The sequence below is a fragment of the Oncorhynchus kisutch genome, linkage group LG25 (genome assembly GCF_002021735.2).
Source record: "Oncorhynchus kisutch isolate 150728-3 linkage group LG25, Okis_V2, whole genome shotgun sequence".
NCBI lineage: Eukaryota > Metazoa > Chordata > Actinopteri > Salmoniformes > Salmonidae > Oncorhynchus > Oncorhynchus kisutch.
The window spans coordinates 9,211,893-9,333,788 of NC_034198.2; the positions used below are offsets into that span (position 1 = coordinate 9,211,893).

Consider the following 121,896-nt stretch of genomic DNA (forward strand, 5'->3'; position numbering starts at 1 on the left):
TTTCAGCAGGTTTCAACCATGAAATACAGTTTTAACCACTTTTCAATAAACAAGGTCTAAAACATGTTTGATTCAATTGGCAAGTAAAATTTTGTCCACAACTGCTTTGTTGGGATGGTAGGAACACTGCCAACCAATTTCAGCAAGTTTCAACCATGAAATACAGTTATAGACACTTTTCCACATACAAGGTCTAAAACATGTTTGATGTAATTGGCAAGTAAACTTTTGTCCACAACTGCTTTGTTGGGATGGTAGGAACACTGTCAACAAATTTCAGCAAGTTTCAACCATGAAATACAGTTATAACCACTTTTCCATAAACAAGGTCTAAAACATGTTTGATGCAATTAGCAAATACAATTTTGTCCACAACTGTGTAGTTGAGATAGTAGAAACACCTTGGACATTTTTCAGCAGGTTTCAACCATGAAATACAGTTGTCGACACTTTTCCATAAACAAGGTCTAAAACATGTTTGATGCAATAGGCAAGTAAAAATGTGTCCACAACTACGTTGTTGGGATGTAAGGAACACTGCCCAACCAATTTCAGGAAGTTTCAACCATGAAATACAGTTATAACCACTTTTCCATAAACAAGGTCTAAAACATGTTTGATTCAATTGACAAGTAAAATTTTGTCAACAACTGCTTTGTTGGGATGGTAGGAACACTGCCAAACAATTTCAGCAAGTTTCAACCATGAAATACAGTTATAACCACTTTTCCCTAAACAAGGCCTAAAACATGTCTGATGCAATTAGCAAGTACAATGTTGTCCACAACTGTGTAGTTGAGATAGTAGGAACACCTTGGACAATTTTCAGCAGGTTTCAACCATGAAATACAGTTATAGACACTTTTCCATATACAAGGTCTAAAACATGTTTGATGCAATTAGCAAATACAATTTTGTCCACAACTGTGTAGTTGAGATAGTAGGAACACCTTGGACAATTTTCAGCAGGTTTCAACCATGAAATACAGTTATAGACACTTTTCCACATACAATGTCTAAAACATGTTTTGATGTAATTGGCAAGTAAACTTTTGTCCACAACTGCTTTGTTGGGATGGTAGGAACACTGTCAACAAATTTCAGAAAGCTTCAACCATGAAATACAGTTATAACCACTTTTCCTTGGACAATTTTCAGCAGGTTTCAACCATGAAATACAGTTATAACCACTTTTCCATAAACAAGGTCTAAAACATGTCTGATGCAATTAGCAAGTAAAAATGTGTCCACAACTGTGTCGTTGAGATAGTAGGAACACGTTGGACAATTTTCAGCAGGTTTCAACCATGAAATACAGTTATAACCACTTTTCCATAAACAAGGTCTAAAACATGTTTGATTCAATTGACAAGTAAAATTTTGTCCACAACTGCGTTGTTGGGATGGTAGGAACACTGCCAACCAATTTCAGCAAGTTTCAACCATGAAATACAGTTATAACCACTTTTTCATAAACAAGGTCTAAAACATGTTTGATTCATTTGGCAAGTAAAATTTTGTCCACAACTGCTTTGTTGGGATGGTAGGAACACTGCCAACCAATTTCAGCAAGTTTCAACCATGAAATACAGTTATAACCACTTTTCCATAAACAAGGTCTAAAACATGTTTGATGCAATTAGCAAATACAATTTTGTCCACAACTGTGTAGTTGAGATAGTAGGAACACCTTGGACAATTTTCAGCAGGTTTCAACCATGAAATACAGTTATAGACACTTTTCCACATACAAGGTCTAAAACATGTTTGATATAATTGGCAAGTAAACTTTTGTCCACAACTGCTTTGTTGGGATGGTAGGAACACTGTCAACACATTTCAGAAAGCTTCAACCATGAAATACAGTTATAACCACTTTTCCTTGGACAATTTTCAGCAGGTTTCAACCATGAAATACAGTTATAACCACTTTTCCATAAACAAGGTCTAAAACATGTCTGATTCAATTGACAAGTAACATTTTGTCCACAACTGCTTTGTTGGGATGGTAGGAACACTGCCAACCAATTTCAGCAAGTTTCAACCATGAAATACAGTTATAGACACTTTTCCACATACAAGGTCTAAAACATGTTTGATGTAATTGGCAAGTAAACTTTTGTCCACAACTGCTTTGTTGGGATGGTAGGAACACTGTCAACAAATTTCAGCAAGTTTCAACCATGAAATACAGTTATAACCACTTTTCCATAAACAAGGTCTAAAACATGTTTGATGCAATTAGCAAATACAATTTTGTCCACAACTGTGTAGTTGAGATAGTAGAAACACCTTGGACATTTTTCAGCAGGTTTCAACCATGAAATACAGTTGTCGACACTTTTCCATAAACAAGGTTTAAAACATGTTTGATGCAATAGGCAAGTAAAAATGTGTCCACAACTACGTTGTTGGGATGTAAGGAACACTGCCCAACCAATTTCAGCAAGTTTCAACCATGAAATACAGTTATAACCACTTTTCCCTAAACAAGGCCTAAAACATGTCTGATGCAATTAGCAAGTACAATGTTGTCCACAACTGTGTAGTTGAGATAGTAGGAACACTGTCAACAATTTTCAGCAGGTTTCAACCATGAAATACAGTTATAACCACTTTTCCATAAACAAGGTCTAAAACATGTCTGATGCAATTAGCAAGTAAAAATGTGTCCACAACTGTGTCGTTGAGATAGTAGGAACACGTTGGACAATTTTCAGCAGGTTTCAACCATGAAATACAGTTATAACCACTTTTCCATAAACAAGGTCTAAAACATGTTTGATTCAATTGACAAGTAAAATTTTGTCCACAACTGCGTTGTTGGGATGGTAGGAACACTGCCAACCAATTTCAGCAAGTTTCAACCATGAAATACAGTTATAACCACTTTTTCATAAACAAGGTCTAAAACATGTTTGATTCAATTGGCAAGTAAAATTTTGTCCACAACTGCTTTGTTGGGATGGTAGGAACACTGCCAACCAATTTCAGCAAGTTTCAACCATGAAATACAGTTATAACCACTTTTCCATAAACAAGGTCTAAAACATGTTTGATGCAATTAGCAAATACAATTTTGTCCACAACTGTGTAGTTGAGATAGTAGGAACACCTTGGACAATTTTCAGCAGGTTTCAACCATGAAATACAGTTATAGACACTTTTCCACATACAAGGTCTAAAACATGTTTGATGTAATTGGCAAGTAAACTTTTGTCCACAACTGCTTTGTTGGAATGGTAGGAACACTGTCAACACATTTCAGAAAGCTTCAACCATGAAATACAGTTATAACCACTTTTCCTTGGACAATTTTCAGCAGGTTTCAACCATGAAATACAGTTATAGACACTTTTCCATAAACAAGGTCTAAAACATGTTTGATGCAATAGGCAAGTAAAAATGTGTCATCAACTGCGTTGTTGGGATGTAAGGAACACTGCCCAACCAATTTCAGGAAGTTTCAACCATGAAATACAGTTATAGACACTTTTCCACATACAAGGTCTAAAACATGTTTTGATGTAATTGGCAAGTAAACTTTTGTCCACAACTGCTTTGTTGGGATGGTAGGAACACTGTCAACAAATTTCAGAAAGCTTCAACCATGAAATACAGTTATAACCACTTTTCCTTGGACAATTTTCAGCAGGTTTCAACCATGAAATACAGTTATAACCATTTTTCCATAAACAAGTTCTAAAACATGTCTGATGCAATTAGCAAGTAAAAATGTGTCCACAACTGTGTCGTTGAGATAGTAGGAACACGTTGGACAATTTTCAGCAGGTTTCAACCATGAAATACAGTTATAACAACTTTTCCATAAACAAGGTCTAAAACATGTTTGATTCAATTGACAAGTAAAATTTTGTCCACAACTGCTTTGTTGGGATGGTAGGAACACTGTCAACAAATTTCAGAAAGCTTCAACCATGAAATACAGTTATAACCACTTTTCCTTGGACAATTTTCAGCAGGTTTCAACCATGAAATACAGTTATAACCACTTTTCCATAAACAAGGTCTAAAACGTGTCTGATGCAATTAGCAAGTAAAAATATGTCCACAACTGTGTCGTTGAGATAGTAGGAACACGTTGGACAATTTTCAGCAGGTTTCAACCATGAAATACAGTTATAACCACTTTTCCATAAACAAGGTCTAAAACATGTTTGATTCAATTGGCAAGTAAAATTTTGTCCACAACTGCTTTGTTGGGATGGTAGGAACACTGTCAACAAATTTCAGCAAGTTTCAACCATGAAATACAGTTATAACCACTTTTCCATAAACAAGGTCTAAAACATGTTTGATGCAATTAGCAAATACAATTTTGTCCACAACTGTGTAGTTGAGATAGTAGAAACACCTTGGACATTTTTCAGCAGGTTTCAACCATGAAATACAGTTGTCGACACTTTTCCATAAACAAGGTCTAAAACATGTTTGATGCAATAGGCAAGTAAAAATGTGTCCACAACTACGTTGTTGGGATGTAAGGAACTCTGCCCAACCAATTTCAGGAAGTTTCAACCATGAAATACAGTTATAACCACTTTTCCATAAACAAGGTCTAAAACATGTTTGATTCAATTGACAAGTAAAATTTTGTCAACAACTGCTTTGTTGGGATGGTAGGAACACTGCCAAACAATTTCAGCAAGTTTCAACCATGAAATACAGTTATAACCACTTTTCCCTAAACAAGGCCTAAAACATGTCTGATGCAATTAGCAAGTACAATGTTGTCCACAACTGTGTAGTTGAGATAGTAGGAACACCTTGGACAATTTTCAGCAGGTTTCAACCATGAAATACAGTTATAGACACTTTTCCATATACAAGGTCTAAAACATGTTTGATGCAATTAGCAAATACAATTTTGTCCACAACTGTGTAGTTGAGATAGTAGGAACACCTTGGACAATTTTCAGCAGGTTTCAACCATGAAATACAGTTATAGACACTTTTCCATAAACAAGGTCTAAAACATGTTTGATGCAATAGGCAAGTAAAAATGTGTCATCAACTGCGTTGTTGGGATGTAAGGAACACTGCCCAACCAATTTCAGGAAGTTTCAACCATGAAATACAGTTATAGACACTTTTCCACATACAAGGTCTAAAACATGTTTTGATGTAATTGGCAAGTAAACTTTTGTCCACAACTGCTTTGTTGGGATGGTAGGAACACTGTCAACAAATTTCAGAAAGCTTCAACCATGAAATACAGTTATAACCACTTTTCCTTGGACAATTTTCAGCAGGTTTCAACCATGAAATACAGTTATAACCATTTTTCCATAAACAAGTTCTAAAACATGTCTGATGCAATTAGCAAGTAAAAATGTGTCCACAACTGTGTCGTTGAGATAGTAGGAACACGTTGGACAATTTTCAGCAGGTTTCAACCATGAAATACAGTTATAACAACTTTTCCATAAACAAGGTCTAAAACATGTTTGATTCAATTGACAAGTAAAATTTTGTCCACAACTGCTTTGTTGGGATGGTAGGAACACTGTCAACAAATTTCAGAAAGCTTCAACCATGAAATACAGTTATAACCACTTTTCCTTGGACAATTTTCAGCAGGTTTCAACCATGAAATACAGTTATAACCACTTTTCCATAAACAAGGTCTAAAACGTGTCTGATGCAATTAGCAAGTAAAAATATGTCCACAACTGTGTCGTTGAGATAGTAGGAACACGTTGGACAATTTTCAGCAGGTTTCAACCATGAAATACAGTTATAACCACTTTTCCATAAACAAGGTCTAAAACATGTTTGATTCAATTGGCAAGTAAAATTTTGTCCACAACTGCTTTGTTGGGATGGTAGGAACACTGCCAACCAATTTCAGCAAGTTTCAACCATGAAATACAGTTATAGACACTTTTCCACATACAAGGTCTAAAACATGTTTGATGTAATTGGCAAGTAAACTTTTGTCCACAACTGCTTTGTTGGGATGGTAGGAACACTGTCAACAAATTTCAGCAAGTTTCAACCATGAAATACAGTTATAACCACTTTTCCCTAAACAAGGCCTAAAACATGTCTGATGCAATTAGCAAGTACAATGTTGTCCACAACTGTGTAGTTGAGATAGTAGGAACACCTTGGACAATTTTCAGCAGGTTTCAACCATGAAATACAGTTATAGACACTTTTCCACATACAAGGTCTAAAACATGTTTGATGTAATTGGCAAGTAAACTTTTGTCCACAACTGCTTTGTTGGGATGGTAGGAACACTGTCAACAAATTTCAGCAAGTTTCAACCATGAAATACAGTTATAACCACTTTTCCATAAACAAGGTCTAAAACATGTTTGATGCAATTAGCAAATACAATTTTGTCCACAACTGTGTAGTTGAGATAGTAGAAACACCTTGGACATTTTTCAGCAGGTTTCAACCATGAAATACAGTTGTCGACACTTTTCCATAAACAAGGTCTAAAACATGTTTGATGCAATAGGCAAGTAAAAATGTGTCCACAACTACGTTGTTGGGATGTAAGGAACACTGCCCAACCAATTTCAGCAAGTTTCAACCATGAAATACAGTTATAACCACTTTTCCCTAAACAAGGCCTAAAACATGTCTGATGCAATTAGCAAGTACAATGTTGTCCACAACTGTGTAGTTGAGATAGTAGGAACACTGTCAACAATTTTCAGCAGGTTTCAACCATGAAATACAGTTATAACCACTTTTCCATAAACAAGGTCTAAAACATGTCTGATGCAATTAGCAAGTAAAAATGTGTCCACAACTGTGTCGTTGAGATAGTAGGAACACGTTGGACAATTTTCAGCAGGTTTCAACCATGAAATACAGTTATAACCACTTTTCCATAAACAAGGTCTAAAACATGTTTGATTCAATTGACAAGTAAAATTTTGTCCACAACTGCGTTGTTGGGATGGTAGGAACACTGCCAACCAATTTCAGCAAGTTTCAACCATGAAATACAGTTATAACCACTTTTTCATAAACAAGGTCTAAAACATGTTTGATTCAATTGGCAAGTAAAATTTTGTCCACAACTGCTTTGTTGGGATGGTAGGAACACTGCCAACCAATATCAGCAAGTTTCAACCATGAAATACAGTTATAACCACTTTTCCATAAACAAGGTCTAAAACATGTTTGATGCAATTAGCAAATACAATTTTGTCCACAACTGTGTAGTTGAGATAGTAGGAACACCTTGGACAATTTTCAGCAGGTTTCAACCATGAAATACAGTTATAGACACTTTTCCACATACAAGGTCTAAAACATGTTTGATGTAATTGGCAAGTAAACTTTTGTCCACAACTGCTTTGTTGGGATGGTAGGAACACTGTCAACACATTTCAGAAAGCTTCAACCATGAAATACAGTTATAACCACTTTTCCTTGGACAATTTTCAGCAGGTTTCAACCATGAAATACAGTTATAGACACTTTTCCATAAACAAGGTCTAAAACATGTTTGATGCAATAGGCAAGTAAAAATGTGTCATCAACTGCGTTGTTGGGATGTAAGGAACACTGCCCAACCAATTTCAGGAAGTTTCAACCATGAAATACAGTTATAGACACTTTTCCACATACAAGGTCTAAAACATGTTTTGATGTAATTGGCAAGTAAACTTTTGTCCACAACTGCTTTGTTGGGATGGTAGGAACACTGTCAACAAATTTCAGAAAGCTTCAACCATGAAATACAGTTATAACCACTTTTCCTTGGACAATTTTCAGCAGGTTTCAACCATGAAATACAGTTATAACCATTTTTCCATAAACAAGTTCTAAAACATGTCTGATGCAATTAGCAAGTAAAAATGTGTCCACAACTGTGTCGTTGAGATAGTAGGAACACGTTGGACAATTTTCAGCAGGTTTCAACCATGAAATACAGTTATAACAACTTTTCCATAAACAAGGTCTAAAACATGTTTGATTCAATTGACAAGTAAAATTTTGTCCACAACTGCTTTGTTGGGATGGTAGGAACACTGTCAACAAATTTCAGAAAGCTTCAACCATGAAATACAGTTATAACCACTTTTCCTTGGACAATTTTCAGCAGGTTTCAACCATGAAATACAGTTATAACCACTTTTCCATAAACAAGGTCTAAAACGTGTCTGATGCAATTAGCAAGTAAAAATATGTCCACAACTGTGTCGTTGAGATAGTAGGAACACGTTGGACAATTTTCAGCAGGTTTCAACCATGAAATACAGTTATAACCACTTTTCCATAAACAAGGTCTAAAACATGTTTGATTCAATTGGCAAGTAAAATTTTGTCCACAACTGCTTTGTTGGGATGGTAGGAACACTGCCAACCAATTTCAGCAAGTTTCAACCATGAAATACAGTTATAGACACTTTTCCACATACAAGGTCTAAAACATGTTTGATGTAATTGGCAAGTAAACTTTTGTCCACAACTGCTTTGTTGGGATGGTAGGAACACTGTCAACAAATTTCAGCAAGTTTCAACCATGAAATACAGTTATAACCACTTTTCCATAAACAAGGTCTAAAACATGTTTGATGCAATTAGCAAATACAATTTTGTCCACAACTGTGTAGTTGAGATAGTAGAAACACCTTGGACATTTTTCAGCAGGTTTCAACCATGAAATACAGTTGTCGACACTTTTCCATAAACAAGGTCTAAAACATGTTTGATGCAATAGACAAGTAAAATTGTGTCAACAACTGCTTTGTTGGGATGGTAGGAACACTGCCAAACAATTTCAGCAAGTTTCAACCATGAAATACAGTTATAACCACTTTTCCCTAAACAAGGCCTAAAACATGTCTGATGCAATTAGCAAGTACAATGTTGTCCACAACTGTGTAGTTGAGATAGTAGGAACACCTTGGACAATTTTCAGCAGGTTTCAACCATGAAATACAGTTATAGACACTTTTCCATATACAAGGTCTAAAACATGTTTGATGCAATTAGCAAATACAATTTTGTCCACAACTGTGTAGTTGAGATAGTAGGAACACCTTGGACAATTTTCAGCAGGTTTCAACCATGAAATACAGTTATAGACACTTTTCCATAAACAAGGTCTAAAACATGTTTGATGCAATAGGCAAGTAAAAATGTGTCATCAACTGCGTTGTTGGGATGTAAGGAACACTGCCCAACCAATTTCAGGAAGTTTCAACCATGAAATACAGTTATAGACACTTTTCCACATACAAGGTCTAAAACATGTTTTGATGTAATTGGCAAGTAAACTTTTGTCCACAACTGCTTTGTTGGGATGGTAGGAACACTGTCAACAAATTTCAGAAAGCTTCAACCATGAAATACAGTTATAACCACTTTTCCTTGGACAATTTTCAGCAGGTTTCAACCATGAAATACAGTTATAACCATTTTTCCATAAACAAGTTCTAAAACATGTCTGATGCAATTAGCAAGTAAAAATGTGTCCACAACTGTGTCGTTGAGATAGTAGGAACACGTTGGACAATTTTCAGCAGGTTTCAACCATGAAATACAGTTATAACAACTTTTCCATAAACAAGGTCTAAAACATGTTTGATTCAATTGACAAGTAAAATTTTGTCCACAACTGCTTTGTTGGGATGGTAGGAACACTGTCAACAAATTTCAGAAAGCTTCAACCATGAAATACAGTTATAACCACTTTTCCTTGGACAATTTTCAGCAGGTTTCAACCATGAAATACAGTTATAACCACTTTTCCATAAACAAGGTCTAAAACGTGTCTGATGCAATTAGCAAGTAAAAATATGTCCACAACTGTGTCGTTGAGATAGTAGGAACACGTTGGACAATTTTCAGCAGGTTTCAACCATGAAATACAGTTATAACCACTTTTCCATAAACAAGGTCTAAAACATGTTTGATTCAATTGGCAAGTAAAATTTTGTCCACAACTGCTTTGTTGGGATGGTAGGAACACTGCCAACCAATTTCAGCAAGTTTCAACCATGAAATACAGTTATAGACACTTTTCCACATACAAGGTCTAAAACATGTTTGATGTAATTGGCAAGTAAACTTTTGTCCACAACTGCTTTGTTGGGATGGTAGGAACACTGTCAACAAATTTCAGCAAGTTTCAACCATGAAATACAGTTATAACCACTTTTCCATAAACAAGGTCTAAAACATGTTTGATGCAATTAGCAAATACAATTTTGTCCACAACTGTGTAGTTGAGATAGTAGAAACACCTTGGACATTTTTCAGCAGGTTTCAACCATGAAATACAGTTGTCGACACTTTTCCATAAACAAGGTCTAAAACATGTTTGATGCAATAGGCAAGTAAAAATGTGTCCACAACTACGTTGTTGGGATGTAAGGAACTCTGCCCAACCAATTTCAGGAAGTTTCAACCATGAAATACAGTTATAACCACTTTTCCATAAACAAGGTCTAAAACATGTTTGATTCAATTGACAAGTAAAATTTTGTCAACAACTGCTTTGTTGGGATGGTAGGAACACTGCCAAACAATTTCAGCAAGTTTCAACCATGAAATACAGTTATAACCACTTTTCCCTAAACAAGGCCTAAAACATGTCTGATGCAATTAGCAAGTACAATGTTGTCCACAACTGTGTAGTTGAGATAGTAGGAACACCTTGGACAATTTTCAGCAGGTTTCAACCATGAAATACAGTTATAGACACTTTTCCATATACAAGGTCTAAAACATGTTTGATGCAATTAGCAAATACAATTTTGTCCACAACTGTGTAGTTGAGATAGTAGGAACACCTTGGACAATTTTCAGCAGGTTTCAACCATGAAATACAGTTATAGACACTTTTCCACATACAATGTCTAAAACATGTTTTGATGTAATTGGCAAGTAAACTTTTGTCCACAACTGCTTTGTTGGGATGGTAGGAACACTGTCAACAAATTTCAGAAAGCTTCAACCATGAAATACAGTTATAACCACTTTTCCTTGGACAATTTTCAGCAGGTTTCAACCATGAAATACAGTTATAACCACTTTTCCATAAACAAGGTCTAAAACATGTCTGATGCAATTAGCAAGTAAAAATGTGTCCACAACTGCGTTGTTGGGATGGTAGGAACACTGCCAACCAATTTCAGCAAGTTTCAACCATGAAATACAGTTATAACCACTTTTTCATAAACAAGGTCTAAAACATGTTTGATTCAATTGGCAAGTAAAATTTTGTCCACAACTGCTTTGTTGGGATGGTAGGAACACTGCCAACCAATTTCAGCAAGTTTCAACCATGAAATACAGTTATAACCACTTTTCCATAAACAAGGTCTAAAACATGTTTGATGCAATTAGCAAATACAATTTTGTCCACAACTGTGTAGTTGAGATAGTAGGAACACCTTGGACAATTTTCAGCAGGTTTCAACCATGAAATACAGTTATAGACACTTTTCCACATACAAGGTCTAAAACATGTTTGATGTAATTGGCAAGTAAACTTTTGTCCACAACTGCTTTGTTGGGATGGTAGGAACACTGTCAACACATTTCAGAAAGCTTCAACCATGAAATACAGTTATAACCACTTTTCCTTGGACAATTTTCAGCAGGTTTCAACCATGAAATACAGTTATAGACACTTTTCCATAAACAAGGTCTAAAACATGTTTGATGCAATAGGCAAGTAAAAATGTGTCCACAACTGCGTTGTTGGGATGTAAGGAACACTGCCCAACCAATTTCAGGAAGTTTCAACCATGAAATACAGTTATAACCACTTTTCCATAAACAAGGTCTAAAACATGTTTGATTCAATTGACAAGTAAAATTTTGTCCACAACTGCTTTGTTGGGATGGTAGGAACACTGTCAACAAATTTCAGAAAGCTTCAACCATGAAATACAGTTATAACCACTTTTCCTTGGACAATTTTCAGCAGGTTTCAACCATGAAATACAGTTATAACCACTTTTCCATAAACAAGGTCTAAAACATGTCTGATGCAATTAGCAAGTATAAATGTGTCCACAACTGTGTCGTTGAGATAGTAGGAACACCTTGGACAATTTTCAGCAGGTTTCAACCATGAAATACAGTTATAGACACTTTTCCACATACAAGGTCTAAAACATGTTTGATGCAATAGGCAAGTAAAAATGTGCCCACAACTAGGTTTTTGGGATGTAAGGAACACTGCCCAAACAATTTCAGGAAGTTTCAACCATGAAATACAGTTATAACCACTTTTCCCTAAACAAGGCCTAAAACATGTCTGATGCAATTAGCAAGTACAATGTTGTCCACAACTGTGTAGTTGAGATAGTAGGAACACCTTGGACAATTTTCAGCAGGGTTCAACCATGAAATACAGTATAGACACTTTTCCATATACAAGGTCTAAAACATGTCTGATGCAATTAGCAAGTAAAAATGTGTCCACAACTGTGTCGTTGAGATAGTAGGAACACGTTGGACAATTTTCAGCAGGTTTCAACCATGAAATACAGTTATAACCACTTTTCCATAAACAAGGTCTAAAACATGTTTGATTCAATTGACAAGTAAAATTTTGCCAACAACTGCGTTGTTGGGATGGTAGGAACACTGCCAACCAATTTCAGCAAGTTTCAACCATGAAATACATTTATAACCACTTTTTCATAAACAAGGTCTAAAACATGTTTGATTCAATTGGCAAGTAAAATTTTGTCCACAACTGCTTTGTTGGGATGGTAGGAACACTGCCAACCAATTTCAGCAAGTTTCAACCATGAAATACAGTTATAACCACTTTTCCATAAACAAGGTCTAAAACATGTTTGATGCAATTAGCAAATACAATTTTGTCCACAACTGTGTAGTTGAGATAGTAGGAACACCTTGGACAATTTTCAGCAGGTTTCAACCATGAAATACAGTTATAGACACTTTTCCACATACAAGGTCTAAAACATGTTTGATTCAATTGACAAGTAAAATTTTGTCCACAACTGCGTTGTTGGGATGGTAGGAACACTGCCAACCAATTTCAGCAAGTTTCAACCATGAAATACAGTTATAACCACTTTTTCATAAACAAGGTCTAAAACATGTTTGATTCAATTGGCAAGTAAAATTTTGTCCACAACTGCTTTGTTGGGATGGTAGGAACACTGCCAACCAATTTCAGCAAGTTTCAACCATGAAATACAGTTATAACCACTTTTCCATAAACAAGGTCTAAAACATGTTTGATGCAATTAGCAAATACAATTTTGTCCACAACTGTGTAGTTGAGATAGTAGGAACACCTTGGACAATTTTCAGCAGGTTTCAACCATGAAATACAGTTATAGACACTTTTCCACATACAAGGTCTAAAACATGTTTTGATGTAATTGGCAAGTAAACCTTTGTCCACAACTGCTTTGTTGGGATGGTAGGAACACTGTCAACAAATTTCAGAAAGCTTCAACCATGAAATACAGTTATAACCACTTTTCCTTGGACAATTTTCAGCAGGTTTCAACCATGAAATACAGTTATAACCACTTTTCCATAAACAAGGTCTAAAACATGTCTGATGCAATTAGCAAGTATAAATGTGTCCACAACTGTGTCGTTGAGATAGTAGGAACACCTTGGACAATTTTCAGCAGGTTTCAACCATGAAATACAGTTATAGACACTTTTCCATATACAAGGTCTAAAACTTGTTTGATGCAATTAGCAAATACAATTTTGTCCACAACTGTGTAGTTGAGATAGTAGGAACATCTTGGACAATTTTCAGCAGGTTTCAACCATGAAATACAGTTATAGACACTTTTCCACATACAAGGTCTAAAACATGTTTGATGCAATAGGCAAGTAAAAATGTGTCCACAACTACGTTGTTGGGATGTAAGGAACACTGCCCAAACAATTTCAGGAAGTTTCAACCATGAAATACAGTTATAACCACTTTTCCCTAAACAAGGCCTAAAACATGTCTGATGCAATTAGCAAGTACAATGTTGTCCACAACTGTGTTGTTGAGATAGTAGGAACACCTTGGACAATTTTCAGCAGGTTTCAACCATGAAATACAGTATAGACACTTTTCCATATACAAGGTCTAAAACATGTCTGATGCAATTAGCAAGTAAAAATGTGTCCACAACTGTGTCGTTGAGATAGTAGGAACACGTTGGACAATTTTCTGCAGGTTTCAACCATGAAATACAGTTATAACCACTTTTCCATAAACAAGGTCTAAAACATGTTTGATTCAATTGGCAAAAAAATTTTTTGTCCACAACTGCTATGCTGGGATGGTAGGAACACTGCCAACCAATTTCAGCAAGTTTCAACCATGAAATACAGTTATAGACACTTTTCCACATACAAGGTCTAAAACATGTTTGATGTAATTGGCAAGTAAACTTTTGTCCACAACTGCTTTGTTGGGATGGTAGGAACACTGCCAACCAATTTCAGCAAGTTTCAACCATGAAATACAGTTATAACCACTTTTCCATAAACAAGGTCTAAAACATGTTTGATGCAATTAGCAAATACAATTTTATCCACAACTGTGTAGTTGAGATAGTAGGAACACCGTGGACAATTTTCAGCAGGTTTCAACCATGAAATACAGTTATAGACACTTTTCCACATACAAGGTCTAAAACATGTTTGATGTAATTGGCAAGTGAACTTTTGTCCACAACTGCTTTGTTGGGATGGTAGGAACACTGTCAACAAATTTCAGAAAGCTTCAACCATGAAATACAGTTAAAACCACCTTTCCCTAAACAAGGTCTAAAACATGTCTGATGCAATTAGCAAGTAAAATTTTGTCCACAACTGTGTAGTTGAGATAGTAGAAACACATTGGACATTTTTCAGCAGGTTTCAACCATGAAATACAGTTGTCGACACTTTTCCATAAACAAGGTCTAAAACATGTTTGATGCAATAGGCAAGTAAAAATGTGTCCACAACTACGTTGTTGGAATGTAAGGAACACTGCCCAACCAATTTCAGGAAGTTTCAACCATGAAATACAGTTATAACCACTTTTCCCTAAACAAGGCCTAAAACATGTCTGATGCAATTAGCAAGTACAATGTTGTCCACAACTGTGTAGTTGAGATAGTAGGAACACCTTGGACAATTTTCAGCAGGTTTCAACCATGAAATACAGTTATAGACACTTTTCCACATACAAGGTCTAAAACATGTTTTGATGTAATTGGCAAGTAAACTTTTGTCCACAACTGCTTTGTTGGGATGGTAGGAACACTGTCAACAAATTTCAGAAAGCTTCAACCATGAAATACAGTTATAACCACTTTTCCTTGGACAATTTTCAGCAGGTTTCAACCATGAAATACAGTTATAACCACTTTTCCATAAACAAGATCTAAAACATGTCTGATGCAATTAGCAAGTAAAAATGTGTCCACAACTGTGTCGTTGAGATAGTAGGAACACGTTGGACAATTTTCAGCAGGTTTCAACCATGAAATACAGTTATAACCACTTTTCCATAAACAAGGTCTAAAACATGTTTGATTCAATTGACAAGTAAAATGTTGTCCGCAACTGCTTTGTTGGGATGGTAGGAACACTGCCAACCAATTTCAGCAAGTTTCAACCATGAAATACAGTTATAACCACTTTCCATAAAAAAGGTCTAAAACATGTTTGATGCAATTAGCAAATACAATTTTGTCCACAACTGTGTAGTTGAGATAGTAGGAACACCTTGGACAATTTTCAGCAGGTTTCAACCATGAAATACAGTTATAGACACTTTTCCATATACAAGGTCTAAAACATGTTTGATGTAATTGGCAAGTAAACTTTTGTCCACAACTGCTTTGTTGGGATGGTAGGAACACTGTCAACACATTTCAGAAAGCTTCAACCATGAAATACAGTTATAACCACTTTTCCTTGGACAATTTTCAGCAGGTTTCAACCATGAAATACAGTTATAGACACTTTTCCATAAACAAGGTCTAAAACATGTTTGATGCAATTGGCAAGTAAACTTTTGTCCACAACTGCTTTGTTGGGATGGTAGGAACACTGTCAACAAATTTCAGCAAGTTTCAACCATAAAATACAGTTAAAACCACTTTTCCCTAAACAAGGTCTAAAACATGTCTGATGCAATTAAGCAAGTAACATTTTGTCCACAACTGTGTAGCTGAGATAGTAGGAACACCTTGGACATTTTTCAGCAGGTTTCAACCATGAAATACAGTTGTCAACACTTTTCCATAAACAAGGTCTAAAACATGTTTGATGCAATAGGCAAGTAAAAATGTGTCCACAACTGCTTTGTTGGGATGGTAGGAACACTGCCCAACCAATTTCAGGAAGTTTCAACCATGAAATACAGTTATAACCACTTTTCCATAAACAAGGTCTAAAACATTTTTGATTCAATTGACAAGTAAAATTTTGTCCACAACTGCTTTGTTGGGATGGTAGGAACACTGCCAAACAATTTCAGCAAGTTTCAACCACGAAATATAGTTATAACCACTTTTCCATAAACAAGGTCTAAAACATGTCTGATGCAATTAGCAAGTATAAATGTGTCCACAACTGTGTCGTTGAGATAGTAGGAACACCTTGGACAATTTTCAGCAGGTTTCAACCATGAAATACAGTTATAGACACTTTTCCATATACAAGGTCTAAAACTTGTTTGATGCAATTAGCAAATACAATTTTGTCCACAACTGTGTAGTTGAGATAGTAGGAACACCTTGGACAATTTTCAGCAGGTTTCAACCATGAAATACAGTTATAGACACTTTTCCACATACAAGGTCTAAAACATGTTTGATGCAATAGGCAAGTAAAAATGTGTCCACAACTACGTTGTTGGGATGTAAGGAACACTGCCCAAACAATTTCAGGAAGTTTCAACCATGAAATACAGTTATAACCACTTTTCCATAAACAAGGTCTAAAACATGTTTGATTCAATTGACAAGTAAAATTTTGTCCACAACTGCTTTGTTGGGATGGTAGGAACACTGCCAAACAATTTCAGCAAGTTTCAACCATAAATACAGTTATAACCACTTTTCCCTAAACAAGGCCTAAAACATGTCTGATGCAATTAGCAAGTACAATGTTGTCCACAACTGTGTAGTTGAGATAGTAGGAACACCTTGGACAATTTTCAGCAGGTTTCAACCATGAAATACAGTATAGACACTTTTCCATATACAAGGTCTAAAACATGTCTGATGCAATTAGCAAGTAAAAATGTGTCCACAACTGTGTCGTTGAGATAGTAGGAACACGTTGGACAATTTTCTGCAGGTTTCAACCATGAAATACAGTTATAACCACTTTTCCATAAACAAGGTCTAAAACATGTTTGATTCAATTGGCAAGTAAAATTTTGTCCACAACTGCTATGCTGGGATGGTAGGAACACTGCCAACCAATTTCAGCAAGTTTCAACCATGAAATACAGTTATAGACACTTTTCCACATACAAGGTCTAAAACATGTTTGATGTAATTGGCAAGTAAACTTTTGTCCACAACTGCTTTGTTGGGATGGTAGGAACACTGCCAACCAATTTCAGCAAGTTTCAACCATGAAATACAGTTATAACCACTTTTCCATAAACAAGGTCTAAAACATGTTTGATGCAATTAGCAAGTAAACTTTTGTCCACAACTGCTTTGTTGGGATGGTAGGAACACTGTCAACAAATTTTAGAAAGCTTCAACCATGAAAAACAGTTATAACCACTTTTCCTTGGACAATTTTCAGCAGGTTTCAACCATGAAATACAGTTATAGACACTTTTCCACATACAAGGTCTAAAACGTGTTTGATGTAATTGGCAAGTGAACTTTTGTCCACAACTGCTTTGTTGGGATGGTAGGAACACTGTCAACAAATTTCAGAAAGCTTCAACCATGAAATACAGTTAAAACCACCTTTCCCTAAACAAGGTCTAAAACATGTCTGATGCAATTAGCAAGTAAAATTTTGTCCACAACTACGTTGTTGGAATGTAAGGAACACTGCCCAACCAATTTCAGGAAGTTTCAACCATGAAATACAGTTATAACCACTTTTCCATAAACAAGGTCTAAAACATGTTTGATTCAATTGACAAGTAAAATTTTGTCAACAACTGCTTTGTTGGGATGGTAGAAACACTGCCAAACAATTTCAGCAAGTTTCAACCATAAATACAGTTATAACCACTTTTCCCTAAACAAGGCCTAAAACATGTCTGATGCAATTAGCAAGTACAATGTTGTCCACAACTGTGTAGTTGAGATAGTAGGAACACCTTGGACAATTTTCAGCAGGTTTCAACCATGAAATACAGTTATAGACACTTTTCCACATACAAGGTCTAAAACATGTTTTGATGTAATTGGCAAGTAAACTTTTGTCCACAACTGCTTTGTTGGGATGGTAGGAACACTGTCAACAAATTTCAGAAAGCTTCAACCATGAAATACAGTTATAACCACTTTTCCTTGGACAATTTTCAGCAGGTTTCAACCATGAAATACAGTTATAACCACTTTTCCATAAACAAGGTCTAAAACATGTCTGATGCAATTAGCAAGTAAAAATGTGTCCACAACTGTGTCGTTGAGATAGTAGGAACACGTTGGACAATTTTCAGCAGGTTTCAACCATGAAATACAGTTATAACCACTTTTCCATAAACAAGGTCTAAAACATGTTTGATTCAATTGACAAGTAAAATTTTGTCCACAACTGCTTTGTTGGGATGGTAGGAACACTGCCAACCAATTTCAGCAAGTTTCAACCATGAAATACAGTTATAACCACTTTTCCATAAACAAGGTCTAAAACATGTTTTGATGTAATTGGCAAGTAAACTTTTGTCCACAACTGCTTTGTTGGGATGGTAGGAACACTGTCAACCAATTTCAGCAAGTTTCAACCATGAAATACAGTTATAACCACTTTTCCATAAAAAAGGTCTAAAACATGTCTGATGCAATTAGCAAATACAATTTTGTCCACAACTGTGTAGTTGAGATAGTAGGAACACCTTGGACAATTTTCAGCAGGTTTCAACCATGAAATACAGTTATAGACACTTTTCCATAAACAAGGTCTAAAACTTGTTTGATGCAATTGGCAAGTAAACTTTTGTCCACAACTGCTTTGTTGGGATGGTAGGAACACTGTCAACAAATTTCAGCAAGCTTCAACCATAAAATACAGTTAAAACCACTTTTCCCTAAACAAGGTCTAAAACATGTCTGATGCAATTCGCAAGTAACATTTTGTCCACAACTGTGTAGTTGAGATAGTAGGAACACCTTGGACATATTTCAGCAGGTTTCAACCATGAAATACAGTTATAGACACTTTTCCATAAACAAGGTCTAAAACATGTTTGATGCAATAGGCAAGTAAACTTTTGTCCACAACTGCTTTGTTGGGATGGTAGGAACACTGTCAACACATTTCAGAAAGCTTCAACCATGAAATACAGTTATAACCACTTTTCCTTGGACAATTTTCAGCAGGTTTCAACCATGAAATACAGTTATAGACACTTTTCCATAAACAAGGTCTAAAACATGTTTGATGCAATTGGCAAGTAAACTTTTGTCCACAACTGCTTTGTTGGGATGGTAGGAACACTGCCAACCAATTTCAGCAAGTTTCAACCATGAAATACAGTTATAACCACTTTTCCATAAACAAGGTCTAAAACATGTTTGATGCAATTAGCAAGTAAACTTTTGTCCACAACTGCTTTGTTGGGATGGTAGGAACACTGTCAACAAATTTTAGAAAGCTTCAACCATGAAAAACAGTTATAACCACTTTTCCTTGGACAATTTTCAGCAGGTTTCAACCATGAAATACAGTTATAGACACTTTTCCACATACAAGGTCTAAAACATGTTTGATGTAATTGGCAAGTGAACTTTTGTCCACAACTGCTTTGTTGGGATGGTAGGAACACTGTCAACAAATTTCAGAAAGCTTCAACCATGAAATACAGTTAAAACCACCTTTCCCTAAACAAGGTCTAAAACATGTCTGATGCAATTAGCAAGTAAAATTTTGTCCACAACTACGTTGTTGGAATGTAAGGAACACTGCCCAACCAATTTCAGGAAGTTTCAACCATGAAATACAGTTATAACCACTTTTCCATAAACAAGGTCTAAAACATGTTTGATTCAATTGACAAGTAAAATTTTGTCAACAACTGCTTTGTTGGGATGGTAGAAACACTGCCAAACAATTTCAGCAAGTTTCAACCATAAATACAGTTATAACCACTTTTCCCTAAACAAGGCCTAAAACATGTCTGATGCAATTAGCAAGTACAATGTTGTCCACAACTGTGTAGTTGAGATAGTAGGAACACCTTGGACAATTTTCAGCAGGTTTCAACCATGAAATACAGTTATAGACACTTTTCCACATACAAGGTCTAAAACATGTTTTGATGTAATTGGCAAGTAATCTTTTGTCCACAACTGCTTTGTTGGGATGGTAGGAACACTGTCAACAAATTTCAGAAAGCTTCAACCATGAAATACAGTTAAAACCACCTTTCCCTAAACAAGGTCTAAAACATGTCTGATGCAATTAGCAAGTAAAATTTTGTCCACAACTACGTTGTTGGAATGTAAGGAACACTGCCCAACCAATTTCAGGAAGTTTCAACCATGAAATACAGTTATAACCACTTTTCCATAAACAAGGTCTAAAACATGTTTGATTCAATTGACAAGTAAAATTTTGTCAACAACTGCTTTGTTGGGATGGTAGAAACACTGCCAAACAATTTCAGCAAGTTTCAACCATAAATACAGTTATAACCACTTTTCCCTAAACAAGGCCTAAAACATGTCTGATGCAATTAGCAAGTACAATGTTGTCCACAACTGTGTAGTTGAGATAGTAGGAACACCTTGGACAATTTTCAGCAGGTTTCAACCATGAAATACAGTTATAGACACTTTTCCACATACAAGGTCTAAAACATGTTTTGATGTAATTGGCAAGTAAACTTTTGTCCACAACTACTTTGTTGGGATGGTAGGAACACTGTCAACAAATTTCAGAAAGCTTCAACCATGAAATACAGTTATAACCACTTTTCCTTGGACAATTTTCAGCAGGTTTCAACCATGAAATACAGTTATAACCACTTTTCCATAAACAAGGTCTAAAACATGTCTGATGCAATTAGCAAGTAAAAATGTGTCCACAACTGTGTCGTTGAGATAGTAGGAACACGTTGGACAATTTTCAGCAGGTTTCAACCATGAAATACAGTTATAACCACTTTTCCATAAACAAGGTCTAAAACATGTTTGATTCAATTGACAAGTAAAATTTTGTCCACAACTGCTTTGTTGGGATGGTAGGAACACTGCCAACCAATTTCAGCAAGTTTCAACCATGAAATACAGTTATAACCACTTTTCCATAAACAAGGTCTAAAACATGTTTGATTCAATTGACAAGTAAAATTTTGTCCGCAACTGCTTTGTTGGGATGGTAGGAACACTGCCAACCAATTTCAGCAAGTTTCAACCATGAAATACAGTTATAACCACTTTTCCATAAAAAAGGTCTAAAACATGTTTGATGCAATTAGCAAATACAATTTTGTCCACAACTGTGTAGTTGAGATAGTAGGAACACCTTGGACAATTTTCAGCAGGTTTCAACCATGAAATACAGTTATAGACACTTTTCCATAAACAAGGTCTAAAACTTGTTTGATGCAATTGGCAAGTAAACTTTTGTCCACAACTGCTTTGTTGGGATGGTAGGAACACTGTCAACAAATTTCAGCAAGCTTCAACCATAAAATACAGTTAAAACCACTTTTCCCTAAACAAGGTCTAAAACATGTCTGATGCAATTCGCAAGTAAAATTTTGTCCACAACTGTGTAGTTGAGATAGTAGGAACACCTTGGACATATTTCAGCAGGTTTCAACCATGAAATACAGTTATAGACACTTTTCCATAAACAAGGTCTAAAACATGTTTGATGCAATAGGCAAGTAAACTTTTGTCCACAACTGCTTTGTTGGGATGGTAGGAACACTGTCAACACATTTCAGAAAGCTTCAACCATGAAATACAGTTATAACCACTTTTCCTTGGACAATTTTCAGCAGGTTTCAACCATGAAATACAGTTATAGACACTTTTCCATAAACAAGGTCTAAAACATGTTTGATGCAATTGGCAAGTAAACTTTTGTCCACAACTGCTTTGTTGGGATGGTAGGAACACTGTCAACAAATTTCAGCAAGTTTCAACCATAAAATACAGTTAAAACCACTTTTCCCTAAACAAGGTCTAAAACATGTCTGATGCAATTAAGCAAGTAACATTTTGTCCACAACTGTGTAGCTGAGATAGTAGGAACACCTTGGACATTTTTTAGCAGGTTTCAACCATGAAATACAGTTGTCGACACTTTTCCATAAACAAGGTCTAAAACATGTTTGATGCAATAGGCAAGTAAAAATGTGTCCACAACTGCTTTGTTGGGATGGTAGGAACACTGCCAACCAATTTCAGCAAGTTTCAACCATGAAATACAGTTATAACCACTTTTCCATAAACAAGGTCTAAAACATGTTTGATTCAATTGACAAGTAAAATTTTGTCCACAACTGCTTTGTTGGGATGGTAGGAACACTGTCAACAATTTTCAGAAAGCTTCAACCATGAAATACAGTTATAACCACTTTTCCTTGGACAATATTCAGCAGGTTTTAACCATGAAATACAGTTATAGACACTTTTCCATAAACAAGGTCTAAAACATGTTTGAATGCAATTGGCAAGTAAAATATTGTCCACAACTGCGTTGTTGGAATGGTAGGAAGACTGCCAACCAATTTCAGCAAGGTTCAACCATGAAATACAGTTATAGACACTATTCCATGAACAAGGTCTAAAACATGTTTGAATGCAATTGGCAAGTAAACTTTTGTCCACAACTGCTTTGTTGGGATGGTAGGAACACTGTTAACAAATTTCAGCAAGTTTCAACCATAAAATACAGTTATAACCACTTTTCCCTATACAAGGTCCAAAACATGTCTGATGCAATTAGCAAGTAAAATTTTGTCCACAACTGTGTAGTTCAGATAGTAGGAACACCTTGGACAATTTTCAGCAGGTTTCAACCATGAAATACAGTCATAGACACTTTTCCACATACAAGGTCTAAAACATGTTTGATTCAATTGGCAAGTAAACTTTTGTCCGCAACTGCTTTGTTGGGATGGTAGGAACACTGTCAACAAATGTCAGAAAGCTTCAACCATGAAATACAGTTATAACCACTTTTCCATTGGCCGATGTCACAATGTGCAATACAGAAACCCAGCCTAAAACCCCTCTGGCTGCTCCATGCAGACTGACAGCTCTGGCTGCTCCATGCAGACTGACAGCTCTGGCTGCTCCATGCAGGCTGGCAGCTCTGGCTGCTCCATGCAGGCTGGCAGCTCTGGCTGCTCCATGCAGGCTGGCAGCTCTGGCTGCTCCATGCAGGCTGGCAGCTCTGGCTGCTCCATGCAGGCTGGCAGCTCTGGCTGCGCTGAACAGGCAGGAGACTCCAGCAGCGCTGTAGAGGAGGAAGGCTCTGGCTGCGCTGAACATGCGGGAGACTCCGGCAGCGCAGGAAAGGAAGAAGGCTCTGGCTGCGCTAAACAGGCGGGAGACTCCAGCAGCGCTGTAGAGGAGGAAGGCTCTGGCAGCGCTGAACATGCGGGAGACTCCGGTAGCGCAGGAGAGGAGGAAGGCTCTGGCTGCGCTAAACAGGCGGGAGACTCCAGCAGCGCTGTAGAGGAGGAAGGCTCTGGCTGCGCTGAACAGGCGGGAGACTCCGGCAGCGCTGGAGAGGAGGAAGGCTCTGGCAGTGCTGAACAGGCGAGGCGCACTGAAGGCCTGGTGCGTGGTGCTGGCACTGGGTAGAGGACATGCACAGGAAGCCTGGTGCGGGGAGCTGCCACCGGAGGACTGGTGTGTGGAGGTGGCACTGGATAGACCGGACCGTGCAGACGCACTGGAGCTCTTGAGCACCGAGCCTGCCCAACCTTACCTGGCTCGATGCCCACTCTAGCCCGGCCAATACGAAGAGCTGGTATGTACCGCACCGGGCTATGCACCCGCACTGGAGACACCGTGCGCTCCACAGCATAACACGGTGCCTGCCCGGTCTCTTTAGCACAGGAAGTTAGCGCAGGTCTCCTACCTGGCGTAGCCATACTCCCTGTGAGCCCCCCCCCCAATACATTTTTGGGGCTGACTCTCGGGCTTCCATCCGCGTCGCCGTGCTGCCTCTTCATACCAGCGCCTCTCCGCTTTCACCGCCTCCAGTTCTTCTTTGGGGCGTCGATATTCACCAGGCTGTGCCCAGGGTCCTTTTCTGTCCAATATTTCCTCCCAAGTCCAGAAGTCCTTTGATCGCTGCTCCTCACGATAAACTGGGGGAGTTGGCTCAGGTCTGAACCCTGACTCTGCCACACTCTCCCTGAGCCCCCCCCCCAATACATTTTTGGGGCTGACTTTCGGGTTTCCTTGCCAACCGTGTTCCCTCGTATCGTCGGCTCCTATCTCCGGCTGCCTCTGCTCTCCTAAGTGCCTCCACCTGTTCCCATGGGAGGCGATCTCTTCCAGCCAGTATCTCCTCCCAAGTGTTAACAACCTTTGCCATCCAAAACGTCTTCCCATGTCCATTCCTCCTTTCGCTGCTTCTGCTGTCGCTGCCTGTCACCACGCTGCTTGGTCCGGGTGTGGTGGGTGATTCTGTTACGGCTTTCTTCCGTCGAAGGACAGTCAGAACAAAATGCAGCGTGGTTAGTTCGATACATGTTTAATGAAAGATGAAAATGAACAATACAAAAACAACAAACGGAAATGTGAAAACCTATACAGCCTGTCTGGTGAAAACTAATACAGAGACAGGAACAATTACCCACAAACACACAGTGAAACCCAGGCTACCTAAATATGGTTCCCAATCAGAGACAACGAGAATCACCTGACTCTGATTGAGAACCTCAGGCAGCCATAGACTATGCTAGACACCCCTACTCAGCCACAATCCCAATACCTACTAAAACCCCTATACAAAAACACAACACAAAATAAACCCATGTCACACCCTGGCCTGACCAAATAAATATATAAACACAAAATACTAAGACCAGGGCGTGACACATACTGGGGTGCAAAGGATCAAAAAAGGATCAATAACAATATGGGGATGAGGTTGGATGGAATATTTACAGATGGGCTATGCACAGGTGCAATAATCTGTGAGCAGCTCTGACAGCATCAGCTCTGACAGCTGATGCTTAAAGTTAGTGAGAGAGATATGAGTATGATATGATTTTTGCAATTTCCTCCAGTCATTGGCAGCAGAGAACTGAAAGGAAAGGCGGCCAAAGTAGGAACTGGCTTTGGGGTGACCAGTGAAATATACCTGCTGGAGCGCGTGCTACGGGTGGGTGCTGCTATGGTGACCAGTGAGCTGAGATAAGGCAGGGCTTTACCTAGCAAAGACTTATTGATGACCTGGAGCCAGTGGGTTTGGCGACGAATATGAAGAGGGCCAGTCAATGAGAGCAAACAGGTCGCAGTGGTGGGTAGTTATATGGGGCTTTGGTGACAAAATGGATGGCATTGTGATAGACTGCATCCAATTTGCTGAGTAGAGTGTTGGAGGCTATTTTGTAAATGGCATCGCTGAAGTCTAGGGTCGGGTCGGTAGGATATAGTCAGTTTTACGAGGGTATGTTTGGCAGCATGAGGGAAGGATGCTTTGTTGCGAAATAGGAAGCCGATTCTAGATTTAATTTTGGATTGGAGATGCTTAATGAGAGTTTACAGTCTAACCAGACACCTAGGTATTTGTAATTGTCACACATTTAAGCTTTGAAGCTCGTCTGGTGTCGGGGATGCTGGACTTCTAGGCAGAGTTGCAAAGAGAGCCATCTCTCAGACTGGCCAATAAAAATGTTAATATTAAGATGGGCAAAAGAACACACGCTGGACAGAGGAACTCTGCAAAGAAGGCCAGCATCCCGGAGTCGCCTCTTCACTGTTGACGTTGAGACTGGTGTTTTGCGGGTACTATTTAATGAAGCTGCCAGTTGAGGACTTGTGAGGCATCTGTTTCTCAAACTAGACCCTCTAATGTACTTGTCCTTTTGCTCAGTTGTGCACTGGGGCCTCCCACTCTTTCTATTCTGGTTAGAGACTGTTTGTGCTGTGAAGGGAGAAGTACACCGGGTTGTACCAGATCCTCAGTTTCTTGGCAATTTCTCACATTTCACAGAATAAGAATAAATGTTTATTTGTTGTATTTTCTCAATTCTAGAATAATAGTGAAGACATCAAAACTATGAAATAACACACAGAATCATGTAGTAGCCAAAAAAGTGTTAAACAAATCAAAATATATTATAGATTCTTCAAAGTAGCCACCATTTGCCTTGATGAGAGCGTTGTACACTCTTGGCATTCTCTCAACTTGCTTTTCCAACAGTCTTGAAGGAGTTCCCACATGCTGAGCACTTGCAATCTGAGGTGCAGTTAATTCGAATGAATTTACCCTCTGCAGCTGAGGTAAATCTGTGTCTTGCTTTCCTGTGGCGGTCCTCATGAGAACCAATTTCATCGTAGTGCTTGATGGTTTTTGTGACTGCACTTGTAGAAACGTGAGTACAAAAGTTCTTAATGTTCCGGATTGACTGATATTCCCTCTTAACCTTTCTGGTGCAGGCGTTCCGCTGGCAACCCACCTCGACAACATCTGGTGAAATTGCAAATTCAAAATATAGAAATATTCATAATAAACATGCATATAAAATACAAGTGTTATACATCGGCTTAAAGATGAACTTCTTGTTAATCCAGTCGCTTTGACAGATTTCAAAAGGGCTTTATGGCGAAAGCATACCATGCGATTATCTGAGGACAGCATCCCGCATACAAAAGCATGAAAAACATTTTCCAACCAAACAGACGCATCACGATAGTCAGAAATAGCGAAATAAAATAAATCACGAAATAAAATAAAGAAAGAAATAAAATAAATAAATCACTTACCTTTGAAGATCTTCATCTTTTTGCAATACCAAAGGTCTCAGTTACATATTGAATGGTCGTTTTGTTGGATAAAGTCCTTCTTCATATCCCAAAAATGTCAGTTTATTTGGCACATTTGATTCAGAAATACACCGGCCAACATGCCTACAAAGGATCTAATAAATTACCTGTAAACTTGGTCCAAACATTCCAAACAACGTTTCTAACCCAACCTCAGGTAGCCTAAAATGAAAATAATAGATCAAATTTAAGACGGAATAAACTGTTTTCATTACCGGAGAATAACAACACAGAGCGCGCTCTCATTCACGCGCACCAAAAGACTAGAGTCCACCTGAGTGACACTTAGTAAGAATATGACTACTACTTTATTTTTCAAAAAAAGGAAACATAACAATTTCTAAAGACTGTTAACATCTAGTGGAAACCATAGGAACTGCAATCTGGGTCCTAATAATTTGGCTTCCCCATAGAAAAGCATTGAAAAATCCAATGACCTCAAAAAAGACATTTCCTGGATGGATTGTCCTCAGGGTCTCGCCTGCCAAATCAGTTCTGTTATACTCAGACATTATTTTAACAGTTTTAGAAACTTTAGTGTTTTCTATCCAATACTACCATGCATATGCATATCCTAGCTTCTGGGCCTAAGTAACAGGCAGTTTACTTTGGGCACCTCAGTCATTCAAACTTCCGAATACTGCCCCCTATCCCTAAGAAGTTTTAAGGATCAGGCCCTGTTGAATTTCTGCCTAAAATGACATACCCATATCTAACTGCCTGTAGCTCAGAGCCGGAAGCAAGGATATGCATATTCTTGATATAGTTTGAAAGGAATCACTGAAGTTTGTGGGAATGTGAAATTAATGTAGGAGAACATAACACAATAGATCTGTTTTCTATTGGAATTTTTCCTGCATGTTTGACATGAAAAAGAAAAGCCACACATTCAGCTAGGAAGCTGGAGGTAATTTAGATGGTGTCCACAAGAGTGCCACAGTGTATGTGCAAAGTTTGACTGATAACTTGCGCAAGCTAGATGGCATTTAGCATTGTGCAAGCTACATGAAATTTAGTATGAATTCACCCAGGTGTCCCTCATGATTTGCCCAAATGTACCCAAGTGGCCGAATAGGTAAATTGATACATTTTCAAGAACATAACTATAGAAAGCATTCGTGTATGTTATATTAATAAGAAATACAAGTTTACACACTCCCAGGAATGTCATACATGATGGATCATTAGCTTCCCTACATAAAATGTACTAACAGGAGATGCGACAAGAATGCTGATCCAATGTCTTCGAACACAGAAGTGAAATATTTAATATAAGGGCCAAGTTAGCAGCAAACACTGATCTAATGTCATAAGTGAACAAACCACACACAAAGTAAAACATTTTTTTAAAGTAAATGTACAATTACAATATTTAGAACACACTCTACACAAGATTGTGCTGCTGGTCCCAAGTCTCTTTCTGCTGTAAAGCACTTACCATCTTCTAATTGTAGACTAGCTGGGTATTCACACCTCTAGATGGCTGGGCGGGGTTTGTTGTGGAGCCAGAGAGAGCAGCAGTCAGACTAAGTGGGGGATGGAGGACTTGAATGTGGTCTCTTTGAAGTCCGTCTTCACCACTATTGAAGATTTTTTTTCAATCAGTAAGAACTCAAGTTTATTTTATTGAACCGTTTATTTTAGTAATACATCAAATAAACAACAGCACATCTATAAACATATATTATATAGAGTAGGAGGAACACTGTGGTGAAGTGTGTGTAACAATTATTATTTAAGAAAATGTTTTATTAACCTTTGTTTAACTAGGCAAGTCAGTATAAATTCTTATTTACAATGACGCCTACCTCGGCCAAACCTGGACGACGCTGGGCCAATTGTGCATCGCCTTATGGGACTCCCAGTCACGGCCAGATGTGATGCAGCCTGGATTCGAACCAGGTACTGCAGTGTGTTAGACCACTGTGCCAGTCAGGAGCCCAATGTGCAATGTGTATTGTATGTTGACTTATGTTGTGCCTTTCGAGTGCCTTGTTTGCTATTTATACACATTTGATTAGGGAATTTTTAAATGTATGTACACTGATTTTGCAGGTTTTCCTACTTACAAAGCATGTAAAATAAATTATACAGAAAATCACATTGTATTGATTTTTAAGTAATTAATTAGCATTTTATTGCATGACATAAGTATTTGATCACCTACCAACCAGTAAAGAATTCCGGGCTCTCACAGACCTGTTAGTTTTTCTTTAAGAAGCCCTCCTGTTCTCCACTCATTACCTGTATTAACTGCACCTGTTTGAACTCGTTACCTGTATGAAAGACACCTGTCCACACACTCAATCAAACAGACTCCAACCTCTCCACAATGGCCAAGACCAGAGAGCTGTGTAAGGACATCAGGGATAAAATTGTAGACCTGCACAAGGCTGGGATGGGCTACAGGACAATGGGCAAACAGCTTGGTGAGAAGGCAACAACTGTTGGCGCAATTATTGGAAATGGAAGAAGTTCAAGATGACGGTCAATCGCCCTCGGTCTGGGGCTCCATGCAAGATCTCACCTCGTGGGGCATCAATGATCATGAGGAAGTTGAGTGATCAGCCCAGAACTACATGGCAGGACCTGGTCAATGACCCGAAGAGAGCTGGGACCACAGTCTCAAAGACCTGAAGGATCTAGAGAAGGTCTGTATGGAGGAGTGGGCCAAAATCCCTGCTGCAGTGTGTGCAAACCTGGTCAAGAACTATAGGAAACATATGATCTCTGTAATTGCAAACAAAGGTTTCTGTACCAAATATTAAGTTCTGCTTTTCTGATGTATCAAATACTTATGTCATGCAATGTGATTTTCTGGATTTTTGTTTTAGATTCTGTCTCTCACAGTTGAAGTGTACCTATGATAAAAAATTACAGACCGCTACATGCTTTGTAAGTAGGAAACACTGCCGATCTTGCAGGTTATCAAATACTTGTTCTCCCCATTGTATATAGTGGGGCAAAAAAGTATTTAGTCAGCCACCAATTGTGCAAGTTCTCCCACTTAAAAAGATGAGAGAGGCCTGTAATTTTCATCATAGGTACACTTCAACTATGACAGACAAAATGAGGGAAAAAAATCCAGAAAATCGCTTTATAGGATTTTTTATGATTTTATTTGCAAATTATGGTGGAAAATAAGTATTTGGTCAATAACAAAAGTTTATCTCAAAACTTTGTTATATACCCTTTGTTGGCAATGACAGAGGTCAAACGTTTTCTGTGAGTCTTCACAAGGTTTTCACACACTGTTGCTGGTATTTTGGCCCATTCCTCCATGCAGATCTCCTCTAGAGCAGTGATGTTTTGGGGCTGTTGCTGGGCAACACAGACTTTCAACTCCCTCCAAAGATTTTCTATGGGGTTGAGATCTGGAGACTGGCTAGGCCACTCCAGGACCTTAAAATGCTTCTTATGAAGCCACTCCTTCGTTTCCCGGGCGGTGTGTTTGGGATCATTGTCATGCTGAAAGACCCAGCCACGTTTAATCTTCAATGCCCTTGCTGATGGAAGGAGGTTTTCACTCAAAACCTCACGATACATGGCCCCATTCATTCTTTCCTTTACACGGATCAGTTGTCCTGGTCCCTTTGCAGAAAAACAGCCCCAAAGCATAATGTTTCCACCCCCATGCTTCACAGTAGGTATGGTGTTCTTTGGATGCAACTCGGTGTTCTTTGGATGCAACTCAGCATTCTTTGTCCTCCAAACACGACGAGTTGAGTTTTTACCAAAAAAGTTATATTTTGGTTTCATCGAACCATATGACATTCTCCCAATCTTCTTCTGGATCATCCAAATGCTCTCTAGCAAACTTCAGACGGGCCTGGACATGTACTGGCTTAAGCACGGGACACGTCTGGCACTGCAGGATTTGAGTCCCTGGCGGCGTAGTGTGTTACTGATGGTAGGCTTTGTTACTTTGGTCCCAGCAGGTCATTCACTAGGTCCCCCCGTGTGGTTCTGGGATTTTATACAATGTTTTAGTCACATTATGCATATTGAGCAACAACTGTCCCGTAGATGGGACACCGATCAATAAGAATTTTTTTTAAGTAATCATTGACTGTCGTTTTCTAATTTGCTTATTTGAGCTGTTCTTGCTATAATATGGACTTGGCATTTTACCAAATAGGGCTCTTCTGTGTAGCACCCCTACCTTGTCACAACACAACTGATTTGGCTCAAATGCATTAAGGAAAGAAATTGAAATGCATTCCAGGTGACTACCTCATGAAGCTGGTTGAGAGAATGCCAAGAGTGTGCAAAGCTGTCATCAAGGCATAGGCTTTCAAGAATCTCAAATATAAAATTTATTTTTGCCCTCAAAATAACCTAAATTCTTCATTACTGACACTTATGGCTGCTTTGTGTGATGTATTGTTCTTTCTATCTTCTTGCACTTTGTGCTTTTTCTCTGTCCTCAATAATGTTTTGTACCATTTTTTGCGTCGATACCATGTTGTGTTAGTACAATCTTGTGCTGTTGCCATGTTGTGTTGCTACCGTGTTGTTGCTACCATGCTGTGTTGTCACATGTTGCTGCCATGCTGTGTTGTCTTAGGCCTCTATGTAGTGTTGTGGTCTCTCTTGTTGTTTCCCTGCCCCCATCCCCACAGGAGGACTTTTGGTAGGCCGTCATTGTAAATAAGAATTTGTTTTTAACTGACTTGCCTAGTTACATAAAGGTTAAATAAATACCTTTGTCAGGGCATGGACGCTAAAATGTGTCAAGCGTCCCACAGTTGTATCAAGTTGCCTGGATGTCCTTTCGGTGGTGGACTATTCTTGATACACATGGGAAACTGTTGAGCATGTGAACCCCAGCAGTGTTACTATTCTTGATGCCCTCAAACCGGTGTGCCTGGCACCTACTACCATACCCTGTTCAAAGGCAGTTAAATATTTTGATTTGCCCATTCACCTTCTGAATGGCGCACACACAATCCATGTCTCAATTGTCTCAAGGCTTAAAATTCTTCTTTAACCTGTCTCCTCCCTTTCATCTACACTGATTGAAGTGGATTTAACAGGTGACATCAATAAGGGATCATAGCTTTCACCTGGTCAGTTATGTAATGGAAAGAACAGGTGTTCCTAATGTTTTTCCATTGTTCTCACAGTGACTTTTTGGATTTGAATGCCAAAACATTCAAGAGATGGTGGTCGAAGTTGACACCAAAACCTCAGATGATGTAAAATAGGGTTTAAACTAGAGGTCGACCGATTATGATTTTTCAACACCGATACCGATTATTGAGGACCAAAAAAAGTCTATCGATTAAATCGGCCGATTTTGTTTTATTTATTTGTAATAATGATAATTACAACAATACTGAATGAACAATTCTATTTTAACTTAATATAATACATCAATAAAATCAACTTAGTCTCAAATAATGAAACATGTTCAATTTGGTTTAAATAATGCAAAAACAAAGTGTTGGAGAAGAAAGTAAAAGTGCAATATGTGCCATATAAAAAAGCTAATGTTTGAGTTCCTTGCTCAGACCATGATAAAATATGTAAGCTGATGGTTCCTTTTAACATGAGTCTTCAATATTCCCAGGTAAGAAGATTTAGGTTGTAGTTATTATAGGAATTATAGGACTATTTCTCTCTATACCATTTGTATTTCATAAACCTTTGACTATTGGATGTTCTTATAGGCACTTTAGTATTGCCAGTGTAACAGTATAGCTTCCATCCCTCTCCTCGCCCCTATCTGAGCTCGAACCAGGAACACATCAACAACAGCCACCATCGAAGCATCGTTACCCATCGCCCAGCCGCGGCCCTTGCAGAGCAAGGGGAAGAACTACTCCAAGTCTCAGAGCGAGTTACGTCACCGATTGAAACGCTATTAGCGCGCACCCCGCTAACTAGCTAGCCATTTCACATCGGTTACACCAGCCTAATCTCGGGAGTTGATTGGCTTGAAGTCATAAACAGCTCAATGCTTGAAGCATTGCGAAGAGCTGCTGGCAAAATGCACGAAAGTGCTGTTTGAATGAATGCTTACGAGCCTGCTGCTGCCTACCACCGCTCAGACTGCTCTATCAAATATCAAATCATAGACTTAATTATAACATAATAACACAGAAATACGAGCCTTTGGTCATTATGGTCAAATCCAGAAACTATCATTTCGAAAACAAAACGTTTATTCTTTCAGTGAAATACGGAACCATTCCGTATTTTGTCTAACGAGTGGCATCCATAAGTCTAAATATTCCTGTTACATTGCACAACCTTCAATGTTATGTCATAATTACATCAAATTAGTTCGCAACGAGCCAGGCGGCCCAAACTGCTGCATATACCCTGACCCTGACTGCAAGAGAAGTGACACAATTTCCCTAGGTAAAATAAATTCATGTTAGCAGGCAATATTAACTAAATATGCAGGTTTAAAAATATATACTTGTGTAATGATTTTAAGAAAGGCATTGATGTTTATGGTTAGCTACACATTGGAGCAACGACAGTCCTTTTTCGCGAATGCGCACCTCATCGATTATATGCAACGCAGGACACGCTAGATAAACTAGTAATATCATCAACCATGTGTAGTTAACTAGAGATTATGATTGATTGTTTTTTATTAGATAAGTTGCGAGCTAGCATTAAACTTATCTTGGCTTCTTACTGCATTCGCATAATAGGCAGGCTCCTCATGGAGTGCAATGTAAGGCAGGTGGTTAGTGTTGGACTAGTTAACCGTAAGGTTGCAAGATTGGATCTGTCGTTCTGCCCCTGAACAAGGCAGTTAATTAACCCACCGTTCCTAGGCCGTCATTGAAAGTAATAATGTGTTTTTAACTGACTTGCCTAGTTAAATAAAGGTGTAAAATAAATAAATAAAATGGGCCAAATCGTTTTCCGATTATGAAAACTTGAAATCGGCCCTAATTAATCAGCCATTCCGATTAATCGGTCGACCTCTAGTTTAAACTATGCAAATATAGAAAAAATCTGTATTTGGAATTTTCACATTTTTAGAATAGAATAGATGAGGAAGTCAGTTTTCTTCCGTTTGGTACCATAAAGAATATGACCCAGATCTGAGATGGTGTCTAGGGGGAAGTATTTAGATTTACATACGTTTATCTGAACCCCACAGAAGCGGGAGATCCCTGACTACCTGTGTGGAAAGACAAACACTATAATTGTTTTCAATACATTTATAAATTAGTTTGACAACCATGTTTGTAAGCTTTTACATGATATCAAATGTATATATTTTCCAGTGTTAAATACATGATGTTTCATGGTATGGTGGAGTATGCAAAATGAGTGCAACAATTTTGAGCACCTCCCTATTTTCTGCATATTTTGGCATTTATGTCCAAAAAGTCACTTTCTGAACACTTATTCCATGGACAAACCTATGAAAAGGGATGCTGTCAAAGTGATTGAATTCAAATGTGTTTAACCTATTATGATTCGATATTGCGATTTGATGTTCCAAACATATTGCTCACTATATGTCTGCTGCAGAGAGATGAGAGCATAAGAAATTTAGTTTTGATCAGTTGTGGAAATAAGTGCTGAAAACATGTTGGCTCATTATTTAAAAAGAAGCTGGAGAACAGGCTATAGGAGGAAAAATAACAAGAGTTTTGGCGCAGGTACAGACGACTAGCGCTACCTATAGCAAAATAAAAATATATTTTACATTTTTAATATAGTCCAAAATAATATTGCTATATCGAACTATCGATTTCCCCCCCGCCCCCATCACAAGTTTCTTATTGGACAAGTTCAGGTAGTCCATTCCCGTTTCAGTCAGTTTTCTTCCGTTTGGTACCATAAAGAATATGACCCAGATCTGAGATGGTGTCTAGGGGGAAGTATTTAGATTTACATACGTTTATCTGAACCCCACAGAAGCGGGAGATCCCTGACTACCTGTGTGGAAAGATAAGCTTTGAGTTGATGAGGGAGCCCTGCATCATCCCCAGTGGGATCACCTACGACATTGAGGAGCACCTACAGGTACAGTATACCATCCTTTCATAGTCATACACATAGACCTCTACTCAACAGGAGTATAGGTAAACTGTCACTCGTTCATAGGTGAGAGGGTAGAACAGTTTGTCTATGTTCTATTCATCCACACTACCAATCAATTACTGCTGAATTACCATCCATTCATATTTCTATAAATACACCTGCAGTTGCTAGACTATCAACCACTCATCAACAGAGGTAATACTGTCCAATGTAAATCATGATTAAAATCATAATGAAAGATACCATCTCACAGAAACACCAATATCTCAAACAATCATAAAAGTTTTCCTCCATCCTCTGTAGAGTGTGGGCCATTTTGACCCAGTCACCTGGAGTCCTCATGAAGGAGGTCATCGACGCCTTTATCCAGGAGAACGGTTGGGTGGAGGACTATTGAACTTCCATAACCCCCCATGTCTCAGAGACCCACACAGCCCAGAGCTGAGACCCACACCAGAAGTGTTAAAAAAGACGAGACAGAATTGACTTCCTCCAGGACATGCACTTTACACACAGGGGGGTCATACTATGGACTACCAAATGACAGCCATATCTCAAGGTGGTTCTTCTCTCTTTCTCAATCAGTCTTCTCTATCTCCTCTAAATATTTATCTCTTCACTTCCTCTGACAGTCCTCTCTCTCCCTCTGAATCGGAGGCCATGTTTCTCAGGTCTCTCTTTCTCCCTGACTATGTCTCTTCCCTTCTATTCTCTCAGTGCCACAATCCTCTCTGAACACATCACTCTGCACCCAGGTGTCTCAGAACCCTCTAATGTAAAGCTTACAATCTTTTCTCAAATAACATCGGAACCATCTATCCAAAGTATGAAAATATTGGCCTTTTATCTTGCTCTTACTCCAGTGTTCTAAGATATTTGAAAAAATTCTGGGTTAATAGTATAGATAGTTGTCCCTAATGTAATTACTTATTTCCCACAATTCAGTGTTGATGGTCCTGGTCAATGCCAAAACATTGTTTTAGTTTTCAAACAATCTAGTGTCTTTTTTTAAATGCAAAACAATATAAAATGTGAGATATGGATTATAAAAAAAACTGACCAACCAAATCAAAGTCTTTATCAAGTCATTGACTGTGCTGGCGAGTTATAACATGAGGTCATACAAACGAGAATGTTCTGACCGATGGTCAACTGACCTCTATTGCATTATAGCCCCCGTAGTGGGCAGTTATACTGTGTTGAATGTATGCTTATAGTGAGAGTGAATAGATTAAACCTATTTTATGACGAGTTGTCAGATGTGAATGATGGACCATTAGTCAGTGGAAAGCATAGACACACTACATGGTGTTTTCTATTCCCACTCTAATGGTTCAAATAATATCTACATTTTGATGGTACGTGAAGACCATCTTTACTTCCTTTGTGGGTTTGAAGTTCTTGAAACATGTTTTGAAAGACTGTGCTGTACTTTCTGTTCTTCGAGACAAAACAATTGGTCTGTGCGCATTAACAATGTGTTTGGCTGATGGCTAGTAGGGTAACCGTCGCTACAGCATGCGATTGACATGACGATGGACTCCCTACAATACTAAGCAAGAGTTCTGCTGAGGTTGTTAACCCTTAACACTTGTGAATTGGCTTATATTAAATTGAAATGTTTCTTACAGAATAAATATGAAAAGCATTGATGTTGTGAATTATGACCAAGATGTTTGGGGTTTCACCCAAAGAGAGAGTACACTCCCCCCTACTCCACCCTTGCCTACCCTCCCCATACCCCTAACAGCTGCCGGCTTGGCTGTCACGTACTGGGTAACAGTAAGACAGACGGCTACCCATGTCACTGCTACCCCATGCTCGGCGCGCCACACACTAGAAGTTGAGGATCTTGGCCACCTCCCAGGGAAACTCCTTCCTGCCAAAATGGCCATAGCAGGCTGTCTTCTGGTAGATGGGCCTTTTCAAGTCCAGGTCTCTGTGGACAAACATCCAAGGTATTCCAGTCAAATCTCATTGCTGCCACTTAGTGTTGAAGGTCAGGGAATATATACATATAAGAGACTAGGGCAATAAGATTTTCTTGGTATGTGACCTGATTAGGAATGATGATGCTTTTAACTAAGGCCCAGAGTTTCTCCTGGCCTGGATGTCTGATCAGGAAAAACTCCTGGCCCTATGTATGACTAAGGGGCAATAGATAATAAGAATTGTGTCCCACCTGACATTGACCCCAGGCCGGAGGTCAAAGTTCTTGTTGACGATATGCAGCAGCTTCTTCTCACTCTTCTGGGAGGAACCATAGATGAACAAGGAGATCGACAATGGAGCGGCCACTCCGATGGCATAGGACACCTGGATCACAAACACAGGATGTTAACTCATCACTGTTCGGTTGACAGTGTCCAAAAGTTAGAGAAGTATACAGTTTAATCTCTCACCTGCACCAGCACCCTCTTGCACAGATTGTACTTGACCAAGGACTTGGCAACCCAGCGTGCCGCATAGGCGGACAGATCCACCTTGGTGTAGTCCTTACCAGAGAAGGCCCCGCCTCCGTGGGCACCCCAGCCACCATACGTGTCCACAATGATCTTCCTACCGGTCACCCCAGCATCACCCTGTCATAAACAGAGATGTGTGAATGTGTGAAAGCGGACAAAGACCAGAGGTTGTAGACACTTAGTGTGTTCACAGGATGTGGATTCTACATGGATCACCACCCAGATAATACAAACATTCAGCCGTCCTTCCTAATTGAACTGCTGGAGAAGAAGGAACTCTTGCTGATAAATGGAAGCAAACTGGAAGTAGATATCAAGAAGTTGGGCAGATCTCTTCAGTGGAGGGAGGAACATTCACTTTGTCCTAACAAGGTGAGGCTCTTTGATAGCTCAGAAAGGTTCTAACAATCCAGGTTGAGCTAACAAATGAGAATGAGAATTGTTACCTGGGGCCCGCCAATAACGAAGCGTCCACTGGGCTGCAGGTGATAGACAGTGTTGTCGTCCAGGTACTTGGAGGGCACCACAACCTTTATAACCTTCTCCTTCTACTCCTCCAGGGTCACGTAGTCATCGTGCTGCACTGGGATGACCACAGTGTGAACTCTACGAGGGATCACTGCCCTGTTCTCCTGGGTATAGTGAACTGTCACCTGGAGAGGAGAGAATGGGAGCAAGGGAGAGAGGTGAAGAGAAGGTTAAATGAAGAGAGAGCTGGGACAGTGAGTGTGTGGGAACTACATTACATTATTCTCCATCCCAGCTTGTTCCAGCCCAGCACTAACACACCTCTACAAGAATCTCTAATCAAGTCACAATCTTTATTCTGAACCATGCAGCTTAGTTACATCCAGCCAGGACGTTTTGACTAGTACTATCGTACACTGTTTTGGGGGTACCTCCAAAACGTATGATATGTTCAAAATTATCTGGTTACTTAAGACATAAACTAAAGTAGGGAGGCTGATTGGACTGGCATGGTACGTAATAATGCAAACGCCGCATGTGTAACAATATTGCTTTCATCCGTTCCCTCGCCCCTACCTGGGCTCGAACCAGGGACCCTCTGCACACATCAACAACAGTCACCCACGAAGCATCGTTACCCATCACGCCACAAAAGGCACGGCTCTTGCAGAGCAAGGGGAACAACTACTTCAGGTCTAGGCGAGTGACGTCACCCGATTGAAACACTATTAGCGCGCACCACCGCTAACTAGCTAGCCATTTCACATCGGTTACACATGTTCAAATCATTTTGCCGACAACTTTAGCTAACCACAACCATGGCGTTTTGCAACTACTTAGCATGTTAGCTAACCCTAACCCTAACCGCTAACCTAGCCACAAATGCTAACGCAATAAGATGTATGATGCTGTAGGACCGCTATTCCACCATCGGACTATTCGTAAACATATCCTATGAATTGGAGGCACACAAAAAAAATCAAATATTATCTGAATGGGTGTGAGACAGCGTTGTTTCATCAGGTGTGTTACTGCTTGGCTGGAAGAAAAGCCTTCACATCCTATAATTCATGTCATGGTTTGATAGATCTCCTGCGACAAGATGAAATGTGGCACTTCCCTTTGGTCACTGCTGAACCCCAGGAACTCCAAATAGCACCTTGAGAGAGTTCTGTGCTTCCAAAGAGGACCAATCGTTTTAGAGCTTTTCCAAAGGGCAGGGGGCATGACAGGTGGACAGTCGACTCGCCTGAAGACTAATCATTTGTCCATGGAAACATGCGGGACGAGAGCAAAAGGAGAGCAAAAGCAGACCATGGAAAGGTTCCAGCCCTTGGAATCCATGTTCTCTATGTCATCAAGCTCACAGTGTAAAGCAATATCGATGACTGGGTTCCAATGTAAACACCAGAACAGCTTCCAGTCCATCTGACTTGAAAGTCGATCACCATGACTTGTAAGAATGTGCACATGAATGTGGATTATTTGTGTGTGTGGAAGGGCAGAAAGTTCTTAGATAAAACTGGACATTGGAAAGGAAGGGAGAGTATAGCCAAATCCACTCATTTGAAGGGGTGTCCACATACTTTTGTGTATATGGTGTATATTATGCTCCCTGATCAAAGGCTGAGAGGTTGGTCCTCGGCTGCTCTCTAGTGGTGAGATGCGCTCCACCACTCACCACAGGCTACATTGGCATATGGGTCCTGCTTCAGGTGAGCATCGAGTACAGCATCACTGAACTGGTCACATATCTTATCTGAAAAAATAATGTTGTAACGTTATTCATTTTTCAATGTCAACAGTTAAGCATTGATGTTTAGTTTGCATAATTGTTTGGTAATGCAATGGGATATAGACTATGGCCCACTGGGCACAGACATAAGTTTAATGTCTAGTTTTGATTTACATTTTGTTGAGTTGTCAACTAATATGAATTCAACGTGAAATCAACAAAAATGTCACCATGTCATTGGATTTAGTTTAAAAATTAGGTGAAAAAATACAAAATGCCCTTACGTTGATGATTTTTAAAAAATCCAATCAGTTTTCCATGTTGATTCAACGTCAACGCATAGATTTTTTAGGTTGAAATTATGTGTAAACAACATTGATTCAACCAGTTTTTGACCAGTGGGGAATGAGTACTGTAGTGAATCAGAGAAATCAACTCAAACCCGGGTCGCGCTGGCTGTCAACCAAACCTGTTGGTAGGTGTAATACTAATGTTAATTGGCCAGAATTGTCTGATGTTAGTGAGGTGGTTTCCTGGCCTGACCTTTTGCTGCACACTGCAGAAGCCAAGCCAAGACCAAGATTAGATTTCACCCATGCACCCAAGAGTACTACTCTTGGTTGGCTCATATTAGGTTCTCCAACCCTCGGAATAGCTCTAGTTCTGTGGATGCATACATCTGTAGGATGCTTTAGTCCACACTGGCAGTCAATATACACCACCATATACTTACTGTACAGTCAGGTCCAAAATGATTGGCAACCTTGATAAAGATGAGCAAAAAAGACTGTATAAAATAAATAAAAATACTAAGCTATATTGTATGCAATTTTTTTATTATATTATTTTATCCCAATAAAATTGCTCAGAGAAAGAGATTTTGTTTAACAAGTAATATACCTGTTTTTGATACATTCTTTTATTTTACCTTTATTTAACCAGGTAGGCTAGTTGAGAACAAGTTCTCATTTGCAACTGCGACCTGGCCAAGATAAAGCATAGCAGTGTGAACAGACAACACAGAGTTACACATGGAGTAAACAATTAACAAGTCAATAACACAGTAGAAAAAAAGGGGGAGTCTATATACATTGTGTGCAAAAAGGCATGAGGAGGTAGGCGAATAATTACAATTTTGCAGATTAACACTGGAGTGATAAATGATCAGATGGTCATGTACAGGTAGAGATATTGGTGTGCAAAAGAGCAGAAAAGTAAATAAATAAAAACAGTATGGGGATGAGGTAGGTGAAAATGGGTGGGCTATTTACCAATAGACTATGTACAGCTGCAGCGATTGATTAGCTGCTCAGATAGCAGATGTTTGAAGTTGGTGAGGGAGATAAAAGTCTCCAACTTCAGCGATTTTTGCAATTCGTTCCAGTCACAGGCAGCAGAGTACTGGAACGAAAGGCGGCCAAATGAGGTGTTGGCTTTAGGGATGATCAGTGAGATACACCTGCTGGAGCGCGTGCTACGGATGGGTGTTGCCATCGTGACCAGTGAACTGAGATAAGGCGGAGCTTTACCTAGCATGGACTTGTAGATGACCTGGAGCCAGTGGGTCTGGTCGACGAATATGTAGCGAGGGTCAGCCGACTAGAGCATACAAGTCGCAGTGGTGGGTGGTATAAGGTGCTTTAGTGACAAAACGGATGGCACTGTGATAAACTGCATCCAGTTTGCTGAGTAGAGTGTTGGAAGCAATTTTGTAGATGACGTCGCCGAAGTCGAGGATCGGTAGGATAGTCAGTTTTACTAGGGTAAGTTTGGCGGCGTGAGTGAAGGAGGCTTTGTTGCAGAATAGAAAGCCGACTCTTGATTTGATTTTCGATTGGAGATGTTTGATATGAGTCTAGAAGGAGAGTTTACAGTCTAGCCAGACACCTAGGTACTTATAGATGTCCACATATTCAAGGTCGGAACCATCCAGGGTGGTGATGCTAGTCGGGCATGCGGGTGCAGGCAGCGATCGGTTGAAAAGCATGCATTTGGTTTTTACTAGCGTTTAAGAGCAGTTGGAGGCCACGGAAGGAGTGTTGTATGGCATTGAAGCTCGTTTGGAGGTTAGATAGCACAGTGTCCAAGGACGGGCCGGAAGTATATAGAATGGTGTCGTCTGCGTAGAGGTGGATCAGGGAATCGCCCGCAGCAAGAGCAACATCATTGATATATACAGAGAAAAGAGTCGGCCCGAGAATTGAACCCTGTGGCACCCCCATAGACTGCCAGAGGACCGGACAGCATGCCCTCCGATTTGACACACTGAACTCTGTCTGCAAAGTAATTGGTGAACCAGGCAAGGCAGTCATCCGAAAAACCGAGGCTACTGAGTCTGCCGATAAGAACATTGTAATACCTCACCTTGCGAGGATAACGGCACTGAGACTTTTTCTAAAATGTTTTATGAGATTGGTGAACACATTGGGAGGGATCTTAGACCATTCTTCCATGCAAAATCTTTCCAGATCCTTGATATCCTTCATCTGTGCTTATGGACTGCCCTTGTCAATTCAAACCACACGTTTTCAATGGGGTTCAAGTCCAGAGACTTGCAAAATGTTGATTTGTTCGTGGATTTTGTTGTGTGCTTGTGGTTATTGTTCTGCCTGAAGATCCACTTGCTGACAAGTTTCAGATTGCTAGAAATTCACGGCAGGGTAGCCTAGAAACCGGAAGGTTGCAAGTTCAAACCCCCAAGCTGACAATTGATCTGTCGTTCTGCCCCTGAACAGGCAGTTAACCCCACTGTTCCTAGGCTGTCATTGAAAATAAGAATTTGTTCTTAACTGACTTGCCTAGTTAAATAAAGGTAAAATAAAATATGCCCACCCATCCTGCCTGAGTCCAAACAACCTTCTGTCTTAACTAACCAGATCATATGTTTTGATATAGGGTTGAATATTTTCCCAGTATTTTACAAATGTTCCATCCTGAGAATAAACCGGAAGTGACATTCAAAAACATTATAAAGCATATAAATATGTCTGGGTTTGACTAGAGATTTGATCAGCATGAAAATGAAAACCTGATGCTATCTGAGCCTGATATTAACAACATTTAATGAAACCAAGACCAAAAAAGCACAAATGATTGTGCCATCATCAGTGGTGGAAAAAGTAGTCAATTGTCATACTTGAGTAAAAGTAAAGATACAGTACCTTAATAAAAATTGACTAAAAGTGAAAGTCACCTAGTAAAATACTACTAGTACTAGTAAAATACTACTTGAGTAAAAGTATTTGGTTTTAAATATACTTAAATATCAAAAATAAAAGTATAAATAATTTCTTATATTAAGCCAACCAGACAGCACAATTCTCTTGTTTTTATTTATTTATGGCTGGCTAGGGGCACACTCCAACACTCAGACGTAATTTACAAATAAAGCAGTTGTGTTGAGGGAGTCTGTCCGCCAGATCAGAGGCAGAAGAGATGACCAGGGATGTACTCTTGATAAGTGTGTGAATTTAACAATTTTCCTGTGCTGCTAAGCATTGGGTATCAGGGTGTCAGGGAAATGTATGTAGTAAAAAAAAAAATATATATATATTTTTTTAGGAATGTAGTGAAGTAAAAGTTGTCCAAAATATAAATAGTAAAATACAGATACTCAAAAAAACTACTTAAAACCTCTTGGTCCTACCTGAGACGCAGACGTCCCATCTAGACATCAGGAAATGCAAATGTGCTATGCTACATGCTAATAGCACTCGTTAAAACTCAAACGTTCATTAAAATACACATGCAGGGTATCAAATTAAAGCTACACTCGTTGTGAATCCAGGCCACAAGTCAGATTTTTAAAATGCTTTTCGGCGAAAGCATGAGAAGCTATTATCTGATAGCATGTAACACCCCAAAAGACCCACAGGGGACGTAAACAAAATAATTAGCATAGTCGGCGCTACACAAAACGCACAAATAAAATATAAAACATTCATTACCTTTGACCATCTTCTTTGTTGGCACTCCTAGATGTCCCATAAACATCACTATTGGGTCTTTTTTCAGATTAAATCGGTCCATATATAGCCTAGATATCGATCTATGAAGACTGTGTGATCCAGGAAAAAAATAGCGTTTTATAACGTAACGTCATTTTTTAAAATAAAAAAAGTTGACGATAAACTTTCACAAAACACTTCGAAATACCTTTGTAATGCAACTTTAGGTATTAGTAAACGTTAATAAGCGATCAAATTGATCACAAGGCGATGTATTTTCTATAGCTGTGCCTCTGGAAATGATGTCCGGATAAATCTCCACCAAAATATCAGGTCGGAGACCGGAAGAAATGTGATGCCTCGTGTCCGTTTGACAAAGAAACAATTCGTAGGCAAATGACAAGACTGTTGACATCGTGTGGAAGCTGTAGGTACTGCAACCTCTGCTCCATTTAATGTGGTTCACGTTTAACAATGGGTTCAAGTGGCGCATGGATATATTTTCCCATTTTCAGTGATCAGATTTTCCTGCGCTTTTCGATGAAACGCAAGTTCTGTTATAGCCACAGCCGTGATTTAACCAGTTTTATAAACGTCTGAGTGTTTTCTATCCACACATACTAATCATATGCATATACTATATTCCTGGCATGAGTAGCAGGGCGCTAAAATGTTGCGCGATTTTTAACAGAATGTTCGAAAAAGTGTGGGGTAGGATGAAGAGGTTTAAGTAGTACTTAAGTCAAAATACTTTTAAGTACTTTACACCACTGGCCATTATCCAATACTGCACGTTATGCACTACAGAAAAACATAAAAGCTCAGATGTAGCTAGCTATATGCTCTCTTGGGTAAAATAAATTAAACTTAGCTCCAGTAGGCTAATATTTTTTGGTGTGAACTGTATTACTGCACTGTATTATACTGGATTATATAGACTGAAATTACGCACATTGTTCAATCCATTATAAAGCAGAAGAGAACATGCGATTCTGGTGCAGCACATGCGGCCTACATAGTTACAAGTATAGGCTAGCCAAGTTGATTTTCAGTTGTATAATTAGTTGGCTGACGCATATACACCTTTCATAATATTTCCCCTAATGTTATTAGCCTACCTCTTATTTTTCTCTCCATTGTTCCTTCATTCCTTCCTCCCTTTAGACAGTTAAATGAAAAAAGTTCTGTTGTCCTTATCTTCATCATTCTAATGATATCCTTGAATAATATAGGACTATAATTAGATGCAGAAGGCCTTCACTACTCTTCACAAAGATTGAATGGTTATGGGGCTGAATAAGTAACTGCTATAGCCTACCGCCATCGTGAGTTCGCTCTTCTTTCAAACTACCCGTGAGTTCTATTGGGTGCAGTATTTAGCATTCAGCAAAAAGGAGCTGGCGTCCCTCTTCAAATAGTCTATTGGTATAAGAAATGGAACAAAAAAAATGTATGTCCAGCAAGCTATTCTGGTCTAGCTTTTCCTGCATGGGACTCCAAGAGCTAAGGAGCGTTTTTTAAGGAGGCCAGCGAAGCACACGTGCATGCGCATTGCGAAAAAGACAGAGGCTACAAGCTTAATATGCATAACCCATCATTAATTAGCTAAATATAAGGCTAATACTGCAATGAATGAATAACCTGAAAGAAGTAGGCTAGGACATCTATACAGTGCACTCAAAGTATTTGGACCCCTTGACTTTTTCCACATTTTGTTACGTTACAGCCTTATTCTAAAATGGATTAATAGTTTTTTTCCCTCATCAAACCACACACAGTACCTCATAATGACCAAGCAAAAACAGGTTTGTAGAAATTTTTGCATATGTATAAAAAAAAAAAAAAGGAAATATCACACTTTACTCAGTACTTTGTTGAAACACCTTTAGCAGCGATTACAGCCTTGAGTCTTCTTGGGTAAGACGCTACAAGCTTGGCACACCTGCATTTGGGGAGTTTCTGCCATTCTTCTCTGCAGATCTTCTCAAGCTCTGTCAGTTTGGATGGGGAGCGTCACTACACAGCTATTTTCGGGTCTCTCCAGAGATGTTAGATCAGGTCTAAATCCGGGCTCTGGCTGGTTCACTGAAGAACATTCAGAGACTTGTCCCAAAACCATTATCTTGGCTGTGTGCTTAGGGTTATTGGCCTGTTGGAAGGTGAACCTTCGCCCCAGTCTTAGGGTTATTGAGCACTCTGAGCACTCTGGAGCAGGTTTTCATCAAGGATCTCTCTGTACTTTTCTTCATCCATCATTCCCTCAATCCTGCCTAGTCTCCCTGTACCTGCCGCTGAAAAACAAACATCCCCACAGAATGATGCTGCCACCACGCTTCACCATAGGGATGGTATTGGTCATGTTTCCTCCAGACATGACCCTTGGCATTCAGGCCAAAGAGCTCAATCTTAGTTTTCATCAGACCAGAGAATCTTGTTTCTCATGGGAGATTCAAGAGTCCTTTAGGTGCCTTTTGTCAAACTCCAAACGGGCTGTCATGTGCCTTTTACTGAGGAGTGGCTTCCGCCTGGCCACTCTACCATAAAGGCCTGACTGGTGGAGTGCTCTGGAGCTCTGTCAGAGTGACCATCGGGTTCTTGGTTACCTCATGACTAAGACCCATCTCCCCCGATTGCTCAGTTTGGCCGGGTAGCCAGCTCTAGGAAGAGTCGTGGTGGTTCCAAACTACTTCCATTTAAGAATGATGGAGACTACTGTGTACTTGGGGACCTTCAATGCTATTGACATTTTTGGGTACACTTCCCCAGATCTGTGCCTCGACACAATCTTGTCTCAGCTCTATGGACAATTCCTTCCACCCCATGGGTTAGTTTTTCCTCTGACATGCACTACTACTTCTATGGTATAATGGCGTTTGCAACAATTAGATGTGCATTCCGCCACCTACTGTGAGGGTGGATAATAAAGATCACAAAAAGGAAAACATTTGGGTAAAAATAAATCCAGTAATGCAAAGTACCAAAAAATAAATGAACTAATAGATTGATTTGACACATTTTAATAAGGCTGTAACGTAACAAAATGTGTAAAAAGTGAAGGGGTTTGCATACTTTCCTAATACTTTCTGAATGCATATATTGGGCTATAGACAATCCAGAACAGGATGATCTATTTTGGATGCAATTTTAATGAAGTTGATGGAGAGAGAGAAAGACTGCGAGAGTGCTTGCGTGTGCACTGATTTAAAGCAAAGATATTCAAGTGAAAGGCTGTTTTTAAAATTCTCCAGCTGCAAAAAAAAAAAAATATATATACATATATATATATATATATATCTTTACAATTAAAAAAACATGGTGACCCCGAAAAACAGGTGGAGATGGACGTGCATTCGGTCTTTGTATTACTGTAGCATAGGCTATGCTGCAGACAATATAGGCCTACCTGTCACAAGACAAAAAGTTCCTATGATGAGATTATAGGTCTACATTCATTGTGAAGTGCGCTCATTACTGAGATGGGCTATCTGTCCCAACCCTGAGCGTTGATTCATTATGCAGAGGCCGTAGAGATTTAGACATCAAATATAATTTAACAGTTCCTTTTCAAGCCATGTTGTTCATATATATAATGTATTATAATGTGATTGGTTTCTCGCAGTTATTTATCCATCCCGGAAAAGTGTTTTTGGGATGTAAATCTCGGTAACCGTGTTCCCGCCATTCAACCCTATTTTGGTGGTACCTAAAGAAATGTGTACTATACTAAGTCTAATCAAAACGTCCAGGCTGGATGTAACTCCAGAAAATCTCCTGGTGCTGGGTAAAGTTCATGATGTTGTTGACCTAAAAAATAGCCCCATAACATCAAAGCTCCACCAACATATTTTACAGTAGGTATAGTGTCATTTTCTACCTATGCATCCTCCTGTTGACACGAAACCCACCACTGGCGTGCGTGGCCAAAAAGCACTATTTTCAAGTCATCTGACCATGGCACCCGTTCCAATCCAAGTGCCAATGCCAGAGCTCTTTGGCCACGCACACCAGTGGTGTGTTTTGCGTCGAAAGAAGGATGCATAGGCAGAAAATAACCCCATAACTACTGTAAAATATGTTGGTGGAGATTTGATGTTAAGGGGCTATTTTGATTACACTGGTCCTGGGGCCCTTGTTAGGGTCTAAGATCCCTCTCCAACGTCATAAAACATTTTAGAAAAAGTCTGGTGCTGTTATCTTCGCAAGGTGAGGTACTGAAAGTTACTGAAGACAGGGGTGCCTGAGGTATTGAAAGTTATTGAAGACGTGTGCCAATCATTTTGACCCCTATTTCTTTGAAGTAAAATAATATTACTCTTTCAACTAAATCCCTTTTTGGACTAGGATGTATAATATAAAGTGGGGCAAAAAAGTATTTAGTTAGCCACCAATTGTGCAAGTTCTCCCACTTAAAAAGATGAAAATTACAGGCCTCTCTCATCATAGGTACACTTCAACTATGACAGACAAAATGAGGGGGAAAAAATCCAGAAAATCACATTGTAGGATTTTTAAATTATGGTGGAAAATAAGTATTTTGTCAATAACAAAAGTTTATCTCAATACTTTGTTATATACCCTTTGTTGGCAATGACAGAGGTCAAACGTTTTCTGTAAGTCTTCACAAGGTTTTCACACACTGTTGCTGGTATTTTGGCCCATTCCTCCATGCAGATCTCCTCTAGAGCAGTGATGTTTTGGGGCTGTTGCTGGGCAACACGGACTTTCAACTCCCTCCAAAGATTTTCTATGGGGTTGAGATCTGGAGACTGGCTAGGCCAATCCAGGACCTTGAAATGCTTCTTACGAAGCCACTCCTTCGTTGCCCGGGCGGTGTGTTTGGGATCATTGTCATGCTGAAAGACCCAGCCACGTTTCATCTTCAATGCCCTTGCTGATGGAAGGAGGTTTTCACTCAAAATCTCACGATACATGGCCCCATTCATTCTTTCCTTTACACGGATCAGTCGTCCTGGTCCCTTTGCAGAAAAACAGCCCCAAAGCATGATGTTTCCACCCCCATGCTTCACAGTAGGTATGGTGTTCTTTGGATGCAACAGCATTCTTTGTCCTTCAAACACAACGAGTTGAGTTTTTACCAAAAAGTTATATTTTGGTTTCATCTGACCATATGACATTCTCCCAATCTTCTTCTGGATCATCCAAATGCTCTCTAGCAAACTTCAGATGGCCTGGACACGTCTGGCACTGCCGGATTTGAGTCCCTGGCGGCGTAGTGTGTTACTGATGGTAGGATTTGTTACTTTGGTCCCAGCTCTCTGCAGGTCATTCACTAGGTCCCCCCGTGTGGTTCTGGGATTTTTGCTCACTGTTCTTGTGATCATTTTGACCCCACGGGGTGAGATCTTGCATGGAGCCCCAGATCGAGGGAGATTATCAGTGGTCATGTATGTCTTCCATTTCCCAATAATTGCTCCCACAGTTGATTTCTTCAAACCAAGCTGCTTACCTATTGCAGATTTTGTTCCTGGTGTCCTTTGACAGCTCTTTGGTCATGGCCATAGTGGAGTTTGGAGTGTGACTGTTTGAGGTTGTGGACAGGTGTCTTTTATACTGATAACAAGTTCAAATAGGTGCCATTAATACAGGTAACGAGTGGAGGACAGAGGAGCCTCTTAAAGAAGAAGTTACAGGTCTGTGAGAGCCAGAAATCTTGCTTGTTTGTAGGTGACCAAATACTTATTTTACACCATAATTTGCAAATAAATAAATTAAAAATCATACAATGTGATTTTCTGGATTTTTTTTCTCATTTTGTCTGTCATAGTTGAAGTGTAACTATGATGAAAATTACAGGCCTCTCTCATCTTTTTAAGTGGGAGAACATGCACAATTGGTGGCTGACTAAATACTTTTTTGCCCCACTGTACATGCAGACACAGCATCATTCAAAGACTAGAATTTGATACTCCTGGTATTGGATATGACTGAAAAATAATCTCAGAAATTAATACCTGAACTGCACCTTTTATTTGTGCCAAGGTAGAGTACATGATCAGTGAATATATTAAATGGGCTACAATGTGAGAATCTCATGCATGGTAATAACTACATGTATATACGACTTGCATCCTTGGCACAAAGTTATATTACAGTGCCTTGCGAAAGTATTCGGCCCCTTTGAACTTTGCGACCTTTTGCCACATTTCAGGCTTCAAACATAAAGATATAAAACTGTATTTTTTTGTGAAGAATCAACAACAAGTGGGACACAATAATGAAGTGGAAAGACATTTATTGGATATTTCAAACTTTTTTAACAAATCAAAAACTGAAAAATTGGGCGTGCAAAATGATTCAGCCCCTTTACTTTCAGTGCAGCAAACTCTCTCCAGAAGTTCAGTGAGGATCTCTGAATGATCCAATGTTGGCCTAAATGACTAATGATGATCAATACAATCCACCTGTGTGTAATCAAGTCTCTGTATAAATGCACCTGCACTGTGATAGTCTCAGAGGTCCGTTAAAAGCGCAGAGAGCATCATGAAGAACAAGGAACACACCAGGCAGGTCCGAGATTCTGTTGTGAAGAAGTTTAAAGCCGGATTTGGATACAAAAAGATTTCCCAAGCTTTAAACATCCCAAGGAGCACTGTGCAAGCGATAATATTGAAATGGAAGGAGTATCAGACCACTGCAAATCTACCAAGACCTGGCCGTCCCTCTAAACTTTCAGCTCATACAAGGAGAAGACTGATCAGAGATGCAGCCAAGAGGCCCACGATCACTCTGGATGAACTGCAGAGATCTACAGCTGAGGTGGGAGACTCTGTCCATAGGACAACAATCAGTCGTATATTGCACAAATCTGGCCTTTATGGAAGAGTGGCAAGAAGAAAGCCATTTCTTAAAGATATCCATTTTTTAAATTTTTTTAAAGCCAACTCGGCTCCTACATTCATTGAATCAGATGGCTCATTCATCACAAAGCCCACTGATATTGCAAACTACTTTAATGACTTTTTCATTGGCAAGATAAGCAAACTTATGGATGACATGCCAGCAACAAATGCTGGCACTACACATCTAAGTATATCGGACCAAATTATGAAGGACAAGAATTGTACCTCGGAGTGTGGTGTCAGGAAAATAACCTCACACTCAACGTCAACAAAACAAAGGAGATGATCGTGGACTTCAGGCAACAGCAGAGGGAGCACCCCCCTATCCACATCGACGGGACAGTAGTGGAGAGGGTAGTAAAGTTTTAAGTTCCTCGGTGTACACATCAAGGACAAACTGAAATGGTCCACCCACAGCGTGGTGAAGAAGGCGCAGCAGCATCTCTTCAACCTCAGGAGGCTGAAGAAATTCGGCTTGTCACCAAAAGCAAACTTTTACAGATGCACAATCGAGAGCATCCTGTCGGGCTGTATCACCGCCTGTACGGCAACTGCTCCACCCACAACTGTAAGGCTCTCCAGATGGTAGTGAGGTCTGCACGCATCACCGGGGGCAAGCTACCTGCCCTCCAGGACACCTACACCACCCGATGTCACAGGAAGGCCATAAAGATCATCAAGGACAACAACCACCCGAGCAACTGCCTGTTCACCCCGCTATCATCCAGAAGGCGAGGTCAGTACAGGTGCATCAAAGCAGGGACCGAGAGACTGAAAAACAGCTTCTATCTCAAGGCCATCAGACTGCTAAACAGCTGCCACTAACATTGAGTGGCTGCTGCCAACATACTAACTCAACTCCAGCCACTTTAATAATGGAAAATTGATGTAAAAAATGTATCACTAGCCACTTTAATCAATGCCACTTTTATATGTTTACATACCCTACATTATTCATCTCATATGTATATACTGTACTCTATACCATCTACTGCATCTTGCCTATGCCGTTCTGTACCATCACTCATTCATATATCTTTATGTACATATTCTTTATCCCTCTACACTTGTGTGTGTATAAGGTAGTTGTTGTGGAATTGTTAGGTTAGATTACTCGTTGGTTATTACTGCATTGTCGGAACTAGAAGCACAAGCATTTCGCTACACTCGCATTAACATCTGCTAACCATGTGTATGTGACAAATACAATTTGATTTGAAAAGGTCTCTCCACAGTCCAAGTCCAGAACAGACTATGGGAGGCACACAGTACTACATATAGCTATGACTACATGGAACTCTATTCCACATCAAGTAACTGACGCAAGCAGTAAAATTACATTTAAAAAAACAGATTAAAAAAACACCTTATGGTACAGCGGGGAATGTGAAGCAACACAAACATTGGCACAGACACACACACACAGACACACACGATAACATACACACTATACATACCAAATAAGTAATTTTTGGTGATAACCCAAAAATGCCATTCATTACCCCATAGGCTGTTGAACAAATAACCCCCCTCTCTGGGTTGCCCCAGCCCGTGCAAGGAACTGGCTGAATGTAGTGGCACGTGGGCTGGGGTTAGGACCCCTCCTGGGGTTGGCCCCGCCTGACTGGTCCCTCTCCCCCATCTTCTTGAATGAAGTGGCCGCGGGCGGAGGTCGCCCCCCCCCCATCCGAGTGTTGGCCCCCCTCTCCCTGGGTAGTCCCCATCCATTTCTGCCCCTCTCCCCTGATCTCCCTAGTGCAGGGCGCTGGCTGGATGGAGTGGTGCCCCCTTGCAGCCTTGGCAGCGGGCAGAGATCAGGCACCCTGTCTGGGGTCGTCAGGCACCCTGTCCGGGGTCGTCAGGCACCCTGTCCGGGGTCGTCAGGCACCCTGTCCGGGGTCATTCCCCCCTCTCCCCCCTTTTCCTCGTGCAGGGGAGCTGGGTGGATGTAATGGCACCCCCTGTTGGCCATGGGTGGGGATTGGCCCCCTCCCTGGGTCGGCCTTAGCTCTTTCTGGCCCTCTCCCCATATCCCTGGGGCAGGGAGCTGGCTGGATGTAGTGGTGCCCCCCTGGTGACTGCTGGTGGGGGTCGGCAACGATTTGAACCTTTTGGCTTTCCATACTCAATTAAATTAACTTTCAATCCGGATTCGCCCATCAAAGTGCTGAGGGTTGATATTAGATTTTTTTAGATTGCAAAAATTTAGCTTTACTTTTTCGATTGACAGTGCATATATTTGTTCTCAAAACTGTACCTGGGAACATCTGCAGAAGGAAACTATCTAATAGGTAATGTTAAATGATAAGTTTATATTTTTCTCAGTCACAAGTTAACTTTACTTCTCATTTGCTGGACAGCAAATTCAAGCCGTATCGTGGAAAATCAGCATTGTCCCGGAAGTGCTGGCTGGGACCAGAAAGGCTGGGGCGGTCCTATGTAAAACAATAGTTCATGATTCGTTCCATTCGAAACGGGCATATCCAACCAGCGTAGGGTGCCGGCTTGAAGTCTGAGGGCAAAGTCCCTTCATTATCGTAGCTTCCTCAAAGAATATGGATATACTGAGAAGTACACGTCTCTCCACCCTAACAATGTCGTTGTTCACAAATCGACAGGGTGGGCTGTTTAGCGTCAGCCAATCCTTTCTTTGGATTAGTGGATACATCTCATTATTGTAATACTTTAAGTATTCGATGAGGGTTGTTGACGTCAACCGCCGGTATTAAACAGAGAGAGATGCTATGTCACAAGCCTCATGGCATGAATGTGCATAGCCATCTCCGTTATAGTGTTTAAAAAAAATTGAAGTTGTCAAGTGTCCTACTTATATCAGTACAATCGTAGCAACTTTACTTATATTACTTAAGCATTACTTATATTTGATCAAGTAAAAATCGCGTAGCAAATAAGACATTCGTTTTTTTTTTCTTCACCAAATTCGACACGCTTATTGACCATACAAAAAAAACTCGTTACATTGGTGGGCGAAATAATTAAAAAACGTCACCTGCTGGAGGGAGACGATTTTCCGCAGACTTGGACCTCTCTGGCTTCGTTTAACACAAAGCAGCCGTTCCTGACACTGAAGTTAAGGACGTAGTGAGGCTGGTGTTAGCAAAACTACCATAAATATCGAAACAGCTAAAATATATTGATGATTTCCTATCACTGAGATCATATAGCATTTTGTTTTTACAGCGAGCTTTTATTTTGAAGGCGGAATCGAAAACAGGAAGTCTTACATGCCAGCTGTTACAAAACCAATCGTCAGTTCCACTTTCCCGATAGGTTGGAATGTGTCCTATCCAATGAGAACAGAAGTTATATTTTTGATTCTCAACGGTTTGGCTACATTGCAAGTCTGCTACGGGTGAGTTTGTTTGTTTACTAGCTAATTTACAAGTTGTTCCCTCCCCGGCTACTTAATCAAAAAACCCTGGGTACTTTCGTTGGCAAAACTTGCACTAGCTAAGACGATGGTAAATTGGTTAAAATGTTTAATTTTGGTGTTCGCTATACTGCTGCTAACGTTAGCCAAATATTTTACTTAAACTATAAGGCATGAGGGGTGTGGTATTTTGCCAATATTCCACCGCCAAAGGCTGTTCTTATCACGACACACCGCGGATAGCCTGGATGCAGCCCTTAGCCGTGGTATATTGGCCAAGTATCACAAAGCCCACAGATGCCTTATCGCTAGTATAAACTGGCTACCAAACTAATTAGAGCAGTAAAAAATGTATTGATGAATCGTTGTGACATGAAATACGAGTGATTGTGTAATAACTAACACGTTCATACATTTTTTTACGTAAAGTATGTGACGTGCAGTCATATTCAGGTCCTGATTGGTCAACAAACTTAATTGACACGTTAAATTGTATATTTTGACGCAAAGACCCAAACGGCATTCCAAAGAAATCCTGGTTGTGAATGAAACGACTAAACAAAGGAACGAAATAGCACAGCAAGTAAGTGAAAGAAATAGGTTTTGATTATGTTTTACTGTTAATGAGGATATGCGTAATGCCAACGTGTGTGTGTGTGTGTGTGTGTGTGTGTGTGTGTGTGTGTGTGTGTGTGTGTGTGTGTGTGTGTGTGTAACCTTTCATTTAACTAGGCAAGTCAGTTAAGAATACATTCTTATTTGCAATGATGGCCAAACCCGGCTGAAGCTGTGCCACCCTATGGGACTCCCAAAAATGGCTGGCTGTAATACAGCCTGGATTCAAACCAGGGACAGTACTGTAGTGACTGCTGCGTCCGCAACTATTTAACTGTACGAGGAATGCTTAAAAGGCCGCTAAAATTGTAAATGTCGGTTATCGGTATAAGTGTCCTTTGTCCTTTGGTGCGTAACTAATTAAAAGTAAATGCCAAGAAAGCTGTAGGCTATTACACCATTATTTATTATCACTGCATGTAGGCACATGAAAAGAGCAAATCGACTGTGTGGTTTGATGAGAACACCAAGATTTCGCCACGGCACATATGTATGGCCGAGTCGCGCACAGACAGCAGTGGACACATCAATTCAGGCTACAAGACAAATGCCAAATATCATTACACGTTTTGGAACCATATGTCTCTATCCATTCGTGTGGTGGGTGCACAGTGTGCTATTTGAATGTTGGAATTATTTTAGTGGATGAATGTGCATGGGTGACTTACAGTAGGAGCTTTTTGAAGTAATCCGATGAAAACATGACTTGTTGTGTCACATTAAGGTACATTCTAAAAGCTACATTTTACTGGTAAAATGTTATCAATCCTGCAGCAGCCCTCTCTTCTAGTGAGCTAGCTACTTATTGACTCATTAGCCAGTTCGTTTTAGCTCTTGCTAATAATGGCCTACCTAATGACGAATGCTCTTAGAATTGTCAATATAAGCATTTTATTTTGTATAGTTAACAAAAAAACATTAAACATAAAGACAAGATGACAGAAGAGCTAAGTCAAGTAGAAAATTTTAGTTTAGCTAGCGACCTTGCTTCATTTTGGCAGATTGTCTACTCTGCTTGTTAACTTGTGATAATTTCAGGCTCCTCAATTGGAGAGAAAAAATACTCAAATGTAATGCACTGAACAAAAATATAAACGGAACATGCAACAATTTCAAAGATGTTACAGTTCATTTAAGGAAATCAGTCAATTGACAAATTCATTGGGCCTAATTTATTTTAGTTATTTGTTTTATTTAACCGGGTAGGCTAGTTGAGAACAAGTTAGCATTTACAACTGCGACCCGTTCCAGTCATAGGCAGCAAAGAACTGGAAGGAAAGGCGGCCAATGGAGGAATTGGCTTTGGGGGTGACCAGTGAAAATATAACTGCTGGAGCATGTGCTACGGGTTGGTGCTGCTATGGTGACCAGTGATCTGAGATAAGGCGGGGCTTTACCTAGCTTATAGATGACCTGGAGCCAGTGGGTTTGGCGAGGACCAGCCAATGAGAGCATACAGGTCGCAGTGGTGGGTAGTATAGGGGGCTTTGGTGACAAAAAGGATGGTACTGTGATAGACAGCATACAATTTGCTGAGTAGTGTGTTGGAGGCCATTTTGTAAATGACATCGCTGAAATCAGGGATCAGTAGGATAGTCAGTTTTACGAGGGTATGTTTGGCAGCATGAGTGAAGGATTGCTTTGTTGTGAAATAGGAAACCGATTCTTCTATATTGGAGATACTTAATGTGAGTATGGAAGGAGAGTTTACAGTCTAACCAGACACCTAGGTAGTTGTCCACAATAGAGGTTGACCGATTAATCAGAATGGCCGATTTAATTAGGGCCGACTTCAAGTTTTCATAACAATTGGAAATCGGTATTTTTGGGCGCCGATATAAAAAAAAAAATATATATATATCTTCAACTAGGCAAGTCAGTTAACCTCTAGTGACACCCCATCCCGTGAACGGGACCGTTGTCATCAACTGACACTAATTATCATAACGCAATGGATATAAATATTCCTATTCATGAAAATCACAAGTGAAATATATTGGAACACAGCTTAGCCTTTTGTTAATCACCCTGTCATCTCAGATTTTCAAAATATGTTTTACAGCCAAAGCTAGACAAGCATTTGTAAGTTTATCGATAGCCTAGCATAGCATTATGCCTTGCTAGCAGCAGGCAACCTTGTCACGAAAATCAGAAAAGCAATCAAATTAAATTGTTTACCTTTTAACTTCAGGTGTTTTCACTCACGAGACTCCCAGGTAGATAGCCAAAGTGAATTTTTTCCCAAAATATTATTTTTGTAGGTGAAATAGCTCCGCCTGTTCATGTTTGGCTGAGAAATCGACCGGAAATTGCACATGGTTGTTGATATTACTAGATATTATCTAGCGTGTCCTGCGTCGCATATAATCTGACTGAGCATACAAGTATCTGACTGAGCGGTGGTAGGCAGAAGCAGGCGCGTACACATTCATTCAAACAGCACTTTCGTGCGTTTTGCCAGCAGCTCTTCATTGTGCGTCAAGCATTGCGCTGTTTATGACTTCAAGCCTATCAACTCCCGAAATGAGGCTGGTGTAACCGGAGTAAAATGGCTAGCTAGTTGGCGCGCGCTAACTAGAGGGACGGAAGCTATACTGTTACACTGGCAATACTAAAGTGCCTGTAACGTCATCCAATAGTCGAAGACCTTAGAAAGGCAAATGGTATAGAGGGAAATATTCCTATAACTACAACCTAAAATTTCTTACCTGGGAATATTGAAGACTCATGTTTTAAGCATGTCTCAGTTTAGGTCACCTAACAGCACAAGCTCTGAAGATAGATGGGGGGGGGGGGGGGCAAATCAATTCACATATGGAGTCCAGGGCACAGCTGTGGCCTCTGTGGTCTATAGCAAGCGGCAACGGTGAGAGACTTGTTTCTGGAAAGTTCGTTTTTTTTAAAAGTAGAAGCTCATAAAGATTTCACATGATTAGGAATGCAGATAAGCATCTATTAGTCACAGATACTTAAACAAAAAAATGTAGGACTTGGGATCAGAAAACCAGTCCGTGTCTGGTGTGACCACCATTTGCCTCATTCAGCTTGACACATCATCTTTGCATAGACTTAAGCATGCTGTTGATTGTGGCCTGTGGTATGCTATCCCACCTTTCAATTGCTGTGGGAAGTAGCTTGATATTTGCAGGAACTGGCACACGCTGTCGAACATGTCGATCCAGAGCATCCGAAACATGCTCAATGGGTGACATGTCTAGTGAGTATGCAGGCCATGAAAGAACTGGGACATTTTCAGATTCCAGGAATTGTGTATAGTTTCATCAGCTGTCTGGGTGGTTGTTCTCAGGCCATCCCACAGATGAAGAAGCTGGATGCGGATGCCCTGGGCTGGTGTGAGTACACATGGTCTGCGTGCGGTTGGTGAGGCAGGTTGGATGTACTGCCAAATTCTCAAAAACAAATTTGGAGGTGGTTTATGGTAGAGAAATCAACATAACATTTTCTGGCAACCACTCTGGCGGACATTATTACACTCCCTCAACTTGAGACATCTGGTGCACCGAGACAATGATCATGCTGTTTAATCAGCTTCTTGATGTGCCACACCTGTCAGGTGGCTGGATTCTTGGCAAATGAGAAATGCTCACTATCAGCGCCGTAAAAAGAGTTTGTGCACAAAATATGAGAAATTATTTTTGACATAGGACCAACACTTTACATGTTTTATTTTTGTTCAATGTATTATTATAAAAATGAATTGTATACAGTTTTTTACCTTTTTAATATTATCTCAATGGCAGAGCTGTCAAAGTTGTGAGAAACCTTTCAGGTCTGGTGGAGGTGATAGGGCCTCCCTGTGGCAGCATTCACTTTGTCTCCCTGCCAAAACAAAACATTTGGTAAATCATGCCAAGATTACGCTACCCATATTGTTAATAAACATTGTTCAAGATCAGAATCTGAAAAATAGAGATGTTTCTATGTTAAATGCACATGTTTAACATTAGTGGATTGAATGAATATCTTTAGTTAGGATTACATAGTGTTTCCAGTCCCCTTTAAAACGCCATAATGTTTTATCTGTAGATGCTACAATGCAAACATTGGTGTATTGTAAAGCTTTACAGCTTGATCTGTAATGTGATTATTATTTAGATTGAAAATATGTTTAATCTATGAAGATTTAACAATATTAACTTGAAGATTATCCATATAAACTCTACATTTAGCCCCTGTTCCTCCCATTTGTTCCATATTGGGTCTATCCTATTATGGTTGAACTCATAAAATATTCAGTTATTTAACCTAGTCATAGCTGCAGCCATTGCCTGTTGGGCGTATCTAATTTTGTTTGTACATTGATTTGATTATGGGAATTTCTATTTCTACCCTACAGGCCACTGACAAGGGCAATCTGAACCTCACTGCCAACAAGTTTCTGCTTTGAAGCATAAAGCACGGAATCTGCCACCTGGCTCTGTGGAGCAAAGAAGTACCCAATTGACACCAGCAGTGTCAATTAGTCCCATTCCACCAATGTCAGACCTATTGATTCTAAGTTAAGCAACCAATTTGCAAGGAAGATCCCATTCAGTCTGAAAGCAGCCCAGAGATAACCAGTCAGACAGCGCAACTGAATTGTCCAACTATCCACCTTGACTGCCCCGGGCCAAATACAGACGTCCCCTGTATATCACTCCATATGGAGACTCTGCCAGACTTTAGTGTTATAAGTGGAGAAACTTCACCTCTTTCAGACAGCGGTCATTCATCTACACCATCACAGCACAGTGGTATTAGTGGGGAGCCCAGAGCCAAGCGGTGGTCCTCTAACCCAATAACCATGCTCACCCATATTTTAAAACCCAGCCATCTGGGATTCAACGGGCAGGAGTCCTGCTCCCCAATTTTGAGTCCCATACGTGCCTCAAAGATCTTCAGGATTCAAGATGAAACTTTACCGAACTGCACCGGAGAAAGTTTATTTGAGGACACTATAGACCCCTGCTTTTTGCCTATGGTGGAGCCCACTGTTGGCAGCTCTACAATGGCTTTGTCACACACACCTCCGGAGACTTGCATTTCTATGAAAGAGAGTTTCACTAAACCAGAGGATGCAAATAAAGATTTGCAAAGGGGCTCTAATTTTAGTCTCAGTTTGCAGGGAAGTCCAACAGCTCTCAGGGAGACTATATCAACCAGTAGCTGTTCCAGAGCTTCCCTGGAGGGCACACATGACATATCTGCATTCGAGGGCAGCAAAGAAAGTCTGCATTCCTTAGAACATAAGGTACAGAACCTGACGACCGAGGTTGCTGTGTCTGTTGTGGTGCAAAAATCAAGTGTTGCCTCTTCCTGTCTCTCAAATGCTAATGTCACACAGATAATTTGCCCTGATAGTGAGATGTCTGCATCCTATACGGTGCCATTGTCCTCGTCAACATCTGGTTCCTTGTGTGATGACAAGAGGGTGAACAACGTCACCTTTGAACTTGTGGTTGAACCAACACTGGAGCCCAAAACTGGGACCAACGAGCCCAATGTCACGACTACTGCGCTGGAGGCTGTGGATATTAGTAGGCCAATGAAAGACACTTTTGAAGCTTGCCGTCCTATGAAGTTCAATGCAACCACTGAGCAAGAGACTTATGATGGTACCAAACAACCTCTAAATAATACTTTTCAAACTAACCCCCATGTAAATGCAACCACTGAGCCAGTGACCATTGTTGGCAATGCACGCCCCCCTTTTCAAACTGACCACAAACCAACAAAAAGTGCTGAAGTTGATGTCCGTGAACATATGGTACAGTCCCAACCAGGCCCGTCCGGGAGAGATGGTGACCCCTTCACCTTGGATGATACTCTGGAGTTGGGTCCCAACTTTCTGCTCACATCCACTCCCATGGTTACATCTACGGCTTTAAGGAAACCAGAGAGACCCTCAGATGTGCGGAAAAAGTTATCTTCGGGCATCCTGCCAAAACCAGCTAAACCACCTGCTGTCTCTAAACTCGCCACTTATAGGAAGACGTTCCTTCAGCCCCAAGGTGTCACCTCCAATCCCAAATCACTGCCACCCCCACTGAGATCGGTGTCCCAGCTTCCATCATGGACTCGCCCACCAAAGACCAAGACCGCCCCCGTGGCTTCAGCCCCCTCGGAGCCATCCTCTGCCATACCCAGCAGAAGATGCAAAACACGAGCAGATGCCTCGGGACATGCTGTGGTCACTGTTTCTCAGCAGGTAGGCTATGGGGAATGCTAAGTGTGGTTACATCTCAAAAGGATCTATTTAAAAAAAAAAATCTAAACATTTTAATATGAAGGCTATATTTATGAGTTTGATATTATTGATATTATTATTATTATTACCAACCAATCCACTGTATTTAGTAAGATTGAATCAACAGATTCTACAGTTCTTTCCCTCCATTTCTCTCCTAGGCCTCGACAGATGATACTTCCAGTAGTAGGCGTAGCACAATTGCAGGTGAGCAGCTGTTCCTTTGAATCATCTGTTGGGGATGTATGGCTCTGTCTCAAAGTTTTAAACCTTTCCTCGTATCCTATCCTCTGCTGATTACTGATTTGGCAGAACATGGCAGGTGAAAGCAATATAGTGGAAACTTATCTTTTCCTTTTACCTCTGTGTTCATGAAGGAAAGGATATGAGGAGAAGAAGCCATTTTAGAGTACTGAGACAGACTAAAGGGACTCTCAATCATACTTCCCTGATTCCTTACATCCTCTTTCTCAAACGCATTTGATAAAAAGGTTCTAGGGGATGAGGCAGCGGTGAAAAATCAAGAGATACAATTTAAGATTTACGTCTTTACACACACACTCAGTACGTTCGGAAAGTATTCAGACCCCTGGACGTTTTCCACATTTTGTTACAGCCTTATTCTAAAATGTCATCAATCTATCTCATAATGACAAAGTGAAAACAGTGTTAGACATTTTTGCACATTTATTGCAAAACAGAAATGCAATGCAAATAGTCTGGGTATCCATTGGATTAGATGTTCGAGTCTTATGGCTTGGGGGTAGAAGCTGTTTAGAAGCTTCTTGGACCTAGACTTAGTGCTCTGGTAAGCAGAGAGAACAGTCCATGACTAGGGTGGCTGGAATCTTTGACAATTTTTAGGGCCTTCCTCTGACACCGCCTGGTATAGAGGTCCTGGATTTTGGCTCCACTTATGTACTGGGCCGTTCGCACTACCCTCTAGTGCCTTACGGTCGCAGGCTGAGCAGCTGTCATACCAGGCAGTGCTGCAACCAGTCTGGATGCTGTAGAACCTTTTGAGTATCTGAGGACCCAGGCCAAATCTTGTTAGTCTCCTGAGGGGGAAGAGGTTTTTATTGTGCCCTCTTCACATCTTGGTGTGCTTGGACCATGTTAGTTTGTTGATGTGGACAACAAGGAACTTGAAGCTCTCAACCTGCTCCACTACAGCCCTATCGATGAGAATGGGGATGTGCTCGGTCCTCCTTTTCCTGTAGTCCTCAATCCTCTCCTTTGTCTTGATCACATTGAGGGAGAAGTTGTTGTCCTGGCACCACACGGCCAGGTCTCCGACCTTCTCCCTGTAGGCAGTCTCATCGTTGTCGGTGATCAGGCCTACCACTTGTCATCTGCAAACTTAATGATGGTGTCGGAGTCGTGCCTGGCCATGCAGTCATAAGTGTACAGGAGGGGACTGAACACGCACCCCCTGAGGGACCCCTGTGTTGAGGATCAGCGTGACGGATGTTGTTACCTACCCTTACCACCTGGGGGAGGCCCGTCAGGAAGTCCAGGATCCAGTTGCAGAGAGAGGTGTTTAATCCCAGGGTCCTTAGCTTATTGATGAGCTTTTAGGGCACTATGGTGTTGAATGCTGAGCTGTAGTCAATGAATAGTATTCTCACATAGGTGTTCCTTTTGCCCAGGTGGGAAAGGGCAGTGTGGAGTGCAATAGAGACTGCATTGTCTGTGGATCTTTTGGGGGCGGTATGCAAATTGGAGTGGGTCTAGGGTTTCCTGGATAATGGTGTTGATGTGAGCCATGACCAACCTTTCAAAGCACTTCATGTCTACAGATGTCAGTGCTACAGGTCGGTAGTCATTTAGGCAGGTTACCTTTGTGTTCTTGGGCACAGGCACTATGGTGGTCTGCTTGAAACATGTTGATATTAGACTCCGACAGGGAGAGTTTGAAAATGTCAGTGAAGACACTTGCTATAGTTGGTCAGCGCATGCCGTCTGGCCCCGCAGCCTTGTGAATATTGACATGTGTAAAGGTCTTATTCACATCGGCTGCGGAGAACGTGATCAGTCTTCCAGGACAGCTAGTGCTCTCGTGCATGTTTCGGTGTTATTTTCCTCGACGCAAGCGTAGCGGTAGTTTAGCTCGTCTGGTATGCTCGGAACCGGTGTAGTATGATTCGACCTTAGTCCTGTATTGACGCTTTGCCTGTTTTATGGTCCGTCAGAGAGCGTAGCGTGTTTCTTATAAGCTTCCGGGTGAGAGTCCTGCTCATTGAAAGCGGCAGCTCTAGCCTTTAGCTCAGTGTGGATGTTGCATGTAATTCATTTCTTCTGGTTGGGGTATGTATGTACAGTCACTGTGGGGATGACGTCATCGATGCACTTATTGATGTAGCCAATGACTGACATGGTGTACTCCTCAATGCCATAGGCAGAATCGCGGAACATATTCCAGTCTGTTGCAAGCAAAACAGTCCTGTAGCTTAGCATCTGCTTCATCTAACTACTTTTTATTGACCGGGTCACTGGTGCTTCCTGCTTTACTTTTTGCTTGTAAGCAAGAATCAGGAGGATAGAGTTATGATCAGATTTGACAAATGGAGGGCAAAGGGAGAGCTTTGTATGCGTCTTTGTGTGGAGTATATGTGGTCTAGAGTTTTTTTTTAAATTTTAGTTTTTTTCCCTCTGGTTGCAAATTTAACATGCTGATAGAAATTTGGTAAAACAGATTTATGTTTCCCTGCATTAAAGTCCCCGGCTACTTGGAGCTCCGCCTCTGGGTTAGTGTTTTCTTATGGTGGAATACAGCTTGTTCAATGCTGTCTTAGTGCCAGCCTCAGTCTGTGGTGGTATGTAGACAGCTCTGAAAATACAGATGAATTCTCTAGGTAGATAGTGTGGTCTACCGTTTATCATGAGATGCTCTACCTCAGGTGAGCAATAGCTCGAGTCTTCCTTAGATATCGTGCACCAGCTGTTATTTACAAAAATGTACATAGGCTGCCGCCCCTTGTCTTACCAGATGCCACTGTTCTGCTTGTACAGCGTATAAACCACCAGCTGTATTTTGCTTGTGTCGTCGTTGGTAGTTTAATCTTCTGTGTAGGTCATAGATTTTATTCTCTGAAGATTGCACTTTTACTAGCAGAATGGAAGGAAGTGGGAGTTTATTCGATGGCATACGAATTCTCGGAAAGCAGCCTGCCCCTCTGGCCCATTTCCGCCGCCGCCTCTTCACGCAAATCACGGGAATCTGGGCCTGTTCCCAAGAAAGCAGTATATCATTTGCTTTGGACTCGTTAAAGGGAAAAAAGGATTCTGTCACTCCATGGTGAGTAATCGCAGTCCTGATGTCCCGAAGTTATTTTCAGTCATAAGAGATGGCAGCGGCAACATTAAATACAAAATAAGTAAACAACATTTTTCTAAACAATCGGTTGGGGACACGTAAAACGTAAGCCTTCTCCGGCCACCCTTGTTATGACACTCATCTTTGAGATGTTTCTATAACTTGGAGTCCACCTGTTGAGGTATTTCTGTTTTTTTATGAGGCTGTAACGTAACAAAATGTGAAATAAGGGAAGGGTTCTGACTACTTTATGAAAGCATTGCCAAGTTATTGTTACTCATTGTATGTATTACTTGTTTTACTTTTCTATTCTATATTCTTTCTCTGCATTATTAGGAAGGGCCTGTAATAAAGCATTTCACTGTTAGTCTACACCTATTGTTTACAAAGCATGTGCCACTTTTTTTGTTTTGATTCCCTCAGTCATCACCTCTAATTTATTGTTGAATTTATAGAATCCAAGCTGATGAGCACTGGCCTGAGGAAACCTCAATCCTATGGCACTCAGAGATCCATAGCTAGCCTCAGGCATCCTGCAGTAAGAGCTATGGCAACCCGCTCCACTGAAAACCCCAGCCTCTCTTCAGGTATGAACAGCATTGTATGAGAGTGTTGGGATTAAACCTAACTGCCTATTATGTGAATCTTACAAGCTTGATCCCACAGCTTCATGTACAGTGCATTTGGAAAATATTCAGACCCCTCGACTTTCCTGATTTTGTTGCGTTCTAAAATTAAATATTTTTTCCCTCAATCTATACACAACACTAGATAATGACAACGCGAATACAAGTTTATCAATTTCTCAAAATGTATAAAGAATAAACATACCTTATTTACAAGTATTCAGACCCTTTGCTATGACTCCAAATTGAGCTCAGGTGCATCCTGTTTCCATTGATCATCCTTGATGTTTCTACAACTTGATTGGAGTCGACCTGTGGTAAATTCAATTGATTGGACATGATTTGTAAAGCAACACCTGTCTATAGAGGTTCCCACAGTTGACCCTGCAGCACTCCACCAATCAGGCCTATATGGTAGTGGCCAGACAGAAGCCACTCTTTATTAAAAGGCACACTGCCTTGCCTGGTTCACCAATTACTTTGCAGACAGAGTTCAGTGTGTCAAATCGGAGGGCATGCTGTCCGGTCCTCTGGCAGTCTCTATGGGGGTGCCACAGGGTTCAATTCTCGGGCCGACTCTTTTCTCTGTGTATATCAATGATGTTGCTCTTGCTGCGGGCGATTCCCTGATCCACCTCTACGCAGACGACACCATTCTATATACTTTCGGCCCGTCTTTGGACACTGTGCTATCTAACCTCCAAACAAGCTTCAATGCCATACAACACTCCTTCCGTGGCCTCCAACTGCTCTTAAACGCTAGTAAAACCAAATGCATGCTTTTCAACCGTTCGCTGCCTGCACCCGCATGCCCGACTAGCATCACCACCCTGGATGGTTCCGACATAGAATATGTGGACGTCTATAAGTACCTAGGTGTCTGGCTAGACTGCAAACTCTCCTTCCAGACTCATATCAAACATCTCCAATCGAAAATCAAATCAAGAGTCGGCTTTCTATTCCGCAACAAAGCCTCCTTCACTCACGCCGCCAAGCTTACCCTAGTAAAACTGACTATCCTACCGATCCTCGACTTCGGCGATGTCATCTACAAAATGGCTTCCAACACTCAGACTGCATCCAGTTTGCTGAGTAATCACAGTGCCATCCGTTTTGTCACTAAAGCACCTTATACCACCCACCACTGCGACTTGTATGCTCTAGTCGGCTGGCCCTCGCTACATATTCGTCGCCAGACCCACTGGCTCCAGGTCATCTACAAGTCCATGCTAGGTAAAGCTCCGCCTTATCTCAGCTCACTGGTCACGATGGCAACACCCATCCGTAGCACGCGCTCCAGCAGGTGTATCTCACTGATCATCCCTAAAGCCAACACCTCATTTGGCCGCCTTTCATTCCAGTACTCTGCTGCCTGTGACTGGAACGAATTGCAAAAATCTTTGAAGTTGGAGACTTTTATCTCCCTCACCAACTTCAAACATCTGCTATCTGAGCAGCTAACCGATCGCTGCAGCTGTACATAGTCTATTGGTAAAAGCCCACCCTTTTCACCTACCTCATCCCCATACTGTTTTTATTTATTTACTTTTCTGCTCTTCTGCACACCAATATCTCTACCTGTACATGACCATCTGATCATTTATCACTCCAGTGTTAATCTGCAAAATTGTAATTATTTGCCTACCTCCTCATGCCTTTTGCACACATTGTATATAGACCCCCCCTTTGTTTTCTACTGTGTTATTGACTTGTTAATTGTTTACTCCATGTGTAACTCTTTGTTGTATGCTCACACTGCTATGCTTTATCATGGCCAGGTCGCAGTTGCAAATGAGAACTTGTTCTCAACTAGCCTACCTGGTTAAATAAAGGTGAAATAAAAAAATTTTTTTAAACATGACCGGCCGCTTGGAGTTTTCCAAAAGGCACCTAAAAGCACTCCATGAGAAACAAGATTCTCTGATCTGATGAAATCAAGATTGAACTCTTTGCCCTGAATGCTAAGCGTCACGTCTGGAGGAAACCTGACACCATCCCTACGGTGAAGCATGGTGGTGGCAGCATAATGCTTTAGATGTTTTTCAGCTGCAGGGACTGAGGGGAAAGATGAAGAGAGCAGAGATCCTGAATGAAAACCTGCTCAGGACCTGCGACTGGGGGGACGGTTCACCTTCCAACAGGACAATGACCATAAGCACACAGTCAAGACAATGCAGGAGTGGTTTCAGGACAAGTCTCAATGTCCTTGAGTGGCCCGGACTTGAACCCGATCTAACATCTCTGGAGAGACCTGAAAATAGCTGTGCAGCGAAGCTCCTCATCCCACCTTACCCCCCCAAATACAGGTGTGCCAAGCTTGTAGCATCATATCCAAGAAGACTCGAGGCTGTGATCACTGCCAAAGGTGTTTCAACAGAGTAAAGAGTAAGGGTCTGAATGCTTCTGATATTTCAGTTTTGTATGTTGTACAGTACAGGAGGGGACTAAGAACACATGGCAGTGTGGTGTGCCTTGTGTGTGTATTTCATCTGTGGATCCGTTGGGCCGGTTTGCAAATTGGAGTAGTTCAACAAAGTAGTGAGTAATGGGTCTGAATACTTATGTAAATGTGTTAATTTCTGTTTTTTATACATTTGTAAAAATGTCAACCTGTTTTTGCTTTGTCATTATGGGGTATTGTGTGTAGATTGAGGGGGGGGGGGGGGATATTTCATACATTTTAGATAAGGCTGTGGAAAAAGTCAAGGGGTCTGAATACTTTACAAACGTGCTGTAAGTTGCCATATGATCTGTTAATGTAATGGTACTGTGTTTTTCTGTCATGCATGTCTGAATTGTATAACCTAAACAGTACATTAATTACTTATGAGTATTCCACCTGTAAGTGTTAACCCAGTTATTTGTTGTCCATGTTTCCTTATCAGACAAATCCCTGACAAGGTTGTTTTTGTCAAATATTTGAAAATAGAAGACTTAAATCCTTTGTTTTTGGTCATTATTTTCCATTTCATCACAGGTTTAAATGGAAGGAGTCTACAAGCACCCAACCAAGGCCAGAAGCACGATGCTTTTCCTGTAGCAAAGAGGAAAAAAATAGGTGAAGGTGGGTGTGTATTTGTCAATAACTGCTTGTGTGCGATGTCTAATATTAAAGAAGTCTTGAGGTATTGCTTTTCTGAGGTAGAATACCTCATGATAAGCTGTAGACCACCCTATTTACCAAGAGGTTTCTCGTTTGTATTATTTGTATCTGCCTATTTACCAACTGATGCTGGCACTAAGACCGCACTCAACGAGCTGTATAAGGCCATAAGCAATCAAGAAAATGCTCATCCAGAAGAGGCCCTCCTAGTGGCCGGTGACTTTAATGCAGGTAACGTTAAAATTGTTTTACCTCATTTCTACCAGCAAGCCACGTGTAACCAGATGGAGAGAGACTCTAGACCACTTTTACTCCACACACTCATTCAAAGCACTCCCTCGACCTCCATTTGGCAAATCGGACCATAATTTCATCCTGATTCTTCCTTACAAGCAGAAACTAAAGCAGGAAGTACCAGTGACTCACTCAATAAGGAAGTGATCAGATGATGTGGATGCTACGCTACAGGACTGTTTTCCTAGCACACACTGGTATATGTTCCGGGATTCTTCCTATGGCATTGAGGTTTACACCACCTCAGTCAGTCTTCATCAATAAGTGCATCGACGACTAAGTTGTCACAGTAACCGTACATAGATATCCCAACCAGAAGCCATGGATTACAGGCAATATCTGCACCAAGCTAAAGACTAGAGCTGCCGCTTTCAATGAGCGGGTAACTAATCCAGATATCCCGCTATGCCCTCAGACGAACCATCAAACAGGCATCGAGTCAATACAGGACCAAGATTGAATCTGACTGCTCGCCGGATGTGGCAGGGCTTAAACTATTACGGACTACAAAAGGAAACCCAGCCGCGAGCTGCCAAGTGATGTGAGCCTACCAGACGAGCTAAATGCCTCTTTTTTTTTTATGTTCTCTTCGAGGCAAGCAAGCATGCATGAGAGCACCAGCTGTTCGTGAAGACTGATCACGCTCTCCGTAGCTGATGTGAATAAGACCTTTTTTAACAGGTCAACGTTCACAAAGCCGCAGGCCAGACGAATACCAGGACGTGTATTCCAAACATGCGTGGACCAACTGGCAAGTGTCTTCACTGACATTTTCAACCACTCCCTGACCGAATCTGTAATACCAACATGTTTCAAGCAGACCACCATAGTCCCCTGTGCCCAAGAATGCAAAGGTAAACTGCCTAAATGATTACTGCCCTGTAGAACTCACATCGGTAGCCATGAAGTACTTTGAAAGGCTAGCTTTGGCTCACATCAACACCATCATGCCGGAAACCCTAGACCCACTACAATTCACATACAACCCCAACAGATCCGCAGATGATGCAATCTCAATCACACTGCCCTTCCCCACCTGGACAAAAGGAACACCTATATGAGAATGCTGTTCATTGACTAGAGCTCAGTATTCAACACCATAGTACCCACTAAGCTAAGGACCCTGGGCCTAAACATCTTCCTCTGCAACTGGATCCTGGACTACCTGACGGGCTGCCCCTGGTGGTAAGGGTAGGCAACACATTTGCCATGCTGATCCTCAACATTGGGACCTCTCAGGGGTGCATGCTTATTCCCTTCCTGTACTTCCTGTTCACCCACAACTGCGTGACCAAGCACAACTCCAACACCATTAAGTTTGCTGACTACACAAGTGGGCCTGATCACCGACAATGATGAGAGCCTATAGTAGAAGTCGACCGATTTTTAACGCCGATACCGATTTTATTGGAGGACCAAAAAAGCCGATACAAACTAGGCCGTCATTGAAAATAAGAATGTGTTCCTAAAGACCTAGTAATATTTTACATAAATAGCAGTCAATATCAATCATCTTACTTCAGTCTCATAATCTGAAAGTTGTAAATTCTTGGTTATCTGCAAGAACCCTGGCTAACAAGTTGAATCAGCAATACAAAATTGGGTTTATTTATTTACTAAATACCTAACTAATCACACAGAATTCACATACACACAATACACACAACTTGATTACAAATGACGTCATAAAGAAAAACGTCCCTAGAGGGCGGAACAGATATGACACAAAGGAAAAGGGACTGGGTTGAGTGAAAGAGCGGGAGACTGAGGAACAAAGGGAAAAATATGTTCTATCGTAAATACAGTATCTTATGCATTAATTATCGCCCATTTGGGAAAGGAAAATGCTATAAATATTTACTCTGAGCTGCGCTTCAGTACGTTGGTGGTAGATGGAAGGCCGTGTTGCCAAACCGAGTCCTTTGAAGAATGTCTCCGGTTGTCAATTGGATACGTAGTAATGTCTTTGGGTGATAGACGGGATACTCTGTCTGTTCCTTCCTAACCCTCGTTGCATCTGCTGTTGCTAACTCAGCGGCTAGGAGGTATCACTTCTGTAGTGAATAAGAGTTCAAAGTTCATACCATTCGCCACCAAAGCTCACGCTGAGGTTGGCTTCGTTCTGTAGTTATCTGAACCATTCTGACAGGACCGTCGTCCCCACGTCTTCGGAACAGGAAGTTATGTTGTCAAGGCTTTATATAGGAAGGGGGAAGAGGGCATGTTTGAAACGTTTTATAGTCCATGTCCCTTCACAGAGGCGGGCCACTGATTATCTCAGCCTTATCTTATGAAAATCCACATCTCTCATTTTAGAAGCTAAAATCACATTTCATCCCATCACAAATAATTTCATATTCAAACATTTAAATTGAACAACAATTCCATGTGAATCCGATAACTCGGTGTAGACTTTCCACTGTAGAGAATGTCTCAGATGACATCATATTCATTAAGTACCACCGCATATGTTCAATTGTTCAGATTACCAGAATATAGTTAATTTCTCCCCACCTACTGATGTTCCCAGAATCTCTGTTAATCAAGGTTTTTTTTAAATGTAACCTCAGTCGGTTATAGGAAAAAGGGGGGAAGAGGTATTTATGACTGTCTTAAACCTATCCCGCAGGCCAACGTCATGACACCTTTTGTGGGTGGACCATTTCAGCTTGTCTGTGATTTGTACACGGAGGAACTTAACTTTCCACCTTCTCCACTACTGTCCCATCGATGTGGATAGGGGGCTGCCTCCTCTGCTGTTTCCTGAAGTCCACGATCATCTCCTTTGTTTTTTTGACATGGGGTGTGGTGTCAGGAAAATAACCACACTCAGAGGGCCCTCACCTCCTCCCTGTAGGCCATCTCGTCATTGTTGGTAATCAAGCGTACCACTGTAGTGTCGTCTGCAAACTTGATTGAGTTGGAGGTGTGCATGGCCACGCAGTCATGGGTGAACAGGAGAGGGCTGAGAACGCACCCTTGTGTGGCCCCAGTGTTGAGGAGCAGCGGGGTGGAGATGTTACCTAACCTCACCACCTGAAGGTGACCCGTCAGGAAGTCCAGGACCCATTTGCACAGGGTGGGGTCGAGCGTTATGTTAATGTGGCCACACGTCTCTCTTGAGCTTCCCAAGTTGTGCCAAACGGACCAGTTCGTAGCAGGATTCTTCACCGATCTTTTACACGTTCTCTGGAACATGAAATTTGTTCTTACCTCAAGTTCTGTGAGGTGGAAGGATTTCTTTTGTCTCCATGAAAAACTACTCTCTATAACTGTGTCCATGAGGTCTTCTCAGGAATTCACGACCTCTGACCACAGCAGTCTGGTTGTAGAAGCAGAGAGTGGGGATGGTGCTCGCTGTACTCAGAGGGCAACGTCATGACACAGCCTTATTCTAAAATTGATTAATTAGTTTTTTCCTCAATCTACACACACACACTACTCCCATAATGACAAAGCAAAAACCGTTTTTTAGAGATTGTTCCTAATGTACATCACACTTACATAAGTATTCAGACCCTTTACTCAGTATTTTGTTGATGCACTTGTTTTTTTAGCAGAGTTTACATCCTCGAGTATTCTTGGGAATGACGCTACAAGCTTGGCACACCTGTATTGGCTGTGCTGTGTGATTATTGTCATTGTCTTGTTGGAAGGGGAACCTTCGCCCCAGTCTGAGGTCCTGAGCATTTTGGTGCAGGTTCTCTGTACTTTGCACGTTTCATCTTCCCTCGATCCTAACTAATCTCCCAATCCCTGCAGCTGAATAACATCCCCTCAGCATAATGCTTCCACCACTATGTGCCAGATTTCCTCCAGAAGGGACGCTTGGCATTCAGGACAAAGCGTTCAATAGTGGTTTCATCAGACCAGAGAATCTTGTTTCTCATTGTCTGAGTCCTTTTAGGTGAATTTTGGATAACTCTAAGCAGGCTGTCATGTGCCACTTCTTGGGGACCTTCAATGCTGCAGACGTTTTTTGGTTCCCTTTCCCAGATCTCCAATCAAGTTGTAGAAACATCAAGGATGATGAATGGAAGCAGGATGCACCTGAGCTCAATTTCTAGTCTCATGGCAAAGGGTCTGAATACTTATGTAAATACGTTTTTATTATTTGTAATAAATGTGCCAATTTCGAAACCTGTTTTCCCTTTGTCATTTTCGGGTATTGTGTGAAGATTGATTACAAAAATATGTTTTACTCAATTTTAGAATAAGGCTTTTAACATAACAATCTTGAAAGGGGGGTAAATTCTTTCAGAATGCACTGTATGGAGACTGTTTAGTGCCAAAAAGAAGGGATTAAATAAATGTCAATTTTTTTATGTTAAAGGGTCTTAATGCTAAATCAAATAGCAAAATGATGGTATGACCTTAAAAATTCCAATATAGGTCAGTACTCCATTACAGCATATCAACAATTCCCTCTTGAGAATATATCTTAGCATAACCACACATTTGAACGCAGATGCTTCTGAAGCGGTGTGCGAAGAGTCTTTCGTGAAATGGGCGATAAAGTACACTAAATTAACACTACTGTTAGCAGTTGCTGTTATTATTCAATAACACTGACCCCAAAGCAAATCTGGGGGACGTTAATAGGTTTATTCAAAGAACAAATCATGCGGGGAGGTAGATATTCATGCTCCCCTGTCCTTTGTGATTCTCGCCAAGGAACAAAGCAACAGGATGTAATTTATAACTCAATTAGAAGTCCTTGCAGAACAACTGGGCCAAATTACAAGTATCCCGCTCCAGACTCGATGTACAGATGATTCAGACCAATGAAAACGGCACACATAGCTATGAGTTCAGGACTGATATTCCTAACATTCTAAACAGATGTTGAACTGAAAAACAACTTTCTATTGATTGTAAATTCTAGTCCTCTGCGTTTTGTATTTATCTTCGACATATTCTTACACTCCCCCCTAGACTATTTAATTTTAAATATATACTTTAAAATTGATTTTTAGAGAACATGAAAAAATTGTATTCAAACAAATTAGTAAGCATAAACTCATTCACATTAAAAACACCTTGCATTTCTATAAAATACAAAGGGCATATTTTACTTGCTGTTACAATAAATAGGTTTAAAACAACGTGTTAATACTTATTTTCCAACAGGTGTAATGTTATCCCTTGCGATTCCTACCACATCCTGTATTAGGGGGAAACTCACACAAAAGTCCTTTAAAAGTGACCAGCTCTTCCACAAATCAAATCAAATCAAATTTATTTATATAGCCCTTCGTACATCAGCTGATATCTCAAAGTGCTGTACAGAAACCCAGCCTAAAACCCCAAACAGCAAGCAATGCAGGTGTAGAAGCACGGTGGCTAGGAAAAACTCCCTAGAAAGGCCAATACCTAGGAAGAAACCTAGAGAGGAACCAGGCTATGTGGGGTGGCCAGTCCTCTTCTGGCTGTGCCGGGTGGAGATTATAACAGAACATGGCCAAGATGTTCAATGTTCATAAATGACCAGCATGGTCGAATAATAATAAGGCAGAACAGTTGAAACTAGAGCAGCAGCACAGTCAGGTGGAAGTTGAAACTGGAGCAGCAGCATGGCCAGGTAGACTGGGGACAGCAAGGAGTCATCATGTCAGGTAGTCCTGGGGCATGGTCCTAGGGCTCAGGTCCTCCGAGAGAGAGAAAGAAAGAGAGAAGGAGAGAATTAGAGAACGCACACTTAGATTCACACAGGACACCGAATAGGACAGGAGAAGTACTCCAGATATAACAAACTGAGCCCAGCCCCCCGACACATAAACTACTGCAGCATAAATACTGGAGGCTGAGACAGGAGGGGTCAGGAGACACTGTGGCCCCATCCGAGGACACCCCCGGACAGGGCCAAACAGGAAGGATATAACCCCACCCACTTTGCCAAAGCACAGCCCCCACACCACTAGAGGGATATCTTCAACCACCAACTTACCATCCTGAGACAAGGCTGAGTATAGCCCACAAAGATCTCCGCCACGGCACAACCCAAGGGGGGGGGCGCCAACCCAGACAGGATGACCACAACAGTGAATCAACCCACTCAGGTGACGCACCCCCTCCAGGGACGGCATGAGAGAGCCCCAGCAAGCCAGTGACTCAGCCCCTGTAATAGGGTTAGAGGCAGAGAATCCCAGTGGAAAGAGGGGAACCGGCCAGGCAGAGACAGCAAGGGCGGTTCGTTGCTCCAGAGCCTTTCCGTTCACCTTCCCACTCCTGGGCCAGACTACACTCAATCATATGACCCACTGAAGAGATGAGTCTTCAGTAAAGACTTAAAGGTTGAGACCGAGTTTGCGTCTCTGACATGGGTAGGCAGACCTTCCATAAAAATGGAGCTCTATAGGAGAAAGCCCTGCCTCCAGCTGTTTGCTTAGAAATTCTAGGGACAATTAGGAGGCCTGCGTCTTGTGACCGTAGCGTACGTATAGGTATGTACGGCAGGACCAAATCAGAGAGATAGGTAGGAGCAAGCCCATGTAATGCTTTGTAGGTTAGCAGTAAAACCTTGAAATCAGCCCTTGCTTTGACAGGAAGCCAGTGTAGAGAGGCTAGCACTGGAGTAATATGATCAAATTTTTTGGTTCTACTCAGGATTCTAGCAGCCGTATTTAGCACTAACTGAAGTTTATTTAGTGCTTTATCCGGGTAGCCGGAAAATAGAGCATTGCAGTAGTCTAACCTAGAAGTGACAAAAGCATGGATTCATTTTTCTGCATCATTTTTGGACAGAAAGTTTCTGATTTTTGCAATGTTACGTAGATGGAAAAAAGCTGTCCTCGAAATGGTCTTGATATGTTCTTCAAAAGAGAGATCAGGGTCCAGAGTAACGCCGAGGTCCTTCACAGTTTTATTTGAGACGACTGTACAACCATTAAGATTAATTGTCAGATTCAACAGAAGATCTCTTTGTTTCTTGGGACCTAGAACAAGCATCTCTGTTTTGTCCGAGTTTAATAGTAGAAAGTTTGCAGCCATCCACTTCCTTATGTCTGAAACACATGCTTCTAGCGAGGGCAATTTTGGGGCTTCACCATGTTTCATTGAAATGTACAGCTGTGTGTCATCCGCATAGCAGTGAAAGTTTACATTATGTTTTCGAATAACATCCCCAAGAGGTAAAATATATAGTGAAAACAATAGTGGTCCTAAAACGGAACCTTGAGGAACACCGAAATTTACAGTTGATTTGTCAGAGGACAAACCATTCACAGAGACAAACTGATATCTTTCCGACAGATAAGATCTAAACCAGGCCAGAACATGTCCGTGTAGACCAATTTGGGTTTCCAATCTCTCCAAAAGAATGTGGTGATCGATGGTATCAAAAGCAGCACTAAGGTCTAGGAGCACGAGGACAGATGCAGAGCCTCGGTCCGATGCCATTAAAATGTCATTTACCACCTTCACAAGTGCCGTCTCAGTGCTATGATGGGGTCTAAAACCAGACTGAAGCATTTCGTATACATTGTTTGTCTTCAGGAAGGCAGTGAGTTGCTGCGCAACAGCCTTCTCTAAGATTTTTGAGAGGAATGGAAGATTCGATATAGGCCGATAGTTTTTTATATTTTCTGGGTCAAGGTTTGGCTTTTTCAAGAGAGGCTTTATTACTGCCACTTTTAGTGAGTTTGGTACACATCCAGTGGATAGAGAGCCGTTTATTATGTTCAACATAAGAGGGCCAAGCACAGGAAGCAGCTCTTTCAGTAGTTTAGTTGGAATAGGGTCCAGTATGCAGCTTGAAGGTTTAGAGGCCATGATTATTTTCATCATTGTGTCAAGAGATATAGTACTAAAACACTTGAGCGTCTCTCTTGATCCTAGGTCCTGGCAGAGTTGTGCAGACTCAGGACAACTGAGGTTTGGAGGAATACGCAGGTTTAAAGAGGAGTCCGTAATTTGCTTTCTAATAATCATAATCTTTTCCTCAAAGAAGTTCATGAATTTATCACTGCTAAAGTGAAAGTCATCCTCTCTTGGGGAATGCTGCTTTTTAGTTAGCTTTGCGACAGTATTAAAAAGGAATTTCGGATTGTTCTTATTTTCCTCAATTAAGTTAGAAAAATAGGATGATCGAGCAGCAGTAAGGGCTCTACGGTACTGCACGGTACCGTCCTTCCAAGCTAGTCGGAAGACTTCCAGTTTGGTGTGGCGCCATTTCCGTTCCAATTTTCTGGAAGCTTGCTTCAGAGCTCGGGTATTTTCTGTGTACCAGGGAGCTAGTTTCTTATGAGACATTTTTTTTGTATTTAGGGGTGCAACTGCATCTAGGGTATTGCGCAAGATTAGATTGAGATCCTCAGTTAGGTGGTTAACTGATTTTTGTCCTCTGGCGTCCTTGGGTAGGCAGAGGGAGTCTGGAAGGGCATCAAGGAATCTTTGTGTTGTCTGTGAATTTATAGCACGACTTTTGATGTTCCTTGGTTGGGGTCTAAGCAGATTATTTGTTGCAATTGCAAACGTAATAAAATGGTGGTCCGATAGTCCAGGATTATGAGGAAAAACATTAAGATCCGCCACATTTATTCCATGGGACAAAACTAGGTCCAGCGTGTGACAGTGAGTGGGTCCAGAGACATGTTGGACAAAACCCACTGAGTCGATGATGGCTCCGAAAGCCTTTTGGAGTGGGTCTGTGGACTTTTCCATGTGAATATTAAAGTCACCAAAGATTAGAATATTATCTGCTATGACTACAAGGTCCGATAGGAATTCAGGGAACTCAGTGAGAAACGCTGTATATGGCCCAGGAGGCCTGTAAACAGTAGCTATAAAAAGTGATTGAGTAGGCTGCATAGATTTCATGACTAGAAGCTCAAAAGACAAAAATGTCATTTTTTTTTTTTGTAAATTGAAATTTGCTATCGTAAATGTTAGCAACACCTCCACACTGGTATCAGTCCCACGTAGATGACTAAGAAATGATTTTCTGCCGGTAGTGAGGAATTCTTCTGTTTCACTGGTTGATAAGGACTTCTCTAATGAACACTTCACCTGTGATTTTGTATCATTTCAGGTACAATCCTTGGGTCAAGGAATATTGCTTCAGACTGTAGATTCTTGTAACCTGTAACGAAGGAAACAAAATGAAAGTAGCATGTCCTGGTTTCAAGAGATTAAATATTTTACCCAGAGATGCATGTAAACTTGTCCTGATTTTTCAGGAATAAGTTGGACATTTCACCTAGATATCCCTAATGATGACTGCGGTGTACAACATAGACGCTTATGTTCTGATCATCTTAATATGATTAATCACCCGAGATTGGCTCCCAATTTGCTAATAAATCAGTTCTTTATTCTCCAGGCTTCGCTTTCATCAAAATGGACAACCTTGCAATGAGTGACATGTATCCATCGTGATTTTCCCTGGACTTTTACTGCTGACCTTGTTATGAGCTTGATAAGAACATTCCCATTTTGGCACACCCTTTTTGGCACTGGTCTTTTACATTTTCATTTTTACCATCACCAACTGTCCTGGTAATACGTCATGTCCCCTCTCGGGAAATTATTCCCCGGGCCTCTTACTTGTCTGTCTGCTTCCCCTACTGCATTAGAGTTGTATGCAATAGTTAAGCATTGTCACTATCTCATAAAGTGAACGTCTGCTTTTCTCAAATCTAACGTGCCTGGTAGTGACATGGGTCGACCTCAATCGGACTCAACCCTGTGGTTTTATGTGTTGCCCGTATACTACATAATACCGTAGGCAATGCATCTGGCCATGCAATCCTTCCTTGATGCTTCTTTGAAAGTCTTTCAAAACTCAATTTGTGCGTTCTACCTGTCAACACGATTCAGGATGATAGACTGGCAACAACTTCCTGACGCACTTTTTCTGTGAAATGAGTGCCTTGGTCGGAATAGAATTGTTCCGGAAATCCCCATTGGGGAAGGATTTCTCTAATCAGAATTTTAGCTGTGTGTTGTGCAGTTCCTTTCTTAGTAGGGTAGGCTTCAACCCATCGTAAGAAATTATCAACAACGACCAGCACATCTTCATGTCCTTTACATACGTCTGAAGGGTTGTGGTGGTGCAGGCATTCGTCGTGTCTGTACTTTCACTCGTCCCTTGGTGGTTTCCATACAAATGTTGCAATTTGCCACACCGGCCTCTTCCCGCACACCAGGATTCCACTGTTTGCCCACAAAACGATAAACTCTTGTCCACACCAATGTGGCTCTGTGTCATCAAGTAGGGTAAGAGTGCATTTGGTACCACATCTCAGGTTGTATTTCCCCACACCTTGATTGAGTTTGCATCCTGCAGCCACCCATTCCCACACTTTATATTTTGGTGCACTGCTTTGCACGTCTCTAATGTGTTGCAATGTATCCAAGGTGTATTTCCTAATCAGTTTTGGTGACAGAGGTGCTCTGTCAGCCTAACCATTACCTTTACTCTCATCTAATGATTTTTTCCATGTGCTTTCATTTTCAAAATTGCAACTTGTCCAGGTAACTGGAGAGTATTCAGTAGAGCCATTGCCTCTGGTCCATTCTTCACAGGAGCTCCCAGTGATATCATGAATACCTTGAGTCTGTAGATATTAGCCGTTTTTCCTTCAGCGTGCTTACATACTTCTGTGAAAGTCACCACCTGTGCTGATGTTCCTCCAGGTAACATGCCTTTCACTTTCACATTGTATTAACTGCCCAGCCTGCATTCCTCACACCCCCCTCCACAATGCTTGATTCTCCAGTGGATGATTCTTAATAACTCGGTCATGTTCAAGTAATGTGGTATCTGGAGGAAGCATCAGAGTAGCTGGATTACATGGTGTGCCATGTTGTATGATGTATCTATTATGGATGATGCATTTATTATGCCAAAGCAGCAGCTACTCTTTCTGGGTTCCATCAAAATTAAGGCAGTTTATACAATTTTAAATCATTACAATACATTCACAGATTTCAGAACACTGTGTGCCTTCAGGCCCCTACCACTACCACGTATATACAGTACTAAATCCATGTGTATGCATAGTGTCTGTGCCAATGTTTCCCAGTCCCCGCTGTTCCATAAGTATTTTTTAAATATTTATTTTAATGACAAAAAATATATATTATTTTACTGCTTGCGTCAGTTACTTGATGTGGAATTGTTCCATGTAGTCATGGCTCTATATAGTACTGTGTGCCTCCCATAGTCTGTTCTGGACATGGACTGTGAAGAGACCTCTTGTGGACTGTCTTGTTGGGTATGCATGGGTGTCCGAGCTGTGTGCCAGTAGTTTAGACAGACAGCTTGGTGCATTCAACATGTCAATACCTCTCATAAATAAAAGTAGTGATGACGTCAATCTCTCTTCCACTTTCAGCCAGGAGAGATTGACATGCACATTATTAATATTAGCTCTCAGCGTACATGCAAGGGCCAGCTGTTCTGCCCTGTTCTGAGCCAATTCCTTTTTTGTGGCACCTGACCACACAACTGAACAGTCGTCAAGGTGCGACAAAACTGGGGCCTGTAGGACCTGCCTTGTTGATAGTGTTAAGAAGGCAGCGCATCGCTTTATTATAGACGGACTTCTCCCCATCTTAGCTACTACTGCATCAATGTTTTCACCATGACAGTGTACAATTAGTGTTACTCAAAGCAGTTGACTCTTCTCAACTTCCTCAATTTTCACAATTTATTACCGTCTGCTATTATCCTGTCATTTTCCATTGAGATTGTCAGACCCCGGTGGCTTGTCATTGTTGATGGGCAAAAATAAATAAATGTTCACCTCTTTTACACTGACTTTACGGAATTGAAGTGTACAATTCTTGTCTTTCATAATTTGGTCTGATATACTTGGATGTGTAGTGTGTGTTTTAAGGTGCACCTAAGCTTTTTACTATCATTCTTTATATAATTTCTTTGTTTCATAGGGAACTTTATTTAGTTTAGTAACAATTTTTTAAAATTTGCTAATCAGTTAGGCTGCCAGACTTGGATTAATGAAGATTTGAACAGCTTTGAGTCATTTTCTTAGTGGGTGCGTGCTTATTAGTCTACATGCGAAAGAAACGCACACCTATTTAGGAGAGGAGTGGAACACTTAAAAAAATTATAATAAAGGAGCGCCGCGCACTCTAGGAGGTCAGATGCAAAAATACTTGTCCAACGTTTCGACAGACAAGCTGTCTTCGTCAGGGTATAACGACAAACTCATTTATATAGTGTCAAAAGATACACGCATGTTTTGTAATCATGGCGGGGTGTGGCCTGATATAATTGGTTAATTCTCATATTAAAATGGCATACAAAAAAACAATTGGGATAGCTTACGATCTTAGATCCAATTTGGCTACATAAGCCTACAAACCTTTACAATAGCAATATCACAAGAATGGCTTCAGATCAAAGTCTACGTTGAGACCGACAGGAGCGAGGGTATTTAAATTAAAGATCCAGGCAGCCTCTCGTTTTAACAATACATTTGAGGTCAACCCCTCTCCTAGGGAGGATGACATGTTCGATGCCAATGTAACGTAGAGACTAAATCGAGTGGTTTTCTTCCAAAAAGTGGGCCGTAACTGGGTATGTCGAGTTTTTGCACCTAATGGTGCTATGATGCTCCGAGATAGGTACTTTTTATTTGCGCTTTGTTTTACCCACAATTTTTAACAAGGATAAGTTCTAAGATAAATAACTGCCTTAGTGGCGCATGTGATAACACCTTTGATTGGGATCTGTTACCCTGTTTGGGGATGTTTGGAAGGATCTACATTTATAAGTGCCATTGCATTGAGCACAGCCACTACACTTGTAGTTTCCATCCAGTAGGTGCGCAAATACACGTTGTGCAGTGATATCTTGGTGGTAAATCAGTTTACCAGCTGATCTCTGAGGTTTCTTCCCCGCGGAAATATACGACCAAGGGAAGGTCCGAAAACACAGTACCGATCCAATCATCGGATCTTAGACTGTGCCAATGTTTGAACGATTCCCTTAAATTGTTAGTTAGAACGCAAGAATGCTTATTTTTGCGAGACTCACCTTAAAAGGTCATGTTTTTAATTTTCTCAATGGCAGTATTAATCTGATCATTTTTGTACCCTCTCCATAAATTTTCTTTGCCTCAGCCATATTTATGTCAATCTGATTTTGTTTTTCACAATCTTTTGATTCGACAGAATTGGCTGTAGGGCAAACTTTCTCAAGAGAAGTGGGTGACCACTATCAGCCCTCATCAAACTGTTACGATCAGTAGGTTTCCTGTAAAGGTCAGTGTATAGAACATTATCTTCACACAAGATCGGAAGATCAAGAAAATTGATTTGCCGTTTATCAGATTGCATAGTAAACCTCAGATGCTCAGAACAGGAGTTAAGAAAAGCATGGAATGCCTGGAGCTGTTTTCCATCACCCCTCCATAGAAAAAAAAAATCAATATACCGTTTCCAAATAATGTTAGGCAAGAACATTTTTGAGAGGATTGAAAATACTGTTTCTCCATGTAACCCACAGGAGCCATGGGGGATCCCATAGCAGTACCCTTCATCTGAATAAAGAAATAATTTAGTACTTATTTATTACTTACAGGTAGTGTGAGTACTATTTCAGCCATTGTTATAATGCATGTAGTTCATTAGGGTCACATTGCAGAAGAAAATGTTCCATAGCTTCAATACGGCCCTCATGTGGAATATGTGTGTATAACGACAATATCAAAGTAACTAACAGTATTCTCGGGGAGAGGACCAAGAGATTCATTAAGAGATCATACTGCTGGTGTCCTTTACAAAGGAGGGGAGCTGTTCTGTGTGTGGCCTAATATAAAAGTAGATAGAGGGTCCGTTACAATAGGGCGCCCTGGAGGTTTTGGAACATTGTGTAATTTCTGGCAAAGTATAAAAAGTGCCAATTTTAGGGTGTTGAATAGCCAAAAAGTCATGTTTTATTTTTGGTTAGCTGACCAGAACTTAAATACCCATCTAGGACAAAGATTGTGTTCTGAAATTGGGCAGTGGGGTCACTTCTGAGTTTCTGGTAAAAGGTGTTGTCAAACAGTTGTCTGACCCTCATTTACATAAACTGTCCTATTCATGAGTACAACTGACCCACCCTTATCAGCAGGGCGGGTAAGGACTGACGTATCGGATTGTAAATCAAGCGACGCTTGTTAGGTAAATTATGGAAAGTTATGTACTCCTGTTTGTTCTAAGATGAACATCCTTTTTCAACATGTCTGCAATATAAACAAAATAACTCTTACTTCTAAAAGGAGTTGGAGTATATGCAGGTGAGCAACCTACATGTTCAGTAGAAATATCACGAATAGGGGAGCTAAAGTATTCCCCAAAGGTTGTTTCTAAAGAACTTAAACATGTCTACCTTAACATCAAAATCGTTGCACTGAGTTGTAGGCACAGAAGATAAACCTTCAGTCTCGTGGGTTCTGGGACTTTGAGAACGGTCCTTTCTGCCTTTGGTAGTCATTTCTTCTTACCCCGTCGGGTGCGGCATCTCGTCGGTACCCGCAGCCACCTCCGCCCTTCCGTCGGCCCAGTCTCTCGTTGTATAAGAGAACTGGCACTGGAAGCAGATGAGTCGCTGGTTGTAGTGCGTTGATCAGACGGGGGTGGATAGAAGTAAGCGGCATCCCTCCTGCGTCTGTCATGGAAAGGAGGAGCAGGACTTTTTTCTTTTTTTTTGTCAGGGTTTCTCCAGAAGTTGACTTTGTCCTCTGCCTTTTTTTTGTCTTGGTTTAATTTCTTGATTTTTAAGTTGCTTTATTTCTGTAGACAACTTGTCCTGGCGCGCTTGGTTAGTTTTCATCAGTTCATTGAAATATGCCATCATTAATAGCTCCTTGCAGAGCTGTGTGTTTACTTGTTTCCAAAAAAATGCGTGCTTATTAGTAACTGGAGTAAGTAAGTTTCATAAATGTGTCAAGTGCAGCGTCTGGTTGCTCCTCATTACACACCACAGACCAGCAAATATATTCTTCACATCATCAACATATGAATCACTACAAAACTTCTTGTATGACCTCTTATACACTATATTAGGCCCAGCCTTTGGAACTTTGGATTTCCAAGATATGGCTATATTGTGATCACTACATCCTATGGATTTGGGTATTTTCTGCAGCGTTAGTAATAATGTGATCAATACATTGATTTAATTCCTGTGCTGTTTGTAACCACCCTGGTAGGTTGACTGACAACCTGATCCAGATTGCAGGCACTGGTTACTGTTTGATTTTTTTTCCTGAGTGGGCAGCTTGATGATAGCCAGTCGATATTTAAATCACCCAGAAAATATACTTCTCCGTTGATCACATGCATTTCACACACATTATCCAGATACTGACTGTTAGCACTTGGTCTATAGCAGCTTCCCCACAAGAATGGGCTTTAGGTGAGACAGATGAACCTGTAGCCATATTACTGCAACAGTATTTGCCATTAGATCGTCTCTAAGCTTTTACAGGAATGTGGTTCTGAATATAGACCGCAACACCACCTCAGTAGGCATTTCTGTCTTTTGATTAGATGTTAAAACCATGTATTGCTACCACTATCATCAAAGGTATTATCTAAGTGAGTTTGAGAGTCATAATATGAATGTCATCTGTTACAAGCAAGTTATTGACTTCATGGACCTTGTTTCTTAGGCTACATGTTAATATGGGCTATTTATAATGCTTTACTGGGATGCTTATCAGAGGTAGACTTACTTGTGTTATTTACATTGGAGCTGATAGTGCAGGGTGAGCTGCATAAAGTGGTCTTCCTACTATTGCACACTGCCTCAGTGCTAACAGTGTAACTGTAGGATAAACCGATTTCATTTGGTCCAATTAGGGGTACATACAATTTAAACTACTTACATTGTGTTTGTCAATGCCCCTAAGATCATGTACATTTGGTGCAGCATTATGACGACTCATTGTCACAATGGTAAGGATTAACTGAGCTGGTCTTGGATCATTTACTAGTCATTGTTTCAACACAGCCTTGAAATGCGTGGACAGGAGCCAAGATGATTTGGATGGAGTCCATCATTCCTGTAGTGTATCTTCTGTTTCCAGAAGGTGTCAAAGTTATCAATAAAATTGACTCCAGCAGAGCTACAGTACTCTTTTAGCCAGATGTGTAAAGCCAGCAGTCTGCTGAATCTTTCACATCCGCGGCCCAACGATGCTATTGGACCTGAAATTATTGGCTGTTTTTTTGTGTCTTAATGCTAAAAGCAGTTCTTTTTAAAACCTATTTTCAAATGTTCCGAGCTAGCCCTCCTGATGTCGTTTGACCCCACTTGGACTACGACAGTGTCAGCTCCCGGCATCTGTGGTAGAACAATCACAAGAAGCCTTGTTATGTCCTGTGCTCCTGGGTAGAACAGGGTTTTTGCCTTTGGGACCGAGATGTTTCTCACCATAAAGCTGCCTACAATGACAACTGCTGATGTTGAATGGGCCGGTCTCTCAGGCAGCCTCATGGTCTGGTGAGGCTGTGTGCTCTGAGGATCTGAACCGATGTAGATCCACCGGAAAGGGAGACAGAGCTGAGGACGAAGACTCAGGTACCTCCGGATCCAAAAGCTGTTTCTGGTCTGTCAGTTCCGGGCTCAACATCTTTATGGAGATTCCCTTTGTCAGAGGACACCTTCTTCGACTTCCACGGCGAGTGATGTGCCTCCGTGGCTGGTTGGTTGAGTCTAGGTCAGCTCTGTTCTCCAGAGAAGGGGGAGACCCCTTCGGGGATCGTCACCTTTCCTTCAAATGTTCAATGTAGAGTCAAATTCCATGATAACATCAATGCCTAAAATAAGGTGTGCAAATGATCCAATCCGCACCCCTGCATCAATCTTCATTGGCCCAATAGAAATTGTTGCCCTTATCTTGCCCGTGTGTACTGAGGACATGTTTGCATAAGATATGTGACTTTAGCACCCGCATCTACAAAATAAATCTACTGCAGAGTTGACCATGTTCTGATTTCATATGTACACTGTCCTGAGGGGTCTGTTTACCTCCACAGCATTGTCGTTGGGGCTGTTGTCTTATTTCTGTTTTTCCTTGGATGGTCCCTGCTTCTCCTGGCCAGTCTTCATAAGAACACGTTATCTTTTCTGACATTCTTGTTGCCCGTGACCAGAAATCTCGCAATAATGACATACACCAGGTTTCTCTTTTGCTGAACGAGTAAAATGTTATTGGTTTCACTTGGAACCTGCACGGTTTATTATGTTGATTTGATGTCTCTGTCCAGTCGTGACAGCCTGTCGACGATTGCGCCATATTTTTGTCTGTCATTAGTTATGGGAATTGTTGAATCTCTTATTTCAAGGTTCTGTTCACTAAGAGCCCTTCAACTTTCTATCTCTCTTCAATATCCTGTCATGATTCTCCAAAAAAATTCTCATCCCGTTTCCTTACTTTGGCTAAAATGGTTAAATACCGGTGTCTTTGTCAAGGAATTAGACATTCTGTATTTTTCCCCAAGCTTTTTGTATATCAGACAAATTCCATCTTTGTCAACATTGATGGAATATTTATTTCTCTTGCCTACACTTCTCTACTTTGAAATGGTTCTTCATAGACTAGACAGTGAATTTAAAATGTTTTTTTCATGCTCTCATCTGGAGGAGCTGTTCTGCCCTTTTCCAGAGTGTTTTTCTCACTTAATGCCATTATAATATCTATGTTTTGATATTTATTTAGCCCAAGAAGATATGTTTGTACACTACCGTTCAAAGGTTTGGTGTCACTTAGAAATGTTCTTGTTTTTGAAATAGACAAACAATTTGCTTTAAGGTGTCTCCGGGATGCTAGCCTTCTAGGCAGAGTTGCAGAGAAAAAGCCATATCTCCGACTGGCCAACAAGAAGAAAAGATTAAGATGGGCAAAAGAACAGACACTGGACAGAGGAACTCTGCATAGAAGGCCAGCATGCTGGAGTTGCTGCTTCACTGTTGACATTGAGACCTGGTGTTTTGCGGGTACTATTTAATGAAGCTGCCGGTTGAGGACTTGTGAGGTGTCTTTCTCAAACTATACACTAATGTACTTGTCCTTTTGCGCAGTTGTGCACATGGGCCTCCCACTCTTTCTATTCTGGTTAGTAAGTTTGTGTTCTGTGACGGGAGTAGTACACAGCCTTGTACGAGATCTTCAATTTCTTGCATGGAATAGCCTTAATTTCTCAGGACAAGAATAGACTGACGAGTTTCAGGAGAAAGTTATTTTGTTGTGGCCATTTTGAGACTAGTTTGAGACCAGATTCTCATCTAGCCTAAAGGCCAGTTTTATTGCTTCTGCAGTTTTCAGCTGTGCTAACATAATTGCAAGTGCTTTCTAACGATCAATTAGCCTTTATTAATGATACACTTGGATTAGTTAACATAACGTGCCATTGGAACACAGGAGTGATGGTTGCTGATAATGGACCTCTGTATGCCTATATTACTTTTTTTTATTTTTATCAGCCGTTTACAGCTACAATAGTCATTTACAACATTAACAATCAATTTGATAATTTAATGGACAATGTGCTTTTCTTTCAAAAACAAGGACATTTCTAAGTGACCCCAAACTCAAACCTCTTCTAGGCCACATTTGTCTTTGTAAGGCCTGCCTACCCATAAAAACTTATGTTCACTTCAAAAAGCTTGTTGAAAGCTTATGTTAAAATGATATTGGTCTAGACGCAGCCCTTCTGCCATCAGTCTGGATCAACACAGTTGGTCTCAACACACAGTTGGTCTCAACAGCAAGAAAAACAATAAATCCGGGTCATGGCACCAACTGTTAGCAGTTGTTATTGTTATTCTTCAATAACACAGCAAATCAAGGGGAGGTAAATAGGTTTTTTTCAAAGAACAAATCATGCGGTTTAGGTAGATGTTCATGCTCCCCTGTCCTCAGTAATTCTCTCCACGGAACAGGGACGGGATGCAATTTATAACCCCCTAGCCTGTGGCTGACCAAGTCCTTGCAGCAACTGGGCCAATGGCCAAATAACAAATATCCTGCTCTAGACTCAATGTATAGCCGATTCAGACCAATGAAAACATAGCACATGTAGCTATGCGTTCAGGACTGACAGTCCTGTTTCTAAACATATGTTTGAAAAACCTAACTGAAATAACTTTCCATTTATAGTTTAATTCTAGTCCTCTGCATTGTATTTATCTTTGACATTCTTACACTACACATGCCAAACGTTTAGACCCAATTACCATTTCTTCAAAGTTACTAAATGTAGTCGCGTTTAACGTTCTTTATGAAATGGGCTTTGAAATTGTGTAATACAATGTAGTGAGCTTTGAAATTATTGATGTACACTACCGGTCAAAAGGTTTAGAACACCTACTCATTCAAGGGTTTTTATCTTATATTTACTATTTTCTACATTGTAGCATAATGTAGACATAACTCTGAAATGACACACATGGAATCATGTGTTAAATAAATCAAAATGTTATGTTTGAGATTCTTCAAATGGCCACCTTTTTGCCTTTGATGACAGCTGTGCACACTGCACATTACCACAAATGAATGTATGCCTACCTGGCAGAATGATATCATGATTATTGGCATCAATCCAGTGGTGAATATTATTTAGAAAACTCTGCAATCACATTTGCACACTTGAATTTAAAGGTATCTACACCCAAAAATTGCAGTTTCCTACATTTTTACCACACATCTAAAGTGGTATCCTGATGTGATTTAAGCATTGTTGCAGACTTAGAACCTAATTTTGTTTTGTTTCTATAAAAAAGTGTGATTTTGATAGCGAAAACGGAACTTTGAAAAATATATATTTTTAAGAAATTTAAATATTGCTTTAATAGTGGCATCTATTTAGGTGAGTTAAACCAATGTGTGCATTTTTGGTTTCTCGTGAACTTGGAGTGAAGAAAGCAACTACATTTACTACAAAGCTGCCAAAGAACAAGGCCAATTGCCAAACCAGTGAGTTACTTGCTTTGTTAATTAAATGACTGGTTTTACCATATTTACCCCCCCTGGAAATGGTAACCATAAGTTATTAAACAAGTTCTGCCTTTTTATATATTTATTACATGAACATCATTAATGGTACTTAAAAAAATTATATTTAACCTTTTTATTTAACTAGGCAAGTCTGTTAGGACGTCGTTGTAAATAAGAACAAATTCTTATCAAAAGGCCAAAGGCCTCCTGGTGGGGACGGGGGCTGGGATTTAAAATGTGTATTAGGACAAAACACTACATAGAGACAACACCGCATGGCAGCAACACATTGCAGCAGGACAACATGGTAGCAGCCCCCAAAAAAATTCAAACATTGTGCGGTTGTCTGTGCCCAATAAAGGCAAGAAGGTAGATAATGCATCACACAAAGCTGTCAGTAAGTGTCCATGATTGAGTCTTTTGAATGAAGAGATGGATATAAAACTGTCCAGTTTGAGTGTTTGTTGCAGCTCGTTCCAGTCGCTAGCTGCATCCAACTGAAAAGAGGAGTGACCCAGGGATGTGTGTGCTTTGAAGACCTTTAACAGAATATGACTGGCAGAACGGGTGTTGTATGTGGAGGATGAGGGCTGCAGTAGAGATCTCAGATAGGGGGGAGTGAGTCCTAAGAGGATTTTATAAGCATCAACCATTGGGTCTTGCGACGGGTATACAGAGATGACCAGTTTACAGAGGAGTATAGAGTGCAGTGATGTGTCCTATAAGGAGCATTGGTGGCAAATCTTATGGCCGAATGGTGAAGAACATCTAGCTGCTCGAGAGCACCCTTATCTGCCAATCTATAAATGAGGTCTCCGTAATCTAGCATGAGTAGGATGGTCACCTGGATCAGGGTTTGTTTGGCAGCTGGGGTGAAAGAGGAGGGATTTACAATAGAGGAAACCAAGTATCTTTAACCTTAGCCTGCAGCTAGGATATGTGCGGAGGGAAGGACAGTGTACAGTCTAGCCATACTCCCAAGTACTTGTATGAGGTGACTCCCTCAAGCTCTAAACCCTGAGGTAGCAATCACACCTGTGGGGAGAGGGGATGTTTCTTACCGAACCACATTCACTTTGTTTTGGAGGTGTTCAGAACAAGGTTAAGGGCATTGAAAGCTTTGTTGTTGAGAATTGAACCTTTCTGGGGTAGGAGGCAGTATTTTGATGGCCGAATGAAAAGTGTGCCTAAAGTGAACTGCCTGTTACTCAGGCCCAGAAGCTAGGATATGCATATGCATGGTAGTATTGGATAGAAAACACTAAAGTTTCTAAAACTGTTAAAATAATGTCTGTGAGTATAACAGAACTGATATGGCAGGCGAAACCCAGAGGACAAAACCATACATCAAAATTCAGCCTAAAATTTCAACCAGGCAGGTGCGCCACGGAGAGGAGAGACAGGCTTGGCGATGATAGGGGCTGCAACCTTAAAGGATCTGACCCAATGTTTTTTGGGGGTCAAGTGTAAGGAGCTTCTTTAGTACCTCAGACTTAGTGACCGCCTGCAGCGAAAACATTTGTAGCTGGGCAGGGGAGAAAGGGCGAGGAACATGAGGGCTAGTAGCATTAGAAGGGCTCTGAGATGAGGAAATGTTGGATGGGCAAGGAGGAATGGCTGAGTCAAATAAGACTCCTGACTTAATGAAGTGGTCATTTTAAAGAGCTCAGTCATGCACTCCGTGTCAGTAACAACCATATTAACATTAAGGGACATGGGCAGCTGCGAGGCGGGTTTATTCTCCAGGTCTTTAATGTTCCAGAACTTCTTGGTTAGACCCACAGAGAGAACTGCTCCTTAAAGTAGCTAACTTTAGCCTTCCGGATAGCCTGAGTGCACTTATTTCTATTTTGCCTGAACGAGAGCCAGTCAGTCTGTGTTTGCCGAGCCTTACGCCAAATGGAATTCTTGAGGTAGAGTAACTGCCAGATCATGTTTGAACCTGTTTTTTAATTCTAATTTTCTTTTATGGGGGCATGCTTAACAATACCACTGAAAATACAAAAAAAGAAGGCGTCTTCGACAGAGGGAATCAAGCTGATTCTATACCAATTTACAGAGGCCAGAGGTCATGAAGGAAGGCTTGCTTATTAGTTTTTTAGCAAGCGTCTATGACAAGTCAGGACAGGTCGTTTCACTGAGCAGCGATTACGATCACCGGCTGTAAAACATTGGTCATTACAGAAAACAGCAGACTCATACCTGTCAGGATTATTTGTGAGGATAACATCAAGGAGTAGCTTTTTCTGGGTTTTTGGAGTAGGGATGCACGATATATCGGAATCTGATGATTATTCGCTAAAAATGCCAACATCGGTATTGGCCCGATGTTAACTCCCGACATGCATACCTATATAACGTAGGTACATGCCCTAATGACGCCACTTAAAAATTTCGCGCTACACGTGCAACACACCATTCCTAACTTAGCCCACAATGTCTGCTGTGTGGATCGAGCAGACAAGTCGAGCAGTCATTTGAAAGAGTAAGAATTTCCGGGAGACAACTCAAAGGCAAAATCCATTAAAGCCAATATAATGGAATTCATTTCCCATGACAATCAACCGTTCTCCGTATTGGATGATGATGGTTTTCGCGATTGATCGGGCACCAGTACACACTAACCTTACCATGTGCGCTATTGTTCAGATGTTGCCCTACCGGAGTTGCACAGTAATTGCGTCACTACTATTAGCTTTACAACATACTATGGAACGCCATTTAGGTCTTTGCGTGTCAAAAAAGATGCACGTCAAATAACACAGTTCTATTATAGAAAGTTGTGTTTTCTGAATTTGCACATGCAAGCCAAGCGCCACCACTATCAGTAGCACTGTCAAAGCTGTACAAAAACAGTATGCAAACACCGGCCACGAACAATGTGTTTACAATAGAACTTTGGTAATAAAGCATTATTTGCTAGACTGTAACTTCTGGGGTAGCTAGCTAGCTTTAGCTTGGTAGCACCAATACAACCAGCCTGAAAACAATGACCAGTAAAAACTGCAGTCATTTTCACTTTTCTTAGCACTGATTTAGGAATCCTTGTGAGTAAGTATTGTTGTTCGCCTATTGAAATTGAACTTCAGTTCATGAAAATAAATAGCTAGCCAGCTACTTAACCCTGTTGCCCTTATAAAGTTATAAGCAGCCAGCTAGCTTCATCTGGCTAGTGAGGCTATAGACCTGACCAGGCTGTGTGTTGTGAAGCTAGCCACAATAAGGATTAGGCACAATAGGATTTGCGGTTTGCCTTCAAAATTATAGTGCCTCTTTGAAAGTGATGCTAGAATTGAAAGTAAGGTTAGAATTGGTGGAATCATTCCATATTTAAACTAGATAATGTTTAACAAGTTTGGAATGTGACGCAATGAAATGGGGTATCAGTCTACTGTGACAGTCACAACACAACTGTGAAGAATTTACACACATTTTGGCATTTGTAGCTCTTATCACGGGACTGTGACTGTGAATTCACCTCCCCTGTCAGCCTATTGTGTGTGTGTGTATAGACATTCATATTGCACTGTACAGCTTTACATGCGGACTGGGGATCAATGAAATGGAGTAAGTCTACTCAATACCCAATATATATATTTTTCCCCAACGTCCTCAGTTATCAGACTCAAACATTCACGCAGTATTGTTTTTTTCTCAGGAATAGTGTTCAATACACAGGTTGACAACAAATGTGTTTCAATTACGTTTGTTTCCAGCAATAAGTCCAGCAATAAGAGCTACTGTTCTCTGGGTGTCACTGAGTAAACTGATACCCCATGGCATTGATCCACAATCCATAGGTAACTCTGTACAGTGAAATAAGTATGCAATTCTAAGTCTAATACATTCTGTGTGATTAACAGATTTGACATATCAAATTGTCTTTTGTTGATTTTATATAACATTCCAGTCTTGTTTAGCATGATCTACTAAGTTATGGCATAATTCTACTATTTGTATTAATTTGCATCACTGTCAATGACATTTTTTTATTTTGAAGGTTAACCTCAAAGTTCCACTACTGTGGCTGGCTAATCCTTATTGTGGCTAGCGTCACATAGATGGGTCTGACCACCATTAATCAAATAAGAACTGTCTAACAAATTAGGGTTATTTTAGATGACACCTAGCCATATAGTTAGCTAGCTAGCTACTGAAACAGATTGTTGTTTTTGGGCAAGAACATTTTTTGCATTCATGAGCTAGCTAGCTTTTTTTGACCAGCACTGTAGGTACGCGAGCCAACTTTACCAGCATCATGAGTCGTTGTGACATAAAATACGAGTGATTGTGTAATAACTACATGAAAAATGTATGAACGCATTAAATTGTGACATGCAGTCATATTCATGTCCTGATTGGTCAACAAGCTTATTTTGACACGTCAAATAGTGTTATTTGACTTAACGTTTTTGACATGCAAAGACCCAAGTGGCGGTCCATAGAAATCCTGGTTGAGAATAAAACGACTGAACAACAAAACAGCACAGCAAGTAAGTGGGGAAAAAAAGAAATTTTGATATATTTAAAAGCCATCAAAACCTTTTTTGTGTGTGTGTGTGACCTTTTCATGTAAGGCTCTTTGTCAGTTGTTGTCTCTTCACCTCTCCTTCATCAGCACTGATCTGAAGGAACTGACCAGTTGAAAACCAGCCTAATTATGATCCTTCACCATATTGTTTTTATCCAGTGCAGATGAAGGGAATAAAACGAGGAGGCAGACTTGAAAAAAAAAGAGAGAAAAAAGAATATATACTTGTAAATTGGATATATCATAGAACACCAAAAAGTGAACGTTTCTGGAGACACCATGCCTCAGGGTTCTCAAAACAATGTCGATAGAAAAGAAGAAAAAACTAACGGTGTGCAATCGGTCAGGCGCTCAAAACAGCTCTGGTTGATTTAGAGTCGTTGTTTTTCAGAATACAAGCCTGAAACAATGTCTCAAGACTGACATCTAGTGGAAGACATAGGAACTGCAATTTGGGTCTTATCCAAATACATACTTGGGCCAGCTCTTTTTGATGGGAGGCATTAGACAGTTCTCTTTTATATGACTGGTGGCGGAGAGTCAGGTGTGTCCTACTGATGCTGAAAGACAAATTCCAGATACAAATATTTTAGCATTCTTGTACAATAGCAATGCTGCCATGTCAATAACATGTCTCCAAAAATGACACGGTGTCTCCAGTTGTTTACATTTAGTAATTGTGACGCACCTTCCATATTCACTTTCCATGCACTTTTTTTTGAGACGGAACCCATGTGAAACACGGTTGTTGGTACTGGTCCCTCAGGGTCACTCTACCGGCCTTACGCCACAGATGGGAAGACTAAATTTATTCCCAAAAAGCCATCAATGCACTTTGTAACCACTGGCCAAGTAGTCACAGAATGATCAATCTGTCTATTGATTTTCTTGCAGGGTGTGCAAACTATGTGCTACTTCAGCAAGAACTGGAGACGTGTCGTCAAGAAAATGAGAGACTGCAAGCAGGTATTATTCAAATGGAACATTTCTATCATGTTTTTTCTTTGGGGAGGTTACAGCCTACAGTTGAATGGAGGGAACCCTGCTTACTGAGATTTACCGTCCAAAGCAATTCCCTTTTCCCGGGATAAAAAGCTGTGAGAAACTGGTCAATTATAATACCTTTACATGAACAGCATGGCGTGAAATGGAACTGATAAATTATATGCAACGTCTAAATATGGCTTCTCTACGGCCTCTGCATGATGATTTGACGCTCAAGGTGGGGACAGACAGCCCATCTCAATATGGAGCGCAGTTCACAATGCACTTAGACCTACGTATCTCATCATGGTAAGCGTTTTAAAACAGCCCATCACTCGAATATTGTTGCTTTAAATCAGTGAACTCGCTCGCAGTCTCTCTCTCTCTCTCTCTCTCTCTCTCTCTCTCTCTCTCTCTGTCTTTCTCTCTATCCATCAACCCTTTTACTCTACTTTGTTGAAGAAGGCCTGGTAGCGATTTCAGCCTCGAGCAGGTTGATAGCTTCAAGTTCTTTGGTGTCCACATCACCAACAAACTAGAATGGTCCAAACACCAAGACAGTCGTGAAGAGGGCACGACAAAGCCTATTCCCCCTCAGGAAACTAAAAGGATTTGGCATTTTTCCTGAGATCCTCAAGGTTCTACAGCTGCAACACTGCCTGGTTGCATCACTGCCTGGTACAGCAATAGCTCGGCCTCCGACCGCAAGGCACTACAGAGGGTAGTGCGCACGGCCCGGCACATCACTGGGGCTAAGCTGCCTGCCATGCAGGACCTCTACACCATGCGTTTTCAGAGGAAGGCCCTAAAAATTGTCAAAGACCCCAGTCATAGACTGTTCTCTCTACTACCGCATGACTTGGCACCCCCCCCCCCCAACCCCACTTTTACGCTGCTGCTACTCTCTGTTTATCATATATGCATAGTCACTTTAATTATACATTACTATACATACTACCTCAATTGGCCCGACCAGCCAGTGCTCCCGCACTTTGGCTAACTGGGCCATCTGCATTGTGTCCTGCGACCCACCACCGGCCAACCCCTCTTACGCTTCTGCTACTCTCTGTTCATCATTATATGCATAATCACTTTAACCATATCTACATATAAAATGAACGACGTGCAATCGGTCACGCGCTCAAAACAGCTCTGGTTGATTTAGAGTCCAGTGGAAGAATGTTCTCATTCTTCCTTGTTTTTCAGAATACAAGCCTGAAACAATGTCTAAAGACTTGACATCTAGTGGAAGCCATAGGAACTGCAATTTGGGTCCTATCCAAATACATACTGTATAGGCATTCAATAGAAAAGTACCCACATCAAAAATATCCCACTTCCGGGATGGATTTTCCATATCAGTTCTGTTATACGCAGACATTATTTTAACAGTTTTGGAAACTGTTCTATCAAATACTACCATGCATTTACATATCCTAGCTTCTGGGCCTGAGTAACAGGCAGTTTAGTTTGGGCATGTTTGTCATCCAAACTTCAAAATACTGCCCCCTACCCAAGAGAGGTTAAATAAGTAATTGTTTTGCCCCACAGTCAGTGAAACAGCTAAAATGGTTTACATGCCAAGTGTTGTCATCGATTCCTTGTAGAGACTCCACACTGCTGCTTTTGTCACATGGGATGGCAGCAGCTTGCCACCAGTGTTTGTCCTGTGTTGTGGAAAAGTTCTTACACGGACACTCAGTCTATCTTAAATGAGTCACTGTTCGTCAGCGAGCTGGATGGGTTCCAACCAACTCAATGCACCATATTAGAAATCAAATGTATCAAATCAAATCCAATTTTATTTGTCACATACACATGGTTAGCAGATGTTAATGCGAGTGTAGGAACGCGAAGCGAGGTGCCGACAGATGGCCGCCTCGCTTCGCGTTCCTAGGAAACTATGCAGTTTTTTGTTTTTTACGTGTTATTTCTTACATTAGTACCCCAGGTCATCTTAGGTTTCATTACATACAGTCGAGAAGAACTACTGAATATAAGATCAGCGTCAACTCACCATCAGTACGACCAAGAATATGTTTTCCGCGACGTGGATCCTGTGTTCTGCCTTACAAACAGGACAACGGAGTGGATTCCATGCAGCGACCCAAAAAAAACGACTCCGAAAAAGAGGGAAACGAGGCGGTCTTCTGGTCAGACTCCGGAGACGGGCACACCGTGCACCACTCCCTAGCATTCTTCTTGCCAATGTCCAGTCTCTTGACAACAAGGTTGATGAAATCCGAGCAAGGGTAGCATTCCAGAGGGACATCAGAGACTGCAACGTTCTTTGCTTCACGGAAACATGGCTCACTGGAGAGACTCTATCCGAGGCGGTGCAGCCAACGGGTTTCTCCACGCATCGCGCCGACAGAAACAAACATCTTTCTGGTAAGAAGAGTGGCGGGGGCGTATGCCTTATGGCTAACGTGACATGGTGTGATGAAAGAAACATACAGGAACTCAAATCCTTCTGTTCACCTGATTTAGAATTCCTCACAATCAAATGTAGACCGCATTATCTACCAAGAGAATTCTCTTCGATTATAATCACAGCCGTATATATCCCCCCCCCCCCCCAAGCAGACACATCGATGGCTCTGAACAAACTTTATTTAACTCTCTGCAAACTGGAAACGATTTATCCGGAGGCTGCATTCATTGTAGCTGGGGATTTTAACAAGCCAATCTGAAAACAAGACTCCCTAAATTTTATCAGCATATCGATTGCGCAACCAGGGGTGGAAAGACCTTGGATCATTGTTACTCTAACTTCCGCGACGCATATAAGGCCCAGCCCCGCCCCCCTTTCGGAAAAGCTGACCACGACTCCATTTTGTCGATCCCTGCCTACAGACAGAAACTAAAACAAGAGGCTACCACGCTGAGGTCTGTCCAACGCTGGTCCGACCAAGCTGACTCCACACTCCAAGACTGCTTCCATCACGTGGACTGGGACATGTTTCGTATTGCGTCAGATAACAATGTTGACGAATACGCTGATTCAGCTAAGCGTCAGTACAGAGACAAAGTAGAATCTCAATTCAACGGCTCAGACACGAGGCATGTGGCAGGGTCTACAGTCAATCACGGACTACAGGAAGAAATCCAGCCCAGTCACGGACCAGGATGTCTTGCTCCCAGGCAGACTAAATAACTTTTTTGCCCGCTTTGAGGACAATACAGTGCCACTGGCACGGCCTGCAACGAAAACATGTGGTCTCTCCTTCACTGCAGCCGAGGTGAGTAAGACATTTAAACGTGTTAACCCTCGCAAGGCTGCAGGCCCAGACGGCATCCCCAGCCGCGCCCTCAGAGCATGCGCAGACCAGCTGGCCGGTGTGTTTACGGACATATTCAATCAATCCCTATACCAGTCTGCTGTTCCCACATGCTTCAAGAGGGCCACCATTGTTCCTGTTCCCAAGAAAGCTAAGGTAACTGAGCTAAACGACTACCGCCCCGTAGCACTCACTTCCGTCATCATGAAGTGCTTTGAGAGACTAGTCAAGGACCATATCACCTCCACCCTACCTGACACCCTAGACCCACTCCAATTTGCTTACTGCACAAATGGGTCCACAGACGATGCAATATGTGGTGCAGTTATGTGTGTCTGATGGCAGTGTATTCCAGACATGGGAAGCTCTCACAGAGAATGCAGATTTACTAAAGGTGCTTTTCCTTAGGGGAACTATACAGTCACCTCTCATGGCAGACCTTGTGGATCTGCTGCCATATGTCTGGGTTTTCTGTTTAACAAAAATATTGAGTGGAGGGGGAGCCAGGCCATTAAGGATCTTGAATACAAGACATGCGTCGGTGTATTGCACAAGATTTTCCCAACTCAAGAGCTCATGCTTTCTAAGGATGTGACAATGATGATGGCTATTGGGTTTCCTATCAAGCACTTTGAGAGCCTGTTTGTAGACAGAATGAATAGGTTTTAATGTTGTACAGCAAGCTTGGGCCCAACTAGTCAAGCAGTATGTTAAGTGGGGGAGTATCATAGATTTGAAGTACAGTTTTGCTACCTCTGTAGTCAAACAATTTCGTATAAATCGGAAATTAGCTAGGTTGAATTTGGTTATTTGAATTACCTTTTTCACATGCTTTTTAAAAGAGAGGTTGGAATCAAGTATGATGCCAAGGTACTTAAAATCGGATACCACCTGGAGCTTCTCCCCTGACACATAGACATCTGGCTCAGTAGCATCTGTTGCCCTCTTTGTGAAGAACATGCAAACAGTTTTTTTCACATTGAGATGCAAACACGAGTCACTGAGCCACTTTGTAACCTGGACCATTACAGTAGTGAGTTCTTGTGCAGCTTGTTGTTTGCTCTTTGCATGCACATATATCACTGTATCATCTGCATACATTTGAACTTCAGACCCAGTACAGACAGAAGGCAGATCATTAATGTACAGGAGGGGCCCCAGTATTGACCCTTGGGGCACGCCCACATCATAGTTACGAGTGGGCGACAGCTCATTGCTCACTCTGACACACTGAGTTCTGCCTTCAAGGTATGAGGGGAAAAGTTGAACTTGGACAATTTTGTGATGAGAATCTCATGGTTAACAGTATCAAAAGCCTTCCTTAGGTCCAGAAACACAGCCCCAACAGCACCCCCTTTGTCCATCTTGGACTTTGTCCATCTTGGACTTTGTCCATCTTGGACATTTTCCAGAAGAAAGCAGTTGTCCGTTTCTGTGGAGTGTTTCGCTCTGAAGCCAAACTGCATGGAGTGTAATGTGAAGGGGCTGTTGTTGAGGTGGGCAATCTGTTCTGCTACACACTTTTCAACAACCTTTGACACCACAGGTAGTATACTAATGGGCCTGTAGTTACTCACGTTAGCAGGGTCGCCTAATTTAAAGATGGCCGTTATTATGGCCGACTTCCATACCCTTGGAAACACACCGAGACCAATAGATGTGTTGGTGACCTTAGTAATGGGGCCAATGAGTGGCTCTTTGTAGTTTTTAAGAAAGGTAGAGTCCATCCCAAACACATCTTTGGCTTTAGAGTTCTTTAGTGAGCTAATCACCTTGTTCACCTTTGACTCAGAAACCTCCCTTATGATGAAGACCGGTTGAGTGTCATTCACTAGCACTGAGCCCAAGAAACCAGTGGAGGGGTTCTGTGTCAGTACCCTGACAGAGTCAATAAAGTAGGAATTGAAGGCTATTGCTATTTCGACTGCATCCTGTGTTAGATTGTTATTCACCATGATTTCTAGTCTTTTTGCAGTGTTACTATGGTATTTCCCTGTTAACTTTTTTAGATTCTCCCATATCAATTTAGAATTTCCCTTTGCTTCACCAATTATGTTAATAAAAAAGTTTGCCTTGGCCTGTCTGATTTCTTTCATCACCTTATTTCTCAACATGGTAAACCTACGTCTGTCATGCTCTAATTTAGATTTTTGGGCTATTTTTAGAGCATAATCTCGTTCTTTCATCAATTTCCAGATTTCTCTATTTAGCCAAGGAAGAGTGCTCTTTTGGCCAGGTTTGGATTTGATTTTCTTTAGGAAGCCATTTATTGTAGTCTGGATTGTGGATAGAAAAACCTGACTATCAGCTTCCACGTCTGTATAGGACAAGAGATCATTCCAGTTTATTCCCTTAATTGCTTTTTCAAAATAGTTTAATTCACTCTTAGGTATTCTGAGTTGATCTGGCTTTCTAACAGTAGAGAGGTTAAACCTGCTCTTAGACAGCTTTCTGGCTATAAGTGTCAGATTATGATCAGACAGCCCAGTAACCATATTGAATGATTTAGTCACTCTCTCTGGTTTATTACTGAACACCAAATCAATCTGTGTTTTAGAGCAACAAGTCACCCTGGTCGGCCCTTTAACTAGCTGTGTAAGGTCAAAGGTATTAGTGATCCGTTTGAGGGTTTTCCTACAACACTTGTCTTCATAATTAATGTTAAAATCTCCCATTAAGATGACCTCTTTCCCAAAATCACATTCCCTAAGCATGGTATTAAACTGATCAAAAAACACACTTTTGGTGGAAGGTGGCCTATACATTCCAATGAGGGTAAAATACATTTGGGGAGACAGTGTAACGTTCAGGCCGATACATTCTAGTTCATTATCACATGACCACTCAATTTGTTTACATCGGATATGTTCTTTAATGTAAATCATCACACCCCCTCCTCTTCCTTCAATCCTGTCTCTTCTGAAAACATTGTAGCCAGGCACAATCAAAGCAGCATATGGAGAGTGTTTATGGAGCCATGTCTCTGAGAGGCAGAGAAAGTCAAGGTTGGAGTCTGTGAGTAGATGTTGAATTTGATCACTTTTTGGAATGACACTATGAATGTTCAAGTGCCCCCCTAGTAGTCCCTTGGGCTTAGCTCGTGGGTCCCAGATGACTCGAGAGTGATTGACACATTGAAAAAAGTAAAATTTTCTGTGTTTTCTGACGGCTGGGCTTAGGCCGTTTTGTTTCGTTTTGATTAGGGGCAGTTCGGTAGCGCAATTAACAATCCCTCCCGCCTGCACTGGATGCGGGGAACTAATTAAAATAGCTTGCGTACCAGAAGCAGAGTCAGGGATCGCATATAGCGACTCTGGTATGTTTGAAGAGTCAAAATCTATCCTGGAGCCGGGTGAGTCGAGAGAAACCATAGGACCATAGCACTCACCCACCTCCACAGCGGCGACGACCAGTGGACGAGGCCATCCACCGCTCTCCACTCCGGTGCGTATCACTGGCTCGGTGATATTGGGCCCAGGATTGAGTTGTACATCCCCGGAGAGCAGGAGGGTAGTGAACAGGTAGTTTAACAGTTTCCGATAAATGTTGGACTTGTGTTTGTTACGCCTAAGCGGTTCAGTAGAATAAGGAGCGAGGTAGACTTGGCCATTATTCAGAACATTATGGTATGCTGTGTACTGTCCGCTCCCGTGGAACGGTGAACCAATGTGTTTGGTGTTGATATTCTCCGGTAGTAGACTGATTGTGTCATCCCAGCAAGGACGCACTGAGATGATCAGTAGAGCAGCTACATAACTGACAATCATGGCAGAGTACTGGAGATAAAACACATAATTGCGCTTTAACTCTTTGCATGAGTTACTTAGCTGGGATCGGCGTACACCTGATGGTTTAGATAAAATTACAGCATTCGAATGAGAAGCGGCACCTGCCGCACCACCCTGTCTTCCGTCCGCCATCTTGATCTTGTGCTTGTGATAAGACACAGGTACTCCAGATATAACAAACTGACCCTAGCCCCCCGACACACAAACTACTGCAGCATAAATACTGGAGGCTGAGACAGGAGGGGTCAGGAGAAACTGTGGCCCCATCTGATGATACCCCCGGACAGGGCCAAACAGGAAGGATATAACCCCACCCACTTTGCCAAAGCACAGCCCCCCCACCACTAGAGAGATATCTTCAACCACCAACTTACCATCCTGAGACGAGGCCGAGTATAGCCCACGAAGATCTCCGCCACGGCACAACCCAAGGGGGGTGCGCCAACCCACACAGGAAGATCACCTCAGTGACTCAACCCATTCAAGTGACGCACCCCTCCTAGGGACGGCATGAAAGAGCACCAGTAAGCCAGTGACTCAGCCCCTGTAATAGGGTTAGAGTCAGAGAATCCCAGTGGAAAGAGGGGAACCGGCCAGGCAGAGACGGCAAGGGCGGTTCGTTGCTCCAGAGTCTTTCCGTTCACCTTCAAACTCCTGGGCCAGACTACACTCAATCATATGACCCACTTAAGAGATGAGTCTTCAGTAAAGACTTAAAGGTTGAGACCGGGTTTGCGTCTCTCACATGGGTAGGCAGACCATTCCATAAAAATGGAGCTCTGTAGGAGAAAGCCCTGCATCCAGCTGTTTGCTTAGAAATTCTAGGGAGAATTAGGAGGCCTGGGTCTTGTGACCGTAGCGTACGTGTAGGTATGTACGGCAGGACCAAATCAGAGAGAGCGGTAGGAGCAAGCCCATGTAATGCTTTGTAGGTTAGCAGTAAAACCTTGAAATCAGCCCTTGCCTTAACAGGAAGCCAGTGTAGAGAGGCTAGCACTGGAGTAATATGATCAAATTGTTTGGTTCTAGTCAGGATTCTAGTAGCCGTATTTAGCACTAACTAAAGTTTATTTAGTACTTTATCCGGGAAGCCGGAAAGTAGAGCATTGCAGTAGTCTAACCTAGAAGTAACATGGATTAATGTTTCTGCATTTTTGGACAAAGTTTCTGATTTTTGCAATGTTACGTAGATGGAAAAAAGCTGTCCTTGAAACAGTCTTGATATGTTCGTCAAAAGAGAGATTGGGGTCCAGAGTAACGCCGAGGTCCTTCACAGTTTTATTGTACACATCTCAATCGGGAGCTCTCCTGCGGCAGTCCCAACAGTTGTCTGTGTGTAGCCATATATAAAGACAAGTTATATTTTCATGATGTAGCATAATTAATCATTACCATTTTGTTTCATGTGACCAACCAATACTGTTTCATAACATGTGACAGACCAACACCTCACGAGGCTTCTCTCTAAGCTGAGACCTTAACTGAGAAATCTTAAGTTCTCAAAACAACTTCATTTGTTTTCAACACGGTCTGGGCGTACTGCCAAATTGCATCTACTGATAGTTTTTTATTTATTTATTTTATTTCACCTTTATTTAACCAGGTAGGCTAGTTGAGAACAAGTTCTCATTTGCAACTGCGACCTGGCCAAGATAAAGCATAGCAGTGTGAGCATACAACAAAGAGTTACACATGGAGTAAACAATTAACAAGTCAATAACACAGTAGAAAACAAAGGGGGGGGTCTATATACAATGTGTGCAAAAGGCATGAGGAGGTAGGCAAATAATTACAATTTTGCAGATTAACACTGGACTGATAAAAGATCAGATGGTCATGTACAGGTAGAGATATTGGTGTGCAGAAGAGCAGAAAAGTAAATAAATAAAAACAGTATGGGGATGAGGTAGGTGAAAAGGGTGGGCTATTTACCAATAGACTATGTACAGCTGCAGCGATCGGTTAGCTGCTCAGATAGCTGATGTTTGAAGTTGGTGAGGGAGATAAAAGTCTCCAACTTCAGCGATTTTTGCAATTCGTTCCAGTCACAGGCAGTAGAGTACTGGAACGAAAGGCGGCCAAATGAGGTTGATTTGTACAGTCAGCCACTTGCATGAACACAGAAATTGGTTATTAGAACAGCACAAACATTCTAATTCCCATTCCACCTGGGTGGCGTCCTGGCAATACTATTGCATTATCCTCTGCGTAGTTGAAGTTCACCACTCACTGCAAGTCCTCATGCTTCAGGTGTAACCTGTGCTGGATTGGGCCAGCTCTTTTTGATGGGAGGTATTAGACAGTTCTCTTTTATATGACTGGTGGCGGAGAGTCAGGTGTGTCCTACTGATGCTGAAAGACAAATTCCAGATACAAATATTTTAGCATTCTTGTACAATAGCAATGCTGCCATGTCAATAACATGTCTCCAAAAATGACACGGTGTCTCCAGTTGTTTACATGTAGTAATTGTGAAGCACCTTCCATATTCACTTTCCATGCACTTTTTTTTGAGACGGAACCCATGTGAAACACGGTTGTTGGTACTGGTCACTCTACCGGCCTTACGCCACAGATGGGAAGACTAAGTTTATTCCCAAAAAGCCATCAATGCACTTTGTAACCACTGGCCAAGTAGTCACAGAATGATCAATCTGTCTATTGATTTTCTTGCAGGGTGTGCAAACTATGTGCTACTTCAGCAAGAACTGGAGACGTGTCGTCAAGAAAATGAGAGACTGCAAGCAGGTATTATTCAAATGGAACATTTCTATCATGTTTTTTCTTTGGGGGGGTTACAGCCTACAGTTGAATGGAGGGAACCCTGCTTACTGAGATTTACCGTCCAAAACAATTCCCTTTTCCCGGGATAAAAAGCTGTGAGAAACTGGTCAATTATAATACCTTTACATGAACAGCATGGCGTAAAATGGAACTGATCAATTATATGCAACGTCTAAATATGGCTTCTCTATGGCCTCTGCATGATGAATTGACGCTCAAGGTGGGGACAGACAGCCCATCTCAATATGGAGCGCAGTTCACAATGCACTTAGACCTACGTATCTCATCATGGTAAGCGTTTTAAAACAGCCCATCACTCGAATATTGTTGCTTTAAATCAGTGAACTCGCAAACACTCTCTCGCAGTCTTTCTCTCTCTCGCAGTCTTTCTCTTGCAGTCTTTCTCTCTCTGTCTTTCTCTCTATCCATCAACCCTTTTACTCTACTTTGTTGAAGCACCTTTGGTAGCGATTTCAGCCTCGAGCAGGTTGATAGCTTCAAGTTCTTTGGTGTCCACATCACCAACAAACTAGAATGGTCCAAACACACCAAGACAGTCGTGAAGAGGGCACGACAAAGCCTATTCCCCCTCAGGAAACTAAAAGGATTTGGCATTTGTCCTGAGATCCTCAAGGTTCTACAGCTGCAACATCGAGGGCATTGAACAGAGTAACGCCGAGGTCCCAACAGTCAGCAAACTGCTGTTGTGTTTGTGTGCATTTAAGCAGAGAAGTGCAATTTGAGATTGCAAGCTAGCTCTGCTCTGTTCAACCCTGAACATGTTACCTGTGCTGTGATATTATCCATCCCCATAAAAACAGTTTTGGTAAAATACCACTGAAAGTCTGATCAGGACCATTTTCAAAGACACTTTCCATCTTTCTGTCTCGAAGCAACTCTTCTAACACTCTGCACACATGAGGAAGGCCAGGGCGTATCCCCACCAGGTGGGAGCTCCCTTCTGCTTCGTGAATGAGATCAATAACTTGAGGAGCTGGTTGCATCACTGCCTGGTACAGCAAGAGCTCGGCCTCCGACCGCAAGGCACTACAGAGGGTAGTGCGCACGGTCCAGCACATCACTGGGGCTAAGCTGCCTGCCATGCAGGACCTCGACACCAGGCGGTTTCAGAGGAAAGCCCTAAAAATTGTCAGACCCCAGTCATAGACTGTTCTCTCTACTACCACATGACTTGGCACATGACTTGGCACTCCAGCGGTACTGGTCTAGGACAAAAAGGCTTCTCAACAGTTTTTACCCCCAGGCCATAAGACTCCCGTTGTTTGTATTGTGTAGCCCCCCCCCCAACCCCACTTTTACGCTTCTGCTACTCTCTGTTCATCATATATGCATAGTCACTTTAACCATATCTACATGTACATACTACCTCAATCAGCCCGACTAACCGGTGTCTGTATGTAGCCTTGCTTTTTACTGTTTTTATTACTTTACTTACTTATTGTTCACCTAATACCTTTTTTTTTGCACAATTGGTTAGAGCCTGTAAGCATTTTACTGTTGTATTCGGTGCACGTGACAAACTTTGATTTGAGTCTTCGGTATGCCACTACAAGCTTGGCACACCTGTATTTGAGGAGTTTCTCCAATTGTTCTCTGCAGATCCTCTCAAGCTCTGTCAGGTTGGCTGGGGAGCTGCACAGCTATTTTCAGGTCTCTCCAGACATGTTAGATTGGGTTCAAGTCTAGGCTCTGGCTGAACCACTCAAGGACATTCAGACTTGTCCCGAAGCCACTCCTGTGTTGTCTTGGCTGTGTGCTTTGGGTCGTTGTCTTGTTGGAAGGTGAACCTTCTCCCCAGTCTGAGGTCCTGAGCACTCGGGAGAAGGTTTTCATCAAGGATCTCTGTACTTTGCACTGTTCATCTTTCCCTCGATCCGGACTTGTCTACCAGTCCCTGCTGCTGAAAACCATCCCCACTGCATGATGCTGCCACCACCACGCTTCACCGTAGTGGTGGTGCCAGGTTTCCTCCAGACGTGACGCTTGGCATTCAGGCCAAAGAAGTGCTGGTACTGCTTGATCTGTGGCAGCGGCCTGAAGTACGGAGTCAGGTGTTATTGCCAGCCATAGCTTTCCACCAGCACCATATCATCCATATCTTTATTTATATACAGTTGAAGTCAGAAGTTTACATACAGCTTAGCCAAATACATTTAAACTCAGTTTTTCACAATTCCTGACATTTAATCCTAGTAAAAAATTCCCTGTCTTGGGTCAGTTAGGATCGCCACTTTATTTTAAGAATGTCAAATGTCAGAATAATAGTAGAGAATTATTTTATTTCTTCATCACATTCCCAGTGGGTCAGAAGTTTAAATGCACTCAATTAGTATTTGGTAGCATTGCCTTTTATATTGTTTAACTTGGGTCAAACATTTTGGGTAGCCTTCCACAAGCTTCTCACAATAAATTGGGTGAATTCTGGCCCATTCCTCCTGACAGAGCTGGTGTAACAGTCAGGTCTGTAGGCCTCCTTGCTCGCACATGCTTTTTCAGTTCTGCCCACAAATGTTCTATAAGATTGTCAGGCTTTGTGATGGCCATTCCAATACCTTGACTTTGTTGTCCTTATGCCATTTTGCCACAACTTTGGAAATTTGCTTGGGGCCATTGTCCATTTGGAAGACCCATTTGCAACCAAGCTTTCACTTCCTGACTGATGTCTTGATGTTGCTTCAATATATCCACATCATTTTCCTTCCTCAGGATGCCATATATTTTTAAGTGCACTAGTTCCTCCTGCAGCAAAACACCCCCACAACATGATGCTGCTACCTCCATGCTTCACGGTTGAGATGGTGTTCTTTGGCTTGCAAGCCTTCCCCCTTTTCCTCCAAACATGATGATGGTCATTATGGCCAAAAAGTTATATTTTTGTTTCATCAGACCAGAGGACATTTCTCCAAAAAGTACCATCTTTGTCCCCATGTGCACTTGCAAACAGTAGTCTGGCTTTTGTATGGCAGTTTTGGAGCAGTGGCTTCTTCCTTGCTGAGCGGCCTTTCAGGTTATGTTGATATAGGACTCGTTTTACTGTTGGTATATATACTTTTGTTCCTGTTTCTTCCAGCATCTTCACATGGTCCTTTTGCTGCTGTTCTGGGATTGATTTGCACTTTTCGCACAAAAGTACGTTCATCTCTAGGAAACCGACTGAGTCTCCTTCCTGAGCGGTATGACGGCTACGTGGTCCCATGGTGTTTATACTTGCGTACTATTGTTTGTACAGATGAACGTGGTACCTTCAGGCGTTTGGAAATTGCTCCCAAGGATGAACCAGACTTGTGGAGGTCAACAATTTCTTTTCTGCGGTCTTGGCTGATTTCTTTTGATTTTCCCATGATGTCAAGCAAAGAGGCACTGAGTTTGAAGGTCGACCTTGAACTGCATCCACAGGTACACCTCCAATTGACTCAAATGATGTAAATTAGCCTATCAGAAGCTTCTAAGGCCATGACATATTTTTCTGGAATTTTCCAAGCTGTTTAAAGGCAGTCAACTTAGTGTATGTTAACTTCTGACCCACTGGAATTGTGATACAGTAAATTATAAGTGAAATAATCTGTCTGTAAACAATTTTTGGAAAAATGACTTGTCATGCACAAAGTAGATGTCCTAACCGACTTGCCAAAACTATAGTTTGTTAACAAGAATTTTGTGGAGTGGTTGAAAAACGAGTTTTAATAACTCGAACCTAAGTGTATGTAAACTTCCGACTTCAACTGTATATCTAGCCATCTATGTCCTTAATCAGTATAAAGGAGGAAATGTTGCTTGCTTGTTGAGCAAAATCAAAGCTGTAATGCATCCTGATGTCTTTGCTTGCTGGTTCAGTAGGTACCCCCAGAGACAACTGCAGGTCTTGACAGGTGGTCTTGCAGTCATCAACCATCTTCTGGTAGACCGACCTCTCACTCTGAACAAGCAGGAGATGCTGCTCTTGCTTCTAGCGTTACTTTACAATAGCAATGCTGCCATGTCAACATGTCACCAGTTGTTGTTTACATTTAGCGATTGTGACGCACCTTCCATATTCACTTTCCATGCACTTTTTTTGAGACCGAGCCCATGTGAAACACGTTGGTTGTTGGTACTGGTCCCTCAGGGTCACTCTACCGGCCTTACGCCACAGATGGGAAGACTAAGTTTATTCCCAAAAAGCCATCAATGCACTTTGTAACCACTGGCCAAGTAGTCACAGAATGATCAATCTGTCTATTGATTTTCTTGCAGGGTGTGCAAACTATGTGCTACTTCAGCAAGAACTGGAGACGTGTCGTCAAGAAAATGAGAGACTGCAAGCAGGTATTATTCAAATTGAACATTTCTGTCATGTTTTTTTCTATGGTGGGGGGGGGGTTACAGCCTACGGTTGAATGGCGGGAACCCTGCTTACTGAGATTTACTGCCCAAAACCACTCCGGGATAAATAGCTGCGAGAAACTGGTAAATTATACCTTTACATGAACAGCATGGCGTGAAATGGAACTGTTAAATTATATGCAACGTCTATATATAGCTTCTCTACGGCCTCTGCGTGATGAATTGACGCTCAAGGTGGGGACCGACAGCCCATCTCAATATGGAGCGCAGTTCACAATGCACGTAGACCTACGTATCTCATCATGGTAAGAGTTTTAAAACAGCCCATCACTCGAATATTGTTGCTTTAAATCAGTGAACTCGCAAACACTCTCTCGCGGTCTCTTCTCTCTATCCATCAACTCCATTCAAATTGCATCCAAAATAGATCATCCTGTTCTAGTGCATTCAGAAAGTGTTCAGACCCCTTGACTTTGTTACGTTCCAGCCTTATTCTAAAATGGGTAAATTGTTTTTTCCATTCATCAATTTATACACAGTACCCTATAATGATAAAGCAAAATGGGTTTATAGATTTTTTTTGTTAAAAAAATAAATAATACAAAATGAAATATCACATCTACAGTATTCAGACCCTTTTACTCTGTACTTTGTTGAAGCACCTTTGGCAGCGATTACAGCCTTGAGTCTTCTTCGGTATGACTCTACAAGCTTAGCACAACTGTATTTGGAGTTTCTCCCATTCTTCTCTGCAAATCCTCAAGCTCTGTCAGGTTGGCTGTATTTTCAGGTCTCTCCAGATATGTTAGATCGGGTTCAAGTCCGGGCTCTGGCTGGACCACTCAAGGACATTCAGACTTGTCCCGAAGCCACTCCTGTGTTGTCTTGGCTGTTTGCTTAGGGTCATTGTCTTGTTGGAAGGTGAACCTTCTCCCCAGTCTGAGGTCCTGAGCACTCTGGAGAAGGTTTTCATCAAGGATCTCTGTATTTTGCTCCGTTAATCTTTCCCTCGATCTGGACTAGTCTACCAGTCCCTGCTGCTGAAAACCATCCCCACTGCATGATGCTGCCACCACCACGCTTCACCATAGTGGTGGTGCCAGGTTTCCTCCAGCTTGGCATTCAGGCCAAAGAAGTGCTGGTACTGCTTGATCTGTGGCAGCGGCCTGAAGTACGGAGTCAGGTGTTGTTGCCAGCCATAGATTTCCACCAGCACCGTTATCGTCCATATCTTTATTTGTATGCAGTTGAAGTCAGAAGTTTACATACACCTTAGCCAAATATATTTAAACTCAGTTTTTCACATTTCTTGACATCCTAGTAAAAATTTCCTGTCTTAGGTCAGTTAGGACCAAAAAGTACCATCTTTGCCCCCATATGCAGTTGCAAACCGTAGTCTGGCTTTTTTATGGCGGTTTTGGCGCAGTGGCTTGCTTGCTTCCTTGCTAAGTGGCCTTTCAGGTTGTGTCGACAAAGGGCTCATTTTACTGTGTATATACAGTGGGGCAAAAAAGTATTTAGTCAGCCACCAATTGTGCAAGTTCTCCCACTTAAAAAAATTAGAGGCCTGTAATTTTCATCATAGGTACACAGACAAAATGAGGGGGAGAAAATCCAGAAAATCACATTGTACGATTTTTAATAGATTTATTTGCAAATTATGGTGGAAAATAAGTATTTGGTCACCTACAAACAAGCAAGATTTCTGACTGTCACAGACCTGTAACTTCTTCTTTAAGAGGCTCCTCTGTCCTCCACTCGTTACCTGTATTAATGGCACCTGGTTGAACTTGTTATCAGTATAAAAGTCACCTGTCCACAACCTCAAACAGTCACACTCCAAACTCTACTATGGCCAAGACCAAAGAGCTGTCAAAGGACACCAGAAACAAAATTGTAGACCTGCACCAGGCTGGGAAGACTGAATCTGCAATAGGTAAGCAGCTTGTTTAAAGAAATCAACTGTGGGAGCAATTATTAGGAAATGGAAGACATATACAAGACCACTGATAATCTCCCTCGATCTGGGAGATCTCACCCCGTGGGGTCAAAATGATCACAAGAACGGTGAGCAAAAATCCCAGAACCACACGGGGGGACCTAGTGAATGACCTGCAGAGAGCTGGGACCAAAGTAACAAAGCCTACCATCAGTAACACACTACGCCGCCAGGGACTCAAATCCTGCAGTGCCAGACGTGTCCCCCTGCTTAAGCCAGTACATGTCCAGGCCCGTCTGAAGTTTGCTAGAGAGCATTTGGATGATCCAGAAGAAGATTGGGAGAATGTCATATGGTCAGATGAAACCAAAATATAACTTTTTGGTAAAAACTCAACTCGTCGTGTTTGGAGGACAAAGAAGAGTTGCATCCAAAGAACACCATACCTACTGTTTAAAAAAAATATATATATATATTATTTAACCAGGTAGGCAAGTTGAGAACAAGTTTATTTTAAAATTGCGACCTGGCCAAGATAAAGCAAAGCAGTTCGACACATGCAACGACACAGAGTTACAGATGGAGTAAAACAAACATACAGTCAATAATACAGTATAAACAAGTCTATATACGATGTGAGCAAATGAGGTGAGATAAGGGAGGTAAAGGCAAAAAAAGGCTATGGTGGCAAAGTAAATACAATATAGCAAGTAAAACGCTGGAATGGTAGATTTGCAATGGAAGAATGTGCAAAGTAGAAATACAAATAATGGGGTGCAAAGGAGCAAAATAAATAAATTAAATACAGTAGGGAAAGAGGTAGTTGTTTGGGCTAAATTATAGGTGGGATATACCTGCTGGAGCGTGTGCTACAGGTGGGAGATGCTATGGTGACCAGCGAGCTGAGATAAGGGGGGACTTTACCTAGCAGGGTCTTGTAGATGACATGGAGCCAGTGGGTTTGGTGACGAGTATGAAGCGAGGGCCAGCCAACAAGAGCGTACAGGTCGCAATGGTGGGTAGTATATGGGGCTTTGGTGACAAAACGGATTGCACTGTGATAGACTGCATCCAATTTGTTGAGTAGGGTATTGGAGGCTATTTTGTAAATGACATCGCCAAAGTCGAGGATTGGTAGGATGGTCAGTTTTACAAGGGTATGTTTGGCAGCATGAGTGAAGGATGCTTTGTTGCGAAATAGGAAGCCAATTCTAGATGTATCTTTGGATTGGAGATGTTTGATATGGGTCTGGAAGGAGAGTTTACAGTCTAACCAGACACCTAAGTATTTGTAGTTGTCCACGTATTCTAAGTCAGAGCCGTCCAGAGTAGTGATGTTGGACGGGCGGGCAGGTGCAGGTAGCGATCGGTTGAAGAGCATGCATTTAGTTTTACTTGTATTTAAGAGCAATTGGAGGCCACGGAAGGAGAGTTGTATGGCATTGAAGCTTGCCTGGAGGGTTGTTAACACAGTGTCCAAAGAAGGGCCAGAAGTATACAGAATGGTGTCGTCTGCGTAGAGGTGGATCAGAGACTCACCAGCAGCAAGAGCGACCTCATTGATGTATACAAAGAAGAGAGTCGGTCCAAGAATTGAACCCTGTGGCACCCCCATAGAGACTGCCAGAGGTCCGGACAGCAGACCCTCCGATTTGACACACTGAACTCGATCAGAGAAGTAGTTGGTGAACCAGGCGAGGCAATCATTTGAGAAACCAAGGCTGTTGAGTCTGCCGATGAGGATGTGGTGATTGACAGAGTCGAAAGCCTTGGCCAGATCAATGAATACGGCTGCACAGTAATGTTTCTTATCGATGGCGGTTAAGATATCATTTAGGACCTTGAGCGTGGCTGAGGTGCACCCATGACCTGCTCTGAAACCAGATTGCATAGCAGAGAAGGTATGGTGAGATTCGAAATGGTCGGTAATCTGTTTGTTGACTTGGCTTTCGAAGACCTTAGAAAGGCATGGTAGGATAGATATAGGTCTGTAGCAGTTTGGGTCAAGTGTCCCCCCCTTTGAAGAGGGGGATGACCGCAGCTGCTTTCCACTCTTTGGGAATCTCAGACGACACGAAAGAGAGGTTGAACAGGCTAGTAATAGGGGTGGCAACAATTCCGGCAGATCATTTGAGAAAGAAAGGGTCCAGATTGTCTAGCCCGGCTGATTTGTAGGGGTCCAGATTTTGCAGCTCTTTCAGAACATCAGCTGAACGGATTTGGGAGAAGGAGAAATGGGGAAGGCTTGGGTGAGTTGCTGTGGGTGGTGCAGTGCTGTTGACTGGGGTAGGAGTAGCCAGGTGGAAAGCATGGCCAGCCGTAGAAAAATGCTTATTGAAATTCTCAATTATGGTGGATTTATCAGTGGTGAGTGTTTCCTATCTTCAGTGCAGTGGGCAGCTGGGAGGAGGTGTTCTTATTCTCCATGGACTTTACAGTGTCCCGGAACTTTTTTGAGTTAGTGTTGCAGGAAGCAAATTTCTGCTTGAAAAAGCTAGCCTTGGCTTTTCTAACTGCCTGTGTATAATGGTTTCTAGCTTCCCTGAACAGCTGCATATCACGGGGGCTGTTCGATGCTAATGCAGAACGCCATAGGATGTTTTTATGTTGGTTAAGGCCAGTCAGGTCTGGAGAGAACCAAGGGTTCCTGGTTCTAAATTTCTTGAATGGGGCATGTTTATTTAAGATGGTTAAGGAAGGCATTTAAAAAAAATATCCAGGCATCCTCTACTGACGGGATGAGATCAATATCCTTCCAGGATACCCCGGCCAGGTCGATTAGAAAGGCCTGCTCGCTGAAGTGTTTCAGGGAGCGTTTGACAGTGATGAGTGGAGGTCGTTTGACCGCTGACCCATTACGGATGCAGGCAATGAGGCAGTGATCGCTGAGATCTTGGTTGAAGACAGCAGAGGGCAAGTTGGTTAGGATGATATCTATGAGGGTGCCCATGTTTAAGGCTTTGGGGAGGAACTTGGTAGGTTCATTGATAATTTGTGTGAGATTGAGGGCATCAAGCTTAGATTGTAGGATGGCTGGGGTGTTAAGCATGTTCCAGTTTAGGTCGCCTAGCAGCACGAGCTCTGAAGATAGATGGGGGGCAATCAGTTCACATATGGTGTCCAGAGCACAGCTGGGGGCAGAGGGTGGTCTATAGCACGCGGCAACGGTGAGAGACTTGTTTTTAGAGAGGTGGATTTTTAAAAGTAGAAGTTCAAATTGTTTGGGTACAAACCTGGATAGTAGGACAGAACTCTGTAGGCTATCTTTGCAGTAGATTGCAACACCGCCCCCTTTGGCAGTTTTATCTTGTCTGAAAATGTTGTAGTTTGGGATTAAAATTTCAGAATTTTTGGTGGTCTTCCTAAGCCAGGATTCAGACATAGCTAGAACATCCGGGTTGGCAGAGTGTGCTAAAGCAGTGAATAGAACAAACTTAGGGAGGAGGCTTCTAATGTTAACATGCATGAAACCAAGGCTATTACGGTTACAGAAGTCATCAAAAGAGAGCGCCTGGGGAATAGGAGTGGAGCTAGGCACTGCAGGGCCTGGATTCATCTCTACATCGCCAGAGGAACAGAGGAGGAGTAGGATAAGGGTACGGCTAAAAGTAATAAGAATTGGTCGTCTGGAACAGAGAGTAAAAGGAGGTTTCTGGGGGCGATAAAATAGCTTCAAGGTATAATGTACAGACAAAGATATGGTAGGATGTGAATACAGTGGAGGTAAACCTAGGTATTGAGTGATGAAGAGAGAGATATTGTCTCTAGAAACATCATTGAAACCAGGAGATGTCATCGCATGTGTGGGTGGTGGAACTAATAGGTTGGATAAGGTATAGTGAGCAGGACTAGAGGCTCTACAGTGAAATAAGCCAATAAACACTAACCAGAACAGCAATGGACAAGGCATATTGACATTACGGAGAGGCATGCTTAGTCGAGTGATCAAAAGGGTCCAGTGAGTAGAGAGGTTGGTTGGGGTCACGGCGATTTAGACCGCTAGCCAGGCCATCGGTAGCAAGCTAGCATAGGATGGAGGTCTGTTATTAGCCACCTCGTGCGTTCCATCGGTAGATTAGTGGGGTTCCGTGTGGTAGAGGGGATTAATCCAAATCACACAACAACAAAAAAACAATAGATATAGTTATAAAGGCCCAAGAAAAATAAATAAATAAACTGTGAAGCATGGGGGTGGAAACATCATGCTTTGGGGCTGTTTTTCTCCAAAGGGACCAGGACGACTAATCCGTGTAAAGGAAAGAATGAATGGGCCCATGTATCGTGAGATTTTGAGTGAAAACCTCCTATCAGCAAGGACATTGAAGATGAAACGTGGCTGGGTCTTTCAGCATGACAATGATCCCAAACACACCGCCCGGGCAAAGAAGGAGTGGCTTCGTAAGAAGCATTTCAAGGTCCTGGAGTGGCCTAGCCAGTCTCCAGATCTCAACCCCATAGAAAATCATTGGAGGGAGTTGAAAGTCCGTGTTGCCCAGCAACAGCCCCAAAACATCACTGCTCTAGAGGAGATCTGCATGGAGGAATGGGCCAAAATACCAGCAACTGTGTGAAAACCTTGTGAAGACTTACAGAAAACGTTTGACCTCTGTCATTGCCAACAAAGGGTATATGACAAAGTATTGAGAAACTTTTGTTATTGACCAAATACTTATTTTCCACCATAATTTGCAAATAAATTCATAAAAAATCCTACAATGTGATTTTCTGTATATATTTTTTTCTCATTTTGTCTGTCATAGTTGAAGTGTGCCTATGATAAATTACAGGCCTCATGTTTTTAAGTGGGAGAACTTGCACACTTGGTGGCTGACTAAATACTTTTTTGCCCCGCTGTAGATTCTTTTGTACCTGTTTCCTCAGCATCTTCACAAGTTCCTTTTGCTGTTCTGGGATTGATTTGCACTTTTCACACCAAAGTACGTTCATCTCTAGGAGACAGAATGCCTCTCCTTCCTGAGCGGTATGACGGCTGCGATGTCCGATGGTGTTTATACTTGTGTACTATTGTTTGTACAGATGAACGTGGTACCTTCAGGCGTTTTGGAAATTGCTCCCAAGGATGAACCAGACTTTCTAAGCTCTTGGCTGATTTATTTTGATTTTCCCACGATGTCAAGCAAAGAGGCACTAAGTTTGAAGGTAGGCCTTGAAATACATCCACAGGTACACCTCCAATTGACTCAAATGATGTCAATTAGCCTATCGGAAGCTTCTAAAGCCATGACTTAATTTTCTGGAATTTTCCAAGCTGTTTAAGGGCGCAGTCAAGGGGCTGGTGATGCTTTATTGGGTCTCTGACCGCATTTATCTTTCTGTTTTGGCTGCGTATAGGCTACTTACAGTAGGCCCATAAAACAGTTGGGAGTATAGGGTTGGACTGTTTTGTCATGATAGGACAATAAATCAATAAACTATATTAATTTATTATTAAATGTATATCCCATATCTGCACAAAATTGAAAGTGATCTCACAACCCCTGCTCGCAGACAAACATGGGCTCTGGGATTTGCATCCACTTTTTTTTTCTCACTCAAAGCCACATTTTTTCCAAACACAAAAACACACACCACCTTCCATCACAATTCAACCGCACATACCCACATACTGTGTCCTCTGTTTGCTGTGTTTTTATCCCTACAATTAGTACTTTTGTGTTCCAGTTCCTTATATTTTAGGATGTATTATTTTGTTACCCTTCTGATGCTGTCTTATCTAATTATAAAATACTATAAATAGAAAGTGGAATACTAATTATTGTACAGCATTCTCTATCTTGTGGTGTAGTTGAGGTTTAATTATTTTTCAATTGTTGTATTTTATTTTGATATTACAATCCCTAACGTGGATATTATTGGGTGTTCCATTTTTTGACTTCTCTATGGGAACTTAGTCATATTTAGAATAGCTATGGAGTAGTCTTGGTGTCTCGGAACATTTAGTTATCAATAATCAGTTTATAGGAGAGCTGCAAGTTTTTTTGTGTTTAAACAAAAAATCTATTCTCTTTGCGCTGTTCTGCAATTTCCTTCTGGTACGGATCATTCGTGCCTATTTTTGTGCTAGCGAGTCTTTCACCCAGGCTTTTAACCATTTTATCTTTGAAGAATGCAAATTTGCCAACAATTGGGCGCTCATCCTGTGTCCAAACCGTGTACATGTTCGAGTTGGATTTTGTCGACAGCATCGCCTGGGATCTGTAGCGCTGTCAGAATGATTTCAGGATCTTCTCTCTCATTTTGTTTGATACCAGTAAGTACCAGATTCTCTGATAGATCTAGTCTGTATGTCAAGTAAGGCTTCTCGCAGAAACATTTTCTCCTTTTTAAGTTAACCTCCATTTCAATCTTATTGACTAACGTTTTAGCTAACGTTTTAGCTTGTTTTAGCTTGTTTTCGCAGCTTTTTCGTCACTCATCGCGAGGCTTGCCTTCAATTCCTTTTTTATATCTTTACGGACTCATTCAAGTATGCCAAGTTGATCATTTATCGACTTTAACAGATTGGTTTCCACCCTTGCCATTCCCGGTGGTGAAAATCATAAATCGTCTGTGTCCGTCAGACACGTTTTCGTTTGGGGTTGGGTTCTCTGTTTACTCCGTCATGTTTGGATGTTTTGTTTTTGGTAATATTGGTTTATAAATGTCTCTAGCCTAATTTTATTTTGTGGTGTTATCCAGATTGAAGGTTATTACCCATGAGTATATGGAGTTGAAGTGCTAAAATTTAGTCAGACTTTTAACATTTTTTTTATTATCTTGAAGCGATCCGCACCTCTGTTCAGTCCGCCATTTTACCTGGCCCAGACTACCTGATTTTACAGTCCTTCATTTCTGTCTTTTATCAAATAAAATAAACCTGTTTTCACTTTGTCATTATGGGGTGTTGTGTGTAGATTGAATATTTTTATTTTATTCAATCCAATTTAGAATAATGCTGTAACGTAAGAAAATATGGAAAAAAGGAAGGGGTCGGAATACTTTCGATTGCGCTGTATACATTTAAGTCAGGTTATTGATTTATAGACCTAATTAAGTTGGGTTTCTTGTCAATATTCTTAGACAATTAAACTAAGCTCTATTTGCACAGGAGTAGTAATACTATTGAACGTTGGTTATGAAATTCAGACGGAATTAGTTTTTCCAAACTGCCCCCTGTAATTCATTATTTTAAAAAATTAAATAAATAAATTGGCAGTTATGACTGAAGCCTGGAGGTTTTGAGTCCAGGCGAAAAGCCGAAAACAGGGCTACACTGAAAATACGAGCTTGGTTCCCAAGTTTCTAAACCATACCAAACCATCTTAGGTACAGTGTCGCTATAATATTTGAATTGAGGAAGTGTGATCATAAACATTATGATATTGTAGCGATCCGCAATTGAATTCCCCCCCAGCCTTCAGATGTGAGCTAAACAGTGCACTTGAGATGCGTTTTTAAGGCTATCGATGCAAAAGTGAACTTTATCATTTCCAAACGTTTAGGTCAGTTGTATGCTGCTTTGCTATCAATCAAGGGCGCAATATTTAACTGATGCATTTGGCAATATTCAATTTATTTACACAAAACATATGAACAAAAGTATTCACTGTTGAAGTTGATCCATGTAGGCCCTTCATATATAGCCTATGCGCAGCACTTCGTTCAATTTATCTAATCAGTTCTTGTTTTCGTGCCTGAAATGTCAGCAACACCTGTCAAACAGACATTTCTCTCAAAACACTGGGATGTCGATTCGCACGGGACTACTATTAACAGAGGACCTTGGAGTTGGTTATTCTGTCTGGAACTGTCTCTTGCCATGTACAAATTACTGACGTTTTGTGCTTGTGCATATTTACATTACACGACCACCCCCAGTAAAACTAATCCTAGGCCTAGTTCTATGTGTAATCAGGTGTGTTCTTAGTCAAGGTTGATGGGAGCACTCCAAACAAAAGACAATTTAATAAATTGACAACTCATAAATGGAATGAAATAAACCAAAACTTGTTTCTCACAAATGTAGCCTAGGTTGTGCGCTCTGCAAACATGTCCACTCCTACATTGACAATGGTAAGATTGTCATAATATGATTTGAATGCATTAACAGAAATAACCTTAACCAAAGAGACATTTTAGATTAGAATTTTTATGGTAAATGTACTGCTGGTGATACGGTCATCCCTGCGGCCGCCACAATGGAGGAGTCTACTGAGACAGGTGTGAATCGGGCAGGTGTCTTGTGTGGCGTAAAATATATATTTTCCACTGCTCAACTGAACTCTTGATCGACCAAACAATCGACCAAATGGGGTCAGTCCTAAATGAAAGTCATCCGTTCCCGGATGAATAACAATGAAAATAATTGTCTGTCAAATGAAAAGCACAATGTGTCCGCTTTTTATAAAAAAAAAGTGGAGTTGGGTAAGGGTACAGACACATGAACACTGAAATTGTAAATGACTTACAAAAGTACAGTTCAAATCGACTGAATCAACTATTCATTTTTTGGGCAGACAATCATCTCCGTTGTCATTCATTTGGGAACAGATGACTCCCATTGAAAAAGCATTGGCTCCATCCAAAATACTCGACACAAAATTCCAATACATTTGACTTGACAATGATGTAGTACATCATATATGATTTTAATCCGTGTTCATGTGTCTGTGTGGCCGTACTCTTTTAGAGGTAAACCAATAAAAATCTGGATTCTCAGATAATTTGGGAAAAAAATTGCTAACTGGTATGTCCTGCAGGACTACAAATCCATTTAGTCTGGCAGTCAGGACGTGGAGCAAGTGTTTTGATGTCACATTGCTAATGGCTGTAAGTTGTATTGAAGTCTCATTTCAGGTAATTTAATCTAACTTTTTGACTTTGACAAAAATTTATTCCAGAGCTACGTAATCGTGACGGGATGGATTTGTAAAGGAAGACACACAAATGGAATGGATTGCACAGATAAATGGAATAAGTAACAGATTCAAATGAAATGTTTCACTTTTAAGATTTAATAAAGATTTGATATGCCTATTGGTTGTTTTTCTTTTAGGTTTAGAAGAGGACATACACTGAGCATACCAAACATTAGGAACACTGTCCTAACATAGTTTCCCCCCCAATAGGCCTCCATTGTAATTTTGTCGGTGAATGGACTCTACAAGGTGTCAAGCATTTCACAGGGATGCTGGCCCATGTTAACTCCAATGCGTCCCACAGTTGTCAGGTTGGCTGAATGTCCTTTGGCTGGTGGACCGTTGTTGATACACATGGGAAAGTGTTGAGCGTGAAAAACACAGCATTTTGACATAACGGTGCACCTGGCACCAACTCACATACCCTTTTAAAAAGCTCTTGAATCCTTTTTCATGCCCATTCACCCTCACATACAATCCATGTCTCAAGGCTTAAACATCCTTCTTTAACCAGTCTTCTCCCCTCCAATCTACACTGATTTTAAAGTGGATTAAATAAGGGATCATAGCTTTCACCTGGTCACTCTGTCATGGAAAGAGCAGGTGCCTTTAATGTTTTGTACATTCAGTGTATATTGCCGGTTTTCCAGACCCAGATAAAGCTTAGTCCTGGAATAAGTGATTTCCGTGGAGAATTTCCATTGCGAGTGCTTGTTAGTCCAGGACTAGGCTTAATGAGGGGACGGCAGGTAGCCTAGTGGTTAGCGCTAGATGAAATTCCTGAGGTGACAAGGTAAAGATCTGTCATTCTGCTCCTGAACAAGGCAGTTAACCCACTGTTCCTAGGCCGTCATTGTAAATCAGAATTTGTTCTTAACTGACTTGCCTAGTAAAATAAATAAATATTAAACAAATAAATGAGTCTCCGAAACCGTCCCATAAGTGTTTTCTAGTAGTTAAATGGAGGTTCAGCTCCATGGACAACATCTAACCAGTTTGGACTATTGATTACCCCCAAACTGGATCACCAGTGGTTATTAGCAAGATGTGATTGTGACAAGTACCGTGTGAATATACTGGTCCCGTTCCAGGCTGATTTTATTTTTCAGTCCTGCTGCATGAAGCAACCTAAGGTTGCATGCAACGTTGTGAATGTACACAGTCAGGCATGAGGTTGATATATGTGGTTAGCTAATATGTAAACCCTTATCCAGGCGTTGTGATTTCTGGAAGGAGATTGCAATGTAGGGGATGATTTACCTCTTGGAACTAAAACTAAAATAAGTAGAGAATTTCAGGGTCTATAAATTATGCACGGTTGAATAGTCTGGAATACTGGTTGAAAAGGGTCTGGAATACTGTTTGAGGAATGCACCTCTTTCATGAGGAAATTGCTGGCATACTTTTGCTGGCATACTTACTGTCCCCAATTTATGCAGTTTTTTGTTTTTTTTGTCCACTACCTGTAGGTCATAGACTACAATGTAGTGAGGTCTGGTTGAGTTATGATCACTCAATGGGGTCTACAAAAGGATGCTGGAGAATGGAGATGTAATCAGTGGATGTTCCCAAATCGCTCTGTAACCCTTCGTCTCTGCAGATCTGTAAGGTGTAAAGCAATATGGTGGAAGCTTTACCATTGCACTGCTTATAGCTAACGAGACCGTACAGATCTGAAAATATCAAGTGACTCTGTTGTCATTCATTTGGGAACAGATGCAGATGCAAATGCATCCTAACCCAAATGCAGAGCATCTAGATTCTCCTACATGGTAATGGTGGTCCAGTTCATGATTAACCAATCGTGTAAATTGGTTATATGCTGTCCACAGTTCTGAATCCTACTATTGCAGGTAAAAAAATTATATAATCTACACATGCATAGGGGGTAGGGGACTATTTTGAAATGGGCATCCAAGATCCAACAGAGTAGGGCACACCTGAAACGGGCCTGAGGGATGTAACGGCAGTGTTACATGATTACAGTCCTGAGTTCACCTCAGAGGCCTACACTTAATTATTTTTGGACTTTTGGGGTAGCAAGATCTTGATTGAGCAAGAGCATTGTTGTAGAATAGGATATATTCCTACTGAATTGTCCAAATGAAATCCATGAATGTTAAATATTTAGAATGTTGCAAGCATTGTGTGGGTGTATTAATTTCCAAAATAATGCTGTTTTTAAACCAATACAGGTATCTCAAATGAAGTGTAACCTTTACTCGGCCATTTTCACTTGTACCTATGACCCCCCTGAAATGGGATTGTCACTAATTGCCACAAAATCATAGTGTCCGCATACTCAACCAATCAGATTAATGAGAGTGATGCGTATGCCGACCTACTTGCCGGGGTTGATAAGACACACATTTTATTTTTTGTCTTGTTCAATTAAAGTGTGCAAGCTTAACATGAAGTTTGCCCTTACTCATGCTATAGTTACTTGTCCTAACCCAAAATAGGTTTACTCCAATAGCTGCATTGTTTTAAAAATTGCATGGAAATAAACTGATATCTTGATTTTTAGATTTTCATTTGAAAAATACCACAGTTTCACTGAAATTTCATGTTTTGAAATTGGCATATTTTCAAGAACTTTGATGCATTCTGACTTCAAAACATGAATATGAAATATGCTTATTCTTGTTACTGAGGGCGAGGAGAATGCAGAGTTTACATTCTGTCAGAACATGTTATTGTTAGATATTAGGTATCCAGTGGAGAGAAGGGCCACAGTCTGGTTTCAGTTGTTTGGTTGTAATTTGAAATACTTGCTACACCAGAAGTTAATGGATATGTGTAGGAGGAATGTATATTGTGGAGGTTGGATATGGGCCAGGGTCTTGGAATGTTACTAAGTAAGGGGAAAAGCAATCACATGCTTTCGGTCACTGATAAGGGTGGATAGCTGTTGATTAGTGCGTAATGGGGGCCGAGGTCAGGTCACATGTAGGGAGAAGTTTATTACCTGTATCACTTAACTTCCTGCCTAGCAACAGATGTATTGGCTCTCCAGACGTGTGAGGAGACTCGGCATAGGAGGAAGTTATAAATATATGTGCTTGTGTAAACATGTTTTTCTTATGCAGCTGTGTGACCCAGTGGGTGAATAAACTTGG

General features: G+C 41.1%; 1 protein-coding gene and 2 long non-coding RNA genes across 7 annotated transcripts; 2 read left to right on the forward strand and 1 right to left on the reverse strand.

The window, feature by feature from the left end:
• Positions 1–34,030: 34,030 nt before the first annotated feature.
• Positions 34,031–38,758, reverse strand: LOC109881688 (uncharacterized). 2 transcript variants are annotated; one of them, XR_004205408.1, is made up of 5 exons: positions 38,098–38,758; positions 37,589–37,768; positions 37,369–37,502; positions 35,082–37,125; positions 34,031–34,314 (listed from the first exon to the last, which is right to left on the reverse strand). It is a non-coding gene; the product is annotated as an uncharacterized LOC109881688 (long non-coding RNA). The 2 variants fall into 2 exon arrangements; XR_004205407.1 differs by having other exon boundaries at positions 34,031–37,125.
• Positions 38,759–53,420: 14,662 nt separating this feature from the next.
• Positions 53,421–93,845, forward strand: LOC109881687 (mucin-17). 4 transcript variants are annotated; one of them, XM_031804797.1, is made up of 7 exons: positions 53,421–54,034; positions 54,482–54,635; positions 59,025–60,875; positions 61,076–61,121; positions 64,686–64,817; positions 67,834–67,914; positions 93,634–93,845. In XM_031804797.1, exons 3-7 carry the CDS (start codon positions 59,331–59,333, stop codon positions 93,828–93,830), a joined length of 2,001 nt encoding a protein of 666 aa, XP_031660657.1. In that variant the 5' UTR covers positions 53,421–54,034; positions 54,482–54,635; positions 59,025–59,330; the 3' UTR covers positions 93,831–93,845. The 4 variants fall into 4 exon arrangements, with proteins under 4 accessions (XP_031660657.1, XP_031660655.1, XP_031660656.1 ...); XM_031804795.1 differs by having other exon boundaries at positions 53,424–54,034; positions 67,834–67,920; XM_031804798.1 differs by lacking the exon at positions 93,634–93,845 and adding an exon at positions 68,226–68,416 and having other exon boundaries at positions 53,435–54,034; positions 67,834–67,920.
• Positions 93,846–103,408: 9,563 nt separating this feature from the next.
• LOC116357451 (uncharacterized) lies at positions 103,409–118,895 on the forward strand. Its single transcript, XR_004205431.1, has 3 exons — positions 103,409–103,540; positions 107,831–107,902; positions 118,760–118,895. It is a non-coding gene; the product is annotated as an uncharacterized LOC116357451 (long non-coding RNA).
• The last annotated feature ends 3,001 nt before the right edge of the window (positions 118,896–121,896 follow it).

Bases quoted from the DNA above. Each gene is read 5' to 3' on its own strand.
- LOC109881687 (XM_031804795.1), top strand. From the start codon at position 59,331: ATGGAGACTCTGCCAGACTTTAGTGTTATAAGTGGAGAAACTTCACCT. The intron at 61,122-64,685 runs GTGAGCAGCTGT...TTGAATTTATAG, and splicing joins TAGGCGTAGCACAATTGCAG to AATCCAAGCTGATGAGCACT. The intron at 64,818-67,833 runs GTATGAACAGCA...ATTTCATCACAG, and splicing joins AAACCCCAGCCTCTCTTCAG to GTTTAAATGGAAGGAGTCTA.